This window comes from Solea senegalensis, linkage group LG20 (genome assembly GCF_019176455.1).
Source record: "Solea senegalensis isolate Sse05_10M linkage group LG20, IFAPA_SoseM_1, whole genome shotgun sequence".
Classification (NCBI taxonomy): Eukaryota; Metazoa; Chordata; class Actinopteri; order Pleuronectiformes; family Soleidae; genus Solea; species Solea senegalensis.
In genome coordinates, this window is record NC_058039.1 from 13,778,968 (window position 1) to 13,914,421 (window position 135,454).

At 40.1% G+C, this 135,454-nt stretch overlaps 7 protein-coding genes, 1 long non-coding RNA gene and 2 other non-coding genes across 13 annotated transcripts; 3 read left to right on the forward strand and 7 right to left on the reverse strand.

The window, feature by feature from the left end:
- Positions 1-1,849: 1,849 nt before the first annotated feature.
- myo1g (myosin IG) lies at positions 1,850-41,210 on the reverse strand. Its single transcript, XM_044052327.1, has 22 exons — positions 40,980-41,210; positions 36,931-37,139; positions 35,551-35,644; positions 35,190-35,355; positions 34,154-34,207; positions 33,925-34,020; positions 33,700-33,816; positions 33,257-33,463; positions 32,989-33,134; positions 32,788-32,902; positions 32,467-32,637; positions 30,567-30,637; positions 26,871-26,945; positions 26,594-26,726; positions 25,303-25,469; positions 24,466-24,673; positions 23,759-23,982; positions 22,716-22,860; positions 20,775-20,879; positions 19,979-20,092; positions 16,109-16,266; positions 1,850-2,266 (listed from the first exon to the last, which is right to left on the reverse strand). Exons 1-22 carry the CDS (start codon positions 41,072-41,074, stop codon positions 2,104-2,106), a joined length of 3,033 nt encoding a protein of 1,010 aa, XP_043908262.1. The 5' UTR covers positions 41,075-41,210; the 3' UTR covers positions 1,850-2,103.
- A 3,803-nt stretch (positions 41,211-45,013) lies between these two features.
- Positions 45,014-47,498, reverse strand: LOC122786225. The gene is made up of 2 exons (XM_044052373.1): positions 47,395-47,498; positions 45,014-46,212 (listed from the first exon to the last, which is right to left on the reverse strand). The coding sequence occupies exon 2, from the start codon at positions 46,210-46,212 to the stop codon at positions 45,028-45,030; it is 1,185 nt and encodes a 394-aa protein (XP_043908308.1). The 5' UTR covers positions 47,395-47,498; the 3' UTR covers positions 45,014-45,027.
- A 587-nt stretch (positions 47,499-48,085) lies between these two features.
- Positions 48,086-51,001, reverse strand: LOC122786254. The gene is made up of 5 exons (XR_006362418.1): positions 50,917-51,001; positions 50,658-50,703; positions 49,747-49,839; positions 48,990-49,079; positions 48,086-48,853 (listed from the first exon to the last, which is right to left on the reverse strand). It is a non-coding gene; the product is annotated as an uncharacterized LOC122786254 (long non-coding RNA).
- On the reverse strand, positions 49,439-49,579 carry LOC122786980. The gene has a single exon (XR_006362527.1). It is a non-coding gene; the product is annotated as a small nucleolar RNA SNORA9 (small nucleolar RNA).
- On the reverse strand, positions 50,366-50,503 carry LOC122786978. The gene has a single exon (XR_006362526.1). It is a non-coding gene; the product is annotated as a small nucleolar RNA SNORA9 (small nucleolar RNA).
- A 35,930-nt stretch (positions 51,002-86,931) lies between the features above and the next one.
- On the forward strand, positions 86,932-100,758 carry si:ch211-195b13.1 (STKc_SGK domain-containing protein). Of its 2 annotated transcripts, none has more exons than XM_044052369.1 (13): positions 86,932-87,217; positions 95,277-95,352; positions 96,329-96,401; positions 96,496-96,527; positions 96,634-96,691; positions 96,819-96,902; positions 97,408-97,539; positions 97,638-97,750; positions 97,860-97,983; positions 98,087-98,182; positions 98,836-98,991; positions 99,091-99,180; positions 99,811-100,758. In XM_044052369.1, the coding sequence occupies exons 1-13, from the start codon at positions 87,190-87,192 to the stop codon at positions 99,973-99,975; spliced, it is 1,227 nt and encodes a 408-aa protein (XP_043908304.1). In that variant the 5' UTR covers positions 86,932-87,189; the 3' UTR covers positions 99,976-100,758. The 2 variants fall into 2 exon arrangements, with proteins under 2 accessions (XP_043908304.1, XP_043908303.1); XM_044052368.1 differs by lacking the exon at positions 86,932-87,217 and adding an exon at positions 94,597-94,835.
- A 2,174-nt stretch (positions 100,759-102,932) lies between these two features.
- On the forward strand, positions 102,933-117,851 carry eya3 (EYA transcriptional coactivator and phosphatase 3). Of its 3 annotated transcripts, none has more exons than XM_044052354.1 (19): positions 102,933-103,065; positions 106,271-106,375; positions 107,550-107,599; positions 107,837-107,904; positions 108,020-108,100; positions 108,561-108,615; positions 108,836-108,945; positions 109,200-109,337; positions 109,480-109,565; positions 110,214-110,391; positions 110,699-110,868; positions 110,965-111,048; positions 111,127-111,216; positions 111,840-111,898; positions 111,985-112,115; positions 113,557-113,671; positions 114,074-114,195; positions 114,298-114,398; positions 114,572-117,851. In XM_044052354.1, exons 2-19 carry the CDS (start codon positions 106,319-106,321, stop codon positions 114,650-114,652), a joined length of 1,776 nt encoding a protein of 591 aa, XP_043908289.1. In that variant the 5' UTR covers positions 102,933-103,065; positions 106,271-106,318; the 3' UTR covers positions 114,653-117,851. The 3 variants fall into 3 exon arrangements, with proteins under 3 accessions (XP_043908289.1, XP_043908292.1, XP_043908291.1); XM_044052356.1 differs by lacking the exon at positions 102,933-103,065 and adding an exon at positions 103,136-105,855; XM_044052357.1 differs by lacking the exon at positions 109,200-109,337.
- A 663-nt stretch (positions 117,852-118,514) lies between these two features.
- Positions 118,515-123,120, reverse strand: LOC122786222 (XK-related protein 8-like). The gene is made up of 3 exons (XM_044052371.1): positions 122,150-123,120; positions 120,168-120,358; positions 118,515-119,506 (listed from the first exon to the last, which is right to left on the reverse strand). Exons 1-3 carry the CDS (start codon positions 122,443-122,445, stop codon positions 118,767-118,769), a joined length of 1,227 nt encoding a protein of 408 aa, XP_043908306.1. The 5' UTR covers positions 122,446-123,120; the 3' UTR covers positions 118,515-118,766.
- Positions 123,121-123,857: 737 nt separating this feature from the next.
- Positions 123,858-128,091, reverse strand: xkr8.3 (XK related 8, tandem duplicate 3). Its single transcript, XM_044052366.1, has 3 exons — positions 127,478-128,091; positions 126,654-126,841; positions 123,858-126,145 (listed from the first exon to the last, which is right to left on the reverse strand). The coding sequence occupies exons 1-3, from the start codon at positions 127,804-127,806 to the stop codon at positions 125,382-125,384; spliced, it is 1,281 nt and encodes a 426-aa protein (XP_043908301.1). The 5' UTR covers positions 127,807-128,091; the 3' UTR covers positions 123,858-125,381.
- A 1,187-nt stretch (positions 128,092-129,278) lies between these two features.
- On the forward strand, positions 129,279-135,236 carry srsf4 (serine and arginine rich splicing factor 4). Its single transcript, XM_044052372.1, has 6 exons — positions 129,279-129,481; positions 131,006-131,214; positions 133,024-133,130; positions 133,607-133,821; positions 134,151-134,228; positions 134,336-135,236. The coding sequence occupies exons 1-6, from the start codon at positions 129,375-129,377 to the stop codon at positions 134,814-134,816; spliced, it is 1,197 nt and encodes a 398-aa protein (XP_043908307.1). The 5' UTR covers positions 129,279-129,374; the 3' UTR covers positions 134,817-135,236.
- The last annotated feature ends 218 nt before the right edge of the window (positions 135,237-135,454 follow it).

Genomic DNA, 135,454 nt, shown 5'->3' on the forward strand with positions numbered 1-135,454 from the left:
TTAAGAGAATCTGCAAACATGGTCTATCATTTCTGCTTTATTATCTACACAGAACTGGAGTCCAAAAATGCTGTTTTTGAAAACTTAAATGTACAAAAACATTTATTGAAACTGTTTAATAAATTTAATGAAATTTAATGAAAACATTTAAAGAACGGGAAAAGGAAAAAGATCATGAAGGGAAAGTGTTCTGTTTCTGTGTGGATACGACCCACATAACCCCCATCAGAGTGCACAACCTGGAGAAACCTCACACGTCCACAGGGAGAACATGCACTTTCACCCCACACTTCACCACTGTGCTGCCCCTCTCCAGTCAACCGTCCTCTCACCGCTCACCTCAGCTTTTCCCCTGGGTCGTTCATACGTCGATGTCACCTGGTCATCAAGGTCTTGTCACAGTCAGGTGAGAGTCGTAAGCTTTGGAAGAACGGATGTGTGAATTGTTGTCAAACGACCTGTGGGGGGAAGTCAGGACGGCTTAATAATCAGCTGATAGATGACGTGTCCGGCCTTAAAGGTGACGATACTCACATGTGAATTCCTGGATTATTGTCTCTGCACTGTGACACTGTAACATGATGAGTGCCTCAAAGGAAGAGGCGGATACAGACTTCTGCTTTTAATCTGGACTGAAGACGTTCTTTTCATTGATAAAAAGATGTTTACTGATTTATACCAAACTTTCACTTTTTAAAGATAACAAACTAAATGAACCAAATGACAATACAAGTCCCAAAAAGAGCACATTTGTGCATATGGTGGCGACTAATTTACAGCCATATATGTTCATGTCAATTTCATTTTGAATAGGAAACAGAATCATTTCCCTGAGATGTTTGGTAAATTATATAAAACATTAAAAAACAAAAAAAACTGCAAATTTGCTTGGGGACCGAAAAATATCTCTGGAGATCCGTCCATGGGTCCCAACCCTGACTTTGGGCCTGAGTGAATTTATTCTTCAATAAGAATGTCAAAAAAAAATTATTTAAAATACTACTTACTACGAATACTTTTTTTCTTAAATGATTGGTTCTTTACAACTCTTTACACCAAAGGAACAACAAAAAGAACATAAATAAATTAATTTAAAGAAGCATTGGTATATAGTATAAGAGTGTATCACCCATATTTTTAGTTTATTTTTTAAACATTGTTGTTTATCTATTTCTGTTGGGTGAATCAATACTTTTTTAATGTTAAGCATTGAAATAAAACAGATTTCTGTTCTTACTCAGGCATAAAAACTTACACAGTATTTAACATATTATCTTTCTCCACACCACCAGGGTCTGAAGACACAGGTTGTAGAGTTGACTGAGGCAAACTGTTAATCTGTGAATTTTGGCTTTACTAATAAAGTTTTAAAATAGGGGTAAATAAATCCAGATATTTCTGCGAACAGATAAAACAACATTTTCTTGTCGGCTTTGGACTCAAATCATCGGAAATCCTGTCAAATCTACGCCCGCAGCGTCCGTGTGCTTATCTGCATCAGCTGATCGTGTCCATGGGGGACACAACACAAGGGACGAGACAGGAAATGACTCTTACGTGAGCGTATTTTTTTAAAGAAAATATTCCGATCACTATATTATGTGCAGCCTGCTCTCTCTGAATAATAAGGTAAACGTCAAATAAATAAAATCTTTTTGTGTTTATTTCTACCAACATGGAGTAAATGTCACGTCTCTGCTGCCTCTGCAGCATGAGATCAGACACAATAAAGAGTTTGCTTTTTACAGAATATACTATATAATCCGTCCTGTATATATGCATTAGGGTATTTTTATACATTTTGATCGACACTTTCAATTTTTGTTCTTTATTTTTCTCATAAAATAACCTCATATATCATTTTTCTTTTAAAAACTACGGTATCAACAAAAATGTGAATTCAAAAATCTTATTTTCCCAGATTTGTTTACTCAGCATGATTGAGCTTCGTCCCCCTGTCGCTCAAAATGAAGCAGACTCAGGTCTCAGATCTTTGTTTCCTCCCTGGTACTTTGACCAGTTCAGATCAGGAGACACGGAGCTCCAGATGTTTCCAGGCTCCATGAGCTCACTCTGCTGGTGGTTCAGTTGGACCAACGTCTTCTAGTTGCCGGGAACCAGCAGGATGAAACCGTCTCGGCTCTTCTTGAAGTCTGCGTTGGTCTGACCCAGTTTGGCTTCCACTGTGACCGTCTTGGGTTTCCCTCGCATGTGTAGCTGCAGGGCTGAACGACACACCTTCACAGGAAACTGGACTTTTCTTATACTGGAAAACAAGAGACAAAGATTGATTGATTTAGTGTTTTTGTGTGAAGTACTGACCTCTGATGTAAATGGTGCACACCACTAAAGTGTGTCCAGAAGCAGTAAAATGGTGTCTTTTCTTTTTCTCAAGTAAAAATCACTGAGCATCAGCTCATTTTTTATGAACACTGTCTGTTTCTTGCAGTGAAGCAATTTTTTACTGGTCCTTAATAATTTATTTGCTTAGTTGCACTGGTGTTTATGTAAATAGTGAGGTTGCAACCAAAAATAACTCTTGTGTATCATATATAAAGGTCTCTGTCGATGTGCAAAATTAGTCTTTGTCTCATTTCAAAATCAACCCATTTGTTCCTGATGAAAATCTCCCCAGAGAAATTTGAATTAACGATACAAGGAACACAAAAAAAACAACAACAATTCTGGCATCTCATTATTATAAGTGATGGGGTGGTGCCGCGTCCTCCACCCAGCCTCGCTGCTGACAGCAGGGATGAGGAGAAGAAGCTCGGTCAGTGCCTGGTCACTGCACAGTCAGCTGAAGATGATCCAGTGTGAAGTTTTTGCTTCCTCTCAGCCCTCAGGGATCCTACAGCCTCAGTCTGGCTAAGGAAAACCTCACTGCTCCACCAAACAGAGCTGGCTCTGCACGCGGCGTCTCTGCAGTGTTCACACAGAGCACCAACAGTATGTCACAGTCGGAGGCCTGGGAGACTCTGAGAGCACGGCAGATTTTCCTGCACGTGAGGTTATTTTTCTCTCATGAATAGATTCAGAGTGAGTTGTTGTTTTTCCATCAGTGGACGAACTGTGTTTGAACCCGAATTAAAGCAGAACTTTGCATGACTGGTCACTGTTTCTCCTTTTTCTCTATGGAGCTCCCCGTAGAATTTCGGGGTACATATTTTTACAACATCCATCCATCCATCGTCTACCACTTTATCCTCCCTCCTCCCTTACCCTCTCCTGGCCATGTGCATTTGTCTTTAACGGAGCTCGTAAACCCAAGTCATGGAGCCATGTCCATGCCGATCAATGTCTGTTTTGCATGCTTCTGTGTTTTTCAATTCTGGCCGATGTTTACTTGTGTGTGGCCCCTTGCTCGGTCAGACAGTCGTTTTTTTCTTCCACTAAGTGTCCTGATGTCCATCCATGAACCTTTTCTCTGTAGTCTTCAACATCCTTTGTCCCATGTAATCCCTAGCCCTCCTCTGTACCTGACCAAACTGTTGAACCTGAGCGGTCCTTGGAATATGCTCATTTCTAATCCTGTCCATCCAGGTGACTCCCAAGAAAATCTCAGCATCTTCAGCTCTGACACCTCCAGCTCCACCTCTTGTTTTTTTAGACAGTGCCACTGTCTCCGAGCCATTCATCATAGACCGTGGTGTAAACCTTCAACTGGTAAACCATGATGAAAATAACATCAGAGGCCTGACTGAACCTGGTGCGACCAAATCTGAACCCAACCTGAGACTTCATCATTTTACCTAGTAATGACCAAACTTGAAAATACAAAAATAAACCCCAAGTCCAACATAGTACCGCAACAGTACAATAAATAACTGTTTTCCTACAGAATCATCAAAGTTTGACCTCAGCAGTCACTAGAAACCTGCAGAAGAAAAGCTTGTCATTCACACCATTTGCTTTCCTGCTGCTAAAAGAATTTGCTCTCTAGAATTTGCCTTTAGACATTTCCAAAGCTGTGCTGCCGGTCATTTCACTGAAGGTCACTCCAACAGGTGCAGCCTTGTTGCTGCTACACGGAACCATTTGGCTCTTGGAACCCCGTTAAACCAGCTGTCCTGCCTCAGAAACCCAATGACCTCTGCAGGGGTTAGATTCGTTTGAGATACTGATCTCATCGCGCTGGTGAAACCCGACGCTGGCGCAGCATGTTGGGAAAAGCCCCCCCGGGCTGTGCCTGAGGAGAGTGGATGTTCTGCTGTCTGTGAAGGTCTGTGCTGCAGAAATGTGCAGTTTCCTGCTGCAGCGAGAGAAAAGATGAAACCTGCGAGACAGATTTGTCTTCAGCTTTCTGTTTAACAGATTTCACAGCCACAATCAAAACCCATTATTAACTCCATACTCTCACTCAGACAAACACTGGACAGCTGTTGAGCAGTGAAACTGATTGATTTCCCGCTAAAACGCTGGTCACTTGGCAGCTACAGTCGTGACAGTTGTTGCAACGTGGATCGATAACAACCAGCTGATATGAGGCCTTCAGTTCCATCAATTCAAGCAAGTTCAACACATTCTCCATGGTTACACTGTGTCCAAAAATGTCAGTTTAACGCCACAACTAATTCCATCACTGCATCTAGTGCACAAAAGTCAGGCACAGTAACCCAGACAGCATGTACACGTGGGCCCCATGAGGCTCATATTCAAGCTGACAATATACAGTAGGTCCAGAGTGGGTTTGTCCGTGGTTGCCATGGTGGCCCCACCTGTGTTACTGAAACCATATGGGACCTGCATAATTTGCCCACTTCAAGCCCATGCTCACTTAGCACCCACTTAGTACTCAGGTAGCCTAGAAAGGGAATTAAGAGGGCAAGCATGGGTGGGGCCACATTAGAAAACCACAGACAAATCCACTTGGGACCCATACTGTCAGCCCAAATATAACCCTTATGGGACACACAGGGACATGCTGGCTGGTAAGTGTTACCAACCGCCATAAAATAACCGCTAACCTCTAACATATATATGTTTGATAGCAATAACTACTAAAATGAACTATATCATTATTTCCTTATTTGAAGTCCCCCCAAACTGCTGTAAATTATTTGGACAGGAAGTAGCCTGTTTCGACAGGAAGTAGGTTTTTCATACTGCCGCAGCCTCGTGTTGCAATAAGATGCGACTTTGTTATTGACAAAGTAAGTGTTGGTGACCGTTAATACTAGACACCATGATCATTATTGGATGTAACTTTGATTTAAATGTCCTTATTTGTATCATATCTGCAATTGCTCATGAGCTTGATTTTTATTTATTTAAAGGCTTAACACGGGACAAGAGTTGGAAACTAGCAATACCTTTAATTTCTATATGTAAAGCATCAGTTTAAACAGTGTGTTTATAGCAGGCTGGAGTCGTGCTACGAGAGTTTGCATTGTCCCCCAATAAATTAACTACATAAATAAATAAAAATAGTAGCAACAATCTGAAGCAATTTGTCAGATATGAAACATAAAGTCTTGTTGTTTTCTAGTCATAGCAAGATTTATGCAAGTGTTGAATTAGTTGGTATTGATTAGTCACTGATGAAGTTATTTCTGAGAAACTGAGAGCAGAAAGTGCATCAAAATAATATAATACATAATAACAACAGATTTTCTCTCGCTTCTGTAAATAATAAAATATATAAACATGTATATATAAGTTATTTATTATGTTTCAACAGTAAATAAATAATTGACTCCGAGTTAAGTCGATTTTTTTGTTCTCGACTCTTGTGTTCTCTGAACACAGGCGTTTACATGAGAGCTCGCGTCACATGAAGTGTAGCGTTAAAACTCAAAATGGCCTCCACGGGCATAATAAAGGCGGCAGCACAAACTGCTTGTTTTGACATGTGTCTCTCTTTTCAGTTTTATACGTGTGATCGATGTGTGTGTGTGTGTGTGTGTGTGTGTGTGTGTGAGTGTGTGCGTGCGCACTGGGATTGTGTTCATAAACAAAGCCCACGGTCGACTGTCTGCAAACCAGTCCTCAACCCGCACTTGGATAATTCAGAGAGTGAAGCTGGAGACAGATCTGGGGCAGCAGCAGCTCCTGGAGGACCACACCACTCCTCCAACCACCTTCAACTGCTCCCCGTATCTTTTATTTGTCTGCCACCATCCTTCATCCCCTCTATGATTCCGGCTGCTGCTAATCTGACATGAAAACCTGCCTCAGGTGTCTCCATTATGGGGAATTACAGGCCGTTTTATTTTGCAGCCGAGCCGCAGAGGACGGACGTGTGTCGAGGCATCGCCGGGGATCTGAACGCTACACCGTGTTACTGATGCTGTTTGTGCTGCATTATGGGGAAATCAGATCAACACCAGAAGTCGCTCCCAGGGAATGATGTGTCATCTCAGATAAAAGAACTTTCTGCTAACAACAGCTTTGTTCCTCCTGGAGGACAAAAATCTTTCCACTCAATAAACTGAAAATAGAAAAGAAAAATGCTCTTGTGAAGGTTAATAACATAATCAGTGTAAGAGAAAACACAAGTTTGTTGTCAACGTAAAATTAAAAGTAAACAAAAAAGGCAAATATCAGTGTCAATAGGGTCAGACCTGGTCTGGTATGAGTCTGGAAAGTGTGTCGTCAGCTCCCATTTCCAAGAGGCGTCACCTACCAATCACAACAAAATTCTGATTGATCCGTCGACAACTGTGGACAGCAAGTTGCAGAACTTACAGTTAAATTTGAAAGAGGCAAAAAGCTGGAAGCCATCACATAATCAGCTGTGTCTTTTCGTCCGTCTGTCCACACTGCCCTTTCTGACAGCCCCACATCAAAACAACCCTGCAATTTTCCCCCAGCAATCATAATTAGTGGTTCCCTAGCTGCCTAGCAACCATCACTGGGGAAACAGCATCATCTCCCAACAGTGTGTGTGGGGGGGGGCAACGTGGGCGGAGACCACTCAGGGTCTTCAGGTGTGTGGCGTTATGGGTGAGGGAAGTGCAGGGTCTGCTTTTTCCATCACAGTGTTGATCACCTCTGATCCACTCTGATATAATTAACACCACCGTCATCAGGAAAACGTCTCCTCAAGAGATTCTGGGAAAAACTTAGTCATACTGTAAAAGCAGCAGGACGTAGAGAGGCTTTCTATAAACGGTGGAATAAGATGCAAAGCCGACGCTCACGGCTTGAATCATCGACATGTGTCACCAACCGTGACGTTGTTAAACAGCGGGGGAATCAATCATTTTCTTAACAGCAATTATTTTCAAGACTCCTGACACATTAATGAGAAAGTTTAACAGTGAATCAGTGACAGATGGAAGCAAACAGAGAGTCAAGCCTCTCCTCAAATCCATTATCAATGGGAAGAGATGTTTGTATCCACATGACAATTATGGGGGTGACTTCCGGCACGTCCTTCATGGTAACTGGACGACAATCACAGAGAATGAACCTGTTTCACCTCAGAAGAGATGATGTGCGGTCTTCTTCTATGCAATAAATATTATACCTTGTGAAAGTAATGCTGAAAGTATCAAACACAATTGGGATTTGAGTTCATTTTAACTAAGTGTGAACATAAGTAGTTAAATTGACTTTTATTTTGACACTAGCTATATTTACATGGACACCAGAAATCGGAAATAAAAGCCAATATGGTACACGTAAACGTGGCGTATTTCAGTTTTGTACAGTATTTCAGTTTTTGTACAGGTACGGATTTTTTTTCCACTCTTTGGGGTAAAATAGTACAGTCAGGGTGGAGCTAGTCTAGCTCCGGAAGTCTATTCTCATACAAAGCTTTGACGTCTTGTTGAGACAAACGGACACAAACCGAGCAGGACAAAAAAGAGCTACTGGACGTCCTCCATTGTCGCGTGTTGAGTTACGTTCAATGTCATCATTTCTTGCAACGTTGCACAGTCCACACCCTGCCTACAGTTCTCAGCCGAAACGCAAGCCTGACATTGGGCTTTACCATTCCAAACCAAACCAGACCGTACCATGATGGAAACACAGCATTAGTGTCCAACATCACCAAGCCTGGGTTTTTCTTTTAACATCAGGTGATTTTCAAACTGCAGTAAGTGGACAGAACTCGTTTATTGCTGCTTCGTCTTCGGTTCCGGCAGTTTCACCCACCATCGTTTCTCCTCCGGTAATAAGATTGGACAGCAGGAACATTCAGCCCACCTCGGAACAAGTCAGCTGTTTGTGTTTTGTTGTCTCCGGCAGCGCAGCCAAACATGTGCCCGACTGAAGATAAAAGCCGTTGTTTAAACGGTTAAATTGCTGTGTAGTGCTCGACACAAGTGTCACTCTGTGGCGGAGGAATCCATTTGTCGCACTCTGTGGTCAATTTACAGGCAGCACATGTGCGACGTTTTGAATCCACAAAGAGGCCTTTTGATGCCGCCGCAGTGCTCGAGGTCAGTAGCTGAATCGCTCGGCGTAATTCCACGAGGCTGTGTGTGATGCCGCTCGAGCGGATTGAACCAGCGAGCAAGTGCGAGGCACAGTGAGGATACAGTCTTTATAAAGAACTCCCGCTCTGCCAGAGGCGACGTCTTTGATGTGAACGTGTGGGCATGAGCTCATGAGAAAAATATGATGCGAGTGTTCACCGTCTTTCCCACCTGTGTCATCACACGGTTAAATTCTCCACTTCACCTCTGCTGCTCCCTCATCATATTTACATTCAAACTGTGTCAGAGGTCAGCATTTCACCTGCCTGCTTTAGCATAATAGCATAATATTTTTAATCATTATTTCGAGATTTGGGAAATTTTTCAACTTTTTCTGACATTTTGTGGATCAAACCACCCGATTAATTGAGAAAATCATCAGAAGTTTCATGGATTATGAAAGAATTTATTGGCAGCATATACAGTATGCCTCCAAAGGGAATAAATGCCTGTTATTTTTAAATTCTATTCACATGTTTGTCGTTACTTTAAACGTGTTATAGCTTCAAGTGGTGAGGGAAAAGTCTGATAAATCAGACACAGTGGTTACCAGAACACTTTAATACTGAGCTCACTTGTAATGAAGGTCACATGGTTTGTATCGTTGACTATTAGTGAAACCGTCTGTGTAATTTGCCAGTGGCTAAAACACCACAGTATTTTATGACCCACTTCCTCTTGTAATATTAATCCTGTCTGAATGGAGCTTTTGTCAAATGGACACATGAAGCATCTCAGCAGTTCAAGTAAACACGAAAGTCACATGCTCTTGTTACTGTCAAGTCAAATATACATATATGTATGTATATATATACGTATATCTATATATATATATCTGTACATATATATATATACATATATATATATATATATATATATATATATATAGAGAGAGAGAGAGATACACGTACATGTGTATTTACATCCTGTTTCTAATGCTAATGATAATTTAATTAGCAATGAACATTTGCCTGCCCTCTTCCTTTACCACCATCCTCCTCACTCTTTAGATTTAAGAGCTTTTTATTTATTTAGATCTCTGCTTGTGTGTGTGTGTGTGTCCTCGTTGAACCTCGACAAAAACAAACATTTTTCAATCAAGCTGCTACAGAAATCAGGAGTGAGTCATCCTCTTTTCTCTGTCTTTGATGGCTCACGTGGTGTGAGGGGAACGCGAGTATGACCCCAAGTTACTTTTGTCAAGATCGACGCCGAACAAAGAACGACTCTCTCTCTTTGCAGCACATTAAGGTGACACTTTATTTTGATAGTCCACTCCTGACACACATTTACAGTTCTGTTGATTGTAAACTGTAGTGTGGTTGACTGTCAACAACTAATCTATGGTTTGATGTTTACTTGATGATCCTGTTAACTTTCAACTGACAAACTAATCAGAAGTAGATCAACAAATAAGATGCCGACACAATCCAACAATGACAAAATACTATTTATAGTCAACAAGCACTTTTGTATAGGGTTAGGGATTCTTTGGCACCCTTCCCTTGGGCTACTATGGTACGGTACAGTCTAGCTCCGCCCATGACAGTCAGCTGATTGGGCAACAGGACAGCTTTTGAGACGCACAGCTACAAACCGAGCAAAAAAGAGCTGTTGGACGTCCTCCATTGTTGTCTGTTGACACACTGGTATGATGTCGGGCACATTACACAGTTTGATCGTGAGCCGAAACACAACCCATTTAGTCGTAGTTCACAGTTCAGTGACTGTGTCGGGAAGTACCGAACGATTCTGTGAACAAATCTTTTCAATTAACTGATTCTAATGATTCGGTTACAACAACCGCTTTACAAGTCACTAGTTTGTGTGCTTGTGTCGCGTATAAAATGTCACGTCACAGCAGCTTCATGCAGCCGTGGTATGACTCCGCCCACGTTGAGGAGGTACTATAGTACTGGAAAACCATACCAAAACGAGTAGAGTCGAACTGTATAGTGGAAAAGAACCATTTGATTAAGACAGAAAATCAACAGATAGATTCAGGCTGGACTCTGTGGTTTAATGGGGAAAAACCAGTGAACCACACGACCGAGCTGGCTTTTACAGACAAGTAAATAGGTCAGGTCTTTATATACATCCACCCCAGGTTAAAAGCTGTTGCCATAGTAACAATCCATATGATGAAAAGTGCACAGGCTCTGGTTCCGTGCCATGCATCGAAACCAAAGCAACAGCCACATCAAAGCAAAAAAAAAAAAAAAAACACTGACATAAATGGAGAGTGAGAGGGTAAATTGAGCGGGAGGTCGAGCAGCCTCTGCTGTCCTGTCACTGCAGCCAGCAGGACTGTCAGAGACATGAACACATTGAGGACAGACACAGAGGGAGGGAAATAAGAAGGGAGGCAGCAGAGAAACGGAGGAGGCTATTTCAGGCTCAGGATGACGCCTTTCACGACCTAAAAAAAGTGAATTTAGAACAGAGACGGACGATTTTCGCCGCAGCCGACAACAACCTGACAAACTGTTGATGTCCGTCAAGGTCGAGCAACTAAGTCAACAAGTTCTTTTCACATCAGTAGCTGTGGTTATACGTGTGTGCTCTTGTGTTTGTTACCCAACCCCATAGGACCTTTTTCCTGGCATAAACACAGACCTTGTCAGGACCAGTATTTCTAGTGGAGACCAAAAACCTGGTCCTGATGAGGCCGAACCTACTCGAGGAACAGATTAAGTTTAGGACTAAGATTTGAATTGTGGTTAGGTTAAGGGTTAGGGTTAGGCCCTTAGTTATGATAGTTAAGGTTAGGGTAAGGTACTATGTCATGCATTATGGCTAAGATGTGTCCCCTCTAAGATATAAAAACAAGTGTTTGTGTGTGTGTGTGGTCACTTCCCTTTGGGAGTTCATTAAAGCCACATCACAAGACCACACTAACATATGCTTTGAGGTTAATGAAATCATGTTGTTTTTTCTGAGGGTGACCCAGATGATTTCTATTAATGCAGGTTTTATAAAGAAGTAGAGGAACTGCTGAGGAAGAAGAAGAAGAGAGGAAACACGGGGGGAAAAAGATGTGATTGTGTGTCTCTAAAAAGACAGAGCCGGAACCAGAGGGGGGTTAATCTGTATTGCTTTAACTTTATATATCTAGTATAAATAATGAGTGCAGCAAATGATTAGCTACTGAGACAGATGGAAATCAGATTGATGATTTCAATGGGAAAACTATTTTTGAATTCATTTCCTCTCCTCTACAGTTATGTTCTTTTTTAAGTACACCAACTGACTTATTTTATGAATATAATGCATTCACTAATATATCTTACTTAGCTTGATTTATTGAGAATTTTATATTATATACACGTGTCTGACCCTCAATGTGGACATAGGTTAAAATGTCCACTCCATCTGTAAATATATATGTATATTAGAGGTTATATTCTAATTGTAATTAGCTACAGAATTGTCTACACTGGGACATGTGTAATTATATGTACATAAATGTATAAGTACACACATATAGCTTAATAAAATTATTTTAAAGTGATTATACACTCACACAAACAATTTCAATGTTTGCCAACAAAGCCTTCTAAATGTGACACACTGGACCTTTAAATGTTTTACAGGAGAAGAAATATATTTCACTTTGTTCAACAAACTAAAAGCTGCACATTTTTTGATCTTGCAGCACAGCTTATATAAAGAATCTATATTTAAAAACAGACTCATAGCATCACCATATTGCCTTTTAAGTAAAGAATCCTCCTCAATCTTTAAGGTTGAAGCAGATCTTACCCTAAATCCTGCCTATGCTCCCCCAGCTGTCCCAGCAGATGGTCCATGAGGCCGCCACCCCCTTCCCAAACACACACACACACACACACTTCATTCATGGTAACAGATCAGACTCACGTCTTATCCACATGAAAACAAATGTGTCCCTATACGATCTTTTTTATTTTTCGTTTTTAAAACAGTATTCCACTAAATGCTGTGGTACATATGCCAGGCCTGTATGTGGCGCTGTAACACTACCATAAAAACACACCAAACACAAGAAGAAAACGGCAACAAAACTGGTGAATCCCTAAGTTGCATAATTTGGTTGTTTTCACAAAAACAGGGTGGCCTGGGAAGGAACCATTTCCAAAAAAATAGTGTTTTTGGGCTCCCGGAAAGCTGCTTCCATGTGAATAAAAACTTTTTCAGATTCTTCTAAACTCGTTCCCATGTGTACAGGCCCTACAGGCACATGAGGATGTACAGGAACAAGCGACAGACGAAGATAGAGGAGAGACGTGTTTCTGTCTTTGAAGTCCAATTTTACCCTGTGCTGCCTTCACTGACCCAGTTTTTGTACAACGGACAAACTGTGCCACTGCCACCAAACACCTTCTCATCTGTAAAAACTCCCACGTCAGCTCTCTCAGGTTTGAATTAGAGTGATTACATTTAAACAACAACAACACGAGCCACAGTCTGACTTCACTCTGCGAACATCACAAACTAAAATGACGCCCGTGTGACTCGCCCGTGTGACTTGCCCGTGATCTGACTTCCTGACAGAAGGAAGCACAAGAGGAGTGCGTGTTTGAGTCTTCCTCCTCCTCCTCCTCCTCGCACACTTTCACAGCTCAACCCTGACATTGTCTCATGAGTCTGCTTTTAATGAGTAGCTCTGTAGAGGTCGCAACCCCCGCCCCCCACAACCCTCCGCCCTCCATTCACCGCAGATGGCGGCACAAAGACAGGCGGAGAGCGGAAGCTCGCTCCTGATGGTCGTCTCTCCTTCTCTGACGCCCGACAAACACCGGCCAGAGCCGCACAGCTGCCGCTGCTGCTGCAGGCTCTCACACACACACTCTCACACAGCATTCTTACTGAGGACACTCATAGACCTAGCCTTATCTTTAACCTAAATACAATTCTAACCCTAAAACCAGGTCTGAACCCCAAAAAAGCCCTTTAAAGTTGTGGGAAGCAGACAAAATGTCCTTATTTTCCAAAATGTTCTCACTTCCTATGGTTTATACGGTCTTTGGTCCTCACAAAGACACACATACAGGAACACACACCAGCATTCTTACTTAACCCTTAACATAAATCCAATTATAACCCCGACCCTAAAATCAGGCGTTGATCCTAAAAAAAACAAAAACATTTAAAGTTACATACAAGAACACACACACAGTCTGGTTTCCATGACTTTAGAGACTTTAGACATTACAGTCATTTCCTGGAGACATAACCTTAACCATAACTAGCACTGGCCTAAGCTTAACCTTAACTCTACCCCATCCTAACATGTCTTCACCTTAAAATGCATTATTTTTTTATTATGGGTACATTTTTATCACCATAATGTGAGTGTCCCCACAAAATACGTAATACCTGGAACCCACATTCTCAGATTTCTATCCATTTTAAGACTCTGCATTGACACTGCATAACCATAATAGGTCCTTGCCTTAACCATGACTAGTTAATGCCTAACTCTAACCTTAACTTCACCAAAATTCAAATCTTAGTCCTAAACTTCCTCAGAAATGTGGTTCTATTTTATTGTGCTTTTAAAATGCATTGTTTTACCAAACTCTAGTTTTTATTACTTTATGGTTCATGCTTTTATATATCTTATGTTAAGTGATTTTAGACTTTTATTGCTATTATTATTATCAAGTAAGGAGGAATTGGAAATGGAATTCCATTCCCCCGCAATAAAGTCACTTAAATTGTGGTTGAAATCAGGGCAAAAATGTCTACATTGACCTATGTTTTTTGAGTTTATTTTCATTTACAAATGTTTTAGCTACTACTTATATAGCTTATTTAATGTTCAGTCATATTTATTGTTGCCTCTAAACTTTATAGGTTGTCACTGAACCGTATAGTGTTTCTAAATTCATGCCTACCTGCAGATAAAACAGATGCAAACGTGAAAGTATTATTATTACTACTAACACAAACTCCTCAACTTCTCTATAATGACAAATGGTTTATTTCATTATGACATGATCTGTGTGTTTTGTATCATGTAAGTGAAAAGACCCTAAAATTGATCAACATTAATTGTTCTTTTATACTGTTTTATTCTTATAGTTCTGTCTATTTTGGATTTAATTTCTTATTTTATTTACTTTGTATTGATTGAGTCTGATTGATAAAGTAAATATATCTATCTAATTATCAAAACATAAAAATGCCCAGCTTTGTTGTTTTTTGGCTGAAACACAATGAAAATCCGCAAAATGAACTCTGATGCAAGTTTGTTTACTTTTTTTTTTCCCTCTCTCTCTCTCTCTGCGTCACTACGTGTGACTCTTAGAGGATTTAAAGGACTAATACTTAGTGCTGTGTCTCAGTGGGCTGGACTTACGACAACTTGCCCACACTCATCGATTATCACCACAACCAAAACAGTCTGCTCTGTGTGAAAACTTGCAGGTTGCCCCATTCAAATCCAGTGACTAAAAGTGGGCGGAAGTGAATCAGATTCATAAACAGCGGCGACACAACAGGTTCAGAGTGATAAATGCGCTAAATGTCAGCGTGACTGATTCATTTCACGGCAGTTATTCAGAGCAAAGGCGCAGACGGCGACAACTATGACAGTGATAAATGCCAGGAATATGATTTGTGCAATTGTTATGCTGCATTAATAGACCTGCCTTTCTCCAAAGGCCTCTGACCAGCAACAATGAGTCTAATGCTGTGTTGTTTATTCATGTGGCACAAAGACCCACAGGGCTGCTGCGTATTTTCTTACCAGACAATCATTTCATCACCTGATGTCACCAATTAACTCCTGTTATTCTTTTCTAATCAGTGAAATCAGCTACTGGAGAGTTTGATTCTCAATCAAATATGCATAATAATTATTTTATTACAACGAAATTCAATCATCAGTGCAAGCAGGGGGTTAACCAAAAGTGGTCAACCTGACACACCAGTTAAAATACCCATAATTACACCACAGATAAAAAAAAAAGGTTACAGCCGTTTTGATTGCACTCGTAATTCACGTCTCTTTTTCAAGTCATCACAGCTATAACTGTGGTAAAGACTGTGACATTTTAGCGTTGGTGTTACATTCCGTATTAGCATTTAATGTCAGTCCTTAGTACCAAAGCTACCACTTTCAAACTGTGACTTTTGTGAGTATATAGCAGGTTCAATAGCTAGGCTAGCTAATCTAGCTACGATGTGTGTTTGTATAAAGCACTGACAAACACTGACAAACACTGAGAGCTAACCTTCACCTAGAACCCACTAAAATCACTGTTCGTGCTAACATGCCTGCCACCGGGGACACAGGGAAAAACTGATTATAGCCACATAACAAAAGTGTCACCTTAAAAACTGCTGCCTTAATCAAGTAAGTTAAAAATGTATTCTTTTTGTCTTTATTGTTTGAAATCCTTGAAAATCAAATTCTCCAAAGTGTCTCAAACCGACCAAATGAGGCAGCAGTAGACCAGCAGCTCATGTGTCCATGTGAGCTAAAAACACACAGATTATCTCTGTGGACTTTGGTGCAGGAGAGTGAGCAGTTTCCAGACATCAGTTTCCGTTTTGGAAACATAAAGATGTGTAAAAAGATAAATTCCTCATCACCAGGTTAAGATTAAGCAGAAAGAGAATATGTTGATAGTATTATTGTCTGTTTTAGTGAGAAACACCGGTGTTATAAAGTAGTAGTAACTGTTGGTACTGACCGTGTAAAATAGTCGACCAGCATTCCCACCAGTTCGCCCACTCGGTCCTGGTTGGGGCACAGCTCCCCTCGCTGCAGACAAAAAAGGACATCATCCTGTGTAGACGTGTGTAGCGCCACCATCTGGTCGACCCCACTGGTCACGCTCAGTCCTGTGAACTGAGGTGAGAAACATGTGAGTGTGTGATTCAGATTCATAAAGTGTCTTATCAAAAGGCTACACAAAAAAAACATGTTTCATATTGTGATATTGATTTTTGAGTTCACTGTTCTTGTTCTGCTTGACTGAGCAGTGATGAAAACACTGACACATCAATAAAAAAGGAAAATAAAAGACTACGACGATATAAAAACTGGCTTTTTATATGTCATAACGTTGTAAGTTTTCTACAGTTCTGAGGACAAGCTTTCTATAAAAGGAACCACTTTGTAAAGATGGCAAACTATCGTGATCCAAAACATAATATAAATCATGACTAATATAATTTTGAATTAGTAAATTCATTATTTCTAAGAGATGTTGAATAGAAATAATAAAACTTGATTTTATGCATGTCATTTCAAACATTTGCACATAAATCTTAACTAATTAGGTTGAGAAAATCCTGTAAATTTGTTTGGGGACACAAAAAACTCCCGCCCCAGTCCACTCCGTTGTATAATAAGACAACATATAATGCAAAGGAGCTGCATGTAGGCTAAGAGATACTCAGTGGTACATACTTACAGCAGTGCCAGAAATTAATTTGTTTAAAAATGTCAGGGATTATCACATCAATGTATAATACTGGTGAATTTAATACAGTAGAGCACTGTATCTCCTGGATATAATAAAAACAATAATAATGCATGAATGAAGGCAGCGGATTATATCTGCTCTCGGTATGTAGGGTGAGAGAAATTATGCACGTGAGGTGCATTGAGGGGAAAGCCATGAGGTGTGACCCAGTTGGAATTACGTATGGATTTAATGCGGCTGAGAAAACGTGAACGCGAGAAAGGTGAGGGAGTGCGAGCGAAATAGGAGAAACACAAAGGGAAGAGTGGCAGAGATTTTTAGAAAGAGAAAGGGAGTTATCAGAGTTATCTAAGCCTCTTTAAGCCCCGAGTCCACACAGGTTAATCCAGCAGGGACGAAAGTGTGCAGGATGTTCCAGCTCGGTCAAGGCCAGAGTCTCGTTCAACCTGTCCCTTTAGTGGACAGAGAAATGATAAAATATCAAAACACAGTGTTTCTATATTAATTTCTAAGTGAAAAAAGTAATGAGAATCCTTAATCCACAAGTTAAAATATACATATGACTATCCTTTGAAATCACATTTATCCAAGTGACTTAAACTAACAAAACGAGGCAACAGTAAACTAGCAGCTCCAGTGTTCCAGTGAGCTAAAAACACAGATTTTCTCTATGGGCTTTGGTGTGGGAGAGTGAGCAATTTCAAAACCGGTTGGTGGGATAAGATGTTACGTTTATCGTATTGTTGTGCTTGTCAAGTTCCACTTTAAAGACAAAAAAAAAAATCCAGTGGATTTAAGAAAATCGGTTCTGAAACAGTGAGGTGTTAAGTCATGATAAACCAGCAGATGACCGTTAGATCTAAAGAATCTGGTGACAGTGTGAGTGGACAGGGCGTCTTTACTTCCCTGCTCTCCGTTTCTGACCTGAATAAGACTCATATAAGGCTCAGTCTGAGCGGCAGAGCTTAATGGCAGCAGCTATCTTTAGTCGCTCAGCTGCTGCATACTGATGGTTTTTAACCCTCTGGCGCGTTTTTGAGCCATTTCTTTCTCTCTTTCTCTCTCGCTCGCTCTACGCCTCGCTGGCGTCCAGCTGTGCTGACTCATTTCATTAAGTAGGTGTTGCTGGCTTTTCTTTCTGCACTAATGCAACATTTCAACCTTTTAACATGTCAGTCTTAGAATATCTTCCCTCCAACATCCAATGCACTTCAAGCCACAGCGAGGGACAATTTCATGAATGGAGCGACACATAAAAGCAAAGACAAATGACATGAAATGAGAGAAAAATCATCATTTAGATACATAACTAAAAGGAAAAGAGACATTCAATGTCCCTTAAACATCATATATTTATATTAAAGCGGAACTTTGCAGGATTGTTACCCTAATTTAACAGCTTCAGAATCATTGTGATGGTTAAATGTCTTGTTGTTCGCCCCCTCCTGACCAGCCTAGAAGTTCACTAGCTCTCCAGGTCATTTTGAGTTTGAGGCCCCTGTAATACACCTCATGAGGTCAACACAAAAACACAAGAAAGAAAATGACCTGTGACCCTCAAGCGTGGGATAATGAATGGATGGTTTTATTTTGCTGTATTTATAAGGCCACCTTGAGTTCCGTGAAAAGTATTTTTTTGTATAGTGGATCATCAGCTAATGAGAACCTTGATTGGCTGTATCCACCATCTTATAGCACAACAGGCACAGAGCATATATGTGTTTACAGCTCTCTCTCTCTCTGGACACAGTTTTGCTAAAGTGACAATAAATATCAACAGTAAATTTGCCACAGCTTTTATTATAAACTGCTGGACTCACTAAACGGTCAAGATAATTCCAGCTTCTCCTGAACTTCTCTCATTAAGTCCCTGCTGTCCTGTTTCAATCAAGTGAAGAAAAAAATCGGGATGAAAAAGCTATTTGAAATGACCTAAAAGGATCAGATTAAATAAAAGTGTCATCTACCATCTTCACTTTTAGTCTCCTTTAGTCCCCCGTGAGAACCCTGATCCAGTTTCTTAGATTAGACCATAAGAAAATGAGCCAGTTTGGCCCCAGATGGCAGAAAACCTTCGGACTAGTTAACACAACACTGCAGCCTCACGTATACATGTACGCACCACAACGTCATTGTAAGTTTCCTCTGTTACTGATAAACGGCAGAGACTCATGTTAGAGATGGTGGATGGTGAGAGTGTGTGCAAACAAAGTAAATGGACAAACGAGAAATAAAGGACATCTGGGATGAAGTACAGCACACGTCTGACCCACATCAGCAGCAGCTGTTAGGAAGTGGAGCTGCTATTCTGAAGTTTTCAGTTTCCCGTTCACGACGTGTCGTCAAAGTAGTTTAAAGGTAATTTTTGGTGAAAGGGGAAGTCACACATCTCTGCTTTTGTTTTATTTCAATTGGTCTTATTTATATTATATATTATATCATTATTATATCTTATATCATTGGAGGTATCCTTTAAAGGTACAGTGTGTAAAACTCAGCATCATTTACTATTGCAGCTAAATATCCCTCGTCTCTCCTTTCACTCCTTTAACATTTTATACACTGGGCCTCTAAGAGCCATAATAACTATAACAACATTTGATCTTTTTTTAATATTTCTTCATTTTATTAAACATCATCATTTAAATACCCTACACTAACTAAAACTACATGGTAATTTAGTGAATCCTGTTGACAAAAATCCATGGATGTGATTTAGAAATGTTGAATTTGGTTTAGAAATGTTGGAATAACTTTGTATATTGATGAACCAGGGTATTACTTAAGCTGAATTTAAGAATGTATACCATAGAATGTCTTATATTTGGACACTATTCTGTGATAGTGAATTTTACATTTAAAACATACTTATGCACACCCGTAGTGAACACAAAATCCATTGTTTTAGTTTCTTACTGGTAATTAAAGCTTATAAAGACAAAGTTAGACATTTATTTTCTTAACATTAGAATATTTTTCTTGTCTAAAACTTGCTTCCCAAGATTATTTTTCTCTTAGGGCACAAAATAAAGGCAGTGCAGAGTGAATATAATCACTGTTGAGTCCCCACAAGCATAGCAAATCAGTTTGTGTGTTACATTTCTTTGTGTGTTCTCCCACTCGAGTACTCACTGCGTCTAAAGGAAGCTTCTTCAAAACCTTGTACTGTTTCTTCGGCTCTAATTTGTAGACGTACTTGTCAGTGACGAGCACACCGCGATCTGTGTTCCGGTTGAATCTGTTCACCTGAGAGAGCAGAGAAAAGGAAAATAATATAAGGATAACTGTATGTGTTCTGTTTTCTGTTTTCATTTAAAGAGCCCGTGTTCGCTGCTTGTGGAAACATCTGGGTTCAAATTCCGCATGGAGCCGCAAACACACATGAACAACAGAGGCGAGACAAGCGCTCTGGTGTTTCTGTCACTGTTGGCTCTTTTATTCCCGTTATCAAAGCCCACATTTCTTTAGATGTTTTAAATCTAAAGCTTCGCCTAGAATGTAGAGGGAGTCTCACGCTGCAAAATCCCTGATAGAGAGAATATGGCCATTATTATCTCCAGGGAGATTATAAGAGAAGGTTCATCAGGAGGTGAAGTAATCCTTAAAAGGGCTTCAGCTGCAGTCGATGGAAACCAGGATGAATCTTAAAGGTTAAGATAAGTTTAGAGATTAATTCATACTTAAATTCATAGTTTCTTTCATGATTAATCCTTTGATCTTTTTTCTTTTTCTTATTACTCTCTGAGAGGGTTATATTCACTGCTGGTACATGAAATCTTGAAAGACGAGCTTGTACAAGTGCGAAGGGATAGACCGGGGCAAAAAAAAAACAGCAAGTGAGAAAAACATCCCAACAATAGGGAAGAAACTCCTTGTGGCTACAGAGCAGATATTTTCTGTGTCATTGTTCTTTTCCCATGTGCTGTACCTTCCTGCAGAAGCTGGAGAAGAGGACCTGACCGTACTCGTCCCTGTTCCTCAGCTCCTTGGACGCTCGGATGAAGCTGGAGCTGGTCTGAGGGCAGTCTCGCACCTGCGGACATGAAAGACACACATTATCGCATGACAGTTCAGACGGTGTGGGAGGGCGAATCGTCATTGGTCGTAAAACTCTCCGTGACCTCCCTCAGACTCTTTTTTTATCGCTGTAACTCCCTACGTGGAAGATCAAAGCTTGGGGCCTGGAGCTGCTGTTATCAGACACGGTGTTTGACACGAGGGAGCAGAGTGGATGATACTGGAGCTAAACTGCCTGATGAGAAATACAGTCACGGTCGGCTAAGAAGGAAATTTAAAACCGTGTCATGATAATAACGTCTTAAATCTTCTCTGGCAGTTTCTCCTCAGAGCTATTTTGCATTCATGTATGTAAACTGAGGACACAGTGTGACCCGGCTGGACAGCTGGAGCAAAACTGCATAACGTAAAGAACGTTTTGTAAACGTGTTGAGCAGCAGAGATGGACAAAACTAGTGTCACTCGACACTTTGTCACCTGTACCGTCATATTTATTTCTTCTATATACATTCAGACGTAAACATCCTGTTGCACAATGTCCAACTTTTGCAGGGGTTGTCCACATGAAAATAAGTCTAGGTGAATCCACGGAAGTTTTATTTTATCGTGTTGACATTTCATCTGTACAGAAATGCTGAGTATTTTTTCTTGTGTAGTCAACTTGTAGTCACTACTCAATGATACGATACAAAACTCTCCTAAACACGTTCATGTGTATGGGGCTCTTCCTTCAAGTCAGTTGTTCCAGTCTCGTGGTAAAAAACACAACAACATCTGTTAAAACTGATTATTTCTATAAATACACGACACAAACAACTGTCTTAATTCACACGCTGCTCTATCCTTCCTTCCTGTGCCAAGTCAAGTGTTGTTAAACAGCCACATAAATCCAATCCAGGCCGTCCACGTGCTGCGTCACACAGACTTATCTATAGGTCTTTGCAGAATTAACAAAAATCACGTGAAAAGTGAAGCCCAGAAGGAGGCCAGGCAAGTCACGGGTCATGTGACTGAGTAACGAGGAGAGTGACTCAGGATCGTGTGGCGGTCATGCTCACAGTCCCCTGAAGGCACCGCTCAAGCCTCCAGCCACCAAATAACCCCAGATTAGCTGGTAAATGAGCCCACTGTGAAGTTCATAAAAAAAAGGCTGTGTTCACCAGCACCATCCTCCTTTCATTTCATGCTGTTTACTGCGAGTCCCGTCACATGCGCCGCATACATTCACCATGTCAATGGATGATTTTCTTATGCTGCGGGGTCACTAAACTCCTGCTCACTGTGAAAGTCCCACCAGGAGGCAGGGTGGAGTGTGACACTGACCACAGAAAATGTCCCAGGTATAAAGTAGTAATAAATATGTGGAAGAGAAATAAGACAAATTGCACCAAAATGATTAATAACACCATGTTAAATTTACATCAGCTAATGACTATTGATTTTGAGATTTATTAGTTGTTTGATTTATATTGTTTTTCAAATCTTAAAACAACAAATCTGACAACAACACCCTCAAAGATCTTGTTTTTAGACCTTCAACTAACGATCATCTGTCAATTATTTACTCAATTATTGTTTGGTCCATAAAATGTCAGAAAATGTTAATCTGTGTTTCCCAAACTTTGAAACATGGATGTTGTTTTGTCCACAAACCAACATGATTCAGTTTAATCATTTAGTAATTGATTAATAATCGATTCATCAAAAGTAGTTCTTTTTAACAGTTCTTAGTAGTTCTTTACTGGTGTAAAGTAAATAAAAATCTCACATCAATTAAAAAATAAAGCCTGAACGACTTAATAAAGTAAAACTGCATTAAAAACCACACTGCAACCCAGGCCTCATCTCTTACATTGGCCAGGTAGTCCCTCTCCCAGGCTCGACTGACCCCCCAGTCTTTCCTCTCTCCACTCAGAGCCGCCAGAGCCGCCACCTTGGCCCGAACCTCGGCCATGTCAGACGGAGGGATTTTCTTAACGATCTGCCTCGCCCACCACCTGACAACAAGGGACGAGAACCAAAGAGTGTGCTGCGTGGGTGAAATAATACATCAAAAGCTGCTGTACAGTAGGAGCTACAGCTCCAGGTAAAAATAGACTTTATCTGCAGAGTCACAACACAATCTCGATAAAACACATAACATCAACAAAAGACTAATTCCTGCTACAGTTGCATGACATACATTTGTGGAGCACTGTATAAATACTTTCTTGCTGTGAATCAGATGAGGGAATCAACAGCTCTTTTATGTCTGTGTAATAAATATGAAGCAGCAACCAGGAAATTGTTAGCTTAGCTTAAAGCAGAGCATAGAAAGAGTCAGAAAACCCCCATAACTGTCCATAAAAATCTACCACCTCTAAAAAACATTATTATTATTATTATTTATTTTAGTAAAGAAACACAGTAATACATACTATTTCTTGGTGTGCTACAGAGACTAGTGTAAGTTAAGTGCGTGCCAGCTGAAGTTTGAAAACACAGTAGCCATGTTGTAATTTGTCCCACCACAGTTTTATCTTTTAGGTGTTTTTTTTTTTACATTTTTATTACATTTCTCATAACATTAAAGATCTCTAACTTGTTAAGTTTGTTTGTTCTGTTCAGCTGCTGTGCTGTAGATGCACATGTAGCGCTGTTTGCATGAGCTAGCATGCTATCACATGCTCACACTGTTGTCAATAAAGCTAACTTTTCTCTCCTAGTCTTTTTTGTGGTCTAAAACATACAAAATGTCAAACCTTTCTTTAAGTATCAAGTATCGATACATTAAGTTGTTGACATTTATTTATTTTATTGCCTTGCGTGAGCTTTTATGTCTTTTTATTCTTCTGTACACTTTGGTTGTTCTTTGAGTTATTTATGGTGTTGGAGTTTTGTTTTGTCGGGTCTGACCTGCGATGCAGCATGACAGTATTGTTGTGAAACTGGGACAGAGCTGCAGGCGGGGTCGGCCACTCGACACTCTTTCCGTAGTCGGCCATAGTTCGCACATTAGCGAACCTCTGCACCACCTCCCAGAAGTGAGCCTTGACCTTGTAGCGTTTATAGCAGCTCATGATGGTGTAGATGGCCCTCATCCTCTGACACCTCATCCGAGCTAAAGCACCACGCCAAACCTAAGAGTTTTGAGAAAAAGAGGGACGCATTAAAGAGCACGACGATGTCCCGCTGAGTTGGAGACAAACTTACGCTTCAGTTATAGAATCAGACTCTGCACAGTCATCAAAGTGGGTCAGGGAAAGGAGAGAGGAGAAGGATTTCTCACTGAGCAAGCAAAGTAATTGACTTTAATGTAACTATACTCTGGATCTCATTAATTCTCCCAATTATTGTTAGAGGAAATTAGGATTCATGCTGGCAGATGAATTTCAGTGAGTCATTACCAGGAGCCACATATTCATGAGGCTGTGGGGCAAACTGCCACCTCCGTTTTAAAACCCAGGAACCTAACGTTAGAAAGTGGAGGAGATAATGTTGTGGATGATTAACTGTGATCACAAGATTCCAGCTCCACGTGAAGTCAAAATTAAGTCTCTGTGATGATTAATTCTGTCTGTCACATCGATACATACCCATTATATTATGAGCAAGGCTCATACCTTTTGCAGGAAAAGCACCAGGATGGGGATGAGTGCAGCTCTCTCCTGTTCCAGGGTGAAAAGAGAGCGTGGTGTTCGGACAAACAGCTTGGTGTGCCCGTACGCCACGTCGTCCTGGAAACCATGCTGGGTGACAATGGCCTCCACCGCTTCCCTGTCGGAGGCCATCAGGTGGTTTGGCCAGGTGTACTCGCATGTCATTTTATACCTGGGAAATAAGTCATATTTTATGAACAAAACAGTGTTATTCAATATCTTTGGTTTAATCTACAGGGATAAACGATATCATAAAATTACTACTTGTCAGTTTACAACTTTGAAATCAATTTATTGGTTATGGTTATTTGCATTTTAGCACTTTTTTTTTAATGAAATCCAAATTTTCTTCATGCTCTTTTTAATAAATTATTTCCACAAATTATGCCATCTCAATACCTGGAGTGTTCTCAGAAAGATAAGTTTTTCTGCATTTGTGCAATAAGACAGTCTGGTGTCACTTTATTATGTAAATTCTCTTTAAAAATCAGTGAACAGCATCTAGTTTCTAGCATCTAGTTTCTAGTTTGAACTTTCTGTTTCCTACGGTTAACAGAGAGGATCGTGTGTAACAGTTCTTCATTGTCAAAGGAAATTTGTTGAGTGATCACTTGTGAAAAGTTCTATTGGGTCAAAAAGAACTTCCTTGTATACCTTATTCATAATTCCTTAAATATCCCTAATTTGAAGCTATGACTTATGGATTTCTATGAGGATTCCATATACTTCCTTATAATTGTATAGGATCTATAGAGGAGAATGAAGGCAGAGCTGAAATCCTGAGGAAATTTTGTTTCTTACCGCTGCAGGAAGCGAGCGTAAGGCTGCCTGTAGGCGAAGCCCGCCCTGCGCACCCTCACGTTCTCCAGCAGGCCGAGGTACGCCACCTGGTGCTGGCAGCGAGCATCGTCAAATAACACCGGTGACTTCATCTCGTTGGGCTTTATGCAGCGCACATAGTAAGGCTCCTGGAAGACGGAAGAAGAGAAAAGCAAAATAATTTAGCATTTAGGACAACTATTCAGTTATTAAACTTACTTTTAATAATCAAAACTCGGGATGAGCGGATTAGACACTTGGTATCGGTCAGAAACTGGTCAAAATCACTGGATAGGATGTTGGAAAGATGAAAATGTGAAAACTGATACAATAATAAAAATCTGGATTTTTTTTGGTTGTAGATTTACAGGATAGTTGTAAGTATTCCCCCATTGGCAGATTATTTTCTTAAAACAAGACAAATTTAATCTATTTAAGAATATTCGACAAAAAAAATGGTTTCCTTTCATTTCTCCTGAGCCACACAAGGACAAGATAATACAACAGCCTGACAGCAGGCCATCCCAAAATAACAGCAGGAAATGTCAGACTTCAGCCAGTGAGATGAGGCCAAGAGAGGTGAGGAGCAAAAGCAGCACATGCTGTGGTCTCCCACCACCTCCTCCTTCTCTCCAGACTCCACACAGTCAGACAGGATGAGGACAAGCAACCTACAAAAACTGTCTGACACCAAAAACCGGCACATGGCCACATGTGCGTGTTTCTTCAGGACAGCTGCAACACGCCATCACTTTATGATGCAAGGTAACTAAACGTCGCAGAGACATGATGGCTGCCTCAGAATAGACTATGACTTGGACAAATCAGCTTATAAGAAACATGTTTTTGTTTTACGTAACCTTCTTGAGGGGTTCAGATTAAGGATCTTGTTGGTAAAAGAGCAAAACTAAAGTACAAAGTCAAAATAGTAAATGCAAACCAAATTGTGCACAATAGATATTGTAGTGTATAAAATAATGCTAAAATAATCAATTTAATACCAATTTGTGGTTTCAGGTATGATTCATGTTTTATTCATAATATTAGTAGCACTTTTTAGGGGTGAAATAACTTATTATTTAATACCTACCTACCTTGAAACCGACTATAGGCACCTAAACATGTTTTCTCAACTTCACAGCTCTTACACTGACAGAATCAACTGATAGAACAGCTGTAGTTGATCTAAAAATTGCCAAACGACATCTGCAGCTTCCCCTCTGAGGTTAAATAAAAAGTTAAAGGAAGTCAATCATAAACTGAAACCACTGACCTTGCAGGCCAGTTTATCCACCAAGGCCACAATGGAGTTCTTGAAGAGGGTGGCGGCAGTCAGAGGTCGCTTAGTGACCTCGGTGATGCTCAGCTGACCATCTGGCCACATCTCCTTCAGCACTGGGTTGGAACTAGGAGAGGAAAAGAGAGAGATGGAAAGGATGCTGTTAACTGGGCTAGTGAGAGGCAGGGGTAAAAACTCTTATTTCCTTTTTAACCCAGTTACTGAACTGTCAAGAACAACATGATTAAAATTTAGAGAATGTATTCAGCACCTGTTGTACATAAGACGCTTGAAATCTTGGAAAAGCAGGTCCTTGTTTTTGTCCAAAAAGCCCTCAACAGAATATCTGGAACAGAAATAGAGGCGAAACGTGAGTGTAATTGGACAAAAGTAGTTCAGAAGAAGGTGGGAGGCCTCACTGAAGGGTCCTTAAGGTAAAGCAGAGGTGTCAGGATGCTACAAGTCAGACAGAAAACAACACTATTTGAAACAGCGAGCTCATGTCATTAAAAGGGTCACTATCATGACCCACTAACTGACTGTAGTCTGCACCAAATGACTCACAGGCCTCAGGCCAGAGGATTAGAATAATAGTCATACTGCTTAGATTATTTACAAAGTAGGAACATGGTGAAAAATCCTTTTTTTGGGGAAAAAAAATGTAAACACTTAATTGTATGCAAACTAATCTGTGTGGCTGTTTCCAAAATGCCTGGGGAAAGAACCTGCTGTTGTACAAACACTGCCTCAAATCCTCACTCACAATTCAATTACATCTCACACAGTGTAAATACTTTAGGAAATTAAAAAAAGAAAAGAAATTGATCTTTTCATAATACAGACAAAATGTGCAGACTCAGACACTACACTCGGCACAACACAAACAACAGCCAAGTACTTAATCTGCAATTAAATATTTGTTCAAACATATTTAAATATTGGAGAATTTTACTCATTTGGGCCTTAAACATTTGCTTCAGAGAAATACATAGTAAAGACATCTGTTTTGAAGTTGCATGAAATTTTGCTAAAAATTAAAGTTCAGCTTTGACATCAAAAGTAAAAACTCTTTTTTGGAAATGAACTGTGTCCACATACTGTATATTCCTGAGCTTGCCATTCATATAATGTATAACAAACCCAGTGGGAGATTGTCTGGGTCAGAGGCGTTCACACCTTCACAAGCTGTTCTGGACGTTTTCTGCAAATTTACCTAAGAAGTTGGTAAGAAAAGTTCTGGAAAATGTTCCAAACTTCAGTGCATGTCTGAAAACAGCTTATTTCCCAATGTCAGCTGAATCTGTCTCCTGATGGATGGATGGATGGATGGATGAATGGATAATACTCTTAAAACTTCACTGCCATAGCATATTTCTTGGGGGATACTTTTAAATATGAAATAATTACTCTTACATTCAAGCCAATACTCCATGGGACTCTATGTCTCAGTATAATGGTGTTTTGAATCCCTACATTTCCCCTGCTGCACACAGGAAGTGATTTATTTTATGTCAAGACTGACAGAGGCAAGGAAAAAGCACAATGGTAAAATTGAGCTATAATGGCTATATGGCTGAAAACACCAATAAGCCCCAAGAGACGTTTCTAAAACCGATCAGTTTGATGAGAAATAACATGCTTCTAGCAAGTAGCATGGGGTGGGGGTGAGAGATCACCGAAAGACAGACGTCATGTAGGGACCGCTATTATTATTTTTTTTAATCATTATTATTATTTTTATTTTATTTATTTTTTTAATAAACTTTAATAAATAATAAATAATAATACATTCTTCGGGGGGTTAAAGATGTCACTTTCCACAACTGCTGCAAGTCCCACACTCCAGGTATAGGTTCAGTATAGTATGGTATGGTTTTTTTTTGCATTTCCATTAGGAATAGTACCGAAATAACCAGCCCCAAACGTTCCATTCTTTGGCACCCTTCCCTTGGATTACCAGAGTAAAATGGTGTGGTACGATCAGGGTGGTTCCACGAAAGTCAGCCGATTGAGCTTTTCTGATTGGGCCTTTGTGATCGGTGTTTCTTCAACACTGTCCATTCTCGAACAAAGCTTGATCGTTCATTGTCATTGCACCGGTACAACATCACACTATGTGGCAATAGAGCACAGCACACACTCCGCCTACCAAGTGAAGATACCGTTTCTCAGTCAAAAACACGAGCCTGACCCAGGACTTTACAATTCCAAATTGAACAGTCATGTCATCTGCATGGCTCTCTGTTTGTGTCCGTGTCCTCGTCCGTCACAGCTGGATGCAAGGAAGCAGCGGTTGTCCATGATGACGGATGTGTCCCCTTTGGTCACGGACACCACAACCATTGGACCACATTCTGGGAAGCTCGATGAAGGAGCGAGCAACAAGAACACACACTTCAACAACAACAAGCCACAGTGCTGGTTTTACAAGGACAGGACATTGGCTGGAACAGGACGGACAGGACAGGACATGCAGTGATAAAGGCAGAGGTTCTCCAGAGACGTGGGGATGATTTAGAGGAAGGTATACTCATGTGAAGGTCAAGGTTGGTGAGAGAGGCGAGTCAGGTGACACAAAGATGAGATTTCTTGTGATACAGAGTTGTGCAGCATAAGGGACAATGATATATCTAATGGCCGGTGAAAGTGCTGCATGAGTAGGCATTAATACTGCAGGGAATGAAAAATGTGGACAGAGAAGAGAGTCAGGTGAGCTTTGCAGTACAGGAGAAGAAAGAAAAGGAGGGGCGACAAAGTAGGTCAAAGCTTGTGATGGCGCAGTGATGTTTTGGTGAGAGGAGGTGGAGGAGGATAGACTGGGATAGGATGGGACAGGCGATGATGGGGGGCCAGTGCCGTCAGAAAGCAAGGCATGAGCGGTGACAGCTCAGCTTGAGTGACCTCAGACGTGGCCCCGAGACGCGCTGAAGCCCGGTGATGAGGACAGGTAGTGACGGGGCCGAACATCTGTCATTATCGCTGCAGGTCTGTCACACACACACTCTTGTATGGACCGTCAGGTTCACGCTGGCCGTGGTGGAATGTACAGAGAAGTACATTTAAAATAACAACAAGAGGGAAAATAAACCTAAAACACCACTAATAACTATTTTTTTTCCACTTGGAAGAAACTTATATTACAGCCAAATGTAAAACCTAAATAAACAAATTGTGCCAATAAATACAGTCTACAATCAATATCTGCTGCCTCCCTGAATTAGTGATTTGCAGCAAACGCTTGTTAGAAGAATGGTCAAGGAGGAAAAAAGAGACACAAAGGGAGAAAATAAACCAAAAACCACAATAACAATAATTAATATTAGTAGTAACTGTATATGAGAGCTACAGCATATGAGCTTCAGAAATTGATTTAATTGCTGATTTTGAGATTACATCTCAGAAAAGCCAAAGATTTTTTCATCAGCTGACTCCATCCCACCACCTCCTCCTCCTCCTCCACATTCCATGTTCCCTTGACACATTAACATCCTTCCCCTCACTAGACTGAGGCCAGTACACGTGAGCATTGAGGATCTTCTTGCCCAGGAGTCACAGAGGGTGACTGACTGCTGACTGTTAGCCGGGAGACCCCATCTGGCCTCACTGCCACTTTAAAATCCACTGAACACATTAGGGAAATGGAGCATTGATGAAGGAGGAACACACACACTGTTTCATCTCCACTCAGTGACTCATAAACAGAAAAATCACAGACTTCAACACAAAATACTGTACTTTCAGAAAAGGATAAAAGCTAAAAAGCCTCATTTATCATACAAAAACAATCACAAACCTTGAATCTCAATGTCAATATTAATAAAACTAATAGTTTTATTAATATTTCTTCACATTCTCGTAAGAACTTTAATAAATGTTTGGATAAATAATGCAAAAATCATCCCATGGTGCCCCTTTCAATAAGATTAGAAAGGTTTAGCCTCCAGCATATGAACAGAGCGTGACTCACGTGACGTCTCCAGCATAGTGGCGAACACGAAAGTGTCTCTGGAAGTCCAAGGTTTTGTCCGTGGGGCTCAGCTGGAAATGAGGAGAAGGTGGTGCAAGTGTTAATAGAGGGAAAAACTCTCATTAAATGTATTTTTAAATAACATATGTAGAGGAAAATAACACAGACGTCAACTTTAAGACACATTTGTAGCCACTGTTGTTTGAATTCATTTTTCAATTCATTCATTTTCATTTTAGTTGGTTTTGTGATTGAAAAAAGGAACAGGCTGAAGCTCAAGGTTAATTATGGCCAAACATGTGCAATGAATCAAATAACCCACAATATCAGCAACAATAACACAAAATTGAAATTGGTGAAAAATGGTGAAAAGCAGCAAACAAATCCAACAAAATAGAAAACAAGATCACTCAATAATCTAATTTCTCATGTATTAATGTTTATTTATTTTCAGTCTATCATATACTATATATTCTCTTCTCTTCTATCTTGATGTGTAAAACAAGTCTGAGCTCTGAATATTAGAGAAACTCTGCTCTCTACTGGCAGCAACACAAAACTGCACCTGTGTTAGTGTCTTATTTTTAACACTTGTGTATTTTAAATCAATATTTAATGTAATAACATGTTCTCTGAGACACACGTACATTTTTAGTTGATTTATTTATTTTCATGGTTCTGAATGTGATGTGTGTCAGCGTCATTCACAGTGGTGCCGCCTCTGTGGACTCGATGTGTTTACGACCTAAAGTGCCTCTCATTTAAAGTGTGAAACAACTTGAGGATTGTTTTGAAATCCGTCACAAAGTTTTTTCTAAAAATGTTGACATTTGTGGCTTTGGCTAAAAATAAGATTTCCCCATTTCGTTTTTTTTTCCCCCTCACAGTTCCTGTAATAGTCTGAGGATATGTCAAGAAAGAATTACCACTTCCTAATATAAGACAATTCCAATATCCATTTTTTTTTTAACACGCTAAAAACAGAATCTAAAAATGTGATCATAAATTGGTTAACCATCATTTAAAGACTGGAGAAGTCTTTGACTTTGTCCGCTCAGCAGAATGTGTTACCATTTTGTCACATTTGGTGATGAAAAAGGTCTCTAAGTGTTTAAAAAAACATGTTTCAAATCATGTAAAATTCAGTAAACATCACCGTTTGTACGAATATTAACGTAAAAGACTAAAATTGCAGGCGACATTTCCACCTTTTTGGCGTCAGTGCAACAACATTCTGTACACAAACAGAGCTGGTTTAGCTAGTCCTGCTCTCTGTCTCCCTTTATGTCTATCAGTGGTACTGCAGCCTCAAAGCAGGAGTCTGCTCTTCTTTCTCTTCTCCCACTCTACCGCTTTTTCTGTGTGTTTTTACATCGAGACACATTTTCCGGACAAAGCGCTGAGATAACTAGCAAACCAAAGACAGTAGTGTAGAGCACACGTAGTTTTAGCACCATCAATTTAAATCTGAAGGCGGAACTGGGAGTGAATTTACCTCCAAATTGGAGTAATGGACAGAAACATATCTCGTCTTGTGTTGTTTTTATTATTTACGCGAGTGGCAGCCATCTTGGCTAGCCATCTAGACTCAGCGAATTTTGACAACAACTGGAACACACCGTTCATTCACGAGTGAATGGTAAACTGTTGTTAAGGCACGCCGAGGATTTTTATAGCGTTGGAGGCTCCTGTGTGTCTTCCAGCGTTCTTTCTAATTCTTAACTCCACATTTGTAATTTTCTTCGCATGTGCTCAGCCACTATTTTCATATATACATATATAATGTGTGAAGAAATTATTATTCTGTGATTGTGGAGAAGCTGACGTGTTAATGACAGAGTCATTCATATGAGGGGCAGAGACGCAGCTCCAAACTTTAACGCTGCGGGCTGTTTCTCACCTTGCGGGACGTGTAGTGGGGGTGTTGGGCCAGTTTGGTGTCCATGCTGTCCAGGCAGACAGTGTCTGTGACGTTACCCACAGTGAGACAAGCCTCGTCCAGGATGGAGATGATGCCTTTGTGCGGCTGCTCCACCAGGTCCACGATGATCTGGTTGTTGAAGTAGTCGATCTGTGTGAACGGCACAGAAACAAGCTAGTGTTTATGGATTATCATTCATGTTTGGGATCCCTAAGAAAGACCTAACAACTTCGAGAAACTAGGAATAACTGTGTTGATCTCTGAACTGTCGACGCCATTTTGTTAGCGTTTGTCTCTCACATGTTGCCAGGTGATTCCCTCTCTCTGATATTCGCCCTGCTCCTGTCGGAGGATGAGCTCGATGAAAAGCTGCTGCAGCTTCTCGTTGCAGTAGTTGATGCAGAACTGTTCGAAACTGACAGGGACACGACAAAGAAACAAAAGCTCTTCTGTTAACTCCGTCAACCATGAATCATGTATGAAAAAGACAAAAACACTTACCTGTTGTTCTCAAAGATCTCAAAGCCGTAGATGTCCAGGACTCCGATTACTGTGTTTTTCCCATGAAGTACTGGGTTGTAGTTTTTCACTTCAATGACGGTGTTGATGCGGGCGACGATCCAGCCAAACAGTCTTTCATAAAGAGCCTGCAGCGAGTGAAGTGTGTGTGTTAACGATGCATCTAATGATTCTAAATGTATCTGAATGACAAAAACATGAATCTCGTCCTGTTCATTTGCTCTGTCAAAAAGAATCCAGTCATCAGAACCTTGGCAAAAGCGTCCCGTCCGAAGCAGGCCTGCTGCTCCGTGTGACCTTTCTCGATGACCTCGCGGCCCCCGGTGGCCACAGTTCGGTACAGCAGGCTCTTTGTGACGCTCTCTGAGTCTGTGGCCATCAGCTCAGCGATGTGGTTCACAGTCTCCAGGCCCACAATCTCAACACTCTCACCGTCGCTCTCAAACTGCATATTTCCCTGAAGGAAAGAAAGAAAAGAAAATTTAACTATAAGAAGTGAAACTGTATGAGTTTTAGAGTTATTGAAGGTCCGTTTATCGGTATTTAAAGCTGTAAATCGTCTTGGGCCTACATATTTATCTCACTTGATTTTAATCTGCTAGTGCTAAACCTGTTCCGTATGGGACTTTTTTTGTTTGTTTGTATACATATATATATGTATATATATGTTTATCAGACTGTGCTGTAACTTACCAGCAGAAGAATGGAGGCCAGGATCTGGTAAATTGAGTCAATCTCGTCTTTTGTAAAGCCGATAACTTCCAGTGCACTCCTGACTGCTTTGTGGCTCGTGTGATCATTGTTGGAGGTCTGAAGAAACAAGGATTATTGACAAGTCTGAAAATATGATTCAACATTTATCCGATTCTAACTCTGGACTTTGGCAACTAAAATCGTAAAATTTAAAACACAACTCACAGTTGTTGCTGCTCCCTCTCTGGTGAACGTATAAACAGCAGGGTCGTTCTGCAGGTGAAGTGACTGCAGCATTTCATTAGAGCCTCCACGCAGCAACTACACAAACAAACAGACCTTCATACCTGCACAGTTCATCTGCAACACTGGACGGTTCGTTTGGACATGAGGTCATGAGTACAATCGAGTGTCATCGGTGAGTTTTGTCGCAGCAGCACTGATGAGACTTTACCTGGTAAAATGAGTGGAAGTTCCTCTCACCCCCCTGCTGATGAACCACCCTGGACTTTAAGAGGAAAATAGCAAAACATTACATTCATTTTGAAAAGAGTTCTCCGTAAACACGGCATCATTTCAAGAAATGTCTTCATATACAACCTGTACAGAAATACACCAAAAAATGGAGAAGAAGAAGGTGTGAAGCGTGTTTCATATCCTGGGCTAGCAATTGTTAGCAATACCAGTCAGTAGCAACCTCTACACAGTTTTTTGTGCACACAAACAAATGAAAATGAAACATTTCTATGTGTACGACAGATTTACTGTCATACCGAACAGAAGTTGACTGTATGTGTGAATGCAAGAGTGAATGGTTGTTTGTCTGTGATGGACTGGTGACCTGTCCAGACAGGGTGCGACCTCGTCTTTCACTCTATTTCAGCTGGGATTGGCACCAGCTCCCCACGACCCTCATGTGGAGGATAAAGTGGTAGAAAATGAATGAATGATTAAACGTAAATAAGACGTACGGACAGAGGGATGAGCTGACAGATGTCAAAATCTACCATTTATCTACAGAAACCCTCTTTTCTCAGCACTTCAGTTGTTTAAATTCTTCAAGAAAAATAGACCATGTCCAGGAGAGTGTGTGTAGCAGTTTAAAGGTGATGGCTGCCAAGGCAACGGCACCACTGAGGAACAGTGTGGTTATTTCTGCCCTGAATGAATCATGGCACCATCATTCACACCAACTCCGAGTGCTAGACAGTTCTTCAGCGGAGAGAATAAATGCAGCAGCATGGAGAGCGCCCCCCAGGTGAGCCATTCATTAACACAGAGCAGCAACAGCAGCCGCACACCGGCTTCACAGACGCGTCTATTCGCGGATCTTCCGTCACACCTCTTTGTCTTTGCCTCGTGAAACATTCATGGTCGGGGGAAAAGTAAATGAGCAGAACTTTTTCTCTTTTGCTTTGCAGGTTATTGGACACGTGAAGGTCTCCAGTCTAAAGTGGAGGACCTTCCATCATCATCCCACCTCCACTCACCTTCTCCAGTAGGTAGTTGTTGATGTGTCCTCCGGTGGGTTCGCCGTTGAAGTTGAAGTTGATGTCCATGTACTTGCCGAAGCGGCTGGAGTTGTCGTTGCGATTCGTCTTGGCGTTCCCGAAGGCCTCCAGCACACAGTTGGACATGAGCAGCACATTCTTCACGCTGATTTATCACGTGGATTTATCGCGGGCAGCCGTTAATGGAGGCGAGCGAGGAACAGAAGAACGTGAGATGATTTATGGGAACATGGAACCCTCATCCAATTATTTATTTGGGTTACATTTGGAGCAACATTTGAAATGTCTTAAATGAATCATACATGATCAGTCATGACCTTAACATCGCGGCACTGCTCACCTCTCGACCTCTGCCCTCTGACTCGGGTTGGTGATGGCCGCTATGTACTGCATGATGTATTTACTTGCTTCTGTTTTTCCCGCACCACTTTCACCTGAAGGACAAAACACAAACACTCAGAAAAACAGCATTATGTAGTAACTAAACTTAGAAGTCCAGTATGTGTGAAATAGTAACATCTATTGGTGAGACTAACCTCTGTCTAACCAAGCGTTTAAGGTAACAATGGTTGTCTTTGTGAACCAGAAAGTATTTTGTTCTTCCTTTTTTAATCGCAAATGTACGGTTCAAAACACAAACTCTGGCTAGTTTGTCCACTCAGGCTGCCGTATAACCCATGTGTGTTCCAGGTTCCTCCTGAAGACCAATAACCACCAGGGGGTGACTCCTCTGGTTTGAATGGAAGTTTATTCTAGTTCTCTCTCGACTTATAACACCAGTAAACATTTTCCTGAGGAGTTGAATTTGCGATTCTGGAAACTTCAAAAGAAGGGTTCAGATTCTTAAGTGTGCTGCTTGGAAGAAAATATGGTGGCTCAAAATGGCCGCCTGCTTAATGCGAGGCATTTACCTAATGCACATATAAAAAGATTATTCTATGGCTCCAGAAAAAAAACAAGTACTGTGAGCTCAAATATTAGGTGAATAAAGGTCTGAGGTACAGAAGCTGGGTACAGAAGCTTCTTTAAATAGAAGTCGTGTTTTCATCATGAGAGTCTATTAAAAATGATAAAGATCTCAGAGAACTGTTGCTAGGAGACCAACCACAATGTTCTCTCATCTATACCTGGAATAAATACATAGAAAAAGCTGAAATAAATGGCATCATTCATATGTTGTTTTTTCAATGTTTGAGGCCATTCAGTGAATCATTTGTGAGAAGGAGGAGGGAGGGAGGGAGGGAGACAGACAGACAGGCAGGCAGACAGATCGACCGACCGACAGATGACGTGGAGCCAAGAATCTGAGCTGCTGTGGGAAAGACTGAGACTTTGGAACGTGCATTTAACCGAGTTTGACCACATATCTCAAACTAAAGTGTTACGTTTAAATTCCATTTCTCTCTATCATTTTGAACACAGCCACATTCACAACAAAAGTTTTCACTATTGTGACCCAAATCACAACATTTATAGAAAGCTATGAATCAACTACTTTTCAAAAATATCAGCAGAACAATCAATAACGTGACAAAAACGTCATCAATAAAGCCACGGACTGATGACTGTTATAATAATATAGCAAAAGAGTTCTAACATGTAAAACAGTGAAGATCTCAACTACTATCTCTTTCATATGTTGAGCAGGTTTCACATGAAATCTCCCACAGTTTTGGTTTGTTCCACTGAGAGAGGAAGTGAGACTCTGCCAGTGACAGACCTGATATGACGATGCACGTGTCTTTGGCTCTTCTCTTCATGGCCTTGTAGGCTGCGTCAGAGACAGCGAACAGGTGAGGAGGGTTCTCATACAGCTCCCGGCCCCGGTACGCATCGATGGTTTCTTTGCCATAAACGTCCATCTGTCTGTAAGGATTGACAGAGACGACCACTTCTCCGATGAAGGTGTAGATGCGACCCTTCTCAAACCTGTCCCCAAAAAAAGACAACATGATTTGAATCTACATTACAGTATAAAAATGTACATGTGAGAGTGTGTGTGTGTGTGTGTGTGTGTGTGTGAGTGGGTGTTTCATTTATTCAACCACTCATTTCAGGAAAGAGAACATTTGCTCATGGTTTCACACCACTCATGACCCTCAAGATGACAGTTCTACAAAATGATCATGCATTGTTGTCATATGTGGTTGACAGGAAGTGACACAAGTGTGTGTGTGTGTGTGTACTCCGAAAGCAGGAAACGAAGACTTGTGGCTCAAAGGGCGTTGTTGAGCTGGGAGGAGTGAAAATGTCATGGCACACTAATCTTGCCACTACACAAACTGTGACTGTGTGGAAGTATGTGTTATAGTAACCAAACAATGGGTCAATATGAAGAGAAAGAATGGTGATTTAATGCGTGATGCCTTAGTTTGATGGATACATCGAGGTCGGCTGAGAAATGCAACCTTGTCTTTGTGTCAGACGATGCAACTAACCCTGGATTACCCCAATGTTTACTGGAATATCTAGGCAGACATAATCTGCTGATGCGTGAAGTGGGGAAAAAAATGTTAGTGAGGCTCAAAACATCTTTTTATTTAAATATTTTGTCTAAATTTGAATTATCAAAAGCTGAGCTTGTGTTTCACATTTCTGCCAACATGTACAGTATATTAAGATCGGGGGCCTCAAATTGAAATGACCTTGGGGTCACCAAGCATCTAGTCTGGTCAGTTGGGGGCCAAGTCAAACTTTCTTGGAAAAAAACATAAAGCATTAAAACTAATATTTGTGATGGCAGATATAAACCACACAATTTCAAAATAAAAGCATCTGTGTTGACAGTAAAAATGTATTTATATTTATATCAACTGCATTATGACTTGATATTATGTAAGTGGTGGAACACATGATACTGACTTGAGGGCCACATGAAGCCTGCGGGGGCTGTGAGTTTGAGACCTCTGATTTAGGTTATCCTTAACATTTCCCACAATGACGCAAGCACTTCAAGCACGCAGTCTAGTGAAGTTAAGTGAATATAACTAAACATTCATATTCTTTCGGCCTCTCCCCTTTAGAGGGCGCCACAGCGGATCATCAGCCTGACAGACGTTGTTCTTGTTAACAATAAAAATGAAAAGCTCCAGACACTAGACACAAACGCGAGAACGAGGGAATGTCACATAGTGCAGCCTGAGAAATGATTATTCTACACCATAACAATAAAAAATGGGACAGATTATTTAAACAGAGAATTGACATCTCAGGAGAAGTGTCACTATGCTAACTAGTAAAAGGAAGCATGACTGAAATTGATAATATTGCTTTTGAGGTTTCCTCTGAGGAAGAGCTGGATTTGGCTCAGAAAAGAGAAGTGACCGCTCGTCTTCTTCCTGGTTATTTACTGAACAAAACCATCATTAACTGTGACTAATAGATGTAGCTGAATGTGAACACTTATAGATTTGAAGTCAATTCTGTACTGGAGGGAAAGACATATAAATATGCGGCTCCTTTTTTACTGGAACTACTTAAAAACTTAAAGGACCAGTGTATATATAGACTGTGCTGTGCTGTATGTTTGAATAGTTGTAACCCTGTCCTCTCTAAAAATCTAGAGAGATTAGCTCAGGACAAACATGTTAGCATTTAGCCACCTGAGTATGAGACATTTTTCTCGTTTCATTCCTTCTATCTAAAGCTTTAAGGCTACAAGCCACTAATGCTAAAAACTACGACATCTCCATATAAAAACAGACGTCATGTAAATCGTTAAAGCTTTTAAAGCAGCTAACAGAAGTAAAGCTTGACTTCCTGCTTATACTGCTTATACTGCTAAAAATTGTGAATGTATAAATGTGATTTGATTATAGTTAGCGCTTTTATTTAAAAAGCTGCATAATGTGGTTCGATTAGCTAGCGCTTGTGTTAAAATAGCCACATAAGGTGATTTGATTAGTTGGCGCTCGCGCTGCCACAATGAAAGTGTAAAATGTTTCTACTTCTGTCGCAAAACATACCCACAATGCAGTTCATTTAAAGTCTGTCAGCAGCATTTTGGCCTGTCAAGTCATAAAAAAATTATTTTATGTTTTGAAGTTATTACACGGTTTCAATCAGCACCAGACAAGTTCTAACAGGTGACAGTATGAAAAAAATGATTATTCACTGCGGTAAAACCAGTGGAACTACATATGTGGAAAAATGTTAATTGAGGGTCTTGAAGAAGAAAGAAGTGCAGCTACAGTTTATCTCATGTTATTTCTGCTTCTAGGTAAAGATCTTGTGAGGACGACAAGGAAGTGAGACAGTCAATGCCTGGAATCAAGGCCGAGCGTAAAACACCAAATTTCACAAAACAAAACCAGGAGAGAAAATAACACTTTCACTGTGACGGGTGTTTTCTAGAAACTGTTGTTGTGTTTTGGTATAATTTGCTTGACATGACAACCACTGTGATGTGGTGATGATACAATCCACCACATGTTAACATGTAAACCCTGATGGTGAGCGGGAAAAACAACTTCATGATTCATCAGTCAGGTTAAAGCTTCAGTACGTAACTTTAGGTGATCCCCCCCTTGTTTTTCTTTTCATGTTTTTGATGTCACTCTGCATCTGCTTGTCTAAAGGCTATAGTCTATAGGCTCTCTCAAATTGTAGAACTTTCTAGCAGGCAAAGCTATTTGTCTTTCATTCTGTTTATTTGTTCATTGTTATCAAAGCACCGTTGCCTTTAAAGTGCCTTTAAGGTGCATTGTCAAAGCCATGTTTTGTTATATATTGCCTTCGTATACAGCTTTTTAAATCTATCTATCATCAGAACCTGTACGACTTGTCGGTTTTACAACCTAACAAGATGCTGTCTAACTAACTAACCTCAAGCTGATAACTGTCTAACTGCAAACTGACGTCTGCTTAACTGTGTATGGGGAATAAACCTTCAGAAAGACAGTCGAGTTGTGCCCGCCGTACTTGTTCTGGTTACCCTTTCCAGAAGGGAGCACTGAGCTGGAAAGACCAGCCAGCAGAAATCTGGACACAAATAAAACAATCATACCTGACTGAGGGAGCGTTTGGATGTATACAGCAGCAGAGCAGACTTCTTAATGACACTGCTAAGCCAGGTGTTTTGAACAGCAGAATTTTAACTTCTGAAACTTAATCAACACTTATTTATGTTTTCATTCAAACTCCAACCTATTAGCAGTCGTCTTGCTTTACTAAGGCAAAGCTGCATCTGTCTTGACATGAAATAAATCACTTCCTGTGTGCAGTGAGGGAACGTCACCAGCTGACACAAGATCTAAACACTGTTATACTGAGAACTATACTGAATTTAAGCTGAGTTATGATTTCAAACAAGAAATACCAAGTACAACCAACTAGCAAGTTTAAACAACTACTTTTTGTTTACAGTGTAGTCGGACAAATTGTGTCTCAGTATAGCAGTGTTTAGATCTTGTGTCGCACGGTGACATACACTGCACACAGGAAGTTATTTGTTTCATGTCAAGACAGAGGCAACTTTGTGTTAGTAAAGTGAAACAACTGCTAACAGGTTTCTTTCACTTTAACCACTTTGTTTTTACAGTGAATGGTTTGAATGAAAGTTACATACCACTACTTTAAAGAGAAAAGACCTTAAAGGGTTTCAGAGACATTTGAGCAGGACTGTCACAGCCAACTTAAGGAAAAAATATGAAACCGAAAAAGAAATATGAAGCTTTGCCTATCATACAGCAAGTACACATGAAGCGTGAACCTCTGCATCTCTGACACCCGGCTGCTTCCTCTCCTCTCTAACAGGACCTCAGGCCTTACCTCAACTTCAGATTCTCCATAAACTGCTCCATCGTCACCTCATCCAGGAGCACAAAGTCTGACTTCCCAAACTCCAGGCCCTCCAGCTCCGCCATACCTGCGTTTAACCCGGCAAACACGCCAAAAAGAATCAGTCAGACAAGATACAGAGGAAGAGAAAGTAGCTCAAGGAAGAAGAAAGAGAAGTATAGTCGACTTCTGGGGCCCGGTAGTGTGTGCGTGTTGTGGGCGTGGAAGTGGTGGAATCAAGGGTGTGCTTAGTCAAGTCACACAGAACTGTGGTTTACAAGCTGCAGCACGTCATCCTGCCCGTCAGCCTATGCCCTCGTGCTGAAAGGCCTGAATATAAAAAGGCTGGTGTCTATCTTTAAAAAGCTTCTGCATCCTCTTCTGTCCGTCTCTTTCTTCCTGCCACAAAACCTCCATGTTTCTGAACCCTAAACTTTCTCTCGCTTCTTCTCAGCCTTGACTTGTGCAGAATGTTTGTGTGAACGTCGGTTCTTCCCAGATGCAGGAGCCGACATGTGTGCCAGCAGAGTTAACCTTGCAAACTTGAGGTTATAGGAAAAAGAAAAGTGGCCTTTATCTCATGGGAAGGATCGAGGCATTTTTCTAAACTTAACATTGGCATCGGCAGCACAACGTGTCCCTCAGGGTTTTTTGCTCTCAACTTCAGGTTCCCAGCTCTGTTTGGATACTGGAGCCAAAAAGGTTGTTTTTTTTCATGTCACACAAAAGCTAAGCGTGTCTGTGTGTGTGTGTGAGCGAGAGAGGTGAGTTCAGGCAGCATACAGGAATGCTGACTAAGGATTTCCTAATCCTTATTCACACCACTTGCTGTTTTTTCTTGAAACCACAAGCCTAATTTGTTTTTGCTTTATACACACAAATGTTTTGTTTTCTATACAACTTTGAATAAACATATACCACATTACATCCTTACAAATATTTTATCTACTCACTGACCACATAGGTCTCTCAAAAAGGGGAAGAAGAGGAAAAATTCAGTACAAGCACCCTAACCCTAAAAAAAGGGATGTAACATAAGCACCAGATGGAAATAGGTGCCAAAATTGTAAAACTGTAGGCTCATAAATGCTAAGTAATGCTGGAAATCCTGGCCTTCTGTATCTTTAATCACAAAAACAAGAGTTTGAGATCCTTTTATTCAACTACTATTCAAGTAAAAAAGTTGTCTAATTTGTTGATAATAGTCAAAACTGTGAAAAACTAAGAAGAAAAATCCCCTTCTGTCACGTTTTCTGTATTGTAAATGTTAGTGGATCACTGCCTTCAAAAAGCTTTCAGAACACGGACGAGTTCACACACAGTCGAGCGTTTCAACATCAAATGTCACAGTAAAGAAAGAAAACAACAAAGCGGCTGCTCTGACATGTTTGAGCAGCGAACGCTTATCTGTCCGACAACAGACGAGGGACACAGCTCACTTCATGACTCAGAAAATGTTTTTTTTCTACTTTTCCATGACAAACTACAGTCTGTTCAGTGACTACATTGATATTCAAACTTTTCAGTGACACTTACTTTTTTGTCAATTCTTTTACCTAATATCTAATCTGGTACTGATTTTTTTTTGTAATCATGTCTTTGAAATCGTTACGACACCAGTGTTGGAGAGGACTGTACTTGATTTCTCCTTCTCACTGACGGCGAATGAAAATAAAACCAAAACTATCTGCATGGCTTGATTCCACTAAACTGAGAAAATGTTTTTCCTTTTGTTTTATATGTATGAAAGATGTGGAATCTACAGTAAATTATGGACTTTTCTCCACTTTCACAACATTTCATGTAAAATATAATGTTTGGCTTTAAATTTGACGTTCACATGAGCTGAAAGTAATTTAACTGAAAATGTCTGATTGTGGGTCAGCTTAAAGGTTGAATTACCAAACAACTTAGGCACACAAGTTCAATCTTTGTTAGAAATCATACTTTGAACAACACTAAGTTAGCATATTACACAGACTCAAGCAGTCAAAGTAATTTTTTAGTGAAATGTCACCATGAGTGCAGCTGTTTGTTTGCTTTGCACATTTTATGCACATTTCATTCTTTGTTTTTTGATAATTTTGGCTGTAAGATTTTGATTAGTTTAGAAAGATTGTTTATTTTTATTTGATCTTGTTGTTTCCAGCTCAGCTCCTAAAGTAAGGCTAAAATACACTGTGTACAAACAAGTGTTATACTAACTGTTCAGCACAAAAATGTCCATTTGAAACTCACTTAAACTGACATCTTTGATCTCACTTTTAAAGCATAATACATGCATCATATGGAGAAAAAATATGCCCTTTCCACTAGGTGGCAGTGTCACAATTCCCCTCAATCACAAAATAATTTTCACCTAAGACCATGGCAGCATCATGGCAAATAACCTGACATTTAAAGTGTGAAAACATATAAAAAGATGCAGGTTAGATGCAGGTGAAAAAAAAGCTGATTTCCAATAAAAAATGTTTCATAGCTTGCTTATAAAAAGCAGTTATTGTGCTTAGTGGTACTATTAGAACCAGACCTAAAACATCAGAATGAGACTTTATGACGTACCTGTTTGTCTCAACATGTTCACATGTCCCGGTGATAAACTGATGACCAGTCCTGGATGAACGCTCGCCCAGTGTCTGCTGGGATGACTGCCTCCAGCTCCTTCCGCAACCTCCTGAAGATAAGCAGAATGGACAATATACATACAAACAACACATTTCTACAGTAAAATATGTTAAATGTGTACAGTCACACAGTACAGCAGTCAAACATCCTTTCAGTTAACTGTTACATCCTCATCATCACTTCCTCTAACAAACACTGAACTAGGGCTTCAACTAACCATTGTTTTCATCATCAATTCATCTGTCAATCATTCTTCTCGATAAATCAATACATTGTTTTGTGAGAAAATGTTGAAAAATTATTCAGTTTTAATGATTTCTTTGTTATGCAACCAGAAAATATTCACATTTAAGAAGCGGAAAAAACAGAATCTGCAGTGAACCAATGAAATTAGGACAGAAAATCACAAATAAATCACATGAACAAAACATTAATTAGATCACAAAATATTACAAATATTATTTAACTCAACAACTGTGCCGTATCTGAATTTAAGTGTGGGGAAGTACTTTTTAAACATAACAAGACAGAATCATCAGAAGATGTCGATACAGAGATTCATCAAATACAATCAGTTAAAGTTAAGATTCTTACAAATAAAGTTAAGATTCTTACAAAGTACAAAAAACTTTTTTGCACTAAAAGAGTCAATTTAACCTTTAGTGTCAAAGTTACACAAAAAATCTCAATTTAAGATTCTCTCAACTCTTTTTTTTTTTTAAAGTAACAGTAAAATAATTAGAAAAAAGTACATTTGGTCCTAAATGGACTCTTTCAGTGTTATTTTACCATGACAAAATTTACAGTAATGACAGCAGTGGTTCCCAAAATCTGGGTCAGGACACACAGGTGGGTCATAGGAGATTTATTTTGAGTCACCATCTCATTTGTTTTTCAAGCCTTTTACTTAAGATTTATTAAATATCATGCATAAAATGAAGTGATATTTTTTTTAACTCTTAAATAATATTTAATATGCAATTTTGTGATCTTTAAAAAGTGGGTCTTTGTATGAAAAGTTTGAGAAACACTTGGTGGATAACAGAATTTTGCAAATGACGTGTGATGCTGGGATCAGACAACACTAATTCACGATTTTAAAGCAATTTATAGACGTCGGGAACTATGAACGGACGTGTGGTTTAACTGAAGAACAGAGATTTGGTGTCTGGGACGCTCCGAGACATCTCCTACGACATGCTCCAAATGTTGGTGAGAAATAGCGGCGCAACAAACTTGCGCAGTGTCGTGAATAATGATTGGACGGGTTCATACGTCCTGTTGCCAGACCCATGAACAAGCCATGGTAAGAACGCGTGGCACAGTGATTGATCTGACATGGTAACAAAATATAAATCATAATATATATAAAAAAAACATAATATACAGTATATACAAGAATTCCAGAACCTTTTCATTTTCTCAAACCTTTAAACTTTTGTTTTATATTGTTCTTTAAATCTAGTAACGGCTTGTAATTTGGAATTTTAAGTTTGTTTTCCTTCTCTTGAACAATAACGTTGGTCTTTTCTTCTGTTTTCCTTCCACGCGTCTCAGAGTGGACTCTCCTCAAAGCTACACCAGGACGAGCTCCTGCTTCCTGCCCGACCTTGACAACTTCCTGTGATGGCGAGTATCCTACAGCACCTACAGGTGATGGCTGAGAAAAGGCCCAGCCCTCTCTTTCATTGTTCTGTCGGTTGATTGGTGGCAGAGAGCGGCTCCTCCACCTGGATTTCTTCTCGAGCGTTCTCCCCGCACGCTGCGACTGCTGGACCGGTCTCCCCAGCAGCTCCTGCTTCACCTCGTAACTCTCGCTCGACGGCCCGATGAGGCGAAGTCTGTCGCTCATCTCACACACGAGCACAGTGTCCTGAATGTTGTTGTTTTTCTGAATCCTCTGCAGAAGCACTTTGCCTTCACGATTCATGTCCTTCAGGAGAATTTCCTGTGTGCGGAGTGAACTGTTCAGACCCTTCAGGAGCCTCTGGAGTTCAGTGGCAGCCATCTTTGCGTTCCTCCCCTGTAGACTGATGTTTGCGTTATCGGCAAATTGACGCACTATGATCTGAACTTTATGGTTCTCTACAATAGAGTCAAAGTCTTTGCTCTTGATCTGCGCTGCGTAACGGTACACGTCTATATCAACTACAAACGACTCATGACTTCCACGTCTGACTGAAGTATGTTGAACTGCTCCAGGAGAAAAGGAATTTCTCTGCTCTGAAGAGGTTGAATCACTGCAAGTGTTTGATGACGGTGGAGAAACGTGCCGAGGGTCGTCTCCAGACCAAAACCTGCCTGTGTTATCACCTGAGCCTGGACTGCTCTTGTTGGTGTAGGATTTGGAAATCGCTCCAGGGGTAAACGACTGGACTCGAGAAGATGAGCACAGAGGAGGCATCTCGGTCTGGATTTGAGAATCAAGCTGCTCCAAATGGGCCTTCACAGCTTTGAGCTTCAAAAATGATCCCTTGACAGACAACTGACCTCTACTCACATCTGTCGTCACAAAGTCATGTGACCTGAAGAGCTCTCGCACTTTGGCCTCATCGTGGAAAACAGTCAGATCCACCGTGGCCGACACAAGGAAATCCATCTGCAAACGCAAAACACATAGGAATAACCTTTTAAAGGTTTAAATACATCAAATGTTAGAAAATAGTGGCTGAAAACACACTGTAAAAACAGCCCGACCCGAAATAAGCTAAATATTAATATTAAGAAAAATAATCCTCAAATGCAGGAAGCAAATTTTGCTTGGCTAGAATATTTAAAACTAGCTTGTAAATTTTGGAATGTAATGTTCCTTAAAACGAAGGAAAAACAGGCCAAAAACTAGACACATTTTTAATAAATTATGCGGATTTTTTGCCATACAATGAGAAGTGTAGAAGAGGCTAGAAGTAGACTGTACTCCAATAAATATGTATTTACCTTGTAACATGTTATTAAACCCTTTTTTGTAGGGGTAGAGTGGCTCAGTGGTTAAGACCCATACCCTGTGTGCGAAAGACATCATGGTCGCAATGGTCGCAAGTTTGACTCCACCCCTGGCTGATTGAACTCAATTCCATTGTAAGTCGCTTTGGATAAGAGTGTCTGATAAAATGACATGTAATGTAATGTAGACTATTATATAGTTATATGAATTCATTGTATTTATTTCCACAGTGACTGGGGGGATTAACGCATGAAATACAAGAACTTATAAGAAAAAAAATCAAGATTTAATACTTTGTGTGAACATAAAGTATACATGATAGTGTAATTGTTGTTGCAGTTCATGCTGACTGCCAGCAGAGGGCGGCGCGTGGTTAATAATTTATGAAAAGGAGTCCTGAGGGCAGAAAACTTGTGTTTTCTGCGTGTATACTATGTACTTCTCCATTTCTTCAAACACTATAAACACACACGAACGACGTATTCACGGCGTCCATTTTATCGAACACGTGTTGCTGTTGAACACGTGACCTGTCACCTACAAACGAATGGTCGAGGAGGTTTTATCCTAAGTGAAAGTGTTTCGACAGTTGTCGGTTTAAATTGTATAAATTACTATTTATAGGACAGTGAAAGGACAGTGAAAACACGTGAACGCGCCCCTGGTAAAAGTAGCATGGATTTTAAAAAACAAATAAAAACGCACTTTGACAAATAGAGTTTCTTTCTAAATTAGCAGCAGAGAACGGCTGTTTCGAGTCACTGTTTGTTAGAAAAGGTGAAAATATTAATCACAAGCAAACCGGGATTAGACGTCTCACGAGCGCAGAAAACTTACTTTATGTGTTGACTTGTTCACGTCTTGGCTGGATTTTACTGCAGTCTGGAGGAAACTGAAAGTATCGACGTCACTTCCGCTCGAGACAGAATAAAATACCGAACAGTAACACTTCTTTTTAGATCAACCCCACACAACCCCCACAATTAAAAAAAAAAACAACCTGAAAACGATCAAGTTAAGTCCAATGCCATTATGATAAAAATAAAAACGTAGCAAAGTCAAATTCGATATTTAAAATTTAATCAAAATACAAAATAAAATGTTCTATGTTCTAAGTAACTTTGCTTGCTATACTGACGCTGAAGTATTGATTTAAATTGGTTTCAATTTACATTCATCAATCACCACTCAAAGGCGTATAGTTCCATTTTTAACCTTTAACACCTTATGCGTAGTTTAATAGTTTAGTTACTCACCTGCGATGACCTTGATCATGGTGAAAGTCAAACAAAATCAATGTATTCAACACAAGATTGAAGTCATAAAAGAGCTCTGTCATTAACAAAACAAACAAAAAAATCAGTCTATCACACTGGCCAGAGGTCTTCAACATGGCCCGCATGATATTAATCAGTGAACTGATTATGCTTGGGTGTTTTTAGTGGCTGAAACCAAGCAGCAGAACAAAGACTCTCAAGATGAAGATCTAAAAACAGCAACATTATATACACGACACATGAAACAGCAGTTTTTACCATTGTACCATCTATTTTATCTGCCATTATCACACAAGTAGGAATGGCCATCCAACACAGATCCAAATGTTTTACTTGGAGTCATTTTGGCATTTAATTTAAACCATATTAGCTTGGGTTATTTGCTCATGTGTCTTAACCGAGTGTCCATGTTCCAGCTCTGGTTTGAGTCTGTTATCATACAAAGTAACATACCAACATACCAACAAACGTCAACGGGTCCTACATGTTTTTTTTTTGTTTTTTTTTTTAAGTAGTTCATCTTTAAATCAGGAAACTGTTTCAAATGAAATTACAGCACATTTGCAACAAGCTTAGCATAGAAGACAATAACTTATTTAATTCTTAACCTTCAACAATCTTATTTCCTAAGCCCTCGAGAATCTCACAAAAAACAAGGTAGAAACAGAGCAAATTAACTCACATTTAATAAAGTATTTCAAATCTTTACAAAAGGAAAATACAGAGAAATGTTAACAAATCCACTGTGCAACCAATGTGAATATGGGTATTGCTTAAGAAAAAGGAAAATAATTCTGTTTAATTGTTAAATTTTAACATTACATATTTTTGTTCCTCCACAACTGACCAACTTTACTGTGCAAATTGGATAATGATGCACTTGCCAGTATTTGCCAGCAGGGGTCAGTAAAAGTCTATACAAGTTCTTGTGAATGAGCTCCACAAGCTACAGGTTTTCCAATGCTTGGACAAAATTCCTGCATTAAAGAGAGGATGCTGTATCTTTGTGCTCCCACTTCCTGTGAAAAGAAAAAAAAACAGAACATGAAACTGATGGAAAAATCTGTTAAAGTTGTATTCTAAGAATAGTAATAGTTATCTTTAGGTGAAGATTTTGACTGAAGATGACAAACTTGGTATTTTTATATGACATACTATTGTTTGCTGCAGCTTCATATCCAGGTATGCTGTGACAATGAACAGTCGAATGACATGCTGTGGCCAACCCAGGACATTCTAGGACATCTGGAAAAGAAATTTAGAAATATTTCTATAACCTATGGTGGAAAACTGTAAACTCAACAGCAAAAATGGACAGAAATGGATTTATGTTGAGGTTTAACTGAAAACAGAACAGTCAGATGTGTCATTTTAACCCATTACACAAATCAGACTCAGACATTTAGAGCATGAAGCCAATTTCCACAAATAAGGTCTTGATTTTATTTTGTCAAAATACTCATGAAAACACCCAAAATTATAAAATCCTAGTCTTAGTTGTTTTATATTTCTTTTATCTGCTACAACTCATGAGAATCATTGGTCTAAACAGTACATCCAACTTAACAGTGGCAAAGTTAAGGTCTCTTTAATGTAATAAGTCATTTTGTGTGAGGTTTACCTATAACCCTGCCATGTACAGTACACAGCGGGGCCTCAAACAGCCTCACATGTCTCTCTCTAGCAGACACGGTAGGAAAGAACAGAGTCACTATAGACTCAGCCTCGCTGGAAACGGTCTGCACAAGTTTCACTATTTAAACATGTATAAGGTAAACATAACAGTGTTGGTACTACACTAGGGCTGCAGCTAATTATGATTTTATAAGCCACAAAGGATCATAACACATAAGACAACTGGTATCTCACCACTGACATTTTCTCATGAAATCCCCCACTTAAAAATACAAACCTGTCTTATTCAGCGTTGAGTCAGACTCATCTAAGATGAGCAGATGTCAGTCATCAATCAGGAGGAGGGAGTGGAGCAGTCATTTCAGCAGTCCTGTTAAAAGCAAAAGGTTTTATTAAGCAGCAGCAACAATTCAGCGAGTTATTACTGTTTTAGTGCATTACTGCATTAATAGCCAATTATTGATACTCAATTCATAAACAAATTGGCAGTTTGTTTTCAAATAAATACAACTTCTGATTTTTCAGCTTTTTAAATGTAAATATTTCCCAATGGGGGAACAGAATAGAACATAATATAATTGCCTAATATTAAGTCAGAATAGAAGGCCCACAGGAAAATGTAGTTTCATTTGCACCTTCATAGTTAAAACACTCAAATAAGTAGGTCATTTAGGAAAACACAATAGTAACAAACACAAAACATACATTAGCCTATAAGCATATCAAGAGATGACATTTTGAGTTCTTTGACAATAAAAATAAGTGAACCAAGCGTTTAGACCATAATTTACCAAACCAGAGGCAAAATAATTGCATATAAATAAATGCACACCGACTACATTAAAAGCATGCTGCAGTTATTTTTGCATGGATTCTTCTAAAGATAATTTTAATATTTTTGTGCGAGGTTTACCTATAGCCCTGCCATGTGGAGTCACAGCAGGGCCTCAAACAGCCTCACATGTCTCTCTAGCAGACACTACAGGAAAGTACAGAGTCACTACAGACTCAGACTCGCTGGAAGAGGTCTGCACGATTTATTAAAAGAATACAATAACTTCCAGAAAATTCACTCTGAAGCTATATTTTCTGACCAATGTTTACTCTGCGAGCCGCACGTGCTAACCGTTTTAACAACTTCGCCCTCTAAATTCAACTAGTTGTACACGTGGTAAATAACAGTCGTACCTTTCCAGTTTGTCAACAAAGTAGATGTGCAAACACTGTTTGAAGTCTGAAAACAAAACAGATAATGAGAAAAACTGTTAAAAACATGTTAATTCACGCTAGTGATACAGATGGCAAAACTACATCAGGTACAGACGACATTTTATGAACCAATGCCACCATTTTGTGACACTATGTTGGAATTTAAACAATAAACACAAAAAGAAACGTTTAATTCTATTAAATAGAAGTTAGATGGAGACAGATTAACTCAACTCACCTCTGCGCTCAGCCGCCATGATTTGTTCATAACGACCGTCTTACCGGATGTGACGTGGTTTAAAGCAAAAACCCGTGTAAGGTGTTCCCCTGCAGGGGGCAGTGAAGTATCAAAGACGGCTGGCGGCTGATGGCGAGAACTGAAATATATGAATTTGTTTCATGTTTTACGAACAAAATGTGTTTAAAATGACATGACATGAGAGATAGTGTGCACATACTACAATACAATTACAAAATGAGAAAGTAACATACAGATTAAACATGAATTACAGCACATATAAACTCTTTCTTTGAAGGAAAACAAGGAAACTGACAAATAGTAAAGCTACTATTGGAAAAACACTGACAAACAACTTTATTTCTACATAGTGACTGGTATCATAAAGTTGACAACATTACACAGTAGGTGAGTACACATTTAAGACTGTTGAGAATCCATTTGCTGATATAATTTGCTGCCACCTGCTGTCATCTTGCTTTACTCAATTTGTCCTTATGTTTTTAGTCCAGTTTATGTCCTCACATGTTGCCTTGGTGTTGTTCAGTTATTCTTTGAATATTTGTTTGTTTTTATTGTTGTAATTCTGTTTTTTAATAGACATGTGTTGACTTTACATTTTATCATTCTATTTTACTTTTAGATTGACTAGAAACATCTTTCCAGGGACTACAGATGAAAAATAGCCTTCTGGCCAACTGGTGCATTTACAGAAATGTTAATTAATGTACACTGTCCCTGTTAACTAAATCAATACAGTAAATAAATATTAATTTAATTATTTTCGGAATAAGTCACTACGTTTTTCAAATCAAATTATTCACAATGGACACTGTATAAAGCATTTTATTTTAAATTAAAACTGATATATACGTAATTAATTTGAAAGAAAATGGCCTTGCCACCAACACAGAGCACTTTTATGTAGGAGGGCTTTTGTAACCCAGTAGACAGCCGTTGTTCGTAGGTGTTGGCAGCTCTGGAGCGTTCACAAACACTCGTGGTCCATGACTCAGACTGCATTGCCGCACAACAATACAAACACACACTATGGCAGACTTGTCCTTGGTTGTCTGTTGTGGCCTCCACTGTGATGCCTGGAATGAATTTGAGCATTGTTTGCCTGAAGTGATGCTGACGACTCACCCAGCTGACATGCCTGGCAGATACAGAAGAAGGAGAATTTGTATTAAAACCAATACATGACCTTTTTGAGTTGCTCCTCTCTTTTCTGCACGACTGGGAAACTTACAGGAAGCTGTGTTTTCAAGAGTAAAAAAGATTCTCAGTTTTGTTGGTGCCATACATACTATACAAAAACATAAAATAATAAAATATGCAACTATTAGGATCACAATCTTCCCCACAGAATCATTAAAAAACCCATAAATCAGCAAGAACCTGTAGAGACAGATGTGTCCGCTTCCAAGTGGTCCAGCGTTTTCCTAAAAACATCCAGTGAGGCTAAGCCTTTATATTTTAAATCTTTCTGCAGTTCATTCAGGGAGCAGCAAACATACTGTAAAGGCCTTTTTTCCCAATAAGGACTAAGATGAAGGGAAGTTATTTAGGAAGTTGAAGATGGCAGGGCACTTCAAGTGTGGAATAATGTTCTCTCCGGCTGTTTACAAACTTATAAAAAGTATGCCGGCAGCATCATAAGGATCGGTTATATTCAGTCTGTCAAGTTTGGCGAGTTATTGGTCTATCTGTGTGGATTTAAGGTGACAGTGAACTCTGACAGGTTGAATCCAGCACCAGGTTTTGTTCATTTTTACTTCTGCCAACATGAAGCGGCACTGATTCTAAACAGCGTCTGTTTTTCTGCATGAACATGTCTGTGCGAAACCAACAACAATAATAATGACTTACCAGGCTTCAGTTGTCAGATAATCACATTTTAGCCTGTGGGCAGGAATCTTAAAATAACTCAGTGACGAAAATGCTTATAATCCCCTGCCTAAAAAAGAAATAATTAAATAGATTTACCTTCGTATCAGGCCTGACACAACACTAATACAGACATGTACTCATTGCCGAGGCCAGAAGAGTCATGTTCTCCATAATTATGGGAGGATTTGGGAGGATTTTAGAAACCAAGATACACAGAATGGGAATAACAATGCACACATGAAGTATGAAAAACAGTTATTTTCCAGAAGAACAAACAGAGCTTGACGTCTGCAAGAGTTTGCTCACTTGTTACCTGAGCTCCTGCACGTGAGGACTGAGCGATATGGGGAAAAATAATCTTTTTATATCATTAATTATCGATACATATCACAATATAAAGCGAATCAATATTTCTGTAAGGCTGGGTGATATGTGTTTTGGATAATATCTGGACATCCTTTGTTCATATCCCTTATATATATAAGATATATATATATGGATATAAAGCTGCACACAGGTTGTTTCTCTGGACTCATGTTTGTACTTCTCAATAAAATATAATCTACTCTTTATGATCTGTATTACCTGATTTTATAATACACTTATTATTACCTTTCATTTAAGATAATACCTGCTTTATTTCTTTGTCTTTTTTAGGATATTTATGTGTGTTAGAAACGATGAAATGGACTATAATTTTAATTTAAAAAATATGGTATGATAACAATATAAATAGGACAACACGTGTGTGTGCTAATCCCATGATCTGTGAGCTCCATCTTTGAGTGTCGGTGCCCCTTGTGTGTGATGGAGCCACGGTTCCGTCTGATCTGGACGAAGCATCGATGACTCAAACACGAGCAGAACAGAGGTGCAGCTGAAGCACCAGCTGGTTCCTCCCTCCACACACTCACTCGCTCTCTCCCAGCTGCTCTGACAAAACCACGCAGGGATCTGGTCTGAGAGGGGTTTTGTCACGGCCGCAGTTTGAGGTTTTGATTCAGAGTTTCAGACTTAATTTAATGAGCACATAATCCTTTCCACCTGACCACTACTCGCCAAAATGTTGTGGAATCCTTCATTCCCCGTGGTCAGGAGAAAGGCGGCGTGGGGCCATAATGGCTCTATGATCCTCTCGTGCATCACTCGCAGCTTTGTTTTTACCACTAAAGAGAGATTTCGCTAAATCCCCAGGTTTTACGACATCGGAGCATTTTCAAGGAATCGTGGGAAACAGGAACAGTCTAGACGTGGGATCAGTTCATGATGATAAAGCTGCAGTATGTAATCTTTGTTGATTGTTGTGTTGTTTTGGTTGTTGTTGATGTTATTACTCATTATATATAACATTGATGGTTTGCTGCGTCCTACATCTGAAAAAAGGTTCTGTCAAGCACAACTATCAGATCTGACTGAGGGAACTTGGCTTGTAACTGGAGGGTTGTCGGTTCAAAGGTGAAGGGCTGGAGTATCTCTAATTGGGTTTATTTGAAACTTAAAGCCCAAACGAATGGGCAAATCAATTTGTGGGAAAACTGGGGACAATCAGATTTGACGACCCAGAGAGAGTGAGAAGTAGAAAAACTCAAACTCCAAGCTGCTAGCAGCCATACACTAGAGCAATGTTGCTATTGGCTCCATCTGTCTTGACATAAAAGCTTTCTGTGTGTAGTAACCTGTTGTGCTGAGCGACACATGATATATAGTGAGAAACACACAGAGAACAATGTGGAATTTTGAGGACATTTGTTGACATTTAAAAGTCACATACTACAGCTTTAAATGCTGTTAAACTGCATCAACATCAGGAACTCGAGTAATGTTTTGTCAACATCTGCACGAACCAGTGAAATGCCCACAAGTCACTGGGAAAATAACTTACTGTGGTCATTCTCATGTGATCAAAACAGTAACATTTAATTACAGCCAGATGTGGAGTTTTTCACACAAATACGTGATGGAAAAACTGAACCATCTTCGTTGAAGAACTATCTTCAGTGTGCTTTGTTGACATCAGAGGGAGGAGCCGAGTTTAGACAGAATGAAACTTTCCTTCTTCTTCTAATAATAATAATGTACACTGAGAGCTGCAATGCTGCCCTCCACAGTTCAAAGTTCTTAATCACACTAATCTCCTCCTCGGTCACATCCTTCCTCAAAGTTCTCCACCCAACTGATTTCCGTCTTTATGGAACGTTTTGTGCACAGAACATGAACTGCCAGTGAAACTCCTCTGGTTCCTCACACCCGCACACCTGAACAGTTCATCCAGGTGTGTGATTGTAAATCAGGAGGTGGATCATACACTAAGAAGTTTTCCAGTACAAGATTTTCCCACCACACTGCACACTGAATCACCGTCTTAACGCCGTACAGGACTCCAAGCCGGATGTTCCTGACTCAGCCACTCGGCTCTGCCTTTCCCTTCCTCCATCTCCAACACCTGCTCTTCCTCCTGCATGTGTACCCATGATGCATCCACCATGGAGGCTCTGCTCCACCAAACCCCAACCACCTCTCCTGGTCTCCTGTCTCTTTCAATGGCATCATGTCATAAAGGCTTAAAGTTATTTAAAGGACGACAGATCCTGCTCTAATACCTTGATCACATGACACGCTGTCCTGGCTTCATGACGCTGCAGATAAAGTCACCTCGCTGCGTCATAGCTGCGTGTTAGCTCAGGAAACTCTTCATCTGAGACAGAGTTCCCACACCTTGGCTGACATCAAATTCAGGATGTGCTGACACAGCTTTAAGACGGGAGGGCAGTTTGTAAGAGCCGCTTTGTCCATGGCGTCCACTCATATTGATTTGCAGCATGCTCTGCATCTGGACAAGTGATTGTCCTGGGGATCTCGGTCAAATTCAGTCTTTAAAGATCACGATTTTTTGGGACATTTACCTAAACATCAACTTAACTTGCACAAAACACTTTCAATAACCCATGTCTATTTAGTGCAAAATGTTCAAGGTTTTCAAGGACCCGTGAGGAGATTGACATGTCGTGTACGTGCAGCATGACTCAGCAGGACGTTCCACACCAACTCCTGCTCTCTCTGTTTGGATTTCACAACGTGCATTTCTGGAAACTTTCTCATGTGTGTTTACGTACGTATACGTACGTGCGGATCAACAAATGTTTTGTTCTGCAGCAAAACAAAACAGGAACATGTTGCACACAAAAGGAATTTTACATATGATAACAGACGTTTTATTGTAGGCCAGTTCAAACATATTTCACAATGCCTGTTGTTATCACTTTTTATTGCGCCTCCCTGTGAGGAACATGGCAATAAAACACCAGACACATCAAGTATTTATGATGTGAAAATAAAGATGATTGCAATGTTTTTTTCCCCCACTTTGGGGCAAAGGAGGATTATAAGTTCTTGTCTCACACACACACACAGAGAGCAGAGAACATGGGGTTAAAGAGACAGAAGAGCGAGTGAGTGAGCATGTGGAAATATCCTGAGGTCAGATGGGCTTTTATCACCACGCCACTGACAGACACACTTAAACACATCCATCTCACGCTCTCACACACAGACGCCGCTGATGGAAAAACACTCGGAAACACGATTGAAAGGAGCTTTTTCACAGATATTCACTCACGGATGAGTCACAGTGAGGGTTTTTTTTTTATTGTCCCCTTAACTTGTCCACAAATCCATTTCAATTAGTTCTGGTCGTTTTCACTCCACAGTTAAATCATCAACTGGAAGTCAGGAAAAGCATGAAAGAGTTTTATAAAACACACACACACACTTTAATGTACTTCACTTTATGGTGACACACAAGTTTGTCAGAAAAAAAACATTAAAAACTCACAGGATCATTTTTAGGGCCTCTCTTCTGTGTCCGGGGGGCCATATATTAAACCCATGCAGAAGAATCCAGTGGTGCTGAGCCTCATTATAGGCTTTACAACCATGTTTTTGTTGTTGTCTCCTGTACACAGCTGGAGAGTACAATGTTTGGGGCTTTTCCCAAAATTGTTGTTGTTGTAAATTAACATAATCTCAGCTGATCCACTGTTTTAACTCACTGATTCCGTGACTCAGTATCAGTGATGCCATGAGGGGAAAGAAAGAGTAAAATGTGATCAAAATCTGTAAAAACCCTGACGAAATATCACACTGCAGTAATCACATCAACTGTGAAGAAGAAACAAGCAGCAAAAACAGCTGTTTTTTTAGATTAACATTTGTCACACAGCATTGTTTTTTGTTTTTGTTAAGAGGTAAAATCAGCAGAAATCTCCTGATGACCTGTTTCAGTTCTTTTCTTCATCTGCACATCGTGTTTCAACAGTGTTTTTTTTTTCTATGATGTACATATATATATATATATCAGATACTTATAAGTCATTGTATATCACAAATGTATATCTCCTGTCTATTGCATTTCTAGTTATACTGCCCTTATTGTGTGTTATTTTATTACTTTTAACGATTGATCTATTTCTCTTGAATTTGTGTGGACATCAAAGACAGAATTTCATTGCACAGAGAAACGTGTTTTTTTACTGTACAAATGACAACAAACTCTCTGAATCTTGAATCCAGTTGCAATACCACTGAAAACCCCTAGGTTGTCACTTCACTAGAAAAAATATACAGTTAGTCAAGCGCATAACAACAAAACAAAACCGCAAAAAATTATGGAATAACAAACATCATGTTTTTAAATTTGCTTGATCCCATTGTATAAATTTCCCCAAAATTGTCCAACTATTCCTTTAACAAAGCTGTTCAATGACACACACAGTTATGTAACTGTCTCAAACACAGAGTGTACTCTAAAACAAACAGCAGAATGTGTATGTCTATGTTAATGTTTGTAAGTTTGTCCTTCTGTTAGCGACTACCCACTGATAATGTCACAAAAAAGGATTGTTTTCAAGAAACCCCCGTCACTTATAAATGAAAAATCTCACATCTCTGTCACATGGTTTAAATGGAACTTGTTGATGATTAAATGGAACTGAATACAGTGGAGTAAACTCAGCTATGTACTTTTCTGCACTCCGTCAGCTCCACTCTGATCACATATACAGTAAAAACAGTATTTTCTGATTTTCCTCCAAGTACCCCCAGAGGAAGCTCACGTACCATTGGTGCTACATGTACCACACTTTGAGAACCATGGCTGTAGGGTTTGGACAGAAAGCATCCACACTTTCACACGTGTGTGGAACAAACTGAGTTTCTGTGTTTGGCTGAGCAGCAGCAGTCTGCTGGACTCGGATCAGAGGCCTGATCTGGTCGCCGCTGCTATTATCACTCCATCAAAGACAGGCGGTAATTGTGAAGTAGATGTGAGGAGGCAGACGGAGGTGGGGGCTGAGACACAGGCAGCTTGACAACAGGTCAGGTTCGAGGGAGGAGGTCCAGCACAGAACATGCTGATCTGCTGCTGACGCTCGTATAATAGCCGCTCTGTTTCCCGCCCTACACCTGTGGGAGTTTTTGTTGTTTCTACATGACGCTCCCTCGCAAAAATCAATTAACACGGTCGGACGGCAACAAGGACATTTTTACTGCATTTCAAGGAGACTTGGGAGGAAGTGGGGATGTTTGTTTTCAACAACTCTAGCACAGGGGTCTGCAAACCTTAGAAGGAAAAGAGCCATTTATGCCCCGTCTCCACCCAAATAACATTCATCTGGAGCTGCAAATTCTACTTGACCCGTGACCCAATGAAAATAATAAAGGTTTTTATACAGATATACTATATATAGAAATAAAAGAGCGATAGTTTGTTACATTTACTTAATTTAAGAACTACAAAAAGAAAACTGTTGATATTTCATTGCAGTTTATAGCCAGAAAAAACACACACAGAATTATATAGACCAAGTTCTTCCATCGTTTGTGGCAAATTAACGACAATTAATTTGTTTAAATAACCTACTTTGAAATACTATTTGGATTTTATGTGGTTCATGCTTGAGAAAACCTGCCTCTAAATGTGTACTTCTTCATATACACAGGACTTCATTTAAGTGTCGGGAATGACTTTGAAAGAAGAAAATGAATATATGGATTTTTCAAAGCTACAATATGGCTTTAAAGGAAATTAAACTTATAAAAAGTATCATTCAAAAAATGAAATGCCAACAAAGGAGACTATGGAAAACTGGAGGTTAAGGAGCAGTTTAAGATTCTACCCTAAGTTCAGTATAAGACATGCATGTTTGTAATTATGCAAATGTAATGTGTAGCGGATTCAACCAAACTTGTTTTGATTTCAACATAAATCAGCAAACATTGACACAGACACATCAGTGAAAGCCAAAACTATCTGCCACGCATGAAACAGCTTAAATATAATGAATACAACGTGATGAAACTCAGATGTTGCTCCTGGTTCACTGGGATAAAATTCATCAGTGATCATGAGGTGAATTTAATAATTGAGTTTTCAGTGGTCGCCGTGACACATGTGGAAAAAAACAACATACAAACCACAAGAGACGGGGACATTTTGTGAAAGAGAGGACATTGACATGGACTGGTCGTTAGATTCTGGCACACCTGGGTTAAGACCTGGTTTTAGGTTGAGGGTTAAATGTTAACCTTAGGGAATTCATAGGGGATTAATTAGGGGCTAGAGTCTGTAGACGTCCTCACTAAAGATACACCACGGGAATGTGTGCGTGTTTGTACTTGTATTAGTAACCTCTTTAGGACATTTTCTGGCCTGAACACTGACCTTGTCAGAACCACCAGAACCTGGTCCTAATGAGGCAGAACCTAATTTCTGAGGAACTGGTTAAGTTTAGGGCTAAGATTTGTTGTGTGTGTGTGAGAGAGAGAGACCCCATGCCTGGGATTTTACAGCTTAAACAGAAAACTGCTCTGGAGAAACACGGGTGGAATTTTCCAGCGTAGACTAATCAGCTGATTGCAGGCGATCAATGCGACCAATGGTGGTCGAGCGAGCTCAGAGAGAGAGAGAGAGAGAGAGAGAAAGAGAGAGAGAGAGAGATTGTGATCCCGTGGCAAGTTTCCACATCAGTGATTAAAACTCTCATTGAGAAAAGAGGGACGAGGCTGTAGAGGATCTGTCTTTAAGTCTGTTATCTGAAGACTTAATCCCACAGGATCCTCAGCTACAGTCCAAGATAAACTCAATCCCACCATGTGACCTCGCTCCGTTTGCTCCCACTTCAGGGACATTTGAGGATGTCATTGAGCAGTTTGCTACAAAGATACAAAGATTTAGAGCAAACTGAATCTGCAAATGTCAGGAAAGACATGAAAAGAAATATTATAGGAAGCAATAAAATATTTAATATTGTTAGCCTAATAGCATAATTCCCCAAATCATTTTTGTGGTAATTGCAATATCTGCCTAACTGAACTCTCCTACCACTGCTGCGTCACACTACCTTATTCCCTACGTCCTACGTTCAAATATGACTTAGACAACCATGCTATTAGGCTAACGATATGACTGAATTATTTATTTATTTCATTTCTCTCTAATAGATTCAAGTGTTAAAGGACCAGTGTGTAGAATTTAGTGGCATCTAGGGGTGAAGTTGCATATTGCAACCAAGGAAGAGCACCTGCTGTGTTTGGGGCTCATTAACACAAAACAATCTTAATTTTCAGGTAAAACTAAATTGGTAAAAACATAATTTTAACTAAGTTTATTCAAATACCACTGGTACAAAATTGCCAAAAAATGGCCGTTCAACCCAAAATGGCGGCCTCCCTATGGGACTTACATCAAAGTCCTTTCATTGTTTTAAACTTTTAACTGCTCGAAAACTATAAATAATTGTTATTTATGACTTATGTTTGAAGTTGAGTCATTTGTGATTTGATGCCCAAAAACACACCAGAGTAAGATTACAGCTGACGGTCAGCTGGGTGACCCTGTGCTACGCTACGAGCAGAAAGCGGCAGGGAAGCGTGGAACTGAAAAACAAAAATGCGCTGTTGTCTCTTGGTGAACTGTGTTCACAAAAGCACTGAACTCCAGATGTCTGAGGCCGAGTTTGGGCTCCGAGCTTCTATAATTAGCCAGACACACTTGAGCCAGAGCCAAGAAAAAAAGACAACAAACAAACCAGACTACAGTATCTGCAGGAGGCATCGTCCAGAGCTCTGCTGGGAAATGTTCGGCTCACGTTTGATGTCTCTACGGGAAACACTTGAGACAATAATGCTCCACCGAGGGTTTAACGGTAGAAGTTTAATAAACTACCGATAATTATATTTGTGTCAAGTTGACATCACTTTAAAATGCCTTGCTTTACTTCAAAGGCGATATACACTATTTTAATAAAGGACATTTAATAGTAGTCTTTAAGTTTGCAGCCTGAAGACAATCGGGAAATAAGAATATACTGAAAAGCCACCAGGGGGTGGCTTTCCACCTGGTTGATTTTTAGAGGAATGTATTGGCAGAAATTGAATATACTACACCAAAGTATATATGTATAGATGTAGAAATGCTTTAAGATAAAAGTTTTTTTGGATTTCTTAGACATATCATAAACATTGAATATGTCCTTTAGGCCATGGCCTTGATTTAAAGAAACCAAGGTCTATGGTCTATGTGGTCTATGACATCATAGACCACATACAGTATTTAAAAAAAGGACGTAGTCTTTAATTTTGCTGGCGGAAAACAATATGAAAGTAAGAATATACTGCATAGCCACCAGGGGGCAATCTACTTATTGGTTTTTCGGAGAATTAATTGGTAAGACATTGAATATACTACTTAGCCCTGTTGTCTACTACTACTTTTATTTCCCATTTTTAGTAGTGATATAAAGTGGCAATAATTGTGCAGAAGTCACAAAAAAATGCTTCTCTTTTATTTTTGTTCATAAAAACGAGCCGAGTGAACTTTGAACTGTGACGTATTTCCAAATGTCACAAATTCAATCTGATTTTAAACATACTTTTTCGCCATTATCACACACACACACATAACAGTACTTTTTTGTGCAGGTGTGTTTATTTTCATTAGGTTGTGCTGAAAAAAGGATATAAACACTCTATATTGCCCATTCTTATAACCTCTGTATATACGTGTACATTTTAATATAGTAATGGAAAAAAAGCAGCCGATAATCTGTGTTCTCAGGGTTAAGAACTTTAACCCTTAAAGTCTGAGCAGTCGTCTTTTGAAAGAAGCTTGGACAAATGTTTGTGTGTGAGAAAGCTCCTGAGACTTCCTCCATCACGAGTTACTCACAAGATCTTTAAATCACACTTCTTCTTGTTTAACTCCTTCAACACGTGTCTCTTCTGACGACTCATCGTCCTGCAGTTCACTCTCTGGCGAAAGCACCCTTTTTCCACTGCAGTTTTTCTAAATTCTAAGAAAATTCTAAAAGCTTCATTTCTGTAAATTCTGCAGTCAGGCGTCTACTAATGTCACCACAGACGATGACACGTCGTCTCACTAAAGTTGACCTGTCGTCTCATGCTACTGTTATTAGTGCTGCCACAAACTCTAACCTGGAAAATTAGTCGTGGTGAAACTGTAGATTGTCATTTTGTTTTTAGTAAAATAGAATTTAACTAAGAAAAAAAAAAAGAGTCAAAAGCACAACCATAGAAAAGTATGGAATGACTTGGTACAGCTGCTAAAATATTAATATTAATAACATATTGGTACAGTGTTTGGTATTTCGGCAGAAAGAATTGAAAGTAAGTTCATTTAAATTTTATGGTTTCTGTTCACATTTCTATTCTTTTTACACAAAATGTCAGTTTCACGTATTTCATGCCAGGTTAAAATTTACTGTTATAACTATTTCTCTGACACACACTCATGTCTGTCTGCATTAATTCATTCATTCACTCTGCCTCTGTGTTTTTTTTTTGCTTGTTTTTTCTGAATGATGGATTTTGTCCACAGATTATTGCACAGCTCGCTCAGTTAATCCCAATTACGCACACAGATGATATATAATCCCACCAGCTCCTGCTGCCAGCTACTGACAGAAGCTTGTGTCTGTGAATGACCTCAGACAGGAGGATTTTGTCGGGTTTTTCAGCACAAAAATACATTAACAAAAAAAAGTCTTCTAAAAATTGCTTATTTTAACCACAAATGGGACGGAATAGTGCTTTTTTCCATTTTTCCAGAATTACTTTCAGTATCTGGCAGTTATTTACAGTTTACTGCATGTTAAAATAGTGTAATAACAATTTAAAATGAAGAAAAACAAAAGTTTTTATGCGGTATTTATACATGAACACCAGATTTTGCATGTTAAATTTGAACAGTGCAAAACAAAAAGTTTTAGTGTTTGTCTCAATGTCCAAAAACAGGTAAAAAAATTGGAAATGTATGTACAGTTTTTCCCACTTTTTCCATTTCTGGTTGACAAAAATGCTGATTATCCAGATTCCTGCAACAGTGTGAGTGAAATTATGTAATAACCAACAAACCCAACTTCTCAGCTTTCAGAAACCACTGGAATTTTTCTGTTTCTTTATTTGCTCTGAATGATGTAATTTCTTATACCAGCAATATCAAGACCTTTGGGAAAATGTGAAAACAGTGATGTTCCAACATCACAATTTTATATTGTAAAGATAATTTGGGGCATTAAAATTATATTATATTATATTATATTATATTATATTTTATGCATTATAAGGTTCGTTATTTAAAACCTAGTATTATTCTGATTTATTGGCAGATTAATAATTTCCAGGAAACGTTTGGTAAATTAGTTTAATAATAACTTTAACTTTAAATGTGCGCATGATGTCCAAAATGTAGTGTTTGGGAATGAATGTGAGATAATGTGCTCCATTATCAAATTTTAAATGAATATGTTGAATTTATTAGCAAATAGTTGCCTAATTTTCACAATTTGCTTCCATATGGAGTTTGTTTTGTGGCCTCCTGATGAGTTTTTCAAAACACAAAAACACAACAAAAACACTTCTAAAACGTGAAAATCCGTCGTACTACTGTATAACACGCTGTTCTGCTTTTAGTTGCGCCGCTATCACACACACGCATATCGTCATTGTTGTCTCATATTTACAAACATAATGAGATTGTGTGAATCCACACGCACGCTAACAAATCTGTGAAGATGGGGATTATGCACAGATTATGCACAGTGGCTACAGCGACTCATTGGTCGTCGTTAATTTCCCCCCGCGTCTGTCTCCAGTGTGAGATCATCTGATTAGACTGCGTACTTTGATTATTTCAGCACAGCTTTTTAACTGGAATGATCTACTTTAATCTTCTTTTATTGTGCTTAATTTTGTAATTTATTATATTAGGAGTGAACGATTCCGAAGAAATATATTTTTGTATGCAAAGTATGGGTCAAGACTATATTTAATCTGAAATGGGCATTTTTGATATATTTTGGCTTTTAGAAATATTGCGTTTCGATTCATTGTTCAACTCCAGTTTATATACAGTTAAATGTACTTTTTAGACTTTTTATTTTATTATAACAGCTCATTCACATTTTGGCATTTTATCTACTGTACTGAAGTGTTTAAAATATTATCTCCTATTCTTTTGTGTGTTTGACATTATTTAATTATATCTGAATTAATGAGTGCCTGTATTGATCATGTGTCACACTGAAGGATGGAGTTACTCTTTAACACTAACACAGTCCATTATATTTTAATTAAAATGCAATGATGTGATGTTGCAAAAGTCAATTTTTCCAATGGAAAAGTTCATATTTTTGGTGAATTAACCATAGAAATTAACTTTATAAAAACCTCTCTTAGTCCCATGAGTCTACAGTAAATAAAGGGGGAAAAAAGGTTTGAGCATGAGTCAAACAAACCATTATATTATATTAGTTTCTCATCAGATATTATAGCGTAATTCCTCTCATGTGGCTTTTTTACAGGAATGCATTGGTCTCACATGTGAGCTGATGAACTGATGTGAGGAGGATGAAGTGAGGTCAGGAATGTCGGAAGCCTTCGACACGTGACTCAGATCAGGAGTCAAGCCGTCTTAAGACTCGTGTTTTACATTTATCATGTTTCAAAAGTGGACGTTAAGTGGGCTGGGCTGAACATTATAGTATAGTATAATATATTCTATAACTTTATGCGGATTTAAAAACGTGATGTAAATAAATAAATAAATGTTTTTACTACAGGGAGAAGCCAAAACTTTAGTTTATTTTCATTTCATTTAAAGCTGCGACTAGTGATTATTTTCATAATCTGATTTGTTTTGGTTCTGTCAGAAAACGTTGAAAAATGCTTCTCAAAACTCGAAATGGTGGATGTTCTCAAATGTCTAGAAACTTGTTTTAATTCTTTAGAAAAAAGGAAAAAGTATCAAAATTGTTGACAATTAATTGAATTATTGATGAATCAAGTAATTGTTTCGGGCCCAATTTAAATTTAATGTAATGAATCCTCGCTATATTCATCTTAAAGTTAATGAAAACAATTATTTTGTTTTATTTTGTGCAGCTACAACATCCTACATAAATATTCCACCTCTGTCGTCAATGAAGTGAGAAATAAAGCTGCTTCTGTACATTCAAAAAGCAAACAATTGACTTTCTTTATAACCACGACTTCACTGGGTAACAAGTTTTCAGTGGGACATAAACCTTGATTTGTAGAAGTCCTGTTGCCCTTTAAACTTTACTTTTACACCTGACGTTTTATAACAGCAACATTATGTGGATTATTTATTATCTGACAGTTAGATATTAAATAACGACTTGTCAGTGAGAGCAATGAGGTGAAGTTTAATGATGATCTACAACAGCAGGTATATATTCTGTACGTGGTTTGCTGCCCACACCGCTCTATTTCACACTCCTCACATCACCGGATAATTAGTGGCCTCTAGATATTGAGCCACGTTAGGGAGTCACCTTTGATGTTGAATCGTCATCTTCAGTGTGAGCTGCAGTTTCAGGTTTTTTATTTATCCCAATCTGGGTCTGCACACAGAGAACATCAAAGTCTGTGGCGCGTCAGACAGTGGAGGCAGTGACCTGGTCTGCTTTATGATCTGTGATCTGCTTTAATAAAGCAGCTGCCTCTAAAAAGGAGGCACAAGGAGAAATCACCACTGTACCAAAGCCTTACATCTCCATAAGAGACGACACTGGTTCATAATAATTGAATTTTTTATTGTCACAATTATTTATTTTAAATGGCAATGTAACCATATCTAACCCTAACCCTTTTACCACAACTTTGGCCTACGTAGAATTTAAAAGTCTGATATTTGGAGGCGACAGGAACCGAGGCCACAGTGTCCTCTTCAGAACCACATGTTCTGAATGTGCGTGAACACTTTGTTCTGCGTGTCAGCGAACGCGACCGCTCTTTTAATCCGAGCACTGAGTAAAAACATGGGTTGTGTTCCAGCTGAACGACGATTATGGTGGAGTCTTTAATTTAGCTGCCAGCAGATAAACAAACGGAGCATATGTTTTACACAATTAGATCATCATTATCTGTGCTGTGATTCCGGTGTGACCTAAGTTTAACTTGTGAAACTGTGCCAGATATTTTTAATGAATGCATCATTCCTGGCGACGCTTCTTTGGGCGGTGAAAACACAACCACCAACACGCTTTCCCTTTGTCTGCACAGCAGCAGCAGCATGAAAAGCAGCTGCGCTGGGTGAGGCCGATGATTGACGCCATTGGCTACTGTTGCGTCAAAGAGGTAAAACTGTGCTATTTTTAAAAAAGGCATTGGCAGGCTGCAATCACTGTGAACGAGAGGGCGGCACAATGTGCTGTTAAATGAAGCATGACGTTTTCTTTCAGTCCCAGTGTGGTGTTGGCATGTACTGACGTCAAAGAAAAACAAACTTTGCTTCGGGCTGCTCTGCATGAATGACGGTCATGGCATATACTGTACTGACATGCATTCATGTACGGTACATCTGCAGGACAAACAGTCATATTGTGCTTATTTTCTGATGGATAATGGTGTTTGCATCTTACCTGTGATTTCACAAAAATCTATGTATAAAAATTCATTTTCTGATCTGCACAGCACAGTTTTGGAAGGAATTTTTCTTGCATTACTGCAAAATTTCATCCTATTCTCTAAGTCTGGAACTTTCAAGGACAAGAAGTGTTTTTAACTTCCTGTTGTTACATTGACTATTTCAAGAAAATGTCAGGATTTGTACCACAGAGCCTGGATTCAATATGCACGAGGCGGAGTCAGATACGTGAAATCAAAATGGGGGTTTTATTGCTCTCTCAAAAACACGAAAATAAAAGAATGCCACAGGCAAGAGAAAAAGGCAAAAAAAAACAACCTATAACTAGAAAACGAAAACTAGATCAACTTGGATCGTAAGACTGAACATGGAAACATAAACTAGATCAACTTGATTGGATTCTCTAAGCATGAACAAGGTAACGATGAACATGGAGACAAAGGACAAAGAGAAATGAGTGACTTAGGACGGGGAAAGGGAAAAGGGACCAGGTGCTGACAATCAGAGAATGACACCAGGTGCAAACACTCAAGGTAATCAGACAAAGACAAGGTAGACGAGGTGCAGACCAACAGGAAGCCCTAAACCCTCACCAAAATAAAACAGGAAATGACTAAAACAAACATAACTAACCAATTTGTCGATAAACAGGTAATTGAGCCACCTATATACATGTACTGTATATTATAGTTAATAGATAGATAGAGAGATAGGTAGGGTATCTGACAAAAATTATATTTTTCATGCTTTTGCCGATGTTGTATTTTGTGCTGATGTTAAAACCAGCACAATATCGGTTTCGGCCAATATTGACTTTAAAATGCATTAAATAAATATTATCAGATATTGGCAAACACACCAAGAACCCCCCATATGACTCATGACGACAGGCAGAATAAATGTATTTTGCACAATGCAAAACAATGTATATCTACACCTGCTGCGACATGTGTATCAACAGTATTCTGTTAATTTCACTACAGTAGCAGGCGGTTTCAGGATCAGCAAAAAGTCCAATATCGTGCATCCCTAGTGTGTACGATGTAATTATTCAACATGGAGGGAGGTATTTTTTTCTATAAATACACAGCTACGTGTGCACATCACCTAACGTGTGCAAATCTTCTTTTTTTTACACATTGAGATGGACACAGCTAAATCATGTGCACCATGTTGGTCAAAATGAAGTACCTCTTCAGTGAAACATGATACCATGGCAAATCAACACCATCTCACGGATGCATTAAGTGAAAAGAAGAAAAAAAAAATCCACTTCAGTGACCCACTTCCACCTGCGTTTATAAAACAAGTCTAAAAGAAAAGGCACCCTCTCTCCAGGGAAGGCACGGAGTGGAAAATTCCTCCTTCAGAGGCCAAACAAGCAGTGCGGGGCCTACGAAGACGCCTGGACAAGCTCGGTATTGTTCGGAAGAATAACTGCCACATCTGAGGAATTCCGCGGGGAAAACGAGGAGTTGCAACAAAGCACAGAAACAATCACATTCCTCCGAGAGTGACGGAAAAAGACATGAGACACAAAGAAAAGATTTTGTTGTTGTTTTGACGGTAACGATTAGTGAGAAACTTTTTCCTGTGAGCTCATTTGACCCAGTGCCCTCTGTAAATGTTTAACACACAGTCAAGGTTAGAGCGGAGGCTGTTGCATAATACTGTTCTCATGATGGCACCATGATTAACCCCTCAACCCCCGCGTCTTCACTCATCCTTGACCTTCTGAGTGAATCACTTAGTGAACCACAGGAAAGGTCAGTCCAAAGACTCTCTCCACTGTATTTCAGGCCAGAGTCACGTTTATGAGAACTCTGCACTAAACCTCACAAACATACTATAATAATAAACTATAAAACTTTGTCTGAAATGTTCAACCTTGAACACGCCATGGAGTCATTCATCGTCTTGTAAACAACATGAGAGCTGTTTGAGAAATCTCTTGAAATGTTTTATTGTCTTCAGAATGGACAGCCCAGAGCCAAGTGGATGGGTATTGGAGGGTTGCCAATTTAAATTCACACAAATCCAAGGGCTGAGGTACCCCTGAGCAAGGTACCCAATCCCCATTGCTCCCCATTGATTGGGCTAACTGGACATTCTAAATTGGCCATGGGAGGCCACATTCAGTGTACTCCTAGTGACAGTTCCAAGCCCAGAGGAATGGAAGGAATGGACCAGGAAGGATATGTGGATCATCTGCTGTGGCAAACCCTAGAGAGGGAAAAGCCAAAAGGGTAAAGAAAAGTTTTATTGTCCTCAAAATGGGTAGCAGGGTGGTGCAGTGGTTAACCAGAATGTTCTTGGTTTGAATGTCTGTTCTGTCTGGAGTTCGTATGGGTTTTCTTCGGGTTCTCCAAGTTCCTCCCAAAACATTCCAATTAAAACTGGGTTTACATTACCTAGAGACTCTGAATGTAACTCACGATACGATACAACACGCGATACATGGTCCATGATACCAACAATATCACGATATAGTGATTCTGTGATAATCATTATATCGCAAGACAATCACATAGCGATACATCGTGATATCTGTCTAACTGAAGAAAACAAAACGTTTGATTTCTCTATTTATTGAAAACATAGAGAACAAAGTGCATAAAGTCTATGTATTGAACGTGGATGGAGCATCTCTCCACCATTACCCCACTGTAAACGCCCTCTTCTTTGGCCAGGTAACTTCCATCCAAGTTTTACTCGAAATAAGCTAAATGGTTAAACTAGAATGAGAAAATAAACAGCAGTGAATGCTAAACAAATTTGCATCATAATGGAAACTGGTTAAAGATCACTCAAATTTAACCATTCATTCATTCATTAACGGCCTGGACAATACGGCCAAAAATGTCATCAAAATAAAAATGTGCAAATTGGACAGCTTTAAGAATTATAACAAGCTGAAGTGAGAGCTGATGGAAGCAGGTAATTGTGGTTTTAAATATCTTTTATGGGCAAGAGAATGTGTCAAATCTGACGTCAAACACTTGATATATTACTATTGAAGACAGTTCTACAACAACATATCGTTTCTGAAATATTGCCCCACCCTGGGTCAATACCAAAAGAAATACACAGGGTGGAGATGAGCTGGTTCAACAAAGGTATTAATAGTACTGAATGGAGTGTGGTGAGTATTTGTCATGGTTCCCAACCACAGTATAACAAAAACAACCACAGCCTTCTCCTTGCTTTGTACCAATTATTTCTGTTTATGTATCCAACAACAAAGCAGCAGCTATCCCAACCAAGCTAATGTTAAAACTACATTCAAATCATATCACAGAGGATGAAACTAAACTTATTTCAAGTGAGAAATTGGATAATTATGGCAAATAGTCGAGGTTCAATCCATTCTGCTGACGCATGACCTTTTATAACTTTACAACTCAACTTGATTACTGCAACACTCTTTATGTTGGGTTCGCCAGGCTTCCATCCTTCGCCTTCAGCATTATTTTTAAGTTGTTACTGTATGTTTAGAAGTGTCTTTAGTCCCTCGCTGACGTACTGAAGAGCTCGATTAGCTGCTCTTGGTCGTCACAAAAACATAGCTGAAGCTCTGGCCTTTATGGTAGCAGCTCCAAAATAGCGGAATGATTCCCCGCGACATATTACACAGGCTTCATCACCCCTTGGCAATGATTAATAGTCTCTAACATACGTCCAAAACCTAGAAATTATGATTTCTCAAATGTCTTGTTTTGTCCACAAACCAAAATCACTCCGTTCCAATGATTTCTTTGTTATATCTTTGCTTATTTAAATATAGTGTGGTCTCTTGTGTTTATTCTATTTATTTATTACTTTTTTATTTTTGAACACAGAGCTGAGAGAAATGCAGTTTTGTTCCCATGTACGCTGTACGTGGAAATGACAATAAAGTATCTTATCTCTGTGAACTTGCATGGAAGCGAACGCTCTACCAATATATTATAAACAGCGGCTGGCGGTAAGTTCAATTTGTCCAAGCACCACATACAGAATAAACAAGTCATACGTCACAGAGACAGTAGTTTACGGAAAGATGATCTTCACAGGCACTTAGCGCTGAAAATCATGTTAAAGCCCATGATATCTTACACCGCGTGGTGTTTGACTCAATTACTGCGTTAGAACTGGTTACATAAGAAGTTCCTTCCGCAAGTGGCGAGAGAAAACAGGCTGAGACGCCCAGCGTGATGTTCTGTCACTTTTGACGAATTGAATCGAGATTAGTAACTCTGAAACACGTACATCGATGGAGTCTCTGTCAAAGTGGCACCAGCTGAGAAACGAGAACAGATCAATAATTAGGAATTATTATTCAAACAACAACATTTTACCCTTTTATCCACTGATCTGCAGTTAAAAGCAAACTCTCCATGTGACCACAGATATCCACAGGTTTTAAAGTATGACGATGTTTTGATTGCAAATTTGTGCCACATCAAACTATTTCAAAAACATAATCCTCCAATAGTGAAACAAATATTCTTCTCCCATAAAGCAGCCCAAAATATGACGCAGCTAAAATGCTGTTGACGATTTTTATTTACAGTTTTCCAGTCTACGTATAGAACAGGGTTTTTGGATTATATCGGATTTTATACTCTTACCTGTCCAATATCAGATCAAGTAGTTTTTACCAATACTGTTCTGAGCATCATATCAGCTCATCCCTAATACAGAGTAAAATTATTATTATCTTAATTTAAGTGTGTATATTTAAGGGGATTATGTTTGCTGCTTTCTCTGCTGTTATATTTCAAGAAGAATTGTGAAAGTGTGCGTAATCTCGTCACACTCCTGCACCAAAGGCCATAAAGAAAATCAGCAATTTTACATCACAGCACACAGGAGTTGTTGATCCACTGCTGCCTCCATCTGTAAAGTTCAAACGTGTTATTTTGAGACTTTGGTGTTTGAAATCCTATATTTGGATTCACCTTAGAGATGCAGATTTATGAAAGGAGGCAGCAGTGGACCAGCTGTTCCGTGTCACTGGGAGACACAACCACCGATTTTCTCTGTGGACTTTGGTGCAGGAAAGTGACACGTTTATACACTTTCTTGCCACAAAAGATGATTTACATAAAAAAGATATCTTCAGCAGACATACATTAGGTGTGCATTGCATTGATCAGTGGCTAAAATCTGGTTTTCCGTGTCCCTCCTAGCAGCCATGTTACCAGAGTCTGGGTCCCAGGCTGGTTTCTCTGTAACGGTGGTATCTATGTCAGCATGCTTGTTGAAGTGTGTTTAAAATGGGTCAATAACCCATATAATCACACTTCAACTAACCCTTTATCACAGAGTGAAGATGCCCCACTCTGAACAGCAGCTTAACGGTCAGTTATGACATTCTGTGCTGGGAGGCTGAATCACCAGGACATGACAGGGGATGGGGTTTTGTAACCAAGGCATCGTTGCTGCAGTCGCCTCAGAGCGATGTCCCTTCTTTCATAACGCTTTGTGTTCTTAATCCTGCATCAAACTAAGCTTCCGCCAACCAACACCAACTTTTATCTCTGAACACCTGGCCTGTCTCGCTCCAAACAAGCTGCCGGCTCCGTTTCTGGGTCTGAACATGACACTGCTGCTGACTAAAATTCTTCTGATTAGCTATCGGGATTTCATCAGTAATCCAACACCAGCGTCAGGGATTACAGTCACCATGAACATGACGTAAACCCTGACTCATCAGTCCTGTAAGGAATATGTGTAGCCCAGATCTGTGTTAGAACCTCCAACAAAGGATTCAGATTTTTCGGCTTCTTAAATGTGAATAATATTTTCCGTTTTTTTTGCCCCATGTAACAAAGAAAGTAATTCAAACTGAATCGAGAACATTGTTAAACATGTGGCAAAAACACGTCAGTGACCAAAAGCAGGACCAGGGACAATCCTGAAACAGTAAAGTTCCAAGCACTCTGAAATAAGGCTGGAGGATTTGGGGGGAAAACATCTAATTGCTTTAATTTGATTTGCAATTGGATTTGATTTGTTTTGCAATATTTTTTCCAAGTCAAAGTTCAGTTCAAGAAAAACAGTAATGATGTTTGGTACATCATGTTCTGTTCACATTGTGATCCAAACACCAACTTTAACATAGTACGACGGATGTTTTAACCTCCAGTGTGTTCATCATAATCTGTCCATATATACGTAAGGAACGTGTGGTGTTTTGGATGGATGGAGATGTTTGTGACCATAAATAAACATCTTTTAAACTAGGGATGGGAATCGGTATAGGTTTTATCGCCAGATAAAAGTGTAAGATCCAATACAATCCAAAAATCATATATAGCGCATGCTTCACTACGTACAGACCATAAAAAATTTAAATAAAAATCAGCAAAAGCATTTTAGCTGAGTCATGTTTGTTTATCACAACAATATTTGTTACACAGTTGGAGAATTATGTCTGACTCAGCATAAATGTTTTGTTAACAGCTTCATAGTTCATAAATGGTCTACAATGACTGTATTGGTTTAATATTGAGTTTGTGATATCGGTATAGGACACAATTCCATCCCTATTTTAAATAAACACAGAGGCACATGACATTAGACATGCTCAGGAATAATTCAAAATGAATCCGCATGATCTGTTTTAAACGCAGAATGACGCAGCAAAGTCTTTAATCTCATGTCAAAAACCTGCATTAACAGATCTTCTGCTGGATTAAGTGGAGGACTGACGCATAAGGGAGGCGAGGATTTCATAACGAGCGAAAACACACAGTATTAAAGTCTTTATCCATTTTTATACTTTCAGCAAACAAATATAGAATCACTGTCTACTGTCACTGTCTACCGCTGAGACGGTTTTTCAATTTTATTTTATTTTATTTTTCACTGCCTACTGACCTTCACACTACACACACAGAAAAAAACCCACGCTGTTTTTCTCTCCAGTCTCACATGGGGCCAATTACACTCTGTTGTCAATAAAAGCATCAGCCCACATCAGTGCTTTAAGGGAACTTTCAGGCCGACCATGAATATTAGTGACAAATATAATTACGATAAGTTCTCAAAATGTTTAGATCTGAACAACGAACACTGACCACGTTGAGGAAAACATTGGGATTTTCCTAGGAATCTCGGGTCCAACGTTTGATTTCACAGCAATCAATTAAGTCGCTGCAGAGTCGAGACACAAGCAGTGGAATGATCAACCAGTAGACCGTCGTCAACCTCTACCACAGTTAAAATGTGTCCACTGAGACAAACGTTTAGTTCCGTCCATCTGTCAACATTTTTCACCCTTACCAATTGGAAACATTTTTGGTCAATTTTGATTAATATGTATCAATTAATTCATGTCAAACTGCACATTAAAATGTTCAGGTGTCATTAAAACTGGATTAGGCCTCATATTTTTCATGATAATGTTTCCAGCCTTGAGGGAATTACTGGTTTGTCCATTTGTGTAACTGTAGAAACATGGTGGCACCAAATGGATACTGAACATACAGTATATAAGGCTTACTCTGAACCAAACTATTCCTATTTTAAAGTGATATTATATAACATTCCTCAGGGTAGTATACATGTGACACGTTGGTCCTTAAAGCCAAAAATGTCCACCTAGTAAAGTATGTCAAGCTTGTTTAGAACAAGACAACGTGCTGTTATTATGATATATGATAAAAATCAATAACTAGAATATATTCATTGACAAATGAAAAATGTAAAATGTGGTACGTTCCAAAAACCCTGAATATTATGAAAATGGTTCACTCAGTACAGCCCATGGCCAAGTGGGAAGGGAACTTGGCTTAAATAGAAGTTAAAACTCCTGACAGGTCATGGGCCGGGGTACCTCTGAGCAAGGTACCCAATCCCATTGATTGGGTCAATTGGGGGAAGGGCACATACTCCAAGTGCTGGTCCCAAGACTGTATTGGACTGACATCAGTATCAGTAGATAGTTCGGTAAAGATTATGGATGGCTCTATGGCTGTTATGGAATCAGATGTGAGTGTAGATTCATAAAAAAAATCCTCCGTCTTCTCATTGGCTGCATGACTTTGTTTTGTTCCTTCAGTGAAGCTGCAGCAGAATCGACCCAGATACAGACCAGTGAAGCTCCTCACAGGAAGAAAAAACTAGTTTCTTATGCAACCACCCCCCCCCCATCATCTGAGTTTACCCGCCGCTCATTGTCCCTGAGCACTCGCACTTACACTGACAAGACGAGAACATACAGAGACAACTGTGAAGACAACTAAACCACCTGAGGGTTGTTTTTTTTGGCAAAATCCATGTCATTCATTGACAGCAGCCCCTTCACTCAGCTGATGTCAGTATCTGGGGGTTTGAGTGCCTGTGCGTCCATGCATCAACTTAACTGAGAGAAGCTAAAGAGCTTTCATCTTTCACAAGCGTTTTTTTTCTGCTGCACTGGCCCTTTGGTGGTTATGTAAGAGAGGGACCGGCAGTCAGGCTGTGACGTCTACGGCCTTTGGCAGATGAAGAGAGACTTAAGCAGAAAATTAAGGGAGGAAATGTAATCACGGGTCTCCATTGGGATAAGATGACTTAAATGCATCATCAATTTGCTCATGTAACCTCATGTAACCGTTTAGATAGTTGGGTCAGCTTACCTCTTTTAATATCAAGTCAAATTAAGGGTTAAATTACACCTTTACGTAAGACATTTTTTGCTGTGATATGCATCAGCAAATTAAACAGCCTGTGTCTGTTTTTCACAGGGTGGTGGAGACTCCTCTGAGGCTGCAGCTGAGCTCAGCAGCAACATTTCTTCCACTGAGGCAGCACATTCTCCTCTGGAAGTCCAATCACGAAGAGCAAATGTCTGTGTCTTAGGTTGGTTGTTTGCATTGACTTTGTGTCAGTATCTCCAACACAACTACAGTAAAGAAAAGTCAAATTGACTGATTGAACATTTTACTGATCATTCAGTTTCTTATATGTGAATATATTCTGGTTTCTTTAAAAAAAAAATCATTCAAAATTATTATTAACATTTGCTCAACATTTTATAGACCAAATGATTAATCGAGACAATGATACATATATATTTGCTATTTACTTGCTATATAATGTATACAGTTTACTTCTCATTAACCTATTCTGTCCATTTCCTGCAAACAGCTCTGCGGGAGTTGTTGCTGTTAGAGAAACCCGACTGAGTCACGCTCTAACAGTTTACATACCACGGTGTGGGGTCACCTCGTTTGTTGCTATGACGTTGGACAAATGTGGCTGCAAGGTCTTTTACTTTTAAGTCATTTTTCTTGTCATCAGTTGAAGATTTCTTTTCATGAATATTTTATGGAAACTATCATTACTGAATACTGAGCAGAATTAAGCTTTAATTTAACTATATATCTCTGCAGTAAAATTGCTTGAATCTCAGGAACAAGAACATTTTTTGTTGCTAATTGAGAATTTTCTAATGAATATTTTACAGCAGAGTATTATTGAATGTGAAGAACTGAAGCTGCAAGCAACATTGTCCACGTCTTCTTATGTATACATTTTCTAGCAAATCGGTCATTGTACATCAAAGTTACAGGGCACTTCCTGTTTTGGATGGCCGACTTCCTGTTGGGACGTCATGTGCTCAGGGCGGGTCTCATCTCTCGCATAAGAAGTTTCAAGCAGATCTGTCAATGCAAGACCTTTTCATCTTCCATCTTTGTTAACGACTAGCGTGCTCAGGATGAGTTTGTTCATTTAAGAAACGTGCAAGATTGCCATGATGGACACCAGATTCAAAATGGCCAACTTCCTGTTGAGTTGAGGCCATGGTCCCTATTGACTTTTTTGTTCGTCTTGGGCTGTGACATGTTTCCACCAAGTATCGTGAGATTTGATGCAAATTATTTTCACCTTTGATGGCGCTACTGAGCCATTTTGCACTACTTTTATGTATTTCCCCTATTTTAAAAAATTGAATTTGCCAGTTCTGATTTGATTAAGTAAAAGGGAGTATTTTTTCGGACGTAAGAATGCCTTTTACCCAGGAGGACTTTAAATCCTGTCATGGGGTTTAAACGATGATAGCTGCCAAACAAAAGGCCCATTCTGCAGCCTGGACATGAGGGAGAAATCCCTGTATGTTGTGTTGTGTTGTGTTGTGTTAGCAGCATGAATGTGAAAGCCCTCCATCAACAACAGGGGAGTAAGTAATGTGATCACACATGCTACACCACAAGACATACAGCGGTTTCATGTGCGCTCAGGAGACGAGTAGTTTTCCCCCTCGTGAATAATGAAAGTGTTTATGTGAACAGTCCGTGGTCACATGACACCGACTCTGATCTACACACTCATGCACTAAACCTGTAGGTCACACAACACCTCTTACATTAATGAGAGGGTAGGAGGAAGCACTCAGGCCCTCAAGTTAGTTAACAGCAGTGGAACATACGAGAAATGTCAAGTGAATTTCTTGCATCTTAGCTGTACTCACATGACAACGGGTGCTGGAGACAACTTTCAGAAGTTACTCCAAAGGGTCTGTACATGGCTAACTTCATAGCAAAGTGTGCTAATGTCAATGCTTAGATGTATTTTATTGCCTTGTGTGAACTTTTATGTATTTTATTTATTCTGTCTTTTATTCATTATTCTGTATAGCACTTTGGTCCACTGTGGTTGTTTCAAAGTGCTTTACAAATAAAGTTGGATTGGATGTTGTTAGTACAGTATTCCCTAGCCCCAGCTAACTAGCTACCAGCAAAACTAGATGGACAGAAGGACAGATTCAATCTTTTTGGTGTAGATAACAAGCTCGCTGTCTAGCGAGACATGCTATCTAGCTAGCTAGCTATGTATGTAACGGTATGTGACAGCTATTTAGCTTCACACATTCAAGTATATACAAAATATACAACTCATCACATTGTTTGATTTAACTACCACATTGTCCAGCAGATGGCGTTGTGAGCACAGCTTGGCCATAATAAATCCACCAATCAGAAAAACAATACAGGGATATTTTGCTGTTGTTGTGCTGTGAAAATTGGGGTCACAAGCTAAACTGTCCTCATCGTTGGACAATCGAGACTGAAAGGATTCGGAAAAGAGGCGCACAGAAGTGTTTTTGGTTCTTCACCATAGATGGCAAATTAGCGAGTAAAACTGCTGACTCATCTGTTAGCTTAGCTGTGAGCCTCACCTGATTCACCTAAGATGGGCAGAGCTATGAGCTAAGACGAGTTATGAATAATGTTGTCACATTTTTGTGCATGAGTGTGCAAGGATGGGTGGGGGGGTATAAAAATGTCTTTGAAGGCATCATGTAATATTCCTTCAAACTAAAAGACACCTAAACATTACTTATGTTAAAAACATTCTTCAACACAGCATGAAGCTGCAGAGCCACACACGAGGATTTAGCTCTCGTCACGTCTGAGAAATATTTGTCCAAATCAAGCTGGATCAAACAGAACAAAGCACTGGGCAGAGCCTTGTTATTTTCCGACACCTGTTTTCTCAGCTTGTCTCTGCATAAGCTGTACGGATTTCAGCGTGTTTTGGGTTCCGCGCTAAATTCGTGTGCAGCCAAAAACAGAGACCGTCCTCCCACAGCGGCTGCACCTGCTGCAGGTCAGAGCCCGTATCCAATCCCCCGCAGGGCCTTGGTTTCTGGAGTCATCTCCTCCCTGGATATAATGATTACATAACAATTCATCCACTGGACATGAGAGAGGACAGCAGTCAAAACACATGAGCTTTAAAACTGTCTCCGCTGCAGCCATTAAATCACATGTGATGAGCTGATGAAAATGACCATGAGTAGGGGCGGGTCGCCGTTTGGTGATGCTGATATTTTCATTAATAAACTAAGGCACTTTAAGTTAACAGTTTCACTCACCGGGCAACACTACTTCATGTCTCAATGAATGAGGGAAACTTGGGTGAAAGTTACCTGGCCAAAGAAGAGGAAGTTTAATGGTGGAAGTTTTGTTTTCTTCAGTTAGACAGATATCGTAATGTATCACAATATATCACAGAATCATTGTATCATGATTTTACTGGTATCACGGACCATGTATGCCGTGATTTGCACCTAGTTCCTAAGCAAAAAGACTTAATCGATATTTGATTAAGACTGACCTTTTTTACGATTTGTGTGGTTTGTGTGGAGGAATTGAAAGCAGCTGTTACACTTTATTTATGTGAGTACTGTGTTTCGAAAATCTCTTTATCAGTTGATACAGATTTGTTTATTTTCCATGAAAGACGTAGCTTTTTGTCTGACTCAATAAAGACCTTATTCAGGATGAATTTCTTTGACTAAAACCTGACAACTCGTTAGAAAAACATAGAGCTGTGATTAAAGATGAAACCTGAAAGCTGAAATAAGATATTCTGTATCATTGATCACTTTTGATAAGGTACTGGTCTCGGCCAGTGAGTCATGGGGATTTTTTTGGGTCCTCAATCACATTGGCATATTTTCACCAACCTTTTAGATAAGATCCATGTGTATAACATTATATGGAGCAAAGAAACTGAAAAGGAAAGCTTAAGAAGCTAAAGTTAATTTCATTTTGTGGATAATTCATTTGTTTTACTTTCTTAAATGAAGGAAAATATAGAACTAGGAAGTAAAGCCATAGAAAAACTTATATTGGTTGACCTCTTGAGCCCATGGATCTGAATGGCTGTGCCTCTTCACTTCCTCTGTTTATCCACACACAGATTCACATATTCATGACATAAATGTTCTCCTCGTGTTCTCCGGGAAATGTATCGTGCTCCGTCATCAGCACAAGCTGCCTCAGTCCTGCACCTGCTCCCTGCTCCTCGTCTCCAGAGCTTTCCCCACCACGTCAATGCAGACTCATTCATATTAACCTCGCTGCTCTCCTCTCTCACCACCAGCAGCAGTGAGGTCATGTCATCTCACTCATGCACAGCAGAACATAAACATCTGGATTACAAAGCTCCACACTCTGACGCAACATTTGATTCAATGCTGCGACATAAATCTTTGGAAAAGCCGACAGTTGCACTTTCGTGTCAGCGGCTTCAGACTCCTGCCTCCCCCCCACTGCGAGTCTGTGGTGCGTGAATTAATTCACAGGCTGAAGAAACTAGTTCACTCAGTCAGCACTGTTATGTAAAAACATGAAAGCCTGCAGCACAACACAACTGGGAGTTTCAGCTTGACAATATTTTGTCTGGTAAAGACCTTCCACTACATCTTTAAGAAGTAAAAAGTGGGATTTGTGTTGCTTTGTAAACTGCCTCACTCCCGGAACCAAACCCCATAGAGAAAATAAGCGATTCTACAACACTGCACACATCATATCGACCCGTTGCTTCATCTGTCAGTTTTGTTCAAACGTGTTATTTTTTACCACTTTGTTGGTTGAAATCCTTTGTTTGGATTGACCTAAGTGACACCAACTTGCCAAATGAGGCAGCAGTAAACCAGCAGCTCCTCTGTCCCCATGAGCTAAAAACAAAGATTTTCTTTATGGAATTTGGTTCAGGAGATTACAAAATGCACAAACCATCCAAACTTTAAAGCCTTAAAACTCTCTAGCAGCCAGTCATTTAAGTTTTTATTAGGAGAAAATTAGAAGAAATTTATATTTTCTTTGTCAAAATATCAATAGCTAGCCTGAGATACGTTTGCGTCCATGTTTTTTCTGACTTCTCATCTGGAACACGGTCAACTCGGAGGTGACGTAAATGGAACGTGCCACAAATCACCAACAACGGTTGAGCTACAACATAACTTACAATTTCACCCTGTTACCTCAAGGGAAGGGTGCCAAAAAATGGAAACAGTTGGAGCTGGTTCTTTTTGTACAATTCTGATGCAACCGCAAAATAAACTACATATCGTACTGAACCAAACTGAACCGTTCCACTCGATGCAAACACGGCTTAATTCTTACTGGAACTTTAACTGTATCCCTGGTAAATACAGAGAACTATAGCTTATCCTGCATATTCATTGAAAAGCCTTTTTTCCTGACCAACGCATGTAAAGAATGTGACAAATATCAAATTTTCCTCTCACACCTCCCACATTCACTCCTTTCCCAGTATCACATCCACATAATCCTCTCCAGCAGCGTTAGGTAAGACTATCAAGAGCTGTTGTGTAACTTTGCCAACACAAATTCATCCTGCTCACTGGTCCGCAGCACTGCGCACACACACACACACATTTATGTGTGTATATATATATATATATATATATATATATATATATACACACACACACGGTGCACTTATATAATGTGGTCCCTTCAAAAGAATTTGCAGATAATTAACTTTTTTTGAGTAGACAGTGGGGATGCAAAGGGAGAAAAGCAATTCTTCATAAAATTCCACTTTAGTTTGGGAATATTCTGGGAATTTATGGGGATTGATGGGGATATTTGCAACCCAATTGGAGAGCTTATAAGTCAGGCTTGTGTCACAGGAAGTAGTGACACTGCTCATCTGTGTCATTAATGGTTTTTCTGACCTGTTTTCTGGGAATTATATACAATATATTATCAAGCGAGGATAAGTCGGCTATTTTTGGAACACCCTGAACCGGCCAGATGCTCCGACTACAGCTCGGTGTCCTTAGTTTCGGAGATAAATTATCACTTACGATGAAATAATGCATTGCGATTGTTTTTGACGGTTTCAAAGATCATTTTTCCTCCATGAATTGTGAGATTTGTATTAGCATGATGATCAGAAATGGCTAAAAGTAGCATTTGGGTTTTTTGAACATTCTGTTTTATCAGTGTTTTCTGGAATGTTTCTCTTTTTCAGACGAGTTTAGAGTGACCACTTAACAATGGGGTTTGGGTACCTTGCTCAGGGGCAACACCAGCCCTTGACCTGGCGGGGATTTGAACAAGCAACCTTCCAGCTATGAACTATAATCCCGTCTGTTTGGCCACGAGTTGCCTGTTTAACTAAACCTACACTATAAGTAAAAGAAAGAAGAATCAATAAAAACGGTAAATGTGACCCGTGTTTGTGCCTTTAATGGTGCGGCAGAGTGAACTCTCCCGTCTCCTCTTCTTTCAATGGTGTCGCTTCTTTGTCTGAATGAAAGTGGGTCATTTTCTCTGCGATACATTTCACTTCACGTGATTAGATTTGCTCTCATTCGACCTCCTTTCACTCGCCATGAGATAAATTCACCTCCACTACTGACTTGTTGGATCACAGTTTGTAAAGTGATCAGACAAACATCAACTGGACTTGTATATTATGGTCTTGTTTTAGTTTCTTTCATCTCACTGTTTGTGTTTGTGTGCGTGAACGTGACGAGTAAAGTGTAAAGTGTCTGTCGGTCACAGCACCATCTCCTTTAACCCGTGACATTATCAGTATGTGGAAAATCACATGGTTACCCCATGTACTGTAATGGTTAAATGTCATCATCGTGTTGTCACTTTCTGCCACTTAAACTTGATGTGATTTTCAGCTTGTGGACATAAAAGAGTAGTGCCTATAAACCGCAGGTCACTATCGTCACAGTCAGAATGCAAACATATCATAAAGAGTGTCCTTTCAAGAGATTGGGTTGGAACACACAGATGAGTCACAGGAGATTTAATTTGGGTGGCCAAAAACAACCTTTTACTTAAAATAAATAAATAAAAACACATATAAAATGATGTGGTGCTTCTTTTTTGAACATATAACTCTTAAAAATGTCAAAATGGCAGCAGAAATTGTTAGAAATGTCATCCTTAAAACATTTCAAAAGATTTTAAAGGTTTTGGAAATACTGGTACACAAATGCTGAAAAGCTAGAATATTGCAGACATGGGGAAAATTTGTTTGGGGACCCCAAAAACCCCTGACACATCTGTGGTTCAATTTAGTAATTACTTGATAAAGTGATCAAGTAAACTGTTGCAACCCTAGTTTTAAATCATTGCTTTACTGTTGTCTAAACAGTCTCTAGTAGTTGTTGTTGTTGTGTCCACTGGAGACAAACTGAAGTGTAGACGGACGGAGACAGGAGACAGGAGACGTCTCTCAAAACCAAGGGTGACTCAGCGTTTCACATTTAGGATCACACGGTTCTTAAGACGGCTAAAGTAGCATACAGCCTTTTTCTATTTATACCCGAGTGAGTGATAAGCTCTCGCATGTCTCGAATGTGTTCCGTCAAATCCACACTGACCTCACGGGTGACGGTCAAACGGAAAGGTTTTTTTCTCACAGACGCCTCTGAAATTGTGGCAAATTTAGTTTACTACGGATCGAAATGTGGCGCTTCTCACATTAGACTGGATCTTCATGGGAACGCACACAGTTATGTCTCCATTAAGACCCATTTATACTCATCCATTTTACGTCCATACCTCCTAGTGTTGGTTATGTATCCTGGTGAATTTTTAAGTGGTTGTATGTAAATCCTGGTCCTTTTGTAGTGCATATACCTGCATATCACATTAACTACACCACTGGATTCAGGTCCCCACAACATGAGAAACACCTGAATCTCACACACCTAACAGATCCTCCTCCAACTGCTGCTAATCAGGGTAAAGATAGCAACAGTTGAGCCAGGGCTGTTCAGAGCATGACCTACTGTACAGACAGGGTGATCTCAATCCCTCACCTGCTCTGTCCCCACTGCTCATTTGTCCTTCACATCCTCAGTGTGGACTTCACGTGTCATGAATTGGCTGAAATGAAATGGACAAATGCGAGCACAAGGAATGACTTGGAAATTAGTTTTTAGGCCCTTACACAGACAACAAAAACATGACAAATGTTTCCTTGAGGATTTCAAGGCAAAGGTCCTTGTTTGAAGAGTGTACACTGAGCCATATCCCAGTACTGGCTTTGTTACAAGTAGGACTTTAGTCAAAGAAAATTCTTCTCTTGAATGTTGCCAAGGTACAACATCATCACCAGGCATGTATTTAAGATTTTATGTGGGTCTATAAATGTGGCTTTACTGGCTACCAAAACAGAAGCACAATAACAACAAACAAAGGAACATGATGTCACTCTCTGCCCAAGAACAATAGTACTCTACTATATTGTTTGTTGTAAGTCAAAATGCAGACTTTTAACTGTCTAGATTGTTATTGGTTGTTTAAGCCTGAGATAAACGTGATTTCCCCTAAATCTCCAACTACACAAACCATTCATTTTAGTCGCATGTTTACTTTTCCCGTGCACATACATATGCTATAATCTCAGCCACCAGCAGTTTATTGGGATTATGTTTTCATGCGTCCCACAACAAGGAAAGAATGTGTTTGACAGGAAACAAAAGACAACAACGAACCGTTTGTCTGTGTCAACAAGGATCCTCGACAATGACGCCAACGACTGTCGGTGACAAGCAGTCACATGTGAACATCCCTCCCTCTCACACTAATTCACATCCGACTTTCCACACCATCCTCTGCTCTCATTTGAATTTCATGCAAATCTGTCCAGTCACTCTGCCTCCCTGGGAAAGACAGGCTTCTTTTTGTTAAAATAAAATAAAAAACATCCCTGCACACTTTTCTCAAGCTACATGATGCCGCCCTGTATTTATTTTCACTTTCCCTGTGAACTGTGTCATGCAGTGTTGTTCAAGATGATGAGCGGGCTGGATAAATATGTTTGTTGGCGAAGTCGCCTCGTTTCAACACAAGGCCACAGATATGAGATGGCTCAGTGAAAGCCTCTTTTCAAGGTCATTTCTGAATGTGGGCATTGATAATTTGTCTTTGATAATTTCTCTTTGAACAAATGTTATGGTTATGGTTACGCAGCAGCGTCCAAGTATCAGAGATTCATTCAAATTTGGAGAAGGCTGCTCATTAACTTATATGTTCCATGTCCACTGAAAATTGCATATAAGTTCCAGTCACACACTGATCCACTTAAGCTAAAATGAATGAGGGTTGTCATTGGACTTGAGTTTCACACATTCTATTCCAGTAGGCGGAGATGAGGCAGTGCTTCGTTATGGTCCTTGTCACAACAATGACGTCATCGTGAAAGGCGCTCTATAAATCTAAGTCATAATTATTATTTATTTTTATCCACCCATGTACACAGTGTTGAGTCGACGATAATACTCTCGATACGAAGATACTACGATTTCTACCCAAACGTTCGCCTCACTTGCTTGAGCTTGAATTCCTTTAAAGATGGGTTGTACAGGTTTGGCTGCCGTAGATCTCTTTGAGCAGCCTCTCTACAAACAAAGCATTATTGTTTTTCTTTGGGTTCTTTTCTTCTTAGCAACCAAACCGAGGACCAACTACATTGGAAAGTGGTAAACAACAATATACATTTTACAATACAGATTTACAATACAAAGACTATTTTCTTTCTACAAAGATTGTGGATTTTTAAGCTTGGGTCAAACTTTCCTCCCGTTCCCCACATTCTCAGTCTCACCTTCAGTTATCAGCGAGATTGCCCATCATTTGTATGTCCTTGTGTTCTTGTGTGATGGGTTGTCCTCAACCATGAGTCTATCGTTATTATCTTACTTGTAAAAAACAAGAGTGCATCACCAACTTAGATTAGAAATATGGATGTGCTCACATACTTCCATAAAAATTTAGACAGGTTATGACATTTGTGTCACACAGATCAAACCAGAACTGTGTGTACATGTAGATGGTAAAAGTACAACCCAGGAAAAATTTGTATCTTTCCAAATCAAAAATCTTGATTGTCACAAGACACTACAAAGGCTGAAAGTGAAATCCAGGAGGTTTTAATGCCACTAAAACAAAACCAAAACAGAAACACAACAGGAATTCCACAATGAGTGGGCAGTCCCACTTCCCACTCTCAAACTGCATTGTCATTGGGGAAGTACTCTAGTGAGCATGTCAACAGTCGGACTTGAAGCTGCTGTGAAATACTTAAGTTTAAGTATGTGTTAAGTACTATAGGAGAAGCAGACTGTGTCACATGTCTGCTTCTCAGTTGAACAGCTCATGCGAAAGTGTAACCACAGCTTGTTCTCATAGGGGAAATATTAAGGGACACATTGGTATACATAGTTTGGAAGACAGAACCTCAAAAGAAGAAGTAAATGATGCTAATATGCAAAAAGGGAAGTCATGCAACATGACAGATGGCTGTCAAAACAACACAAAATAGCATATGCACATGGCTTCACACAACAGACTGTGGAAACCATATGAATCATATGCCAAAACCTGCATTTTTCAGGTTTCAGCCTATGTGAGCACTTGCTGTATGTGAAAGCAAATGCATACGTACATGTATTAGAGATAGAAATTGGAAAAAGAGAGAATAGCGTTTGCTATGCTATCACCTACGTAAAGTCATTACATTCACTGGTAAATTTCTGTCAAATCCAAATAAATCATAACTCACGGCTGCATTTACTCAGTCAATGACGCTGTTGGTGCTCCTGTATGTCAACCCCAAGAGACCAGCTCTTCATCACGTAGGATTCATTGTGTCTGATGGCCTCCAGCCTCAGGCAGACAGCTAACACTGCTATCAGGGCTGTCAGTGTGACTAAAACCGTGTTTCTATCAAGTGGAACTGTTCGGTTTGGTACAGTATGGCACATATTTCTAAGTGCCTGAATTAGGAATGATAACAAAATAACCAGCCCCAAACATGCCATTCTTTGGTACCTTCCCCTGAGGTACCAGAGTAAAATGGTACCGTGTGGTCAGGATTCATTATCGTTGCACCAGTATGACTTTGCACTACTGATCTCACTGATGTGGCCATCGGGCACAGCCCACACCCCATCTACCAAATAAAGGTACTGTTCTCAGTCGAAATGCAAGCCTGACCCAGGGCTTTACCATTCCAAACCGTACTGTACCATGAGCATCACATGATACTTTTACCCCAAAAGTCCTTGAGAGAGAGAAAATGAAGGAGGCAGGGGAGGCTAATGATGAAGCACAGTGTCACTTGTGCAGTTGAGTCCAATTAAAAGCAGAAAAACCTCTCGGCCTGTTCCCTGTATTCCTCAGGTGGATTCCATGTCATGGAAACTTGGTTTCCCCTCCAGTGGGACTCCCACACTCACGGGAGCCGTAACCAGACACCTGCTTTTGTTTTGCTCCATGCTTGCCAGGTGGATAAAAGAACAGACGAGGGTGGAGGAGGTGTTGGTTAGAGGAGGAGTTGGGGGTGGGGGTATAGAGGAGGAGAAGCAGGTGCGTCACAGATATTTGGTTTCAGCTTTTTGGTCTCGATGCAGCCGGGGCGATAAGTGGAAAAAAACAGTAGAGGAGAAAAAGGGAAGAGCAGCAGCAGAGAAAGTTATTAGCCTGTGAATGAAAGAGAGTTTCCTGACCACAGCTGCAGTGAAGGCGAAGGAGAAGACGGAGGCATATTTACAGGAAGACTGCATCTTTCTCAATCACCTCAACACTCTGCAGTGAGCAGGCGGTCATTCAGCAGATACTTGCAGCCTCTTAGCAGATATAATCACTCCTGGGGACATGAAGACCGGCAAGAAATCCTTCATAGGTGGGTGCTGCTTTAATTCTGTGTTGTGAGATGAGTGGGGATGAATGTGCACAGCAGGATTCAAGCCTGTGACGTTTCTGTCACCTAAAAATTGCCCTTTCTTGCACACTAAATCCTCTGGCTCTTGTATGTTTATGACTGTTTATTAACGACTCAGTCTCCTCCTTGTTGTCTTTGACGTCATTGAATCCACTTTGAGAGCTTTTTGGCAACACAATCGCCTACATTTCTGAATTGAAAGGCATCATCCAGAACTCTTTGTGTCTATTCTCTTCATTGTCTGGTTTGGTATCTGTGGTATTACCCAGAGCCGCTCACCTCCATCTACCCTGCAGCTCCCACTGCTCTTCATCTCATGTGTCAGCTGGGAGGATAAAATATACTCCTGGGCCTTGTTATTGCAGGGACAGACTTGGATTATTCTCTCTCAATCAGTTTTCGTTGCTAGACACCGATGGCAGAACTGAGAGAGAAAAGCTGCTCAAAGAAATCTCAAAGAAAGATTATAGTTCTACTGGCAGTTTTCTTGATGAGAGCTCAGATCAACAGTTTCTCATGTCAGTCTACTAAACATAAAGCTATAGCTTGCTGCATTTGAGAAGCTGGTACCCAAATAAGGCTGCAACTATTGATTATTATCATTATCTATTAATGCATTCATGATTTTCTCCATTAATCTATTGATTGTTTGGTTAAAAAAAAATGGCATTTCCTGAACCCAAAACTATCAAATAAAACAAAAACAGATAACTTTTTCTATTTTGAAATCATGGCAGCTGATAGGCGACAGTTGAAGCCTCAAGTTTTTGGCCCATTAATGGAGCCAATCTTTCATTTTTTCCTCCGTCTGATAAATATAACTGTTTAATGAGAACTATTATGACAGCTTGTAAACACTTAAGAACAGAATATTTGGACATAACAAGGCTAGTTATTGTTAGTCGTTAAGCTAATCTAAGCTAACCAGCTGCTGTATGTGGCTTCATATTTTCTGTGCAGACATGAGTGTGGTGTCTGTTTTCTCTTCTAACTCATCAATACAGCTATATATACCAAAGTTAATCTGTTAATATCATCACCAAACATGGCTATGTACTCTGTATTGTTGTTTCAGGGTGTTAGCTGTTACTCTCAAAGCCAGCACATAAACACAAGCTCACTCACTTGAGCTTGAACAAAATGACTTTGCAGGTGGTCAGATCAGACTTTAACCAGCGGACAGATTGTTATACACTGCACTTAATGAATAAATAAATACGCAGCTCACTGAGCTTTCATGTCCTCTTTTTCAAAAAGGACAAACAACCACAACAGTGACAACATGCCACACAGTCACACAGTGTTTTTTTAGTCTAATTTTAGTTTTTTTCTCATTGAGTTAGCGTCTTTTAAGCTAGCCTGTGTGCTAAGTGGGTAATAAAGGCTTTTTGTGAGTCGATTCAAAATGTAAGACATAGTTTATTTGCCTTTTCCAAAAGAAAATGTGGGCCATGACAATTGTTAATGTTGTCCTAACAATTGTCATTGTTAGGACATATCTTGGGCTAGCCATTTTTTAGTGATTCTAGTGCTAATACTCTCTGCAGTATTTTTGCACACTCAAACAGAATAGTGACGTTCACGTTTTACAATTTGTGCAAGTGGCAGCCATTTTAGAATCCTAGGTTTATGACGTTGCTCCAACTTTCCGAGTTGGAAATCTGACTTGGGGCTGGGGTCCAGTTGAAGGACCGCTCCCTACAACTTGGGAACTCCAATTTCTGACTACAACTGGAATGCTGCCACTTGGAAAGCTGTCAAACATTCATCAACATCTGAGCAAATCAAAGCAACAGATCCACTTTGCAGTCCGGCAAATGTGACACTGTTGCATTCAAAGTGAATGGGCCACGTTTTGGCTGACGCCTCCCTCGCTTACATGTGAGTGCAGTGTTAGTGAATGACAGTCATGTGATGCATGTCAGCCACTGGTTTCAAGGTTTCCTTTTATAATCTGCTTCCTTTTTACTGAACTGGAAGTTTCAGTTTAACACAGGAAGCCTGCTGTACTGAGCAAATAATGAAAGATAACACTATTAAGACAGTCATTATAGTAGTAATACCAGGGAAATTATTATAATTAAAAAGAGAGTTTGCATAACAGGCAGGGGCACCCTCACTCACTTGGCAGCGTATTAAAGTCAAATGTTGGGGAATAATTTGGCAACAACAGACAGCGTCTGAGTCATCGCAAACATTTCTATCTGAGCATTAGCAGCCATCTGATCCCCGTAGAGAACTGAAAAACAACAGCGTCTCAGCTCCTGCCCGAGAATACAGGAGAGAAACAAAAGCGGTGTAATTCTAACTCTAACCGGTTTCGAAAAGCCTAAATGTGTCGTTGAGGCCCGAGGCTGCACTGCGACGCCGTCGGACTTGACCGTCACATCAGTCTCTGCGGTTCTCTGTGTGAGTAATGCCAAAAGTGTGTGTGTGTGTGTGTGTGAGAGCGAGAGAGAGAAGATGAACCTGAGAGGAGGAACCTGCAGCAGAGCAATGAGATTTAAGCTAACGGCCAATGACATTAGGAAGACTGTGTGGGTGTGAAACGCACCATGATCACTCCTCAGGGCCAGTCAATAAGACCTGCAGTGAAATAACAGACCCTTTCTCATTAGCCGGCAGACTTTCTCTCAGCCTCACAGTGGGTCACAGAGGAGCTGTTTGACGGTATGACTCATAAATCCACCGTCTGCTCTGCTGCCTCCTACAACCTCCACACTGGAGGTAATCAGCATGCAGGTAGTGTTCGATTAGACCCATGCTGTGCCTCCTGTGTATTAGCCTTCGATTTTAGTCAGAGCTAAATATCTCATTCTTTTGAAAGGAAAAAAATCCCAACAGGCTTTCTTTGAATAAAATATCAGAATAATGTTGAAAACATTTGATCTTGTGTCTTGTTTGGTAATTTATTTGTTGTGTGCAGAAGATAAATTGAATAATCGTTGCAGCCTTACTGAGCCTCAGCATGAAGAAGAACTGTGATGTGCGAGTATTTCAGAAACTGCTGATCTACTGGGATTTTCACATATAACCATCTCTAGGGTTTACAGAGAAAGTCCAAAAAGAGAGAAAATATCCAGTGAGCAGCAGCAGCTCTGGGTGGAAATGTGGTGCTGACACTTTCATCAGTGCCCTGTGTACCTAATAAAGTGACCTTTGAACATAAAGCCCCACAGGGCTTTGTTTAAAGGCAGATTTTTTGATTACCGTGATTTTAAATGAGGTTGTCTCACTCCTCTCTACATGAGAGACTCAAACTGGGGCTGAGAGTGAAGTCACGTGGCTGAGGCCGGGGACCAATTGCACCCTATGAGAGGTTGGTTGACAGAGTTTCAATGGATTTGTTGGCAAGTGATTCACTCGAGTATTTGGTCAGCGAGCGGATGTGGTGCTCAGCAGCGCACACGGGATTGGACAGAGTGATGGAAATCAGGGCAGCCTTTGAGAAAGTGCTAAATAAAACCTGACTAATCTGTCATGTGACACATGGCAGCTCTGGCACGGGAGAGGTTTTCATTAAGAGACGGCAAATCTATGTCAATGACTGATTGGTTCATTGAAACAATTTTATGAATAGATTAATCAAAATCAAAATTTGCTAAACATCTATTACCATTTAAAATTATAGTACATTAAATATCCACTCGTATGTACTAGTAAGAAAACATCGATGCACTAAAATACGCAATTTTATGGCCTGATATCTGGATTTGGATTCTTTGAGTCGCTGTATCAATCTGCAAATATTCTTGACAATGGCTATGCGTTGTATTTAAGCCTCTGACCACTAGTTAGCAGCAGTCCTTCGGTCTTGATGTGATAAGAATCTTAACTCCCATGTCCGATTTGACCGCCAAAGTGCTATGTCGACGTGTCGGAACTGTACGACACAAATTAGCGTCCACCCGTAAGTGTCGTACTTTTACTTATCGTCTATTTTCTTCCTGACCAGCTTCACCTGGCAATCTGCAAAACTTCATCCATTCTTTCTATACGGTCACTGAACAGGATTTACTGTATATTGTATTGGCAGACAGGCAGCACTGTCTAGTAGTTCGATACAAAGAGATGACAAAAAGTGGGCGTGAGCATTTCTCAGCACATTTCCTGCAGTTGTAGCTGAGTTGTAGTTGCATTCAATCTTCAGACTGAAGTACAGTACATGTGAGATTCCTTTCTCACTTCATGATCTACGTATATGTCACACGAGGGGAAATACCACTTCAGCCAGCTGTTCTCGCCGCTCTGCTTTTTTTTCCATCACATGCCTCACAAACGCCGACTGTTGCCCCGAGACAGAAACAATGTAAATCACACTAACGCTGCAAAAGAAGGGAACGTTTAACACACATGTTGAGTTACCAGTGATGACATTTTAAAAATTCACAGCAGTGACTCACACTACGGTGAGCGGTGTCGCTGTCGTGTAACTCATCTGCGGCAGAGCCGACGCTGAGCTGTTTGCTCAGGTAACCTTTCAGGCTTCAACAGGATGATTCACCACAAGCTTACAGCCATTTATACACAACACAGATAAGACACTTCATTTCCTATTTGCACAAGAGAAGAAGAAGTGCAGGTTCTGCAGAGTTTCACTTCCTTCAATGCAAGTTATGCAGAAATGTCACATGACAAAGAAGGGACCAAAAACTCAGGAATTTCCCCGCAGACACATGAATGAAACTCTGAGCAGGTGCTCGTAAAAATGCGAAAGGCGAAAGTACTCAACTCACATTAATTAAGTGTTAATCTTTTACTTTTTTGTTCCTAAAACGTCGTCCGTAAACACAGCACAGTTTCAAGCAATGTCCATACAAACGAAATCCCCCAAATGACCAAAAACAGAGAAGAAGACGTGGGGCATGAGCATAAAGCTTGTGAAGTCCAAATATTTGCAAACTCAAGAAAAGTGGGATATTTCCCAAAACACTACAGTAGCATTACGATACAACATTTTGCAGATTCTCCTGAACTCTTTCTTGTGAGTACAAGCCCGGGAAACGTTCTCTGCTCCCATCGTGAAAATCTGATTCTTTAAGTTGTCGTATATGATAATGAACTGCATTTCCAGGGGTTTCAGAGTATGACATTCAAAGGCACAGTCACTTATGCTACTGCAAATTCTCATTTTTCTTATTTGTATAAAATGCTGTAACATTATTACCGACTGTGGAGGGACAAATCCTACATTGACGGGGAAATCCATTAATTGAGAGAATAATCTGCAGATTATCACAATCATGATGCTTTGTCAGGCAGTATGTACGGAACACAGAAAATAAGTCCATATAATGAGAACAGAAGCACAAAATCAAGGGGGAAAAATCCTTTAAAAAGACACTCGGGGGTGTAGTAACAAATAGTGAATATAACAAAGAACAGGTGCAAACAATAAGGGTGGGGTCAGTACACAGGAAGTCAGTTATTTGAAATGAGAAAACTCCTTCAGGGACAGGAAGTGATATCAAATGTTGACGCTAGAACGTTTGAAGACCATAAACTTTAATTTATATATTACTATATGCAGTGAATTGCACACATCGACTATGTTGATGGTAAAGTTAAAGGCATAATCCCAATATTTCTTCAGGCAAGCAAGAACAGAGCAGAAGGGTGACAACATCCATGCAGGAGAAAGTCATGAAACTTTGTGGACAAACCTTTAAGAGTTTGGAGACTTGTATTAAATACTTAATGCAAACATATCGCATTTTGCATGTGAATCTAAGTCTTTTATTCTGAAAAGTTACTAAAGCCGTCAAATAAATATGGTGAGGCCATAAAGTACAAAACATTCCTGTGATATACAGAGGATTAGAAGTATGAAGCACCAGTCACTGGACAAACTTGAGTTAAGTGCAACAAGATTAAGCGACAACACTAGAGTGAAAGTACTTTACACCAGTGAGGGCAACAAGAGAAGCATGTGGGCTTTCTCCCTGTGGGATAAAAGAGTTATTAACACTCACTTATGAGTGAGGAGCAAATAATCTCCACTAACAGTCTGAGTGCGACTCCGTCTCTCCCTCTGTCGCTGCTCCTCAGGCTGCAGTATGGCCGCCTGCATTATGACACACTTATGTAACGTATGGGGGTTAGTGGACCACATCGCTGTGACAGCTGCTCCCATCCCTCGCTCTGAGCTTAAATGAGCACAGTGTCATCGGCAAATTCTGCAAATTTATGTAATACGGCAGAGCCAGCGTTCACCTTCATAGCCATGACCTTGTCAGCCACGGGATTTTATTCTGAAAGCACACATTTGATTGTCTGGAAACTGTGCTACTTGTGTATGTTGTGTCCCCCTATAGGGGACATGGAAAGATACATTTTCCACGAGATCTTGCAGTAAATCTCGCAAAGTACCACAGCCTCTCGTTAGCATCGCAGCTAGACCTGAGCTATGGAGAGGCACGTAGGATTTTACTTTGAGCTTGGGCTCAAAAATATAATGACATTAAATCCACATCTTCGAGGAGACGAGTTTGAGACATTTAAAGAGAATTATCGCAGAAATGGGACTCTGAAGAACTTAGCTGCAAAACTCTGGACAGCTGCACGGCTATACAGATTAGCAACGTGACATCACAGCGTTTGTGTGGTGTTGGTAGCCATCTTGATTGCCCAAGGAGCTGTAGAGTGAGAGAGAGAGAGCGATAATAACACACCGGATAGTTTTAGTCATGGGATCTGTTGCGTTGTCGGCTGCGATGTCCATTCTCATGACCATAAGGAAACTAAATTGTCACTTTTTGCAAAACTTTGCGAAGGTATTGCAAGATCTCGCAAAGTCACAGTGCAGTGCATTATGGGATACCCGGCGCCATTTTGAAAGCCAGTTTCATTTATTCCTGTTGTATAGCTACATTACACATTATTATTCTCGCAGAGCTTTTTTGTTTTTCTTCCATGTTCCCCAAGGAGTTCAGGATCACAATATGAGTATGAAATATAGACATTTTAGCCAAACGGTTCGGGTCTGCTTTTCATCCTTTCAAATTAAAATGACAACAAAAACATAAAATAATCAGCTTCTGCAGGTTTTTCTTCTTTTACATAAATGCCTTTAGTCTCTTTGTGAGGAGCAAAAGCTTTTCATTCACAGAGGATGAGGAGGGGGAGGGGGGCGTGTGAAGGACCCCCCTCTCACCTCCTCTTCCTCCTCCTCTGCGGTAGCGCTCTTCGTCATCCTCCCACCTCCTGCAGGCACTGTATGGCTGCAGCGGAATCCCGTGACGTCAGGATTACCAAGTGGTTGCTGTGGTGACAGCAGGAGAGGGGTGGGGGGGCGTGTCCTCCTCCGCCCTCTGTACCACATGCTCTATATAGAGGCTGGTGCGCTCCGGGCTCAGTGGCACTGCGGAGCAAAGCGCGCTCGTTTGGATTCGTGCGTCTCTTTTACGCGGCGGTCATTTAAAAAACAACAAACACGTTTCGAAGGAGATTTACAAAGAAGATTTTGTTGTTTTTGGCCTTTCGTTTATCCTGGATATTTGTTTATCCGTCATGGCTGTGACTGAAGCTGGATGTGATCTAACTTACTGCAAAATGAGGGGGATTGTCGCCGTCCTCGCCGGTGAGACACAATTAGTCATTGCTGACGCTCATCATTGAACCCGATTACATGTCTTAATGTGTCAGTTTTCTATGTGTTGATTAGTTAACAAACCTAACAGTAAAGTCTATTTTGTGCAAAAGTCGATCCAAAAAATTGCTACTTTGTGAATGAAATCAGCCTTAAATTCGCACCAATTGGATTATTCGCGTTTTGATAATAATCCAGAGTGGAAGATGCCACCGTTGGCGTTTGAATGAGTGACCCACGTGGTTGTATAACCTTATAAGCCTGTAGAATTAAGAGGTCTATCCACCGCGTGCAAATCTAACCCTAAAACAGCACATTTGGAAGTGACACTGATCGAATGTTCCTCCCCAGCAGTCAGTCAGTGACAAATCCTGAGCATCTGATGCTTTTTTCCTTCTTAATGGTCCCTCCTCTGTCTCCCTCCATTTTCAGCTTTCATCAAGGAGAGAAAAATGGGTCTGAACGACTTCATCCAGAAGCTGGTGTCCACACCACATATCTGCCAACAGTGAGTATCTCAACGTTTGTGTTAAAATGTCAGATTGCAAAGGGAATTTGTGGGGGCTTTAAAATTAGGCACGAGTCACTTCCTGCATGGGCTTTATTTAGTATGATTAGCCCATTCATGATCAGTGATGCATTCTGCCAATCCAATCAGCCACCTGAGTCTGGTAGGACATTCTGTTAGTGCTATAATCTGAGGCCAAGAAGCTGCAGAGTAAGAATAGTCCTTTCATGACGAGTCTTCTGTTAACAAGAGCATAATCACCTTTCCTGCAAATCCCCTCCGTCCCCTGGACGAGATTGGACCACTTAGTTCAGTTATTACATGACATATGTGATGATGGCACTGTCCTGAACTCCCCCCCACGGCCCAGCTCCCTGTCACATCAGGGTTCTGGTGCTGTAAAAAATTACCTGAGCGCTGAATCTGTTCCAGCTGAGTCCAGCAGAGGAGCTGACCTCACCTGTCTTGTCTTGGAAAGGTCAGCAGCTTAAGCCTTCTCTCAGACAAGGTTAGGCAGTTCCATGGCTGATGAGCCTCACCTAAATCTGACCTGTCTGGACGTTTCAGACGGTCATTCAAACTTTAGTTTTCAGCCTCACAAACTCCATAATCTGACAATGGTGCAGTTTGTTCTGAAGTGTTGTTCAGCAAATAGGAAAGCACACGTACTGTCAAACTGGCATTGATACATTTACTGCAACAATTCTTTATTTGGTGTATGTAATTATTTAGGTATTGTTCGATGACCTACTTTTACATGTCATTTTTTTGTCCTCCATACCTACGATGACTTCTCCTTTTTCAAAAACCAGAAAGTTGCATTCACTTTGTGAATGCAAATTAGATATTGTGCGGGATTCCCCCCCCAAGCACCTGTCTCTTGAAACAGATGTGCACACTTGTCTTTGTTTGTTTTGTGACTTGAGAAAAGTTTAAAGTGTGAAATTAAACAAGAGGCTCTGTCTTTTCCTTCCAGCGTCGAAGTGAACGCTCTGATGAAGATCGATGAGAATCAAAATGAGGAAAATAATCAACTTCCTGATAATCCGGTAAGGGGAAACTGTTCCGCGACAAAATATCTGACTCAATATCTTTCCAAAATGAAAAATGCATTTACAATTTCCTCCTCTTCGTATCCTCCAGATGTGCCTAAGTTCACTGGCTGACGAATCTCAGTAAGTAGCCTCCTCAAATCCTCCTGTATTTTAAATGCCCACGAGTTTTGGGAAGAGATTTGCTGCAGAAATCTAAATTTTCTTTCCATTTTCTTCTCCACTTTAGGATCAAACCCTGTGATTTTGACTACCTTAAAATAATCGGAAAAGGCAGCTTTGGAAAGGTAAGACTGTGACTTTGTTGTTTGTTTATCTCTTAGCTCATCTCGTGCGTCAATCGTCACTGCTAACACGTTAGTGCAACGACTCACGCTCTCAGGTTCACTAATGCAAATATTTGTTGTATTACAGGTTCTGCTGGCTCGACACAAGGAGTCCACGAATTACTATGCTGTCAAAGTGCTGCAGAAGAAAATCATCCTGAAGAAGAAAGAGGTAAATACAGTCACTTAGTATGTGTACCTAATGTTAGAGGTCGACTTATGTGGGGTTTCCTACGGCTGAGCTTAGAAAAAGTGCAGCCAATGGCCAATATATGATAAATCATAATTCAGGTTTATCTCTCCAATTTGGTGAAACAGGTCACCAATCAAATAAAGAACTGGATGAAGTCTTAGCAGGATTTATAATGTTTCTGAGTAAAAAAAATTGCGTCATTTTACGTTAGCAAGTAATAAAACACTAGTTTATTAAATAGTTATTGGACAGGAATCGCCCTTGTTGATCGTCTGACTGATTAATCGTGTCATAACTGGGCTCAAAGGCTATGTGCAAAATGAAAATAAATGTCTATCACGTGCAACAAAAAGCACCAAACCTCCCTGCAAGAGAATTTGTAAACATCAAAAAGGTCAAAAATAAGTAGCACTTGGTCTGCCTAGGAAAGTGTGAAATCCCTCTGAGGTGAATAAACCGTCTCTCATCTCGTCTTCTCTTAAAGCAAAAGCACATCATGGCTGAGCGTAGTGTGCTGATGAAGAACATCAAACATCCGTTCCTGGTGGGACTGCACTACTCTTTCCAGACCACTGACAAACTCTACTTTGTGCTCGACTACGTTAATGGTGGAGAGGTGAGTCCAGTAAAAGAGTCTGAGGTTCAGCGTCTCAAGCTCTGTTTGGAAGCACCCGTGTTTGACAGGCGTGTTTTTTTTTCATATTTTCCCTCCAGCTTTTCTACCACCTGCAGAGGGAGAGGATCTTCCTGGAGCCCAGAGCCAGGTTTTACGCTGCTGAAATTGCAAGTGCACTCGGCTACCTTCATTCCCTGCACATCGTTTACAGGTAAACAACAGTCCTACAGCACCCTCTAGTGGACATATGTGGACAAAGACATTGATAGAGAAAACACATCAGCTCTGATGAATAATCCGTCTTTTGTTTTCACTCGCAGGGACCTGAAGCCAGAGAACATCCTGTTAGACTCACAAGGCCACATTGTCCTGACAGACTTTGGTCTCTGCAAGGAAGGTCTCGAGCCCAGTGGCACCACGACAACCTTCTGCGGGACTCCCGAGGTACAGAACAATCTCTAGACCATCACACCATCTAATTATCACAGAAACGCCACTGAGGATTAATTATAAATGAACTTGTATTGACTTGTTGCCGTCTTTGCAGTACTTGGCCCCCGAGGTTCTGCAGAAGCAGGCGTACGACCGCACGGTGGACTGGTGGTGTCTGGGATCTGTGCTCTACGAGATGCTCTATGGACTTGTGAGTGAAATCTTTAGATTTTTTTATGACATCTGTCCTGAGAGATTTATTCGTAGTCAAATCTCCGGTGTTCATTTCTGAGGTCAAGGAATCACCCCTAAACTCGGATTTCCACGTAGGAAGCTCAAAGTAACCTCAGTATCCAGAGTTAGGATTGAATAGCTGACAGGAATAGCACTTCTGTCTCATTTGTTCCACAGTAAATCTTAAGTCCTACTTACAGTACTGTTTTATTTTTGCCGTAGTTATGCTTTTTTTGTGCGCCAAATACAGAGTAGATGTTGTTCAACTAGTATCGCCAACAATGGCTAGCCCGCTGTCCCTGTGGGTGACATCGCGCCAGGTGCAGAGTTCCAACTTAAATATACACAGTGAATTGACTTGGTGAAAGCAGCAGGGACAGGATGTAGGTGTGGCCAGGTAAATGGCGGGAAACACATTTGGAGGTAGATTGTGGAAACATGTGACCACAATCCTGAGCATCCTCTGGACACAAAAGACAACGTTCCTTCAGCTGTCGTCCAGCAAGTGTGATTTTCTTTTGCGTATTTGAGGCATGTAATCTAAATTTCTCAGGACGGATGTTGATACCAGATCTGTCTGTTTGTTTCTACAACAAATTAACTCAAATTTCCCTCACGATTCCTTCACAGCCTCCATTTTACAGTCGCAACACAGCTGAGATGTACAACAACATCCTGCACAAGGCGCCGGTGCTCAAACCCAACGTGTCCAATTCAGGCAGAGAACTGCTGGAGGGTCTCCTGCAGAAGGACCGAACCAAGAGGCTGGGAGTGAGGGACGATTTTGTAAGTATCCAACTCTGACTTTGGCTGACTTTGGAGAACTGTGTGAAGTGTGTTTGTTTGTTGTCAGTCTGCTCATCTGGATTCTCTCTCTCCCTGCAGCTTGAACTCAAGTACCACTCCTTCTTTTCCCCGATCAACTGGGACGACCTGATGGCCAAGAAGATCACGCCGCCGTTTATTCCCTCAGTGGTACGTTTGATTTAGGATTCTGTGGATCATTCTTCATCATCTCTACATACTATTTGAAAACAGTGAAAACTACCTCAAAACTTCCACCTTCTCGATAATTAAACAGTTGAAATAATCAAATAGAGCCACAACATCACAGCTATTAGAATTTCGTTACACAGAATTCACCACAACAGCTGATTTATTCAGCTTTAACAGTAAGTGTTTGTGTTGCATCAAGTCTGTTGACCTCTGCTGCCACCCACTGGCTTTGTCCAGTGCTGCACCTTAGGTTACATTTATGCTTCAAGACCTCCATCACAGCATTTGCTGCCAAATCATTTTTAGGGTGTACCTTAAATAAAGTAGTAAAATATTCAATCTACATACAATCAGACAAACAGAGATTATAAGGGGTGGAGTGGCTCAGTGGTTAAGACCGGTACCCTATGTGCGAAAAACATCATGGTCGCAATGGTCGCAAGTTCGATTCCACCCCTCGCTGATTGTACTCAATACCATTGTAAGTCGCTTTGGATAAAAGCGTCTGCTAAATGACATGTAATGTAATAACAATTCAAGAAGACGATTTTACATGTTGTTGCTCCAACATCATAGAAAACTAATCCCACCTTCTGTATTCTTTCACAGAGTGGTCCCACAGACCTGCGACACTTTGACCCTGAGTTCACCCACCTGCCCGTGTCGTCATCCCTGTGCAACGACTCCATGACTGTGAGCAGCAGTGTCAAGGAAGCAGCTGGAGCCTTCCCGGGCTTCTCTTACGGGCCTCCGGCAGAACACTCCTTCATGTGAGCGCCATTATCTTCTCCTGGAAACAAAACAGAGAGAGTGAGAGAAATGGGACAAAAGCTCTGGACTAATAGCCTTATTTTGGGCAGAGGGACCACAGAGGGGCACTGCAACAAAAATTCTGATGAATCGATTTAAGTGGTTAACGGACAGGAACCGGTGAGGAGCAAGTCTTGAGGGATCTCTGTGTTTGACTGGACAGATGTGGATTCTCATGTTACGACACCACCCCGAAAACACCAACAATATACGCGTACATGAGTGCCAAGTACGGATGCACCCTGGGGTCAAAACACATCGCTCCCTGATGACTGTGTACCTCACAGCGACTGGTGACGTGACATGAGGAGGAAGTGCCTGAGGATCAAAGGCAGTTTGGACAGTGACGGCAGCTCTGACCACGAAGAGCAAGGTTTAACAAAAAAAATAAATAAATAAATTGTTTGGACTTTTTTGATGAGCTGTACAGGGTCACGCCTTCATTACATGCCCACATATGTTTAAAAAAATGCTGTCTTCATGTTGACAAATTTGTCTTGTTGTTTTCATGTAAATGCTCGATTGCACTTGAGGAAACAAGGGTCACAAAAAAAGTAGGACTATTCCGTGTCTGTGGATTCGTCTGAACGTTGAATTTCATATCCCAACACAGTAATAACGGCATTTCAATGGTGTAAACTAGTAATAATCATACTGGGACCAAACACTTTAACTAGGATTGACTTGTGTTTCTGACCTGTTTGTCCTCATAAACTGAAGATCAAAGTTTTACTGTACTGTGTCCAAGAGGAACAAGTTACATATATTTTATTGCAAATATCCATTTTCAATGTTTTAAAAAAACAAACATTCACTATTTACTTTTAATACAAATAATTTACATATTATAATTGAAATATAAATATGAATATATATATATATATAAAGTAGATTAAATGACAGCTTTATTTTTTGGATTTTCTAACTCTTGATCATCTGCATCTAGTTGACTAGTGTTAAGGGCTGCAACGATCAATCGATCACTAAATCGGTCATCAACTATTTTGATCATGGATTAATCAGTTTGAGGTTATTTTTTATAATCATGAAATCAAGTATTCAGATTATTTAGCTTCCTAAGTGTGAACATTTTCCAGGTTCTTTGCTCCATTTAACAAAGAAATCATCAGAATTGAGAACGTCGCCATTTTGTGTTTTGTAAAAATTTATGGACCAAACGACAATTCGATTAATCACAATAAAAAGATCGATATATTAATCGATTAAGACGGTGTAGCCCTACTTATGTTTCTATATATCAGCTGTTGACAAATGTTATTGTTGCAGAGGTTGTTCGACCAGCAATAACAGGCCGACGTCAATGAAAGCACACGCTCTTTTATCAATCGTTGTCTTTAACGTGACTGATTTCAGTGATTGCTGTTTTTTTGCAAACACTCCAAACTATAAAAAATGTATTATATTTTTTTTTGTATTTATGCATCATGTAGAGAAGAACTGTGAATGTCTTGTGCCTGTCCAAGGCGGCCTGATCCATGTCTACTGTATGTACATATCTCTTGTTTTCCCCTAAAAATTCTGCTCCTTTTTATTAGGAAATCATATGTTTGTTTGCAGAACCACCACAGTAGGTGGAGCAGGCCCTGGTTCTCCAGTCGCAGTGCCGAGCCACTCGTGGTTCTGGAAGTGCAATAAAATCTCTTTGATTAAAAAAAAAAAAAAAATTATAATAATAAGATTAATTATTATCATTTCTTGTCTTTAAGGCAAACGCGTAAGATGTAATTTATGCTTTGACATTCATTAAGTTATTACATGATCGGCTTTTGCATACAGGGGGCTGAGGTTTTAAAGCCCACTGACGATAATTACAGAATAAAACAGAACACAGTTAAGGCAAACGCACAGCTCTAGACATATTTTTCTTCCATATTTGGAAGCGTAAACTTTTCAGTTTTATACTTCTTCTTTTTTGACATGTATTTATTTTCATGCCACTGCTACCGTGTAAAGACTTTCATTTACATGATCGACCAAAAAATTGAAATGTAATCTGTGTCAGAAATGGCGAATAAAATCTCTAAATTCAAGGTTTTCAAAGTGTGCTTTTTTTTCTTTGCAATGTAAGTAAAATAAAGTCACCTACGTATACGTCTTTTACAAAAGAGTGCATATGTTAAAGGAGGAATACCGTTGAGGGTTGAAGGGGAAAAATAGAAACAATGAAATATTGCAATATTTTGCGTGGCAATATATCACAGTTGAGTTTTTTAACAAATAAACAACACATTTCAGTCCACTAGATGGTGCCACTGAGTGCTCACTCTCACTAGAGCTGTTCCGTGGGTATATCGCAATATCGTGATAATATGTATCTGACTTGTGTTTTTTCAACAATTAAAACAACCTTTCTGATTTTTCAGCTTCTTAAATATGAATATATCCTGGTGTCTTTGCTCCATATAAACACAGAAATCATCAAAAACTGAATCATTTTCGTTTGTTGACAAAACAAGACATTTGAAAACATTTATTATTTTCAGGTTTGGGAAACTCAAACCAACATTTTTCAACATTTCATAATAATAAACCGATTATGAAAAGAATCGTGAGTTGTGGATCTATAGCAATATTTTTTTAATAATAAATGATTTGTTTGAGGGTCTTTTTAGATAACATAAGTTAGTATAAGGTACCGGATTTCGGCTTCATAAATATTTATTTATTTATTTATTTATTTATGTAATATAACATGCCGATAACTTGAGTACGAGAATAATCGTTAGCTGCTGCTCTAACACCTGGACACGACGTTGACATTTAACACAAAGCTTCAACTGTTCAAATAGATATTCAAATGTTGGCAGTTTTCTATCTCACCTGTCCCGACGCTGCCACACCTGTCGCCACCTCCTGTCGCGCGCCAAGCGGCGGACTCGCTTGTGAATGGACGCGTCACGCACGCGCAGTGCGACTCCTCATCGGGGGGGCTTCCTGCCAAATAGTGGTCCCTAACAACAGACAAAGCTTGACATACAGTGGATTCCGCTGAAGACGCTGCTCTAAAGGCGTTTCTCGGTCGCTCTCTCAATGGTAAGGCTCGTGCGGCGTCGCGTTTGTGTGTTGCAAGTGAGTCGTGCTAGCTGTTAGCTCCGTGGTTAGCCGCGGCGGCGGTGAGATGCTCTCACACGCTGCCATTTGTGAGCCCACTTCAATGGCCGCGGGGTGCCGACTAATCTCTGGGACGGAAAACTTTTCACGGTTGGGCCAAACTAAGTCCAGCAGCTCTTTTTTTTTTTATCCCAACACAGTTGCGAGCTAACCCGTGTCCTAAAATCTTCAAACTTGACGAGGCTGATCGTGTATACTCAGGGACGTTTGATAGCTAACGTTCCTGTATGAGAGCTTTCTAGGTGCCGTCTAATACATGGGTGATTGGGTGATACGCTTCATTATTAGTCTGTTGTTTACAGTAGTCGGATTTTAAGTTGCTGTGCTCACTTGTTTTTCGCACTAAAGTTAACCAGGACTACATATTCCAGTATGTAGCCCGATGTGAAACACTTAACCTTCACAGGAAACAGTGATCGGACTCGGTTATTTGCTGGAGGACAAACCAAAAACAGAGGCTCTAAGAGCTTTCAATGAGCATCGATCACTTCTCAGCTGCAGATTTAAACCAAACAATCATAAAGTGAATGACGTCATAACCAGATAATACACGCTCACACTCAAACAGAGGCTGCTTGATGTGTTTGCGTTCGAGCTGCACGTATGGGTCAATTAATCGATTAAAGTAAACATGTGTGTAAATATTTGGTTCTATTATAGTTATATGTACATAATTAGTTTTTTGAACCAGCAGTTTTTTGCGCATGATGGCACTGATGGCTGAGGTTTGCTGGATCGAGTAATCGGGCCGATTTTTGTAATTTATTAAATTGACCAATTTCTTATGTATACCTATTTAAATTTACAAAGATACTTGATCGATTCTGTGAAAATGCTTTTAAAGTTAATCCCAAAGATGATTTCTGTTTATCTGTAGCATATATTTGTGTAGTTAATAAATCATTTTTAGATCAGAGAGTTGCACCATATTGGTTGATCTATGTTCTAGATTATTGATCAGACGCATAGAAATGTAATGTGTCAGTGTAAAGGTTTTGGGGTGCCTTAAATGCCAAATGTGAATTCTTTTACAAGACTAATTCAATAGATTTTCGTTTTTACTTACTTATAGGACTGCAACTGACCACTGATCTGTTGATTATTTGATTAATAGAGTACTTGTTTGGTCCATAAAATGCCGGTGTTTCTCTAGCCTTTTGAAAGAATGTCTTGTTTTGTCTACAAACCAAAATGATTCTGTTTGTATGTTAAATAATAGTCCAATTGATTATCAGTCAGTCGACGATTGAGTTAGTAATCGATTAATAATTGACTAATCGTTGCAGCCCTACTTGTTACTGCCCTTGTTTTATTAAATGAACCCCATTGAGTGTGTATTTCAGGATTGGTGGCTGTGGATAAGCACTTTTTCTTCCTGCTCTGTGGTTTTCACTTGGTCCTCATACTTTACGCTCCCTAAAAACACAGCAGTTATTTGAAGGTTCCTGTGTCAGGGCACCGATATTCCTCAGGTGACGCTATTCAACCCGGGTGTTGTTGTGATCGTGGCAGAGTAGAGACAACAGTACAGGGCTTGATTACAGATGGTAGCAGCTGGTGGTGGGATGGTGGCTTTGATGCATTCAGTTCTGTCAAAATGGCCCGAAAAAATGGCAACAGCTGTAAAACCAGCAATGAGGAGAGTTCCAGGTTTGGCTTTTACGTCCATGTGTGAAGGGCAAATTCTTTTGTGATCAGATGAAGGAGTTCTACCTAATTATTGACCTACTATGTGATGGAAAAAGTACAAACAGTTAGAGGATCAGTTCTGACAACAGCTGTCCAGTCTTTGGGAATCAATTATGTGGTTACTTTCAAATCATTGTGTGGCCTCATGTAATATGTTCACCTACATAAATAGATTTTGTCAATGAGTTTAAATTGTACGACATGTGTTTGTAAAGCTCTAGAATGTTGTGAATAAACCTGGTGAAATAGACTTTTTTCACCAGATTGGCAGATTTTAATTTGACATGAAATAGTGGAACAGTTCCACTCCAAGTTTAAGAGAGTCAGAATACTTATTACACTAAATACTTGACAATTATACCCAATTTAGTTTGGGAATTTTTGGAAATATTTCCATGGGAATTCTGGCAACCCCTAGTCCTCATATTGAAAGTGTGGGAAACACAGCCTTGTAGAAGCAGTTATTGTTTGTTTGTTTGTTTGTTTTCATTTTTGTTAATTTGCTATTTTAATACTGCACACTTGTTTTCTGAATTTTCTGGATGTGTTCCAGTAATGGATGCATGATATTTTTTGGCACAATAACAGTAACAACTGTTATATTTTGCACAGTAAAGCAAATTAATATCTTCATCTGCTGCAGTATGGGAAAGTGTTGATTTCACCACAGGGGAGAATAAATTAACTGCATTTGGTCGCAGGGAAAAATGTATATTTATCGATATTGGTTATCAGCCTAAGCAACCCTGATATAACGTCAAAAATTCCAATATTTCTATTCTGGAAATAAGGATACTGTATAGATACTGTTGCACAGTGCATTGATGGTCCAGCTAGTTCAGACCGGCACGCACCTGGTTCCGAACGTGCACCACTGACGACTGCGTGACATAGTCGTCGGATCTAGAATTTGCTGTCTGACCTATTTTCTGTGTCGGTGTCGACATTATGTCAGGTCGATAAATGTGCTGTACCTGGAGCTGAGGGTGAAGGCTAGCTGAGCGGAGCAGTGGACAAAATCAGGTTAGATCTTATCCCCTCGTGCCATCTATTGATACAACAGCTTGCACCTGAGCACTTAATGCTTCTGGAGAATATGTTTTCATTGAACTGCGGTGAAGTCACATGTAAGGCGGCACACTTCCTTAATCCCGTGGTAAACACAAGCACAGTGGGGACATGGGGCAACGTCAGGGAGACGCGTATCTCACCTGCTGGTCTCGTGCTGGAGATTAGACCAGACTGCCCCCATTTCCTCCATCTGCAGCCAACTACCTGCTGATCATACGTGTGATAGCGTGTGGGGCGAGCGTCGGCGGGCCTTTGTGGGGACAAGGGGAGGGGAAGATCACGCATCTCAACACTACATAAAGCATCACCTCTTGACCGTTTATTCCATGCCTTTTTGTCTTTGTGCTCCTGTGCTTGTGTGAACCAGGGTCCGGACAGGTTTTCCAGGTAGAGAGAGCGGGCTGAGCGTGCAGACATGTCGGGACGCTCTGCTGCAGAGATGGATGACTCGCAGGAGCTGCCTGAGCTGCCGGTGAGTCCACACTGTGGGGACACAGAACCATGTTTGTGGTTATTTGCCTTGTTTATTCCTAAAATAAGGTTTTCTGGGTAAATCTAGGCTTTTTAAATTTGCACATTAAATAAACGGATTAATTGGTTATTTTAGTGTTTGTTCTCCATGATGGAGATTGTTGAGCAGGGCTGCAACCAACTTTTGTTATTGAATAATCTGTAGATTCTTTTCTCTAGTTTGGTTTGTAAAATGTCAGAAAATGTTTGTCATTGTCTCTGGCTGATTCAGTTTGAATGAATTCTTTGTTACATGGAGTAAAAAAAAACAGAAAATATTCACCTTTTTAAGAAGCTGAAAAATGTTCATGAAGCATTTTAAAATGATTTTCTTTTTTTTGGACTGTGACTTTCTGTCACTAAGATTAAAAAGCAAAAAAAAAACGAACAAAAAAAACTAGAAGGGATTAATCTGAGGTTCACTGGAATATTAAAGGGAATAAAAAGCCTTTGCAAAAATGAATTGTCACTGCTTGTAATTGAGATATTTATTATGAAATTGAATTCCATAGATGATTGTTTTTCATTTTCTGTTGCCTTTTATTAATGTGGTGTTTTATTTCTACTTACTGTAGAAAAACCTATTACCTACATATTGATAATTAAAGGTACAATATAACAAGTTAAGATTAATAATTTTTCCTCTTGTCATAAGCTCTTGTGTTTACTGTCTGTAGGTTAATGAGAGAACATTTTTCTAAACTTTTTTTAGTGTTAAAGTGTTGAATTGAATTCTTTTAGTGTAACTTTTACATTAAATTAGTTAAATTTAACACTATTCCAGAGTGAATTTTGGACTTTGTCAGACTTGGTGTTAAATTCACTGTGTATGTACATTTATTTATTTGCTTTATAAAAGATCAGGAAAAAAAAAAAGATAATTTCTACATTTTAGTTTCCAGTCAGTATTTGACGAAAACATTTTCCTCGAGTTTGGATAAACTTAAACGTCTTAAGGCCAAAAATAAACAGTCTGGATTCTGTTGACGTAAAGCAGTGACTGAAAACAGAATTCAGACCTCATCTGACTGTGCTTTTTCACATTACTGAGGGAAAAAAAGATGACCATCACAGCCCTGAAGCGACACAGACAATATAATCAAGATTTCTGTAAATGTATTTTTGTGTGTGTGCAGGCAAAGAAAGTCAAGCGTGAGCTCGACGGTGCACTGGAGAAAGAACCGAGGTTGGTTCCTGATTCTTTTCATTTGCTGCTTGGTTACTTTGTTTGACAAACATACACAAGCAGTAAATCTGGAATTTGAACTTACTTTTAAACACATTTTCCACTGTGGTTTGTTTCTCTGCCATTCTTTTTATTTTCTTCTTTTTTTTCCCCAAATGCAACCGCCTTACTTTTTCATCGACTGCATAGCAGCTGCAGAAATGACATGTAATTAGAATGGACTCTATGTTTTTCTAGTAATCTAGGTGGTGACGGGAGTCCAGCGGCCTCGTACTCTGCCCTGTCTACGGCCTCCCTCGATCCAGGTCAGTGGGAAGAGCCCAGAGGCTTTGTTGTTTTATTTTTTATTTGTGTATTTGAATGTACAGTGATGACAATTGCTGCAGGAAATCATTCACTATGTGTCTCGGATTATTTCAGGTGATCAGGAACAGTCGGACCTGGAGCGAGGGGCAACATCTCAAGAATGTGCTGACTCACTGAACCCGTACGCTCATTCTGGTACGAGTCACAAAAAAATAGCTATGATTACACGTGCGGAGTTTCATTCTGAAATGATTTGTTCCAATTGGAATTTACAATTCCATTGTTAACATGGAATTAAAGGGTCAGTCTGTGGTGTGTGTGTGTGTGTGTGAGCATTTAGTGAGCAGAATGGACTATTTAAACATGAGATCATTGTCTAATTCTCCAGACAAATGCTAAACAAATGCTGCCCGTGTCCGCCCGTCCCTCACTGTCCACTCTACGTCTCATTGTCATGTCCAGTCATATATTTGATCGCGTTTTAGCAAACATTTAGTCATACAGCAGTACATATTTGACATATTTATTTGGTGACATTTGATGACGTCTGCTTGTGTCCATGTAAACATAAAACACTCTCTGTTTTAAACGACGCACAGTAAAGTTGCAGAACGTGTCATCTTAAGCTGTGTTTTCCTTTTTTTGTTTTTTACAGCCACAGACTCGACGGCGACACCTGAATACACCCAACAGGTTTATCAAGGAAGCAAGTGAGTACAGTTCACTGATGCACTACTCTTGTGCAAGAACCTTTTTAAAACAGCACTTTCCACTTGTGAAATTCAGACAACTTTCAGTGTTTGGAGATTCATTTTTGTCACTCCTCCACCACTCAACTTCTCTTTTTTTTGCCAGGTTTGAAAAGTTTAAAGTTTAGGGCTTGTTTTGCAGCTGTATGTGATGCGTACCTGACACGTTGCTCTCTTTCAGTCCATCAGTGACGTCATATACCAGTCAGGTGGCCTTTCCTTCTCTGGCCCAGTCCAGCGTGTACTCGACCTTCCCTCAGACGGGACAGACCTACGGCCTCCCGCCCTTCGGTTAGTCTTCTTCCTTTTGTCAGCCTTTTTTTTTTTTTAAAACACCCTCTTGCTCACTAAAACCACAATCACTCCTTAGATCATTTGCTTTAAAGGCCTCACTGTGCTTGGTGCTGTGGACTCCCGTTTGCTTTTGACCTCTGCTTCAATCACACAAGGCCACACAAAGGCTCTTGCCTCCGTCTCTGATGACCCACACTCCTCTTGCCGCGCCTTCACATTCTTTGCTTCCCTTGCTCTCTTTTCATCTTCAGGTGCTATGTGGCCAGGCATTAAAACAGAGACAGGGCTGCCTGAGGCGCCCTCTGGTGGCCAGCCTGGGTTTCTCAGCTTCAGCACCACATATACCTCAACCCAGCCAGGCCAGCTGCACTACTCATACCCCAGCCAAGGCAAGCTGCAACCTCACTCTGCCTCACCAGATAACGCTGTCACACCCTGAGGCACACTCTGAGTTTTCCCTTTTGTTTAGTTGTTGTTCACCTCTTTTCTTCCTCAGGACGATGTTTTTCATGAGATCTCTTTTGTTTCCAGGCTCAAGTTTTACGACATCAAGCGTGTATTCAAACATCCCCACAGCTACAGCCACCACCACGGCCTCCACCACTGTCGGCCATCAGGTAAGCACTGGAGCTGTTCAAGTGTGAGAAATCAGGAGCTAAACTCTATGTGCAACGTAAGAGAAGAAATTATACTAAATGCATTCAATATCAAGACAGACTCACATTGAAAAAAAGAACCAAATTCTTGGTTTGGTTCTTTTCTATTATTGTTTCTAACTTTAAGTGTAAAGAAGGCTTGAGGTCTTTAAATTACACGACCAAAGAATGAGAATGAATAAAACATTTAATTAAAAAATGCGCAGTGTTTCCTTGCATGGTGTAAACAATTGTGATTTACACTAAAATCTTGACATTGTGACATCCCTACTCACTGTGTGTTTAAGTTTTAGGAACAATAAACACGTTGGGTTAATTTGAGTGTGGAGTGGTGGAGAATTATCAAATGATGAGGAAGCAATTATATGTGAAAGACAGAGGAAAGGGGGTTTGCTAAAGCTAATTTGTCGATCTGTCGCGTGAAATTAAGCCAAACTGGCAAGAGTTATTATTTCCTCTTCAGTATATTGTAATAATCTCACAGTAGTTTTAGACACTGGACCTTTTGAATACCTTTCTTTTATAATGCACCTCACTTTATGATTTGATGATTTTTCAAGCTAAATTCATCACCTTTTTTTTTGTATTTATTATTGTTAATTTCTCCAGGATTTTAGTAGCTACAACTCTCTGGGTCAGAGTCAATTCTCTCAGTACTACAGTTTGCCTCCCAGCTACGTCCCCGCTGGGCTGCCCAGCAGCGACGAGTCGGGCGCGGGTGTTGGCGTGGCCGGATATTCTGCGGTGAAGATGGAGGAGGCGGCTTCAGCTGGACTTCCTCCCAGAGGTGATTTCACCACACTAACATTTATTTATCAGCATTAAAATGTGGATATTTTAAAATCCAGGTTAAATTTTAATGTTCTGCACTTTACTTTATGTTATTTTAAATATTTAATCGTTGTTTTATGCTGCACCAACATATTTTATGCTACATTTTAGTCTAACTTATTGTTTTCTCTCTCATCTCTCTTATTCTGTACTTTTTTCCAAATGTTTATTTTATATTTTTGCAAAGCACATTGAATGTGTGTGAAATGTGCTGTACAAATAAAGCTGCCTATTTTACTTGCTGCTCCCATCTTGTACACCAGATGCATCCCCAACGGAAAACCTCCCAGTAGGAGCTGCTCTGCCTGTCAGTGTAGCGCCCCCTGCTGGTGCCAGAGAACAGGACGAAGTTGGACATAGGAACTCTGTGGGTAAATCCAAGGGCAAAGGCAAGAAGGCAGAAAACTCTCCACCAGCTGAAACTGACCTGGAGGTAAACGTGCAATTGCACTTAGTTGTGAATTTCTTTTGTGTGCAGTAATTAAACTAACTTTGTTTTGTTTTTTCTTTGTTGTTGTTTTTTTTTAAGCGTGTTTTTCTGTGGGATCTGGACGAGACTATTATCATCTTCCATTCACTGCTCACTGGCTCCTATGCACAGAAATTTGGCAAGGTTTGTTTACGCCAACAAATGTGTCATGCTCATTTATTTTAATATTTTTTTTTACAAACTTGTTTTTTGTTGTTTCAGGACCAGGCGACTGTGCTGAACATGGGGCTGCAGATGGAGGAGCTGATCTTTGAACTGGCAGACACTCACCTCTTCTTCAATGACCTGGAGGTAACGATGAGCAATGACCAAACTGGACAATAATAACTGTGATTATTGAGAGTCATAAATACATGATTGACAACAGCACAAGTACAGTACTGGCCTAAAGTCTTAGGGCTCCACCAGCTTTGTTTTTTGATTACATGTGAATGTAAAGCTCAGTTATGTCTTAAATACAGGGTTTCCACAGGTCCTTGGAATTCTTGAAAGTCTGTGGGAATTGCCCTTAATAGGTCATTGAAAGTGCTTGAATTTTGTAGAAGAAAGAAGTTCCGGTTATTTTTAAAACGCATGACAAACGTGGAGTCATAACTACCGGTGTTGTGGACACTGTCCACTGTTTCTCTCAGCGAGTAATGCAAGAGAGAGCAAATTCCAAGATCTCTGTCTCACCAAAGAAAATGACAAATGACTGACTTTGAGGGACAATCACATGTCCAGATGCAGCGTGTGCTGCAAATCAAAAAAAGTGGACGCCATGGGCGAAGATGCTCTCGAAGTTGCCCTCCCGTTTTAAGCTTTGTCAGCACATTTGGTCTGTGAATTTGAGGCAGCTGGTCCTGGAAAGTCCTTGAATTTGATCAACCTTTATCCCCACCAGATATATAGACAATTTTCTTTTCCCTTTTAAGGAATGTGATCAAGTCCATATTGAGGACGTGGCCTCTGATGACAATGGACAGGACTTGAGGTTTGTTCTCTAATGGACCCAACAAATACATGAGCCTTTGGGGGGCCTCTGTTTGTTTGTTATTATCTTTTAAATCTCCTCCACAGTAACTACAACTTCTTGACGGACGGCTTTAATGGTCCCAGTGGTGGAGGAGGCGTGGAGTGGATGCGTAAACTGGCCTTTCGCTACCGTCGCTTAAAAGAGATCTACAATAGCTACAAAGGAAATGTCGCAAGTGAGTTTTGTTTTATATACGGTGTAAATGTTTTTGATGTGTTTAATAATATATACACAGCACACAACAACAAATTGATAACCCAGGAATCGATAAAATATATATATATATATATATACATATACATACATATATTGAAATAACAATAAAATGTCACATACTTGATGATTTTAGCTTTTATTTGATAGAATAGATGAGCACGAGAAGAGCGTTTATCATACTTTGTAAAATGTCCAGGAAGCCGTGTTATTATGCATTTAAATGCAGAGTAAACACTCAGTCGACTGAACTTAACCGTGAGCGATTTTCATTTTAACTCTTGTTTGTTTACCACCTCGGAGTGTTGCTTCAGGCAAGAGATTAAAATGAAGGGTAAACCTGCTGCAGCTAAACAACACTATGCTATGACCTAAAGCTAAAAACTGAATACTAAAAGACTAAGTAAACTTTAACTACATGATTGAACCAAAATCATCCCATGGCTCTTGTTTCAAACAAAAACAGAACTAGGTGTTTAAGTGTGAAAGCAGACATTTTAAGATGTGTTTGCTTGCAAAGAGAGTACGATGTCCAAAAGGCAAAAGGAGGCAAACCCAAAGTTTGGATCTGAGGCCAAAGTAAACATATCTGTTTATCTCGCTGTCTGTGTGTGAAAAAACTTATCTAACTGGAGACATTTTGTCCACTCCCCACAACGTTTTTTCAGGGTTAAGACTTGGTTTTAGGATTAGAGTTAGAAATGGGTTTAGATTAGGGTAACGGTTAAGGTTATGTTAGATTAGATTAGACTTTATTGATTCCACACTGGGTAAATTAACATGTTGCAGCAGTTAGACAAGGACAGAGAATAGAACAACAAAAGAATAAATTACAGCAAAAATTGTAGAAGACAAGAATAATAAACCGATTTCTATTAACATTCTTTATTTACACCATCTTAAATAAATATTTTGGTTAGCTTAAGGGATGAGGCAGTGTATTATGTCAGTGATGTGTGTCCTCCCTAAGATATGGAAACATTTTGTCTGGTTCTCACAAATTTAAAGGGCTTTTTTAAGGGTTTAGACCAATGTTTTTTTAGGATTACGGTTGCAAATGGATTTAGGTTTGGGGCTTGGGAGCCTGTGTGAGAGAGACCCACAGATGTGGACAAATTTACTGCGCACAAATACAAACATGCAGGTCTTTGTATACTCTGGCGATCAGACTGCACTCTGGCTTCAGTGAAGTCGACTAGTCCGATCGAGGGTTCGGTTCCCAGGCTCCACTAGTCTACATGCTGATGTGTCACTGACCAGGGTGTGAATGGGTGTGGAAGATGGATGGATATACAAAAGGTTCTCGTACTGTATACTGGATATACATTTGCTGCATATGAAGTAAAAAGTGTCCGTATTAAATAATGCATGTTGTTGTTGTTGTTGCTGTTCTTGTTTTCCAGGTCTGTTGAGTCCCATGAAGAGGGAGCTGCTCGTGCGGCTTCAGTCTGAGATTGAGAGCGTTACAGACGCCTGGCTCAGCACAGCACTCAAGTCTCTGCTGTTAATCCAGTCCAGGTCAGAGCTCAGTTCAGCATAGCTCAGCTCTACTAGTATCTGTTTCATTTTAATTCCCTTTTTTTTATTATTATTGATACCAAGTGTCCGGTTTCAGCATACAAACCCATATAACTTGAACAAAATAAGTACAAATCGAGTAACTGAGTAGGAAAAAATTACTACATAAATCATTGGACCACTTCTTCTCAAATGTCTTGTTTTTTGGAGCAAATTTTTTGGAGCAAACCAGAAAATATTCACATTTAAGAAGTGGAAAAATCACTCAAACTGATTAACTGATGATAAAAAAAAATAGCCCTATGAACTGAAATTAGGAAATAACATGACAAAATATGATAAAAAATAATTTATCATCTTAACTTGTGTTTATTCGTGTCTGTGTGTGCATGTTGTGAACAGGGGGAAGTGTATGAACGTGCTGGTCACCACCACTCAGCTCGTTCCAGCGCTGGCCAAAGTTCTGCTGTACGGCCTGGGAGAAGTCTTCCCTGTGGAGAACATCTACAGTGCAACCAAAATAGGTGCAGTGTCTGCAGACACTTGTTTAACACTATAAAGTACGATATAATTACAGTAGGAAACGCACATTAAAAGTGTTAAAGTTCATTTTCCTTTTGTTGCAGGAAAGGAAAGTTGCTTTGAGAGAATCGTCTCCCGCTTTGGGAAGAAAGTGACATACGTGGTGATCGGTGACGGTCGAGATGAGGAGTTTGCAGCAAAACAGGTGATTTTAGATTTTTATTTCCCCCTCCTGATTTTTCGTCTAACATCTTATATTAAATGTCTGGTTTTAGTCAAACTAACACATTTGTGTTCATATATAAATATATAACATATAAACTAGTGTCTGCCTTCATAGCCTGAGTTAACAGAAAATGTCCGTCTGTCTCTGTGTAGCACAACATGCCGTTCTGGCGGATTTCCACTCATGGTGACCTCGTGTCTCTGCACCAAGCGCTGGAACTGGACTTCTTGTAAAGGGAGAAGGTGGCGTTGAGTGTCGCACACTAAAAAGGGGAAAATGTATTTGTCGTCATTGTCGTCCCGTTGGCTCATGGAGCAGCACTGAGTGACAAAATCCTCTACAACCCAGACTCCTACAATAACCTGGCTCGTTAAATCCACCGGCCCTGCTCCCTCTGCGACGACGACCAATGACTCCCTGTGTGACGGCAAACTATAAATACTGAGACGGACTCTGGGTCGGAGCTGACGGTGAGTAACAGACTGGCTGACTTCAGGTTCCTCACGTCCAGCGCTCCGTCCTGCGGCAGCTAAACCTGGCACTGACTTAGACACAGACGGGAAAACTCTCTTTTTTGTTTTTTCTCCTCCTCCTCATCCTCTGTCTTTGTCCCACATTTATGATTTCAAAAAATAGAATCTCCTTCAGTGAACATCATCCTTCTTTTTGTTTGTCCTTTCTGGACAACCACCAAACAACCAAAGGGCCTTTGTTCTGTTCTGTTTTTTTTGGAGTTGTTTAGTTTGTAATAATCATATCAAAACTTGAAGGCATTTTTTTATTTGTGACCTCATGTAGCCACTCCCATATTTATCATCATGTGTGAGATGTTTAAAGATGAGAAAGTAAGGTAGGTGGATCCTCCTTCACTCCTGACCTCCACACTGTGTCTCAGCAGCCTGAGCACGTACAGTAAACACGTGACCTGCGGTCAGTGAATCACAGGTTTATATGGATGAGTTGCTGGAGGGGAAAAAAACGCACCACCGTTTTATCATCATCCACCATTTATTTCAACACTTTTGCATTAAATGCGAGAATTATATACAATTGAAATTGAATGCTGGTGTGCTGTATACACGCTTGGAATTAAAGGTCCAGTGTGTAAAATCTTTGGTCAAATCTTTTTCATTTGGTAGAAATGATTAATAATTAATTGTACTTCATTTTTGAGGCTCTACGGAGTCCACAATGGACAAACTAAAGCTCTTTTGAGTTTTGATGCTTACCGATGGCTACACAAGTTCAACAACACACTTGGAAGAAAAGAGCGAGGTGAGGAATAGTTAAATACGTTAAACGCCACCAATAACTTTTACACACTACCTGTAAAAACATGGTTCAAAATGGTGCCCTGATATAAATAGAAAAACACAGATACTGTGGTAACAATCAGGTGGTTGTAAGCTTATTAAACAAATATTATTATTTTATCTTCAAATGAAAGTAATTTCTCCTAAATCTTACACACTGTACCTTTTAAATCCTAGGGCATAAAAATGAACCCAGAATGAAATGAAACCAGAAATGTTAAATTGTTACATTTCAGTGTCATTTACCACAAATCATTTTGTTTACAAAACTCAAATTATCGCAGTTTTTTTTCCCCCCGGTTATTGTTTGTATTTGTGTAACGGCTGCCGCAAATTACCAGTGAAATATTTTTGTCAAAAGCTGTAGTAGTTAAACAATGATCAGTAATTGGTTTTAATGAATGGACGTCAAATACATTTGTTGACTCGTAGATTAAAATGAGCTTATTAAAACTTACATTTACAGCTTTAAATTTTCGCAATTTGGCCGCGTGGCGACACAAACTTGCTGAGTCGTGTTAGAGGAGTTGTGTGTTTTTTTTGTTTAGTGTTTCTTTTTGACAGTGCAATACATTTTGACTCTTCTCATTAACTGTATTTCAAAGGGATTTTTTTTTCATTGTTGTCATTGGACGGTGAAGGAAGGAAGGGGGGAAAGTGGGAGGAGTCAACCTTCCTGGGTCTGTATGAGATTGCGACTGAACAATACTGAGCCTGAAGATTTTTTTTTTCCTTTGTTTTTCGGTATTTTACCTATAATATGCAGCTTGACCGTTACGAATGTGTATTTCTGTTGTGTGTGCGTGTGTGTGACTGTTTGTATTTATATCGTGCCTTTTAACTACCACGTGTACGCATAATCTCAAAGGGAAAAAAAACCTAAGAGTTTTTGTTGAAAACATTTATCACTGCGTTGTTATATTATCCAAAGTGTTATCTTCTCTTAACCCCCTTTTTTTGTTATGTTAGACTTTTTTTTGATTGAACTATCTTGTCTGCACTGTATTTAAAAAGGTCTCTGGAAAAAAAAAAAGAAAAGCTTTCTGTTGATTTTTCTCTGCGTTTTTTCAAGAATAGATAATCCCAATTATTATTATTTTTTACATATATAATTTCTTTAAAACAAAAATCTCTGCTTTTTATTTGTTGCTGTGAAAACGCTGCATCGCTTAGAGACAATCGTGATCTGTAATTATACGTGGTATCTTTTTTTTTTAAATGCAGGTCAGGTGATGTCAGAGGAAGGCGAGTTTTTTGGGACTGTGTAAACTCAAGTGACCTGTGGGCCACTGAGCATCTAGTCTGGTCAGTAGGTCGTCTATCAAGTGAAGAAAAATGGAATTTTTGGTAATAACGGCGTAAAATTGTATCATGATATCGCAAAAAACTATGTTTGTGACAATATTTCCACAGATTTTCCAAAATAATAGTGTTTTTGATATAGAAATACATTAATGATTCAAAATTAATCCATAAGTAAAGTCATCAAAGTCAGTGGTTCCCAAAGACTGGGTCGGGACCTACGGATGGATCGCAGAACATTGTTGTTGGGGCCCCCCAACCTTTTAGTTGAAATCTACAAGTATACGTTTAAAATGACAGGGATGAAATTAAGTTGTAATTAAACGTCTAATTGGAAATTATTCATAGACCTTTCCGAAATTTTAGATGTTACACATTAGTCGCTGCATTGGGCTTTAAGTGGCTTGTTGCTCGTCATGATTTATATTGCGATTTGGGTCACATGGCATCATGCAGGCCGCGAGGTTGACACCTGATGCTCTTTTTGTTAGGTTTTTTTTTTTTTAAAGCTGTCATCGTCCATTAGAAAAACAAACCACGCAATATTCACAGGGCGAAAAATTCTTCAAACGTGTTTTCTTTTTTCTTTCTGATGCCAAATAACTTGTGTTATTAAAGAAAAAAAAATGCAAAGTGTTTCATCTCATCGTCAAGGGCCCAGTTAGGATACGCTGAGTCTTGTTAGGAGCTGAGCTGTCAACTGAGCGTTATCGTCATAATCTCTGCTTATTTAACTCCATGCGTCACTATTTTCACAGTCATGTTGTGAACCAAACACTCGGTTCAATGTAAATAAATTTTAGAGTTTCAGACGCAATCTTGTCGTTTGTTGTTTGTTACTAACGATTATTTTCATAATCAATTAATTTGCCTGGAGTAATGTTCTCAAGTGACTTTGTTTTGTCTACTTTTATTATTTATTTTTAATTTTTAATGATTTCTTTGTCATACCGAGCAAAGAAGCCAGAAAATATTCATGTTTAAGCTGAACAAAAGGAGTCGATTAATGGGAAGCTTAAGAATGACGTAGAAGTTCCAAAATGGTTCCAGTAAAGTCAAGAATGTCGTCTCACTGGTTACTTTTGTTTCTGACTGTGACAATAAATGTGACTCCAAGACATTGGTTCCCAAAGACTGGGTCAGGACCCACAGATGGGTCACTGTAGATTTGTTTAGGGTTAGTTAAAATCTACGAGTGAATGTTTAAAATAACATTATTAATTAACATTTTTAGATGGTACAGATTATGATCACAAATTTGCTCTCATGATGATGTTGTGATTTGGGTCACGATTGTTGGCCATCTTAAAAAGTTGGGTTCATATACAGAAAGTTTGGGAAACATTGACTTTGAACATGACACAGTTGTTGGTCTGAAATGTTCACGCACAATTAATTTGACCGATTATAGAGAACCAGCAACCGTCCAGTTACAAGCCCAAGTTCCCTTTCCACTAGGCCATGTGAAAAGAGAAATCCATAGATTAAGTATTGTTTTAATTATATTAAATATAGATTTTGAAAAGGGGTGCACAGTCGCACCTTGTCATAGAAAGTGCATAAGAGGATAAAGTGTCTCCACATGAACGTCAGTCGAGTCTGTATCTGTGGTTCATCAGGGAGGAGGTCGTGTCCTGTGATCAGGGAGATTACGCAGGCATGTTGTCAGATGCCCGTGTGACTCCGTGTCTTTGTAACCACACATCATGTGTGACCTTCCAAGTCATCCAGGTCAGGTGTAGAAGTTCGCGGCCAACTTCCTCATTCTTTTATTGCAGTGTACGGCGCTGGGGGGTTCTGCGACGCCTGTGTCTTCTAAAGGTCCCTCCTCAATAAAAGTCCTTGACATGACTCCGCGTCTTATCGCTGAAGAGTCCACCTCATCACCATTTTCAGTTTGGGATTTATCAGTCGTGACCCCCGTTAACGCCTTTTTGGTGAGGTTTGGGTGGTAGAATTTATAGTATATCACTTTCAAAACCAGACCAAGGATGTAAACGGCAACAACACAGATGGCACACAGGATTGATGTTTCTGTGCTCGTCTTCCAGCACCACAGGCTGCAGAGAAGGAAAATGTCAAGCAGTTTGTAGCTGTGGTAGAGCGTAGTCCTGATCCTCGTCCCCCCCTCGACCACGTTAAACCAGGTGAAGTACCATATGAGGCCCACCGTGCCTTTGAAGAGCCACTCTCCAGCGGTGGACTCCATGAAATCCGTCTTGCATCGCCAGGCGAAGAAGAACAAAACCAACCACGAGCAAAGGAAGTGGGTGAAGATGAAGCAGGGCAGCACGGAGGCGAAGAGTGCGAGGGCAACGAGGCGAGACGAGATGAGTAACAGATTCCACATGAAGTACATCATCGATGACTTTGTCCCCTGGTTCTGCTTATCCGGCAGGAAGGAGCGTAGGGAGCGGTGGTACATGGTCACACTGAGGGCGACAGCAAAAGCTGACCCTATGGCCTTCAGCACTGTGGAGGTGGAGAAAAGGTCAGTGATTGAATGAATGAAACTGCTGCTGAGTGACTTTTTTTTAGAAGGTGTAAACTGGGATTGTGCTAAAAAAAAAAAAGATGCTGAGGTTAACTTTGTCAATACCTGCACTAATTCAGATGTTCCTGTAATGATATGATCACAAATGCTGTGATAGTAGTCTTGAGACATGAGCTAAAAAAGCCAGAGGGCGGCAGCAGTACTGGCTTCACTTGGTGCAGCCAAATATTTACTTTAATTATTGGCGGGCTGTTAACTCTTTCGGTCTGTGTCTCCACCCACCACCATGCACCCAGTACTTGTAGCATACGGCAGCTATGGTTTGAAAATGACCAAACGTCACCAAACCTAAAGAGCCTTCGTCCCCTCTCGAAATGTCTCGACCTGATAGGGTGGATATTTTTCTCCTCGACATGAAGGAAAAACATGCAGTGGTAGCAGGGCTCGACTCTACGCAGTCTGGGTCATTTTCCATTACTATAGTACTGCGTCAATGTGTTTGAGTTTGTCAATTTTTGTGAAGGATATGGAAATTACTAAAAATAACTGCTCTTGTAGCCCCCGTGTGGTGTGTCGTGAGATTGAAGGAAACTCTTGGCCTGAGTGCCAACATGGTGCTAACATGGTGGTTCAGTGCACCTGTCTCGGGGTTGAGCTGGCCGCGCTGCAGGATGATGGTTAGCATGAGCACGAGCTGAGGGCTGCTCTCCGAGAACGTCTCTATCAGCCGCAGCATGCTGAGGTCGTGGCTCAGGAACACCGCGAATCCCTCCGGGTCGCAGACCTTCGTGAAGAAGCTGTAGACGGACATCTCCACGACGCCCGCGTGCCTGCGGAGAAACAACCGTTAAATCTACAGCTCAGCTGCAACTGTTCTCTATGCGACGACACAGGATAGGTTTTTTTCACTTGTAATTGAACAAATGCGGCTTCCACGGAAGCCCAGCTTCTCAGGGAGTCGATGAGGAAGGGAAAACGTTGCATTGTTTCACCACAGAAGACTGTAGTACAGAAGCAACATGTGATAATTATTACTATCAGTTTTGTTTTGTTCAGAGACTTCCAGACATCATTTCCAAGAAAACCAGTTAGCAATGCCTTTTCTTTTCTATGAGTCTTACAAAGATAAACAAAAAAAGCAAAAATCCCAACATTTTCCGAAAGGAAATGATATGACAGCTTTGCTTCAGCTGCTAAATAGGGGTCAGTTTAAGAACACAACAAGAAAAGTTTAAATGTAGTGACTTTTTTAATAGTTTCTGACCACAAATCCTTGAGTCAGTTTTTAAACCAGGGCATGAAACAAAGACAAATGAGGTCACAAACAGGTATTTAGCCTCGTCATATGAATATTCAGTCAGAGTAAAGAGAGAAAAAAAATGCCTCTATATGAACTGGACGTTGTTTTCAGAGGAAATGGCACAGATGATGTAAGTCATTGTTGCCGTTCTTTCTTAATATGCTCATCACTCTAATCTGACTTTTGGTAATCCCCTTATATATAAATTGATTCCCGGTCCTTTTTTAATAAACTCCTTTTTATCTTTTGTTTTTATTATTTTTTACATGTATCCTCTTACTTTTAACTTTTGTCTACAGATACTCAATATTGCCTATATCCAATTTGCCAATTGTGATACATTTCGTATCGCAGCCTTTTGTCTATGTAATTCTAGACTCTAGGGCTGCAACTAACAATTAATTTGTTGATTATATTCTTGATTAATCAATTAGTTGTTTGGTCCATAAAATGCCAGGAAATATGGAAAAATGTTTCCCAAATTTTGGAATGATAGTGTTCTCAAAAGTCTTTAGTCCAAGTGATGTTTGGCAAATGAATTACAGCTTCATTTTATGCATGCCATTTAAAACATAAATAAATCTGAGTTTAAAATGTGTTTGGGGACAGAATAAATTTCTCCTGCGACCCATCTGTGGGTCCCGCCCCAGTTATTGGGAATCACTGTTAGAAAATAGTGGCTGAAAATATGGGAAATCCATGTTTCTCTCCAGTTTTGATCAAATAATCTTTTAATTACTTTCTGGATTTATAGATTAGTCCATAAAATAACAGAAAAATATGGAAAAATGTCGATCAGGGTTTCCTGAATCACAACAACATTCTTAAAAGTCTTGTTTTGTCCAAGTGATCTTTGGCAAATGAATTACAACTCGTGCTATTTTAAAACATATACATACAAATCTGAGCTTTAAATTTTGGGGAAAATATAGTTTGCGGACCCAAAAGAGTTCTCCTGTGACCCATCTGTGGGTCTCGCCCCAGTCTTTGGGAATCACTCTGTTAGAAAATAGTGATTAATTAATCTGCTGATTATTTTCTGGATTGTCTGATCAGTTGTTTGGTCCATAAAATGCCAGAAAGTTGTGTTCTCCAATGTTTTGTTTTGCCCTCAAACTAAAACTTATTCAGCTTTAATTATTTCTTCATTATATGGAGCAAATAAACTTGAGAATATTCAAATTTAAGAAGCTGAAAAATCAGAGGGACACTGTTTACCACTGTTTTCTCTCTTGTGTGACATAATTATTCAAAGTAAACGGCCTAAGGGTTCCTTACAAGCAGCAATGATTATAATAAACAAACAAGGTTTCTCTATAACCTGATATAGATCCCCAGCTGGAACACATGCAGGAGCCTGAGCTGACACGGGCTCAGACTTTTCTCCACCTTTGTGAACCTCTTCAGATTCTCATAGCTGTAGAAGAGCCAGCTGAAGGCCTGGATGAGCACGGACGAGCCCAGCAGGAAGAAGAGAAGGATCCCCAGGCTCACATATTCCTTTTCCTGGTAGAAAGACACTACTGCAAAAATGTCCAGTGCTATGTCCACCAACAGGAACGCCAGACCCAAACATGTCAGGATGAAGTCCACACGGGAATATTTAAACTCAGCCATAGTTTCCCTGACAACGACGACGACGACTCACTCACATGCTGGAGCTGAGTTGAGTTTTAAACACAACTGAAAGTATGTAGGGGCAAGGTTCACTGTTTAAACAGTGTGTGTGGCCACTCCCACTAAAAGGAACACTGCCCTTAAGATTGGGTGAAGCAAGAAGATGCAGAGAAAATGTGTTTGGTCCATTAAATGCCAGAAAATATGGGCATGATACATTACATACATTATAATTATGCATATGGTGAAAGACATTCATCAAATTCTCTGACTCCACCCTGAATTGTCCATGGTACAAGAACCTTTTAAACATGCCAATTAACTGTGACCCTAATTACAGTATTTTGAATAAAAATTGAACTTAAAATTTGGTAAATATTTGTTTGGGGACCCAAAAGTTTTCTCCTGCGACCCATCTGTGGGTTTCACCCCTATCTTTGGGAATCACTGTGTTCGAAAACAGTGGTTGAAGACATGTGAATGTGCCTTATAATTTGCCTTGATGAGCCATAGTTGTCATAACTCCTCCTCAAACGCTGTAATGATATATAAACCATCGGTTAACTTCATCACGGTCTTTGGTTTGCTAGCTTACTGAGACGACTTTTGGCGCATTTCCACCACCTCTATTCGCCTCGACTCGCCTCGGCACGATAAGGTTGCATCTCCACTACAAAGAAGTACCTACTTAACGTGGGCGGAGTCATCACTGCACGGCTGAGTGAAACTGCGGTGTCTTCGTTTTATACGCGACACACACACACATACGAGTGACTAGTGACTTTACACCACACGTCTGTAGTTGTTGGAGATTAACCCACGTATTTAGGATTGTTAAGTAGTTAATTTATCTACTGTTCGGCTTGATTTCGGTCCACACGTCTCCGGAGTACAGCCTCCTACTCCACAGACTACAGCGGCAGCGGTCTGGGGCTCGCGTTCCTAAAATACACCACTCCACTTTAAAAGACTCCTGTTATATATTGAGGTTTCCCTGGTAGTTGTTGGAGATTGACCCATGTTGTTAGGATTTAGTTTTAAGTGATCTACAGTTCAGCGCTGTTCGGCTTGACTTGTGTGTGGGAGGTCTGTTCCTGTGACGGGACTCAGCGGCCGGCAGTCTGACCAGTCATCGCATAATACCTGCTTTAAAGCACGCTTGGAACCTCGTCTGACCTGGTACCAGGTACTACGCTAGTGGAAACGCTACTTAAACCGAGCCGTGGCGAGGCGAGTAGAGCCGATGGAAATGCGCCATTTGTCCTGAAAATGCGTCTTTCCTCGATGTAAAAACACACAGAAAAGCTCTGACTTTATTTACAATTTACTAAAAGTAAGAAAACGAAGTAAAGAAGAAAAAGAGGAGCAGACTCCTGCTGTGACGTTACAATACCACTGATAAGAGACAGAGGGACTGTAGAAAAAACGTGAACATTTTACTTCATTACACGGTTTTCAAAAAAGTGGTTTGATACCAGAGCGTTTACACTAATGTGCTATACAAACAGTGACGTTCAGTGCCCCCAGTGTTAAAACATTTTTTTTTAACACTTAGCGACTGTTTTAATTACTCAAATGTGGATATTTTTCAATCACTTCATACGGTTTCTAACTTAACATGAAAACTTAAAATAACACAAATAGGGTATTTTGGATAGACTGAAGATTGTCAAAGTCTGAACTCGGGCTGTGACTAACGATTATTTCCATGATCGATTAATAGTTTGGTCAAGAAAATGTTGATCAAACCTCAAAATAACAATGAACACAAACCAAATGAATTCAATGTATTTGTTTTTTGGTGCTAACCCAGTTGAAAACATGTTTTAAGTGTTTAAATTAAACACAAACCGATTAAATCATCAGAATTGACGATTCATTTAGTAATCAATTAATCGTCGCAGCCCTGGTCTGACCTGAGAGTGAAGACTGACTTTGGCAACAATTAAACTAAACAAGATGAATAAACACTCAAACTTTGACGCCTAAAGGCAGAGAGATGCGTTGTTAGATACTGTAAAACACAGAACAACCAGTTCTCAGTTAAACATGTAAATATTCTGCACTTGACCTAAGACACTGTAGCTGTTCAGCCAGTTCAGTAACAAGAGGAAGAAAAGCTTATGATCAAATCCTTATTTAAGTTCCTTCAAAGCCTTAGCAACATGGTAAATACATATTTCCACCAAGTACAACATTACTCAGTGTACAAAAAAAGGTAAAATACATTCACTCGCTTGTGAAGAGAGAAAAAAAAATCATATCAAATATCAAATGTAACCTGTTATTTACTAGAAATTGAGCTTATCATATAACTGTTGTTTCAGGTAGAGATACCTGTGGTGAAAGCACGAGAATACAGAATCGTGTTCCTTCACCAGGGGCTCATTCAGGTGATACCCATGCAGGTAAAATGGCAGCACAAACAGTGAGAGGTAGAGCGCTTAATCAACATTGTTGTTCGCAGAGAATTGATAAATGTCACTAAATCTTTTAATTTCCACCCAAAAGTCACTACTCACTACTCACTATCGCTAAAGTATAAAATCCGACCAGCATAATCTGGATTAAAGGGTGGCATGTGGAAACATTTTGGTTCATATGAAGTACAGGGGAAAAGAAGAAGTGAGTGATTTAGATTTTTGTTATTTTTTCTTAGATTCCAGTGAAATATGTTGTTCGAATGGAAGTAAATACAATTGTGTACTTAATGATGGATTAAGTACACACTGTTTTTTTGTTTTTTGGAGCAAATAAACTTGAGAATATTCAAAAACAAAAAAAACAGTGTGTTTAAAATCCATCAAAAAAACAGTAGATTTCCACCCCTAGTATGAAAGCTGTGAGGGACTGATTGGTTGGATTGTGTGGGACTATTGAAAACCAGGAAGTGACTGTGCATATACTCAGTTGCAGGTGAGACACACATGGCAACATCAGAGGTGTGAAGACTCTGCTCTGTTTGTGTTGTCCGTCTTTCTAACGACTCTCTGTTCCAAGTAGAACAAAGAAGCGTGGCAGGCCATTCGTTTGTTGAGAAGCTGAGAGAATGTGGTGAGAGAAGGTGTTCCATCCTGGACGGACATGTCTCTGATGGACACCTGGGCATCGGGCAGGTCGTCGGGCAAACCCGGGTCCCTCACGGGGGGCCTCCAGAGTTTGGGGTGGAAGCAGCAGTAGTAGAGGGATTTGAAGAGCAGACCCAGGAGGTAAGTGAGAGGCAGAGCGATGACAAGAGCGAGCGCATACGACTCTGTCTGGATAGGGTCTCTGTAACTCCACCATGTCACCACCAGGAGTCCCGCGTCGGTGGTGATAAATGCGTGGTAGATGAGGCTTCTGGCTCGGGTTTGACCCTCTGCGACGTTAAACCAACTAAAGTACCAGATGAGGCCTATGGTGGCCCGATAGAGCCACTCCCCACCCACACTGTCCATGAACTCTGTCTTCTGTCGCCACGCCCACAACACAAAGACGGGCCAGAGCAGGAGAAAGTGGACGGCGATGTAGCCGGGCAGCACAGAGGAGAAGAGGGCGAGTGTCGCCACGCGCGGAGCGATGAGCAGTAGATTCCACAGGAAGTAGATTAAGGAGGAAGACCAGCCCTGCTTGGCTTTGTCCGGTAGGAAGGAGCGCAGAGAGCGGTGGTAATCCACCACCATCCACGCCATGGACGTGGTCGACGCGGCAATGCTCACAACTGTCAAAAAAAAAAAACCAGAAGTTACACCATCGTAAGCATACACTCACGCAACTGAGAGGAAGTGAACGAGGTCAACACACACTTGTGGTTATGTCATGATGAACTTCACAGCTATATTTGATTCACACATTGTGAAGTTTGGTTTGCTTTTGATCTCTACATTTTTTTGAAGATTAAAGTCATAAATCTGAAATAAAGCTTTTTTTTCTCTTTGATTTTTGCCATTTTTTACAGATTTCTGACTTTATTCTCTTACTGATTTTAATCTCAGTATAAATTTTTCTCAGATTTGACATTTTACAGAATTCTGTTTTTTGAGTTTAATCTCAGACAAAAAAATTCTGATATTAAGGTCAGAAGTCTAGTATTTTGTTTCCAAAACATTTTTACATGTGGCCCTAATCCTTTTCTGTATCTTTTCCTCGAGTGTAGATTTGTTAATTAAAACTTGTCCATCTCCTGGATGATTACCACAGACTTGTGCTGCACTAAATGAGGAACTCACACTGGACAGCCCTGGCCTTGTTGGTGCGCAGCATGACATAGATCATGAGTGTGAGCTGAGGCGCGCTCTCACAGAACGTCTCGATGAGTCGCAGCATGCTCAGGTCGTGGGTAAGGTAAACCGCATACTCCGACCCTTCCTCTTTCCGCCACCACACTCTGAATCCCTGACGTATGGCCGAGATGTGCCTGTGAAGATGAACATGTGAAAGAGGTCATGTGACGATGACTACACCGTGAGAACATGACACACACACAAAGTCATGCAGCTTCTGACAAGAATCAAACTGACATTAGGAGTGAACAACAGCGACTTCATATTTTGCCCCGTTCACACATCATGAACTCATTGTTTGTGCATCTTATGAATTCAGTCCCTTCACTTAAGATCAGGTTGTCACACCTGACTTGTATTCATTACAACAGCACCTGTCAAATCTGTACTGCCTGCTTGACTGCACAGTTTTCCCTGTGGGAATAGAACTGCCACTGCAGTTAAGACTAAAAATTATGAATTTGCACCTTCACAATTTTGAGAATAGGCTGATTTGTATGTATTGCTGCAGGGCTGCAACAACAACAAAGGAATTATTATTATCAATCAATCTATCCACTTTTTTCTCACAATTTTGTGAAGACATTTTAAGAACCAAAACAACTAATACTGTAGACTGGGAAAATAAGTGACACAAACATGATGGCTATTATTGATTAAACATACTTCATATTGATCAATAAGATTAAAATATACATCACAATGTGAACTGCAACTGCTCCATTACATTTATAAAAAAGTATTTCATGTTTGTTTGTTAGGGTATTGACCTGAAGAAGAAACCCAACTGCAGCACATGTAACAGGCAGAAAAGCTTCACTCGGTCCCCGAAAAGCACGGTCCCTCCTCCGCTGGGAGACGCATTGAACCCCGGCAGCTCTCGGTCGTACTTAAACCAGAACCAGCTGAACATCTGAACCACGAACGAAGAGAGGACCATGAGGCCGACCAGCACCGCGAACCAGAGGAAGTCCCCGCGGCAGTAAAACTCGGTGGCCACCCACACATCTGAGCCCCAGTCCACGAGGAAAGTGCAAACCCCGACCACAGAGAAGGCGAAGTCGATCCAGGAGTATTTCGAGAAGACGGAGCCCTCCATGACGGAGCAACGTAGATCGCAGCAGCAGCAGCAGCTAGCTGACCTGTTGCTGCGAGGCTAACATTCAGCTAACACCGCGGACCGTTATTTCTCTCCCAAACTGACTCCACAGTCTGGATGAAGTTGTCTCAACTTTCATAATTTGGCAAGAGCGTCAAGCGATTTTCATTAGAGTGACATTAAAATGTAGAAGTCATTATTTTCGGGGGGAAAAGTGTTAATAAATGTTAGAAAAAACAGCCCCGCACAAGTTAGCAGCGTGTGTTTGTATGTGGAGTTGTTAGCCCCGCCCACCGCGGCTAACTGGTACAGTCCAAGGGCTAGATCCCGAATAACCATTTCTAGATTAATTGATTCGTTGTTTGGTCCAGGAAATGTCAGAAAATGTTTATCATCTTGTTGTTGTTTCCAAATGCGTTTTGTCCAAAAACGTCAGATTCAATTATTTATGTAGATTAATCATTTATCAAAATGTTATTGTTAACATTGTTAATCAATTATTTGATTAATCGTTGCAGCCTTAATTGGTAATCAATGGCCCTCCCTCAAGCTCCCACAAACTAGATATACATGGATTGATCAATTAGTCCTTTTAAATTGTAGTAAATAGGTACAGTGTGTAAAATTAGGCAATATTTAACATTCACAAAAATGTGCATGTTGCAGCTGAATGTTCCTTATATGGACTGTAGGTGGCTGCATTACATGTTGAGAGACATAATTCTCCAACTGTGTAACAAATATTGTTCTCCCAAAAAGAGGAAATAAACAGCCCAAACTCTGCTAAAAATATTTTTGCTGATTTTTATTTGCATTTTTACAGTCTGTGCATAGTGAAGTGTGCGATATATATATATGTATATAGGATTTTTGGATTGTGTTGTATTTTACATTTTATCTGTCGGATATCTGATCCAGTGATTTTGCTAGTATCGATCAAAATAATATTTGCACTACCATGTTTTTACAGTTTTGTTGCTAAGTGAAGGCTAAATAGTTTCTCCAACACACTTGGAAAGGTAGAGTGAGGTGAGGGATGTTCAACTGCCACTTGCAACTGAAGGTTGTAGACCCACGGGCCCAAACTCAAATTACTTGGGGCCATATGAGCTTCAAGTCTGGTCAAGAGGGGCCAGTAAAGTGGGGGGAAAAAGTCCAACTTTGTGGGGAAAAAACAACAGTAGGGGTGGGCAATATTATCTTAAAACTATATCATGATGTTCTATGGTGATATAGCTATAACATTTGATATTTTGCATAATTTCCAAATAAAGGTGTTTGATGCGTAATGAAATGCAATTCTCACAGGAAAACATTTATGATGCAACATGAATCTATAAAAACAAACATTTTAAGTGGTGGGCCACAGAAAATGGACTTCAGAGCAGCGAGTTTGAAACCTATGTAGTGTAAATAAACCACGCCCCTTATGGTTGCAACCTATTGTGTGAGAGGAGCGCGTGTATGTGTGTCCCCGCCGCCGCGCGGCCCTTTCTCCATCTGTGTGTGTGTGTGGGGGTTCCCGTTAGCTTCTGCTCACGCTTCGGTAGCACACAGAAGCTAACAAAATGTCGCGAGTATACATCGGAAGGCTGAGCTACAGGGCCAGAGAAAAGGACGTGGAGAGATTCTTCAAGGGTTACGGCAAGATTCTGGAGGTCGACCTGAAAAATGGGTAACGTTCAAGCTCTTACACTGTTTATTATTCCGGATTTTTTCTTCTGCTCGTAGCTAACGTCGACCACGGGCCTAGCGCGAGGCCTTGTCGGTCGCAGCGTGTCTGGTTAGGTAATGCTACATTGCACTGACCACGACCGTCGAATAAACAGTGGCCACACATTTTATAAAATAATTATTCCACTCGATTGCGCACTTTATTATTTCAAATGAACGGGTCTTGTATTTGGCGGGCTTCGTTGTAGCGTCGCTTTCCCCCGGAAACGGTTGAAGCTAACGTTAGCATACGTTAGACGTGGCAATGTCACGGGCGATCGTTTCTGTAAATCGTTTGAGTAAATCGTTTTCCCATTATGTTTAACCACAATCCCACTCATGTTCAGACACTTCAGCTTTTACTTTGTTAATGCTTTGTCATAGCATCTATTTTGTATTATGTACGTTTCGCACAGCTTTCCATCCCACCACCTCAATCACACGCATATTTAACGAGAGACGGACATTTACTAATTTGGATACACTATTTGTACTAAAACAAATTGGCACGTCAACGTGTAAATTATGTAACGAGTTGATTTAAAGTAGCTATAAAATATATAGTGTGTGTGTGTGTGTATATCTATAATTCATTTTAAAATCGGATTAAAACAGATCGTGCATGGCTTTGTATGTGAGAACGGGCGTTTTGAATGTGACACATAACCTATCGAATATGAACCTTCGTGCTAAATTAAGATTCAGATTTACGATCGTTGAAATTGAAACTGTCCCAGGCAACAGCTCCATCTGAAAAGCCTCCGATTCAACAGAACATGGCGTTCCCTAATATTGCTCATAAAAAAATCATAAAAATAGACAAGGGCTTTTATTTGAAGTGTAGTTTTCTAAACCAAGCTGCAATTCTGTGGGTGCCATAGATTTATAACTAGGGCTACAACTATTTTTTTCATAATCCATTAATCGGTTGATAATTTTCTCGATTAATTGAGTATACTGTTGGGAAATGTTGATCAATGTTTACCAAACGTGGAAATGATGTTCTCAAGTGTGTGTTCACAACCCAAAACTGTTCAATTTGTATTATTTGATGGAAAAATATTTAATCAATCAGATGACTCAATTATCAAGGTAGTTGAATAGTAATTGTTTCACCATCCTTGACCATTTGCATTGCCAGCAATGTGTTGAAAGGTACACCTGTACATAAACATGATTTGATTGAGATGATTGTTATTTTCTTGATATATCGGCTAATTTTGTGGTCTGTAAAATGTCAGAAAATGTTACCAAACCTTGAAATTACATTCCCAAATGTCCCGTTTTGTCCACAAACCTAAATTATTCAGTTTCAAATTGATTATTTCACTAGTAATCAATTAATTGCATAGTTGTTACAACCCTAATGTGTACATGCTGAAATGTTATTGCATGTTAAATTGTATTCTGAACAACAAAACCAAATTTAGAAAATCAATGCATTTTTTAAAACCAAGGGTTAAAATAAGTGCCTTCTCCTCTCCAGGTATGGGTTTGTTGAGTTTGATGATCCCCGTGATGCAGATGACGCTGTGTACGACCTGAACGGCAAAGAGCTATGTGGAGAGCGGGTCATCGTGGAGCACACCAAAGGACCCCGCCGTGATGGAGGCTATGGTGGTGGTGGTGGTGGGGGTGGAGGAGGAGGAGGTGGCGGAGGAGGAGGCGGCGGCGGAGGAGGAGGTGGTGGAAGGAGTAAGTGTCCACAAGAGAACTGTTTGTATTTCACTTCAATTATGTCTTTGATAAGAACATTTTTATTCATTACAGGGAAACATTGATCTAAATTTCGAAGGGGCAAAAAAATTAAAGCTCGTCCTTGGTGGCTGATGTGCATTTAATATACATGTATGTACATACACATTCAAGTGTTTTATAACAGGAATTTATGGTAGGAGGAATCAAGGAAGCCGGTGCTTTATTCAGGACTTGTTTTTCGAGTACATAAAAAAACAACGGTGGCATAAATTTGCCAGTTTTTTAATGGATCTGAAAACACTCTCACTCATTCTCACCTTCGCACTCCTAGTCTTAAAGTTCTGGCCATCCAGGTTTTCGATTACCTGTTTAACAAACAGGTGTGTATAAGTTTCAGGACAGTTCACGGCACAGAAGCAGTTTCGTTTCCATATTGTCTTGCAAATACGAGGAGCAGACCGTGAATGTGTCACTGTCATTATCACGGCACTTGGGATAGTTCTTTTCTCTTAGCTACGTCCATACTACTGCCTTTAAATTTGAAAACAATGATTTTTAAACCCGTGTCCAGATGAGTGTTTAAGCTTCCAGTCAACTCCCTGAAACTAAAACTGAAAGTATGTGTGAACAAAGCTTTTTATTCACATCTGATTGTCAACATTTCCAAACCTCTCAATTTCTGCCTTTTCCGATAATGGCCTTATCCACCGAGAAACACAATTTTTCCTTTTGAAGTCTTTGTTTGACATTTTTGATGATGTTTGAATGATGTCTCTCTGCACATGAAGCTCCCCAAAAACACTAAACGCTGTAGCATAGTGTGTATGCCAGGCCTGTAGGTGGCACTGTATTGTGCCACGGAAATGCACCACAAACGAAGACGAAGTAGTACTTGTGCACAAAGCTAGCGGGGTTGAGGATTTTTGAGATTTAAAAAACGAAAGTGATGGTAGTGTGATGGATGTAGCCTAAAAGAACAGTGGGAGCAGGAGTAAAGAGTCTTTATGAGCATACAGTATGACCTTATTGCACGAGAGCCACCAATGACTTGAACCATTTACATGTGTTGTGAATATGTGATGGGGAAATGGCAAAATTATAATTGTTTTTAATTTAAGTATTGTAAAATTAAAAAAAATTGTCAAATATCCTGTAATCTATTGATGTCTTATATTCCATTTTTTTATTTTATTTAAAATGACTGTCAATTTAAAGGTAAAGATTTAACAAAGAACCTCAATGTTTTAATTGAAAGAGTCCTTTGCTGACTGCCTGCCCCTATTGCTGGCCATGGTGTCCCCCCTTTCCAAGAGTGTGGTTTGACCATTCTGGGCCCCTGGGCAGACCAAAAAAGGGAGCCATTGTGAATGAAGACCGCTTTTCCCATTAGGCCCAGGCCGGGTGGTGAGGATGCCATGGGGTTAGGAAGAGATGTGGGTTCAGCCTGAAAACAGAACATGTTTTGTAACAGTGAAATGTTTTTTCTTTGTTTTTTAAAAAGTAGCATAGAATCTTGATTTAGTTCACCGGAATTACTTCCTCGATCAGTTATGATTTTTAAATTTTTCATTTTCTTATTTAGTCAATAGGCCTGTTCAGCTTTTACTAAAAAAAAATAATGAGCTAACATTGTGTCATAGGCTTATAAATCGAGCTAAATAGGATTTATTTTCCTTAAATTTTTTTTACCCTTTCCCCTTCTTTGTATATATTTTGTAGCATTTAGCTTGGAGATTAGATTGACTGCATCCTCTCAGTTTCTGCCTGGTTCTCATTTCTCTTTTTCTTTCCTTGTTGCCTTGAAAGGTGGATATGGACGCTGGGGACGGGACAGATACGGTCCACCTATAAGGACAGATTATCGGCTCATTGTTGAGAATCTTTCCAGCCGCTGCAGCTGGCAGGACTTGAAGGTATGAGCGACGTCTAACGATGACAGAAAGGTCACACACACACACATATGTATGTTTGTGTGTGTGTGTGTGTGTATATAGATATGGATATAGGTGTGTGTGTGTGTGTGTATATATATGTGTGTGTGTATGTATATATGTGTGTATATATACATACATACATATACACACACAACTGAGAGGAAACACAAGGAGAAGTTTATACTCCATCAGCTTTTAGAATGAAATATTTTGAAGTTAATGGATGGCAGAAAGACACAAAATGGCTCTTGACACTCTAATGGCTAGCCTTTAGCCAAAGTTGTAACATAATAGGTTAAATAGGAAATGCCTAGCATTAATAAGCAAAAGGGTTTATCACCAACCTCCTAGTGATGTGGAGTTTATGGTAATGATTCCTCACTACTACCAGATTTAATGTTCCTGGTTCATATTCTGGTAACAGTTTACTCACGTTTGTTTTTTTGTCTTTGAAGGACTACATGAGGCAGGCAGGGGAGGTGACTTATGCCGACACCCACAAGGGCCGGAGGAACGAGGGAGTGATAGAGTTCAGGCTCTACTCTGACATGAAGAGGGCGCTGGAGAAGCTGGACGGCACCGAGGTGAACGGCAGGAAAATCCGACTGGTTGAGGACCGCGCCGGAGCCCGCCGCCGCCGCTCATACTCCCGCAGTCGCAGCCGTTCCAGGTGAGACAGGGTTACTTGTATATGTGACTTTGAAACCTATCTTTGTTATATAACATATATATCCATATTATATCAATCTCCTCATCTTACATTTTGGGGTGAGATGCCGCCTGTGATGTTTTTCTTTAAAGAGGAGAATTTGACAATTTCATTTTCTTGTCAATTTTGTATTTAACATTAAAAAGCCAAAAATACATGACACATTGCGATGCATCTGGATTATAAAAAATTGTAACTTTTTAAATGCCACCACATTTTTTGTATCTGAATGTGTAACATGAGCCTCGTGAAGCAATAACGTACATTAAAACTGTAATGGTTCTTGTCAGGTCTCGGTCCAGGAGCAGGAGATCTCGCAAGAGCCGCAGCCGCAGTGAGAGCAGCAGTCGTAGTCGCTCCCGCTCCAGGTAAGAAATCACATAAAATGAGCAGTAGTGGGCTTTTTTGTATTATCTCTATGTTGTAAAATGATTTGGTTAATAATAATACTATAATAATAATGTGTTGCCAACAGGGCGGCGTCTCGCTCCCGCAGCAGATCTCATAGCAAGAAGAACAAGGGCAAGGGCAAGAAGGAGGAAGAGGAGCGCAGCAACGGGGCTCAGAAGAGCAAGGACAGCAGGAGCCGCAGCCCCAAGAGCAAAAAGAGCAAGAAAGAAGGGAAGAAGAGCAAGAAGGACGACTCCCAGTCCAGATCCCGCTCTCGATCCAGGTCTCACTCTCGGTCGGGAATCAAAGATCGATCCAGGAAATCTGGCTCAAAGGGCCGTGAGCAGCCCAAGAGCGACGATGAGGGCGGTGAACCCGAGAGGGGCTCTCGCTCCCGGTCCCGCAGCCCCATCGAGTCCAAATCCAGAGCCAGGTCTAAATCCAAGTCCAAATCCAAGTCCCGTTCTCCCTCACCTGCCAAAGCGCGCTCCCGCTCCCGGTCCGCCTCACGTTCAGAGTCCCGCTCCAAATCTCGCTCCCCGTCTCGTTCCCGTTCCCGCTCTTAGTTCATGTTTTGGACAGTTTGTCTTGAGCCCAGTGTCTCCTCCCCTCGTCCTTCGTCCACATTCCCCACACCCCTCAACACTAGCCCGCCTCCTGTTTTTGATAAATAGCAGTAGAATACCAGACACTCGGCCGATGTCTTTTATGCACATGCTTCTCCATTTCATTTGACTTTGACGCAGCAGATTTTTTGTCATTAGACTTGTCTCGTATGGAGGTGTTAATGAAATAACAGGGTGCAAATCTCAGTTTTATAAGTTTCAATGATGATGTGGTGTGTGTCGTAGCCCCCTTTTTTAATCACATGTATTAGCAAACTGTTTTTTGTCAATATGCTTGGTGGGAATATGATCCAAATCTCGCCGTTAGTGAAACCCTTGTATCGTTTTATTTCAGATTAAAAATTGCCTGTTCTGGATTAATGACGCTCTCCTCTTTCTTTCCATTTTATTTAAATGTTTAGCACTTGTGTTAGCTCTTTTTAGAATGCGAGTCCAAAATCACTCAAAAAAGTTATACTAACGTATGTCGTCCAAAATCACTCAAAAAAGTTATACTATAGTATGTCGTCCAAAATCACTCAAAAGTCATACTATAGTATGTCGTCCAAAATCCCCCAAAATGTCGTACTATAGTATGT

What these genes read in the sequence shown, in the direction of transcription:
- si:ch211-195b13.1 (XM_044052368.1), top strand. Translation starts at nt 94,766, where the DNA reads ATGGCTGTGACTGAAGCTGGATGTGATCTAACTTACTGCAAAATGAGG. An exon ending in ACACCACATATCTGCCAACA is followed by an intron (nt 95,353 to 96,328) that starts GTGAGTATCTCA and finishes TTTTCCTTCCAG; the next exon opens with CGTCGAAGTGAACGCTCTGA. An exon ending in TCACTGGCTGACGAATCTCA is followed by an intron (nt 96,528 to 96,633) that starts GTAAGTAGCCTC and finishes TCTCCACTTTAG; the next exon opens with GATCAAACCCTGTGATTTTG.
- xkr8.3 (XM_044052366.1), bottom strand. Translation starts at nt 127,806, where the DNA reads ATGGAGGGCTCCGTCTTCTCGAAATACTCCTGGATCGACTTCGCCTTC. An exon ending in CAGTTGGGTTTCTTCTTCAG is followed by an intron (nt 126,842 to 127,477) that starts GTCAATACCCTA and finishes TCATCTTCACAG; the next exon opens with GCACATCTCGGCCATACGTC. An exon ending in CAAGGCCAGGGCTGTCCAGT is followed by an intron (nt 126,146 to 126,653) that starts GTGAGTTCCTCA and finishes TTTTTTTGACAG; the next exon opens with TTGTGAGCATTGCCGCGTCG.
- myo1g (XM_044052327.1), bottom strand. Translation starts at nt 41,074, where the DNA reads ATGGCGGAGCTGGAGGGCCTGGAGTTTGGGAAGTCAGACTTTGTGCTC. An exon ending in ACTTCCACTCATTTTACCAG is followed by an intron (nt 34,021 to 34,153) that starts GTAAAGTCTCAT and finishes TTGTTTGTGTAG; the next exon opens with TTGCTGCGTGGAGGCTCTAA. An exon ending in TCTCCAGCTTCTGCAGGAAG is followed by an intron (nt 20,093 to 20,774) that starts GTACAGCACATG and finishes CTGCTCTCTCAG; the next exon opens with GTGAACAGATTCAACCGGAA.
- eya3 (XM_044052354.1), top strand. Translation starts at nt 106,319, where the DNA reads ATGTCGGGACGCTCTGCTGCAGAGATGGATGACTCGCAGGAGCTGCCT. An exon ending in TACGGCCTCCCTCGATCCAG is followed by an intron (nt 107,905 to 108,019) that starts GTCAGTGGGAAG and finishes GGATTATTTCAG; the next exon opens with GTGATCAGGAACAGTCGGAC. An exon ending in AGGAGTTTGCAGCAAAACAG is followed by an intron (nt 114,399 to 114,571) that starts GTGATTTTAGAT and finishes GTCTCTGTGTAG; the next exon opens with CACAACATGCCGTTCTGGCG.
- LOC122786222 (XM_044052371.1), bottom strand. Translation starts at nt 122,445, where the DNA reads ATGGCTGAGTTTAAATATTCCCGTGTGGACTTCATCCTGACATGTTTG. An exon ending in CAGCTGGGGATCTATATCAG is followed by an intron (nt 120,359 to 122,149) that starts GTTATAGAGAAA and finishes GTTTCTCCGCAG; the next exon opens with GCACGCGGGCGTCGTGGAGA. An exon ending in CCAGCTCAACCCCGAGACAG is followed by an intron (nt 119,507 to 120,167) that starts GTGCACTGAACC and finishes CCACCTCCACAG; the next exon opens with TGCTGAAGGCCATAGGGTCA.
- LOC122786225 (XM_044052373.1), bottom strand. Translation starts at nt 46,212, where the DNA reads ATGGATTTCCTTGTGTCGGCCACGGTGGATCTGACTGTTTTCCACGAT.
- srsf4 (XM_044052372.1), top strand. Translation starts at nt 129,375, where the DNA reads ATGTCGCGAGTATACATCGGAAGGCTGAGCTACAGGGCCAGAGAAAAG. An exon ending in GAGGTCGACCTGAAAAATGG is followed by an intron (nt 129,482 to 131,005) that starts GTAACGTTCAAG and finishes TCTCCTCTCCAG; the next exon opens with GTATGGGTTTGTTGAGTTTG. An exon ending in AGGAGGAGGTGGTGGAAGGA is followed by an intron (nt 131,215 to 133,023) that starts GTAAGTGTCCAC and finishes TTGCCTTGAAAG; the next exon opens with GTGGATATGGACGCTGGGGA.